Source organism: Triticum urartu, chromosome 2A (genome assembly GCF_056163025.1).
Source record: "Triticum urartu cultivar PI428250 chromosome 2A, HENAU_Tu73, whole genome shotgun sequence".
Lineage (NCBI taxonomy): Eukaryota > Viridiplantae > Streptophyta > Magnoliopsida > Poales > Poaceae > Triticum > Triticum urartu.
Genome location: NC_141874.1, coordinates 766,154,755 through 766,298,933, shown reverse-complemented (window position 1 = coordinate 766,298,933; position 144,179 = coordinate 766,154,755). Strand labels below are relative to the sequence as shown.

At 45.2% G+C, this 144,179-nt stretch overlaps 6 protein-coding genes across 13 annotated transcripts in view; all 6 read left to right on the top strand.

Annotated features, from left to right (window-relative positions):
• The first annotated feature begins 16,489 nt into the window (after window positions 1-16,489).
• Window positions 16,490-25,175, top strand: LOC147988078 (uncharacterized). Its single transcript, XM_087542594.1, has 2 exons — window positions 16,490-17,326; window positions 25,032-25,175. The coding sequence occupies exons 1-2, from the start codon at window positions 16,490-16,492 to the stop codon at window positions 25,173-25,175; spliced, it is 981 nt and encodes a 326-aa protein (XP_087398720.1).
• A 52,058-nt stretch (window positions 25,176-77,233) lies between these two features.
• LOC147988077 (uncharacterized) lies at window positions 77,234-85,082 on the top strand. Of its 8 annotated transcripts, none has more exons than XR_015617781.1 (10): window positions 77,234-77,623; window positions 78,842-79,131; window positions 80,166-80,493; window positions 81,443-81,510; window positions 81,609-81,758; window positions 82,368-83,038; window positions 83,400-83,496; window positions 84,043-84,118; window positions 84,186-84,306; window positions 84,815-85,082. XR_015617781.1 is itself a non-coding variant. In XM_087545615.1 (10 exons), the coding sequence occupies exons 5-9, from the start codon at window positions 81,742-81,744 to the stop codon at window positions 84,296-84,298; spliced, it is 387 nt and encodes a 128-aa protein (XP_087401741.1). In that variant the 5' UTR covers window positions 77,236-77,623; window positions 78,842-79,131; window positions 80,166-80,493; window positions 81,443-81,510; window positions 81,609-81,741; the 3' UTR covers window positions 84,299-84,306; window positions 84,815-85,082. The 8 variants fall into 8 exon arrangements, 1 of the variants encoding a protein (XP_087401741.1); XR_015617785.1 differs by having other exon boundaries at window positions 77,235-77,623; window positions 82,368-82,441; window positions 82,882-83,038; window positions 83,390-83,496; window positions 84,043-84,306; XM_087545615.1 differs by having other exon boundaries at window positions 77,236-77,623; window positions 82,368-82,441; window positions 83,390-83,496.
• Window positions 85,083-87,142: 2,060 nt separating this feature from the next.
• LOC147988076 (uncharacterized) lies at window positions 87,143-91,372 on the top strand. Its single transcript, XM_087540514.1, has 5 exons — window positions 87,143-87,940; window positions 88,120-88,349; window positions 88,819-89,444; window positions 89,558-89,586; window positions 91,096-91,372. The coding sequence occupies exons 1-3, from the start codon at window positions 87,289-87,291 to the stop codon at window positions 89,440-89,442; spliced, it is 1,506 nt and encodes a 501-aa protein (XP_087396640.1). The 5' UTR covers window positions 87,143-87,288; the 3' UTR covers window positions 89,443-89,444; window positions 89,558-89,586; window positions 91,096-91,372.
• A 14,202-nt stretch (window positions 91,373-105,574) lies between these two features.
• LOC147988075 (uncharacterized) lies at window positions 105,575-107,702 on the top strand. The gene is made up of 3 exons (XM_087540513.1): window positions 105,575-106,208; window positions 106,380-106,609; window positions 107,079-107,702. The coding sequence occupies exons 1-3, from the start codon at window positions 105,590-105,592 to the stop codon at window positions 107,700-107,702; spliced, it is 1,473 nt and encodes a 490-aa protein (XP_087396639.1). The 5' UTR covers window positions 105,575-105,589.
• Window positions 107,703-123,829: 16,127 nt separating this feature from the next.
• On the top strand, window positions 123,830-125,957 carry LOC147988074 (uncharacterized). Its single transcript, XM_087540512.1, has 3 exons — window positions 123,830-124,463; window positions 124,635-124,864; window positions 125,334-125,957. Exons 1-3 carry the CDS (start codon window positions 123,845-123,847, stop codon window positions 125,955-125,957), a joined length of 1,473 nt encoding a protein of 490 aa, XP_087396638.1. The 5' UTR covers window positions 123,830-123,844.
• A 16,101-nt stretch (window positions 125,958-142,058) lies between these two features.
• Window positions 142,059-144,179, top strand: part of LOC147988073 (uncharacterized) — a 2,127-nt gene continuing 6 nt past the window's right edge. The window contains exons 1-3 of the mRNA XM_087540511.1: window positions 142,059-142,692; window positions 142,863-143,092; window positions 143,562-144,179. The exon at window positions 143,562-144,179 is cut by the window's right edge and continues 6 nt beyond it. Of these exons, the coding sequence (XP_087396637.1) occupies window positions 142,074-142,692; window positions 142,863-143,092; window positions 143,562-144,179 (1,467 nt within the window). The 5' untranslated portion in view covers window positions 142,059-142,073. The remainder of the gene's footprint in view (window positions 142,693-142,862; window positions 143,093-143,561) is intronic.

Below are 144,179 nucleotides of genomic sequence, written 5' to 3'. Positions count from 1 at the left end.
TAGCTTGTCTGGTTCTCCTTCGTGTCTTCTTCGTCGACTTGCTTGGTCTTCCACTACACCATCCTAGCTTGTCTGGTTCTCCTTCGTGTCTTCTTCGTCGACTTGCTTGGTCTTCCACTACATCATCCTAGCTTGTCTGGTTCTCCTTCGTGTCTTCTTCGTCGACTTGCTTGGTCTTCCACTACACCATCCTAGCTTCTCTGGATCTCCTTCGTGTCTTCTTCGTCAACTTGCTTGGTCTTCCACTACACCATCCTAGCTTGCCTGGTTCTCCTTCGTGTCTTCTTTGTCGACTTGCTTGGTCTTCCACTACACCATCCTAGCTTGTCTGATTCTCCTCCATGTCTTCTTCGTCGACTTGCTTGGTATTCCACTACACCATCCTAGCTTGTATGGTTCTCCTCCATGTCTTCTTCGTCGACTTGCTTGGTCTTCCACTACACCATCCTAGCTTGCCTGGTTCTCCTTCGTGTCTTCTTCGTCGACTTGCTTGGTCTTCCACTACACCATCCTAGCTTGCCTGGTTCTCCTTCGTGTCTTGTTCGTCGACTTGCTTGGTCTTCTACTACACCATCCTAGCTTGTCTGGTTCTCCTTCGTGTCTTCTTCGTCGACTTGCTTGGTCTTCCACTACACCATCCTAGCTTGACTGGTTCTCCTTCGTGTCTTCTTCGTCGACTTGCTTGGTCTTCCACTACACCATCCTAGCTAGCGTCTTCCACTACACCAGACAAGCTAGGATGGTTCTCCTTCATGTCTTCTTCGTCGACTTGCTTGGTCTTCCACTACACCATCCTAGCTTGTCTGGTTCTCCTTCGTGTCTTCTTCGTCGACTTGCTTGGTCTTCCACTACACCATCCTAGCTTGCCTGGTTCTCCTTCGTGTCTTCTTCGTCGACTTGCTTGGTCTTCCACTACACCATCCTAGCTTGCCTGGTTCTCCTTCATGTCTTCTTCGTCGACTTGCTTGGTCTTCCACTACACCATCCTTGCTTGTCTAGTTCTCCTTCGTGTCTTCTTCGTCGACTTGCTTGGTCTTCCACTACACCATCCTGTTGGGGATCGTAGCAGAAATTTAAAATTTTCTACGCATCACCAAGATCAATCTATGGAGTAATCTAGCAACAAGGGGAAGGAGAGTGCATCTACATACCCTTGTAGATCACTAAGCGGAAGCGTTCAAGTGAACGGGGTTGATGGAGTCGTACTCGTCGTGATCCAAATCACCGATGATCCTAGCGCCGAACGGATGGCACCTCCGCGTTCAACACACGTACGGAACGGAGACGTCTCCCACGCCTTGATCCAGCAAGGAGGAGGGAGAGGTTGAGGAAGAGAGTCCAACAGCAGCACGACGGCGTGGTGGTGATGGAGTGGCAGTTCTCCGGCAGGGCTTCGCCAAGCTCACGCGGAGGAGGAGAGGTATTGGAGGGGAGGGGCTGCGCCAGGTTCAAGGGGCTTCGCCAAGGGTGTGACCGCGTGGCTCGGCCTAGGCGCGTTCATCCGGGGTCCGCCATGAAGCAATAATTTTTTTCAAAAAACACTAGTCACCGGCTTAGGCTGTTTTGAGCACGATTATGACAGGTGGGTCTCGCCAAAAGAGGTGACGTGGCAAAAAAATTGTCAATTACATCCCGCTACAGTTTTATTTTGCAAAAGGACCCCTAAAAAAAGCAATCGGGTCCTCCAGTCCGGTGGTGGACGCCCGCGGCCAATCCCAATTACATCCCACCGCCCCAGTGGTGGACACCGGCGGCGGGTCCTGCGTGGTCTGGGACGGGCAAGAGGGCGTGGATCCAGCGGCGGTGTCGGTTAGGACGGCGAGGCAATGGAGCTCCAGCGGCGGCTTGAGCATCAGCGGCCATGGATGAGCTCCGACTGATCCAGTTTGGGCATCGAGCAGCCATGATTGAGCTCCGGCGTCGTCGGCTTGAGCATCAGGCACGCATCAGAGAGAGATGGGAGATATTGGGGAAGGCACCGACCTCAGAGAGAGATGGAGAGATAGGGGAGGGCACTGCCGGCAGCGGAGCTCACGGTCGAGGGACATGGACCTCACGTCCATGCTCACCGTCAGTGGATTTGCCTCGTTGATGCGCAGCTCCGGCCGGAGCTCATCCGTGGCCGCCGTTGTCGCGCCTCCTCTTCAGGCCTACGCGGGCCACCGTCGCGCATCCTCTTCTCCTCACCGGAGCCGATGCAGGTGAGCAACAAGGGGAGGCCGAGGCCGGGGAGTGGCCGAGTGGGAGGAAGGTGGGGGCGGGGGAATAGAGGAGGAGAAGGAGAAGGAGGCGGGGCGTCGCGGAGCCGTCGTCCATGCCGAGCTCGCCGACCGGGAGCTCGTGCGCACGGCTGAGGAGATGACCTTATCCTCTCAGGCTCTTTTTCAAATCAGTCCATGTTATTCTGTCTATTTGCGAACCGTTATGTTGTGCCATGTTACTGATAACCCACAAGTATAGGGGATCGCAGCAGTTTTCGAGGGTAGAGTATTCAACCCAAATTTATTGATTCGACACAAGGGGAGCCAAAGAATATTCTCAAGTATTAGCAACTGAGTTGTCAATTCAGCCACACCTGGATAATTTAGTATCTGCAGCAAAGTATTTAGTAGCAAAGTAGTATGAGAGTAGTGGTAACGGTAATAAAAGGTAACGGTAGCAAAAGTAATATTTTTGGTATTTTGTAGTGATTGTAACAATAGCAACGGGAAAGTAAATAAGCGAGAACCATATAGAAAAATCTCGTAGGCATTGGATCGGTGATGGATAATTATGCCGGATGCGGTTCATCATACAATAGTCATAACATAGGGTGACACACAACTAGCTCCAGTTCATCAATATAATGTAGGCATGTATTCCGAATATAGTCATACGTGCTTATGGAAAAGAACTTGCATGGCATCTTTTGTCCTACCCTCCCGTGGCAGCGGGGTCCTAATTGAAACTAAGGGATATTAAGGCCTCCTTTTAATAGAGTACCGGAACAAAGCATTAGCACATAGTGAATACATGAATTCCTCAAACTATGGTCATCACCGGGAGTGGTCCCGATTATTGTCACTTCGGGGTTGCCGAATCATAACACATAGTAGGTGACTATAGACTTGCAAGATAGGATCAAGAACTCACATATATTCATCAAAACATAATAGGTTCAGATCTGAAATCATGGCACTTGGGCCCTAGTGACAAGCATTAAGCATAGCAAAGTCATAGCAACATCAATCTCAGAACATAGTGGATACTAGGTATCAAACCCTAACAAAACTAACTCGATGAAAACAGCGTCAGTCCGGGTTAGTTCCATTCAAATCATGCAAATTAGAGTCCAAAACAAGGGCAAAAGTGTTTGGAAAAGTAGATACGACGGAGACGTATCAACTCCCCCAAGCTTAAACCTTTGCTTGTCCTCAAGCAATTCAGTTGATAAACTGAAAGTGATAAAGAAAAACTTTTACAAACTCTGTTTGCTCTTCTTGTTGTAAATATGTAAAGCCAGCATTCAAGTTTTCAGCAAAGATCATAACTAACCATATTTGCAATAACTCCTAGGTCTCATGTTTACTCATATCAACAGCATAATCAACTAACGAGCCATAATAATAAATCTCGGATGACAACACTTTCTCAAAACAATCATAATATAATATAACAAGATGGTATCTCGCTAGCCCTTTCTGAGACCGCAAAACATAAATGCAGAGCACCTTTAAAGATCAAGGACTGACTAGACATTGTAATTCATGGTAAAAGAGATCCAATCATAGTCATACCCAATATAAATTAATAGTAATGAATGCAAACGACAGTTGTGCTCTCCAGCTAGTACTTTTAATAAGAGGGTGATGACTCAACATAAAAGTAAATAGATAGGCCCTTCGCATAGGGAAGTAGGGATTTGTAGAGGTGCCAGAGCTCGGTTTTGAAATAGAGATAAATAATATTTTGAGCGGCATACTTTCATTGTCAACATAACAACTAAGAGATGGCGATATCTTCCATGCTACACACATTATAGGCAGTTCCCAAAAAGAATGGTAAAGTTTATACTCCCCCTCCACCAACAAGCATCAATCCATGACTTGCTTGAAACAACGAGTGTCTCCAACTAGCAACAGTCCCAGGGGGAGTTTTGTTTGCAATTATTTCGATTTAGTTTGCATAAAGCATGGGACTGGGCATCCCGGAGACCAACCATTTTCTCGTGAATGAGGAGCGGAGTCCACTCCTCGTGAGAATAACCCGCCTAACATGGAAGATAAGGGCAGCCCTAGTTGATACATGAGCTATTCGAGCATACAAAACAGAATGTTTATTTGATGGTTTAGAGTTTGGCACATACAAATTTACTTGGAATGGCAGGTAGATACCGCATATAGGAAGGTATAGTGGACTCATATGGAATAACTTTGGGGTTTAAGGGATTGGATCCACAAGCAGTATTCCCGCTTAGTACAAGTGAAGGCTAGAAAAAGACTGGGAAGCGACCAACTCGAGAGCGACAACAGTCATGAACATGCATTAAAATTAATAAACATTGGATGCAAGCATGAGTAGGATATAATCCACCATGAACATCAATATCGTGAAGGCTATGTTGATTTGTTTCAACTACATGTGTGAACATGTGCCAAGTCGAGTCACTTAAATCATTCAAAGGAAGATACCACCCCGTCATACCACATCACAACCATTTTAATAGCATATTGACACGCAAGGTAAACCATTATAACTCATAGCTAATCAAGCATGACATAAGCAACTATGATCTCTAATTGTCATTGCAAACATGTTTATTCATAATAGGCTGAATCAGGAACGATGAGCTCATCATATTTACAAAAACAAGAGAGGTCAAGTTCATACCAACTTTTCTCATCTCATTCAGTCCATCATATATCATCATAATTGCCTTTCACTTGCACGACCAAACGATGTGAATAATAATAAGAGTGCACGTGCATCGGACTAAGCTGCAATCTGCGAGCATTCAATAAACAGGAGAAGACAAGACAATATGGGCTCTTGGTTAAATCAACAATAATGCATATAAGAGCCACTTCAACAATTTAATTATGGTCTTCTCCTATCGACCCCCAAGGAAAAGAAAAGAAATAAAACTATTCAGACGGGAAAACTCCCAACAAGAAAAAGAAGAACGGAAAATATTTTTTGGGGGGTTTTCTTTTAATTATTACTACTACGGCAAGAAAAGTAAACTAACAAAAAGCTATCACTATTTTTTTGGTTTTTCTTAAGGTTTAACAAACACACAAGAAGAAAGCAAGAAAAAGAAAATAAACTAGCATGGATATTACAGTGAAAAGGTATGAGCACCGACATCTAGCAATAAGTGTGTGAACATAAATGTAATGTCGATGGGAAATGCGTACTCCCCCAAGCTTAGGCTTTTGGCCTAAGTTGGTTCATTGCCCGGGATGGCCTGGCGGATATCCGTAGGTGTAGCTGGGGTCGTACTGCGATGCAGCGGCTATCGCCTCCTGAGCTGCAGCGTGGCGTCGAGTTGCCTCCGCCCTTCTCTCGTACTCATCTGCCTCCTCTCTGGTAATAATATATCTTCCTTTTGCCTAATAATCAAAGAAGGCAGGAGCATGGAGAGTAATACGGACAGCACGCCGTTTGTCAAAGATTAGTCGATACTGGAGAGGTGGTTCATTCCTCTCGACAAACTGGTGATAGACCATAGAATTAAAATCTAAATAAGTAGGAGGCAACTCCGTATCATCCTCACGAACGTCCACATCAAGAAAATCAGCTAAGCGGGTTGCATAAATTCCTCCAAAGAAAACTCCATTAAATCTATTATGATGCAACCTACGTGCAACAATGGCTCCCAAATTATAAGATTGGTCTCCTAACACAGCACTCCTAAGGATACTGAGGTCAGGCACACACATATGACATGCTTCATCCTTACCATTTATGCACCTACCTATGAAGAGAGCAAAATAATGTATAGCAGGAAAGTGAATGCTCCCTATGGTAGCTTGTGCTATATCTCTAGATTCCCCCACTGTTATACCAACAAGAAAGTCTCGAAATTCAGATTTACGGGGATCACTAATACTACCCCATTGTGGAAGTTTGCAAGCAGAAGTAAAATCCTCTAAGTCCATGGTATAAGATTTCTCATAAAGATCAAACAGGACAGTTGGAGAATTACGTGAAGATGAAAATTCAAACCTCCTCACAAATGAACTAGTGAGATGATGGTACTGAGGGCATTTGTCTGCCTCAAAGCTCACAAGATCAGCGTTACGCAAATATGCGTTAAATTCTTCTTTGATTCCCGCTCGATCCATAAAATTTTCTGAAGGCCATTCACAGGGCCGCACTGGAGCGTTCCTTGGTGGCTCCTCATCAGCATCACGCATTGCAAGCCTGGGTCCTTGCTTCCTTGAAGAACCACCTTGGAACATTTTCCTAAACATATTTCTTCCTCTCAAAAATTTCTGAAATTTTTAGTAACTTCAAACAAAAGCGAACCAAACTCAATAAAATTGATAGCAACTACTCCTACAAGTGCCTAGAGGATATATCATGCACTAGAACTACTTGGAACCATATAAATTTGACATGCAAGCTCAAGAACATGGTCACCTAGGCAGCACAAATTTGCAATGAATAAAGCACTAGAGCAAAAACTAATTGGACCAATGAAGGAGTCACATACCCAGGAACAATCCCCTCAAGCAGTTTTATGAGAAGTGCTTTGAGCAAGGAGATCGAAAATCACAGCAAAGTGAGCTAGAACTCGTGCTTGAGCTGAAGGAAATATGCCCTAGAGGCAATAATAAAGTTATTATTTATTTCCTTATTTCATGATAAATGTTTATTATTCATGCTAGAATTGTATTAACCGGAAACATAATACATGTGTGAGTACATAGACAAACAGAGTGTCACTAGTATGCCTCTACTTGACTAGCTCATTGATCAAAGATGGTTATGTTTCCTAGCTATAGACATGAGTTGTCATTTGATTAACGGGGTCACATCATTAGGAGAATGATGTGATTGACTTGACCCATTCCGTTAGCTTAGCACTCGATCGTTTAGTATATTGCTATTGCTTTCTTCATGACTTATACATGTTCCTATGACTATGAGATTATGCAACTCCCGTTTACCGGAGGAACACTTTGTGTGCTACCAAACGTCACAACGTAACTGGGTGATTATAAAGGTGCTCTACAGGTGTCTCCAAAGGTACTTGTTGGGTTGGCATATTTCAAGATTAGGATTTGTCACTCCGATTGTCGGGGAGGTATCTCTGGGCCCACTCGGTAATGCACATCACTATAAGCCTTGCAAGCATTGCAACTAATGAGTTAGTTACGGGATGATGTATTACGGAACGAGTAAAGAGACTTGCCGGTGACGAGATTGAACTAGGTATTGAGATACCGATGATCGAATCTCGGGCAAGTAACATACCGATGACAAAGGGAACGACGTATGTTGTTATGCGGTCTGACCGATAAAGATCATCGTAGAATATGTAGGAGCCAATATGGGCATCCAGGTCCCGCTATTGGTTATTGACAAGAGAGGTGTCTCGGTCATGTCTACATAGTTCTCGAACCCGTAGGGTCCGCACGCTTAACGTTCGTTGACGATATAGTACTATAAGTTATGTATGTTGGTGACCGAATGTTGTTTGGAGTTTTGGATGAGATCATAGATATGACGAGGAACTCCGGAGTGGTCTGGAAGTAAAGATTGATATGTGGATAGTAGTGTTTGATCTCCGGAAAGGTTTCGGAATCCATAGGAAGGGGTTCCGGATGTTTCCCGAAATGTTTGGGAACGAGAACACTTTATCTGGGCCAAATAGGAAAGCCCACGAGGTTTTTGGAAAGCGCATAAGGAAGTTTTGCGGAGTCCAGGGGCCAGACGTCGGGAACCCTGGCGTCTGGCCCTGGAGTCCGAGAATGACTCTTGCCTTTCGGGTGAAACCGACTTTGTGAAGGCTTTTACTCCAAGTTTCGACCCCAAGGCTCAACATATAAATAGAGGGATAGGGCTAGCACCCAAGACACATCAAGAAACACCAAGCCGTGTGCCGGAAACCCCATCTCCTCTAGTTTATCCTCCGTCATAGTTTTCGTAGTGCATAGGCGAAGCCCTGCGAAGATTGTTCTTCACCAACACCGTCACCACGCCGTCATGCTGCCGGAACTCATCTACTACTTCGCCCCTCTTGCTGGATCGAGAAGGAGAGGACGTCACCGAGCCGAACGTGTGCAGAACTCGGAGGTGCCGTGCTTTCGGTACTTTGATCGGTCGGATCGTGAAGACGTACGACTACATCAACCGCGTTGATATAATGCTTCCGCTTACGGTCTACGAGGGTACGTAGACAACACTATCGTCCTCATGATCTTGCGTGTGCGTAGGATTTTTTTTAAATTACTACGTTCCCCAACATGAGCTGGATATTGGTGTTTGTGGGAGGAAGAAGAACTGCATGGGTGCAGGAATAAGTGGAGGAGGGCCACCGTGGGCCCACGAGGCAGGGGGCGCACCCTGGGGGGTAGGGCGCGCCCTCCACCCTCATGGCCAGGTGGTTGACCCCCCTGCCGTGTTCTCAGTTCCATAAATCCTCAAATATTCTAGAAAAAAATCATATTTCATTTTTAGGGCATTTGGAAAACTTTTACTTTCGGGGTATTTTTATATTGCACAGATAAATCAGAAAGCAGACAGAAAAATACTATTTTTACTTTATTTCAACTAAATAACAGAAAGTATAAAGAGGGTACAGAAGGTTGTGCCTTCTAGTTTCATCCATCTCATGCTCATCGAAAGGAATCCACTAACAAGGTTGATCAGGTCTTGTTAACAAACTCGTTCCGAATAACATGGAACCGGAGAAATTTCAAATAACACTATGTTACCTCAACGGGGATATGCACATCCCCAATAATAAGAATATCATATTTCTTCTTGACAGTAGGAAGAGGAAATTCAAAACCTCCAAATATAATTGATGGAACTTTTCCAATAGAATTGATACTATAAATTTGAGGTTGTTTCCTCGGAAAGTGTACCGTGTGCTCATTACCATTAACATGAAAAGTGACATTGCCTTTGTTGCAATCAATAACAGCCCTTGCAGTATTCAAAAAAGGTCTTCCAAGAATAATAGACATACTATCGTCCTCGGGAATATCAAGAATAACAAAGTCCGTTAAAATAGTAACGTTTGCAACCACAACAGGCACATCCTCACAAATACCAACAGGTATAGCAGTTGATTTATCAGCCATTTGCAAAGATATTTCATTAGGTGTCAACTTATTCAAATCAAGTCTACGATATAAAGAGAGAGGCATAACACTAACACCGGCTCCAAGATCACATAAAGCAGTTTTAACATAGTTTCTTTTAATGGAGCATGGTATAGTAGGTACTCCTAGATCTCCTAGTTTCTTTGGTATTCCACCCTTAAAAGTATAGTTAGCTAGCATGGTGGAAATCTCAGCTTCCGGTGTCTTTCTTTCATTAGTGACAATATCCTTCATATACTTAGCATAAGGATTCATTTTGAGCATATGAGTTAATCGCATACGCAAAAAGATAGGTCTAATCATTTCAGCAAAGCGCTCAAAATCCTCATCATCCTTTTTCTTGGATGGTTTGGGAGGAAAAGGCATGGGTTTCTGAACCCATGGTTCTCTTTCTTTACCATGTTTCCTAGCAACAAAGTCTCACTTATCATAACGTTGATTCTTTGATTGTGGGTTATCAAGATCAACAGCAGGTTCAATTTCTACATCATTATCATTACTAGGTTGAGCATCATCATGAACGTCATCATTAATATTATCACTAGGTTCATGTTCATTACCAGATTGTGTTTTAGCATCAGACATAGATATATCCTTTGGATTCTCAGGTGGTTCAGCAATAGGTTCACTAGAAGTTTGCAAAGTCCTATTATTTTTCTTTTTCTTCCTTTTAAAAGAACTAGGTACATCAATATTATTTCTCTGAGAATCTTGCTCACTTCTCTTAGGGTGGCCTTCAGGATACAAAGGTTCCTGAGTCATTCTACCATATGTTTGACAATGTTCTAGTAAAAACAAAATGTTACTTTGACTAAAAAATAATTTATCCCAATTTTCTTGCATGACTTGTGGAATGCTTGCCATACATTCATTGTCCTTGCATGCCAGCAAATCGCATTTAAGCAATTTCATCAATCAATCATTGCACAATTATTTGATATCCGTTGCAACGGGTTTGATTTCTCTCACTGACACATAATGCCAAGTTGTAACTTAAACACAAATGACTCCCCATGATGGAGGTGACCTCAAAAAATAATTTTCTCATAATTAAAATATATACAAATATCTAATTTAATTCTAGAAAATATAGGCATACATAAAATTATTTAAAAAAAATAAAGTATGATTTTTCAAAGGATAAGTGACAAATATCTCACCTATGATGTAAGGATCTCACTATAGACGATGTTCTTCGTTGTCGTACCAATAGGACAACCAGAGCTCTTTGCTTTTGCCGTGATTTGAAATCTTCTTTTTGCTATTATCTGATCTTTTTTTCTTTTACCAGCATTCGGAATGACAAGAATCTTGATGTTCCTCCTAGCAATGGTTCTAGATAACGCAACACACAATTTCCCGTGCGAGAACACCGGTTCGGGCAAGCAAATACCCGCATTAAGGGTAGTCTACCGTTGTAACTAGTTAATTGTCATGGCGAAGCTGGGCCTAATTGGGAACTGCTTCCTCTTCCATTGGAAAGGGAACATCTCATCATCAGAGGGACATAGTTCTCATAGAACAACATACAACTATCTAGAGCATCTAATTAAAGCATTCATTGAAACTAACATACAACTATGTAAAACATTCAAATGCAACAGCAAATGCGATCAAAATCGCAACTAAGTTAACAATTGATCCAACAACATAATGATACCAAGCCTCTTTATTAATGAAATATTTTCTAATCTTTCTAATCTTCAAGCGCATTGCATCCATCTGGATCTTGTGTAGATCGACGACATCGGCAACATGCAACTCCAATTCATCTTCTCTTCTTCAATTCTTTTCGATTTTTCTTTCAAATAATTGTTTTCAAATAAGTGCATCTAGTGACCCTTAGTGATTTTGGTGTATTGAAGACTTATAGGTTAAGGAACTAATGTGTTTATGGTGTACACAGGTTTATAAGTCTATGAGGGGTTTGATATTTACAGAGAAAGTCGACCCCTAAAAATGAATGTCTTCGACTAAAGACTTTGGATTTCTGAAGACTTTGAAAGTGAAGAAATTGGTGTGACCATGAAGACTTAGTATTCATACGAGGAACATGAAGCTTGAAGACTTTTGTTTTTGTAGTTTCATTTTCTCTTTCTTGAGTCATAGGAAACACCGTACTGTTAAAGGGGGTCGAGGAAATACTAAGGAAAAATTTCCAAGTGATGCTCAACTCAAATCCTACACCTACCAATCCCTTTGAGTGAAGCCATTAGAAATCTCATACAGCTCAGTCAATTTCTTCAGTGACAGAGACGAAGTTCTTCTGGTCTCTGAGGAATTTGTTCTGGCTGAGGAGTTAGGAATTCGCCAGTGCGGATTGCCTACACAGTGAGGAACATGATAGCCCTGAGGAATTTGATACTCAAAATTCCGACCGTTGCTGTGCTATGCGCCAGTTGTCCCAAAATATCTACCCACCTAATGGTCATATCATTGAAGGGCATTTACGTCTTATCATGTCGGGCTGCTCCCTAGGCTATAAATAGCCGCCCCCTACAACCACTAGCTGGTTGGCTGCTCTGAGAGAAACTGCCACTTGTCATTTGAGAGCATCGCATCCTCCCAGGACTTTGAGCAAAAATCATCAAGTGAGGAAAACCCAAACCCAAACACCTACAAACCCAAAGTGATTGAGCATCACTGAAGAGATTGATCTTGCGTAGATCCGACGCTTGTTACCTTTGAAGACTGTGCTTCTTCCAGATGGTTAGGCGTCATGGTCTGAGCATCCAAGAGGAAATTGTGGATCGCCGAGTGACCGAGTTTGTGAAGGTTTGGAAGTGACCTGAAGACTTACCACGAGTGATTGGGCGAGGTCTGTGTGACCTTAGCTCAAAGAGAATATGGTGAGGACTGTGTGTCCTAGACTGTGTGTCCTCAGGTTTAAATACCTAGCCGCTCCAACCAGACGTACAACTGACACAGCAGTTGGAACTGGTCTACCAAATCATTGTCTTCACCAAGCTTACTGGTTCTAGTTCCTCAACTCTTTCATTTCCTCATTACTGTGTTGTGTGCCTGTTCATATCTGTTTGAAGACTTTGACTGAAGACTTTCTCAATTTCCTCAGTTCAATTTCTTCAGTCTGTTTGTCTTCATCCTGTGTTATCTTGTGTTTACGCTTTCTATACTCTATGCTTGTGTTCATTTCATCATGATGACCATGCTTATGTTCTATTATGTTTACATCTGAGTACTTATTCCGGTGCAAGTAGTTCTTCGCTTAGGAATTTCCTCACCCTGAAATTCCTCAGTGAAGAATTCATAAAAATTGCCTATTCACCCCCCTCTAGTCGACTTAACGCACTTTCAATTGGTATCAGAGCAAGGTACTCCCTTGTTCTGTGTGATTTTGGTTTAACCGTCTGGAGTTTTAGTTATGTCGACCGCAGGTATGATCAAGGTCTCTGCTGGGTGTCCTACCTTTGATGGGACGGACTATGATATGTCTCCAATGTATCTATAATTTTTGATTGCTCCATGCTATATTATCTACTATTTTGGACTATATTGGGCTTTATTTTCCACTTTTATATTAGTTTTTGGGACTAACCCATTAACCGGAGGCCCAGCCCAGAATTGTTGTTTTTTTCCTATTTCAGTGTTTTGAAGAAACGGAATATCAAACGGAGTCCAAACGGAATGAAACCTTCGGGAACGTGATTTTCTCACCGAATATGATCCAGGAGACTTGGACCTCCCCCCGTCAAGAAAGGAGGGAGGTGGCCATGAGGGTGGAGGGCGCCCCCCTAGGGCGCGCCCCCTGCCTAGTGAACCCCCCTTTGCTCCACCGACGTACTCCTTCCTCCTATATATACCTACGTACCCCCAAACGATCAGATAAGGAGCCAAAAACCTAATTCCACCGCCGCAACCTTCTGTACCCACGAGATCCCATCTTGGGGCCTGTTCCGGAGCTCCTTCGGAAGGGGAATCCACCACGGAGGGCTTCTACATCATCACCATAGCCCCTCCGATGAAGTGTGAGTAGTTTACCTCAGACCTTCGGGTCCATAGTTAGTAGCTAGATGGCTTCTTCTCTCTTTTTGGATCTCAATACAATGTTCTCCCCCTCTCTCGTGGAGATCTATTCGATGTAATCTTCTTTTTGTGGTGTGTTTATTGAGAATGATGAATTGTGGGTTTATGATCAAGTTTATCTATGAACAATATTTGAATCTTCTCTGAATTCTTTTATGTATGATTGGTTATCTTTGCAAGTCTCTTCGAATTATCAGTTTGGTTTGGCCTACTAGATTGGTTTTTCTTGCAATGGGAGAAGTGCTTGGCTTTGGGTTCAATCTTGCGGTGTCCTTTCCTAGTGATAGTACGGGCAGCAAGGCACGTATTGTATTGTTGCCATCGAGGATAACAAGATGGGGTTTTTATCATATTGCATGAATTTATCCCTCTACATCATGTCATCTTGCTTAAGGCGTTACTCTGTTTTCTTGAACTTAATACTCTAGATGCATGCTGGATAGCGGTCGATGAGTGGAGTAATAGTAGTAGATGCAGGCAGGAGTCGGTCTACTTGTCTCGGACGTGATGCCTATATACATGATCATACCTAGATATTCTCATAACTATGCTCAATTCTGTCAATTGCTCAACAGTAATTTGTTCACTCACTGTAAAATACTTATGCTCTTGAGAAAAGCCACTAGTGAAATCTATGGCCCCCGGGTCTATCTTTATCATATTAATCTCCCAACACTTTATTATTGCTTTTGCTTTTTTACTTTGCTTTTATTCTATCTTGCATCTTTATATCAAAAATACCAAAAATATTATCTATCATATCTATCAGATCTCACTCTCGTAAGTGACCGTGAAGGGATTGACAACCCCTAATCGCGTTGGTTGCGTTGAGCTATTTGTTTTGTGTAGGTACGAGGGACTTGCATGTAGCCTCCTACTGGATTGATACCTTGGTTCTCAAAAACTAAGGGAAATACTTGCTCTACTCTGCTGTATCACCCTTTCCTCTTCAAGGAAATCCAACGCAGTGCTCAAGAGGTAGCAGACTACCTGATGTCTACTACACAACCTTCTTCTTGTAGACGTTGTTGGGCCTCCAAGTGCAGAGGTTTGTAGGACAGTAGCGAATTTCCCTCAAGTGGATGACCTAAGGTTTATCAATCCATGGGAGGCCTAGGATGAAGATGGTCTCTCTCAAACAACCCTGCAACCAAATAACAAAGAGTCTCTTGTGTACCCAACACACCCAATACAATGGTAAATTGTATAGGTGCACTAGTTCGGCGAAGAGATGGTGATACAAGTGCAATATGAATAGTAGATATAGGTTTTGTAATCTGAAAATATAAAAACAGCAGGGTAACTAATGATAGAAGTGAGCACAAACGGTATTGCAATGCTAGGAAACAAGGCCTAGGGTTCATACTTTCACTAGTGCAAGTTCTCTCAACAATAATAACATAATTGGATCATATAACTATCCCTCAACATGCAACAAAGAGTCACTCCAAAGTCGCTAATAGCGGAGAACAAACGGAGAGATTATGGTAGGGTACGAAACCACCTCAAAGTTATTCTTTCTGATCAATCTATTCAAGAGTCTGTAGTAAAATAACATGAAGCTATTCTTTCCGTTCGATCTATCATAGAGTTCGTACTAGAATAACACCTTAAGACACAAATCAACCAAAACCCTAATGTCACTTAGATACTCCAATGTCACCTCAAGTATCTGTGGGTATGAGTATACGATATGCATCACACAATCTCAGATTCATCTATTCAACCAACACAAAGTACTTCAAAGAGTGCCCCAAAGTTTCTACCGGAGAGTCGAAAACGTGTGCCAACCCCTATGCATAAGTTCACAATGTTACGGAACCCGCAAGTTGATCACCAAAACATACATCAAGTAGATCACGTGAATATCCCATTGTCACCACAGATAAGCACATGCAAGACATACATCAAGTGTTCTCAAATCCTTAAAGACTCAATCCGATAAGATAACTTCAAAGGGAAAACTCAATCCATTACAAGAGAGTAGATGGGGAGAAACATCATAAGATCCAACTATAATAGCAAAGCTCGCGATACATCAAGATCGTACCACCTCAAGAACACGAGAGAGAGAGAGAGAGATCAAACACATAGCTACTGGTACATACCCTCAGCCCCGAGGGTGAACTACTCCCTCCTCGTCATGGAGAGCGCCGGGATGATGAAGATGGCCACCGGTGAGGGATCCCCCCCTCCGGCAGGGTGCCGGAATAGGGTCCCGATTGGTTTTTGGTGGCTACAGAGGCTTGCGGCGGCGGAACTCCCGATCTATTCTGCTCTTCGATGGTTTTAGGGTATATTGGTATATATAGGAGGAAGAAATACGTTAGGGGGGTCACGAGGGGCCCACGAGGGTGGAGGGCGCGCCCCCCTGCCTCGTGCCTTCCTTGTTGCCTCCCTTACGTACACTCCAAGTCTTCTGGATTGCTTCCGTTCCAAAAATAACTCTCCCGAAGGTTTCATTCCGTTTGGACTCCGTTTGATATTCCTTTTCTGCGAAACACTGAAACAAGGGGAAAACATAAACTGGCACTGGGCTCTGGGTTAATAGGTTAGTCCCAAAAATAATATAGAAGTGTACAATAAAGCTCATAAACATCCAAAACAGGTAGTATAATAGCATGGAACAATCAAAAATTATAGATACGTTGGAGACGTATCACTACCCCTATTGGAAGAATAAGATGCGAATGCATCTTGAGGCAATTGATAACGATCTCTGGTATGTTGTGGAAAATGGTGTTCCCTCAGTCTCACCTTCTCTGAACGCTACTGATGTGAAGAGATTCAAGCAACTCGATTCACAAGCGAAGAACATCATATGTGGCCATCTGAGCAAAGGGCAGTATGGAAGAGTGAGTGCTTTGGAAACTGCTAAGCTTATCTGGGATAGGTTGTCCAAGGTCAATGAAGGAGTCTCAACTCAATGTGACTCTCAAGTTGACGTTCTTCACAATCTCTTCAACCACTTCAAAAGACTCAACAATGAAAATGTTCAGCAAACCTTCAATCACCTCACTGACATCTCAAATGAACTTCAAGCACTTGGTGCCACTGACATCACCGACCATGAGGTGGTGAAGAAATTGCTGAGATCGCTTGATTCCTCATTTGATACTCTCGCACTGATGATACAAGAACGTGGTGATTACAAGTCTCTTGATCCCGCTGATATCCTCGAGAGGTTAAACACTCATGAGTTCCACCTTGCTGAGAAGAGAGATCTCTATGGTTCGAGCTATGGCAGATCACGTGCCCTGAAGGCCAAGGTTGTCTCTAAATCTGAAGGTGAAGATTCTGGTAGTAGACTTGGTGATCCTGAAGAACTGAGCCAGGAGCTAGCACTGCTCGTGAAGAAATTCCAGAAGTTCTCAAGACGTGGTTGTTTTGGAAAATCCTCAAGGAGCAATGATTCCTCATCCAGTGACTACAAGAAGAGGTTGTGCCACAAATGCAAGAAACCTGGTCACTACATTCAAGATTGTCCTCAGTGGGAAAAGGAATCAAAGAAGAAGAAATACAAGGATTACAGTTCTAATGACGCGAAGAAGAAGAAATCTTCAAAGTCTTCATCATCAAAATCCTCAAAGTCTTCAGCTCACAAGAAGAGCAGCTCCAAGAAGGCCCGGGCATTCATTGGCAAGGAAATGGACTCTGAGGCTGAATCTGAGGAACATGAGGAAGAGGAGGCATCTGAGGAGTCCGAGTCTGGTGTGGCGAGCCTAGATCTCACTACTACATTCGTCAGCAAGTTCATCTTCAACTCTGAAGAAAATGGCTTCACCAACAAGGCTGATGAAGGCAATGATGACTACGCTCCCACCTATTGCTTCATGGCAAAGGGTGCCAAGGTACTCAAATACCCCTCCTCTGAATCAAGTGAGGATGAATCTGATGAAAACCTCAAGCCTAGCTATTCTAAACTTGCTAAGATTGCTGTGAAACAACAGAAGGCTTTTGAAAAGGTTCAAAACATGCTAGACAAAAGTGATGATATGTTCGGTGAAGAAATGGATCGCACTAAAGCTTTGGCTGAAAGTCTTCAGAGACTTCAGTCCAAGTTTGACAACCTTCAAAGTCATCATAACACTCTCTTATCTGATCATGAGAAGCTTTCTTATGAATTTCTTCAAAGAAAGCAAGATCTTGAAAAGCTAAGGGAGAGTTATGAAGATCTTCAGAAGGAGTGCGATTCATTACTTGCACAACATATCAGCGCTACCCAGGAAGAATTCATTCCTCCATGTTTGAAATGCATTGAATGTGAAACTGCTAATTCTTCACCGGAATGTTCAAATGCTTCTAATGTTACAAACTCTTCACATGTCTCTGCTATCACTAATTCCTCATCTGAGGACATTGCTAGTATCACTGATGATGCAGGGTTGAAGGAATTGTATATGACAGGCATGTACAAAAGCCTCAAAGGGCATTAGACTCTTTGTGATGTGCTTAAAAAGCAGATCCTCAACAGGAACCCTAGGAAAGAGGGTACTGCCTTTGAGAGGAAAATCAATGCTGATGGAACATATTGGAAGCCTGAGCAGTACCCCAAAACCTCATGGGTTGCTACAAAGGGACCTCCAGTAGATCCATCTAATCTATCTGGCTTTACCTGTGAATCTCCTCATTCTTCTGATAAGTCATTTGACTCTAACTATAAACTGTTCAAAAATCAGAATGGTGAAGTATTTGTTAGATATGTTGGCACTAACTGCAGGAATGGTTCCCCTATGAAGAAAATCTGGGTTCCCAAAAGGTGCCTTGTAAATCTTCAGGTGAATGTCATCATGACACCACCTATGAAGAATAGGAACCCCAGATCAAATTCTTCATATGGACCAAATTCCTCACATGGATCAAATTCCTCAAAAGGATCAAAGTCCTCATATGAAGATCATCGTGCTAACACCTCCGTTTTGCAAGGAAGAGCTAAGGGCTATGAATATGAGCATTACTCCTCTAACCATTATGTTCATAAGTCCTCAAAGAATTTATCTGCTTATTCATATGCTTATCCTAACTCCTCTTATGTGAAATGAAGTGGAATGGCTTCTATGCCACCATTCTCTTATGGAGTTCGCAGAATGATGAACTCTTTGCCACCCCTTCGGATGTGGGTGGTGAAGAAAAGGAACTAATCTCTTATGCAGGGACAGGTCTCCAGACGCACTTAAATGTCTGAAAAATTTGCTGGAGACCTGTATGTGCCTGAAAGAACGCAGGCTAATCATGATGAAATGAATCCTCATTTCTCACGTCCTCATACTGCTTTATCTGTTTTATTGCTTGATGAAATTGATCTGATGAATCTGATGTCATATTCTTCACTGATGAAGTATATGAGTTCGTAAGCTGCACTAATTCATCTGCGGGATAACCAACCCAAAGCCACTGAGTGGGTTCTCGATAGTGGATGTATGAACCACATGACTGGTGACAAGAATGTATTGACGGATGCTCCCTTGTCTCCATCGCATCTGAAGCATATCATCTTCGCTGACAAAGGAAAAAGCAAGGTATTGGGTCTAGGTAAGGTTGCAATCTCAAAGGATCAACACATGGACAATGTCATGCTTGTCGAGTCCTTAGGATACAACCTCATGTCTGTCTTAATGCTTTGTGATCTTGATATGGTTGTTGTCTTTGGCAAGTATCATTGTGTTGTGATCATGGAAGGTGACAATTCCAAAGTCTTCGAAGGCTTTAGGAGAGGAGATTTGTATATTGTTGATTTCTCTACAGGACCTCAACCAGCTGTATGTCTACTTGCAAAAGCTTTAGAAGGCTGGCTATGGCATCGATGACTTGGTCATGCTGGGATGAGGAATTTGCACACACTCGCGAAGAAGAAGCATGTCATTGGCATTGAGAATGTCAAATTCCTCAAGGATCACTTGTGCGGAGCCTGTGAAGCTGGAAAGATGACCAAGGCCAAACATCCAGCGAAGACTATCATGACTACTACTCGACCATTTGATTTGCTTCACATGGATCCCTTTGGTCCTAATCATTATTCAGTAGTTACAAATGATGCATCTCTATATGGCTTTGTTATTGTTGATGATTACTCTCGTTACACATGGGTGCGTATTGTCACTTACAAACATGAGGTGCAGGAAGTCTTTAAACGATTTTCCTCGAGGGCTTCAACCAACTTTGGTGTGAAGATCAAGCACATCAGAAGTGACAATGGAACTGAGTTCAAAAATTCTAGTCTTGATGACTATCTTGATGAACTTGGTATTACTCATGAGTTATCTGCTCCTTATACTCCTCAGCAGAATGGCGTCGTGGAGCGCAAGAACAGGACTCTTGTTGAGATGGCTCGCACTATGCTTGATGAATACAATACACCTCGTCGTTTCTGGATTAAGGCAATTGATACTGCATGCCACATCATCAACAGGGTATATCTTCACAAATTCTTCAAGAAGACTGCATACAAACTCCTCACTGACAAGAAACCCAATGTGAGTTATTTCAAAGTCTTTGGTGCTAAATGTTGGATTAGAGATCCCCATCACAACTCTAAATTTGCACCGAAAGCACATGAGGGTTTTATGCTTGGTTACGGAAAGGACTCGCACACCTACGGAGTCTTCAACAACGTTCACCACAAAGTTGTTGAAAATGTAGATGTGTGGTTCGATGAATCTAATGACTCGCAAAGAGAGCACCTACCTTCTGTGTTAGATGAACAGTCACCTGAGGAAACTATCAAGTTCAAGGCTACTGAGGATGTCATTCCTACTGAAGAATCTGTTAAAGAAATCATTCCAGAATGTGAAGAATGTCATGCTGATGCACCTGAGGAAAATGGTGCTGAAGAAAATGCTGATCAAATTCCTCGACGACAACCAGCTCATCCTCGCATTGCAAACGAAGTGCAGATTAAGAAATCATCAGCGACATCAACATTACAGGTCCTCTCACACGCTCAAAAGCTTCACATTTGTCTAACTTTTGTGGGCACTTTGCTTTCGTCTCTATCACAGAGCCCACTAAGGTAGATGAAGCATTTCTGGAGCCTGAGTGGATTCAAGCTATGGAAGAAGAATTACATCAGTTCGAGCTCAACAACGTCTGGGAACTGGTCAAACGTCCAGATCCTCGCAAGCACAATATCATCGGCACAAAGTGGATCTACCGCAATAGGCAAGATGAAAATGGTCTTATGGTGAGGAATAAGGCACGACTTGTAGTTGGGGAACGTAGTAATTTCAAAAAATTTCCTACGCACACGCAAGATCATGGTGATGCATAGCAACGAGAGGGGAGAGTGTGATCTACGTACCCTTGTAGACCGACAGCGGAAGCATTGTGACAATGCGGTTGATGTAGTCGTACGTCTTCACGATCCGACCGATCCAAGCACCGTTACTCCGGCACCTCCGAGTTCTTGGCACATGTTCAGCTCGATGACGCTCCCCGGGCTCCGATCCAGCAAAGCTTCGGGGAGGAGTTCCGTCAGCACGACGGTGTGGTGACGATCTTGATGTTCAACCGTCGTAGGGCTTCGCCTAAGCACCGCTACAATATGACCGAGGTGGAATATGGTGGAGGGGGGCACCGCACACTGCTAAGGAACGATCACGAAGATCAACTTGTGTGTCTATGGGGTGCCCCCTGCCCCCGTATATAAAGGAGTGGAGGAGGGGAGGGCCGGCCCTCTCTATGGCGCGCCCTAGGGGAGTCCTACTCCCACCGGGAGTAGGATTCCCCTTTTCCTAGTCCAACTAGGAGTCCTTCCATGTAGTAGGAGTAGGAGACAAGGAAGGGGAAGGGAGAAGGGAAGGAAGGAGGGGGCACAGCCCCTCCCCCTAGTCCAATTCGGACTAGGCCTTGGGGGGGGGGGCGGCCTGCCCTAGGCGGCCCCTCTCTCTTTCCTGTATGGCCCAATAAGGCCCAATACTTCTCCCCCGTATTCCCGTAACTCCCCGGTACTCCGAAAAATACCCGAATCACTCGGAACCTTTCCGATGTCCGAATATAGTCGTCCAATATATCAATCTTTACATCTCGACCATTTCGAGACTCCTCGTCATGTCCCCGATCTCATCCGGGACTCCGAACTCCTTCGGTACATCAAAACTCATAATATAACTGTCATCGAAACCTTAAGCGTGCGGACCCTACGGTTCGAGAACAATGTAGACATGACCGAGACACGTCTCCGGTCAATAACCAATAGCGGGACCTGGATGCCCATATTGGCTCCTACATATTCTACAAAGATCTTTATCGATCAGACCGCATAACAACATACGTTGTTCCCTTTGTCATCGGTATGTTACTTGCCCGAGATTCGATCGTCGGTATCTCAATACCTAGTTCAATCTCGTTACCGGCAAGTCTCTTTACTCGTTCCGTAATACATCATCTCACAACTAACTCATTAGTTGCAATGCTTGCAAGGCTTATGTGATGTGCATTACTGAGAGGGCCCAGAGATACCTCTCTGACAATCGGAGTGACAAATCCTAATCTCGAAATACGCCAACCCAACATGTACCTTTGGAGACACCTGTAGAGTACCTTTATAATCACCCATTTACGTTGTGACTTTTGGTAGCACACAAAGTGTTCCTCCGGCAAACGGGAGTTGCATAATCTCATAGTCATAGGAACATGTATAAGTCATGAAGAAAGCAATAGCAACATACTAAACGATCGGGTGCTAAGCTAATGGAATGGGTCATGTCAATCAGATCATTCAACTAATGATGTGATCCTGTTAATCAAATGACAACTCTTTGTCCATGGTTAGGAAACATAACCATCTTTGATTAACGAGCTAGTCAAGTAGAGGCATACTAGTGACACTCTGTTTGTCTATGTATTCACACATGTATTATGTTTCCGGTTAATACAATTCTAGCATGAATAATAAACTTTTATCATGATATAAGGAAATAAATAATAACTTTATTATTGCCTCTAGGGCATATTTCCTTCACTTGTAGCTCAAGGCTACACATAGTTTGAAGGAATTGATTTCGATGAAACTTTTGCACCTGTTGCTAGACTTGAGGCTATTCGCATATTACATGCTTATGCTAACCATCATGATATCACTTTGTATCAAATGGATGTGAAAAGTGCATTCCTCAATGGTAAGCTTGAGGAAGAAGTATATGTTGTTCAACCCCCAAGTTTTGAAGATCCAAAGCATCCTAACAAAGTCCTCAGACTCAATAAGGCCCTCTATGGCCTCAAACAGGCCCCTCAGGCGTGGAATGATACTTTGAAGGAATTCCTCATGAAGAAAGGCTTCAAACCCGGTTCACTTGACCCTACTCTTTTCACTAAATCTTATGATGGTGAATTGTTTGTGTGCCAAATATATGTTGATGATATTACCTTTGGATGTACTGACCAACATTACACTGACGAATTTGGTTATATGATGAGGGAGGAATATGAAATGTCTATGATGGGAGAATTGAAATTCTTCTTAGGTCTTCAAGTTCGTCAAGAGCACAATGGCATATTCATATCTCACGAGAAATACCTCAAGGACGTATTGAGGAAATTCGGCATGCAAGACTGCAAAGGATTCAAAATCCCTATGCCCACAAATGGCCATCTATGCACTGATGAAAATGGTATTGACTTTGATCAGAAGGTATACCGCTCCATGATTGGTTCTTTATTGTACTTATGTGCATCTAGGCCAGACATTATGCATAGTGTTTGCATGTGTGCCCGATTTCAAGATACACCGAAGGAATCACACCATAAGGTTGTGAAGCATATTCTTCGATATCTAGCTCACACACCAACACTTGGATTATGGTACCCCAAGGGCTCGGCTTTTGATCTCATTGGATATTTAGACTCTGACTATGCTGGTGATCGTGTGGACCACAAGTCAACATCTGGCACATGTCATTTCCTCGGACGATCCTTGGTCTGTTGGTCCTCGAAGAAACAGAATTGCGTATCACTATCTACTGCTGAAGCTGAGTACATTGCTGCTGGTTCTTGCTGTGCTCAACTGCTATGGATGAAGCAAACTCTCAAGGACTACGGCGTCAACGTGAAGAATGTGCCACTCTACTGTGACAATGCGAGTGCCATCAAGATTGCTCATAACCTAGTTCGGCACTCAAAGACAAAGCACATTCAGATTCGTCATCATTTTATTCGTGATCATGTGTTGAAGGGCGACATTTCTATTGAGCATGTGAAGACTGAAGACCTAGCCGATATCTTCACAAAGCCCTTGGATGAGAAGAGATTCAGCAAGTTGCGGTGTGAGCTAAATATCTTAGAATCTTCGAATGTTCTTTGAAAAGGACACTCATCCTAACACTTATGCAAAATTGATGGCTTAGATGTGCAACACATGAAGAAATGTTTTTCTTCAATCAATGAAGACTAACACTCTAAGTGTGGAAAAATTAACAAAGAATTTGATTCTCAGAGCCCTACGACAATTGTACGCGGTGTCTGAAATTATCATTCTTATACGGTGGGTCACGCCACCACCAAAAGTTGAAAATCTTCAATTTGAGTTTTCCTCAGTTTTGAAATTCCTCAATTGCTCAATTTCTTCAACTTTGCAATGTCTTCACCATTACTTATTGCTATTTCTTCATGATTGCCTTTTCTGCTAAGTGAATGTGATCGGACCCTTCCCCCTCTATGCTAAGCTCAACCCAATCCATTCACAAATTCTTCATGTGCGTTATATTTGAAACATGTTCAAAATCTTCACTGTGTCCTTGTCAGCTGAAGAATTTGCGAACGTAACGTTAAAACTTATCTTATCTGAATTTTTGGCGTTTGCCACTCAAACGTTCCACATCCCACGATAATACTTATCTATTCACCCACGATCTCACACGATCGCCACTTCTCAGTACGTGGGTGACACATGTCAAGCGAATGAGAAGGGTCAGGGGCACATTCGTCCAATTTCTTCGGGCGAACAATTTTTCACTTCGACTATAAATACCCCTCCCCTTCCTCACTTCGTTTTTACTCCGTTCGACCTCAATCCCACTCGAGCTTCTCAAACCCTAGCGCCGCCGCTACTTCATCGTCGCCGGTGAGGAAGAGCTTCACTGCCTCAACTTCGTCGTCATCGTACTCACGCCAACTGCGGATTTCTTCACTCCACCGCCACCGTAGTTGTCTTCCTCTGCCAAGTTAAGGCGTGGAAGATCTGAACCGACGAGCTTCACATCTACACTTCCCAGTTCGTCCTGTTCTTTGTCCAGGGTAATTAAAAGTTACTTTTACTGCCCTCTTTGATTCAAATGTTTTCTACAAAATCTTCAAAAGGTGTTTATTCCTCAAATCTTCACACACTGAACACCTCACATAACATCTGTTCTTGATCTGTTTCCCTGAGCAACATTTTTCTTCAAGATTCCTCAATTGTGTGGAGTTTTTAATCTGTACAACTCTGGAACCTAAGTCAAAGAACACTTAGTGAAATTCTTCAAGACTCATCTGGTCAAATTCCTCAAACTTGTTCTTATTGCAAAACCTTCTGAGAACGCATATGACCTCTCCAAATTCCTCGCAACTATACTCTGTTCACAGGTACACATGTTCGCTGCTGAATCACTAGGTTCTCATCAACTTAACTCATTTGCAGTGTTCCTTGAAGAAAAGTTGCATACCTCTTCAGAGAATTCCATTGCTCAAATTCCTCAGATGAAGAAAATGGTTGACGGTAAGAAGCCACAGAAAGGAGGAAAGAGGCCTGAGGTCAATACTGCTTTCGAGATTCCTGATGACATATACAAGGATTATTGCACTCCTGATGAGGCCAAATTTGGCAAGGAGGACAAAAATTAGCGCAAGGTGTGCATACAAAGAATAGAGAGGAGATGGCATGGGAATGGAGGGAGTACAAATATGTTACTCCAAAGTATATGAAGAAATTCGCTCTAAATCCTCCATGCCCAAGACCTCCATTGGCACCTGGCCAAGAAGGAGATCCACCAGCCTCAAGGATGGTGAGAATTATCCTGATGAATGGGCCAAGCGCTAGGCCAAGCTAGCCAAAATAGCTAAGGAAGCAGTGAGGAAATTTAATGAAGACTATGCTGCTGCTACCACTGCTGAGGCCTCTGCAAACAAGCCAAAGAAGGCCATGGCAAAGAAGCCTGCTCATATGCCAAGTGCTTCACCCCAAATGCCCTCACGACCAAGTTCCTCAGCAATGCCCTCACGGCCAGATTCTTCAAAGCCCTCACGGCCAATTCCTCAAGCTGCTCCAGCTCCTCCAAAGTCCTCAGCTCCTCCGTCAAAATCCTCAGCACCTGTGCATCTCGCCACGTGCCAAAGGACAACAGGCATCTCTATTGCCTCAGGAGCTTCTGCTAGTTCTTCAGCTCCACCAAATTCATCAACTGGCCCCTCTCTGCTGAAGAAAAAGGCCACTATTGGACGAGGCTCTCGACCAAGTCCTCACAAGAAGCAGGTCGCCTTTCAAGTATCGTCCGATGACAAAGCTGATGATGAGGAACTTGCCGAAATCATCAGAGACAGGTAGCTCAGGGCCGCTAGAGCCAAAGGCATCAATGTGCCATTGATACTGGATCCGAAGTTGATCCTAGACTTCATCGACCTATGGCACAAGGATCCTAATACACCTTTGCTGGAGATGAACCTCACTCTTGGTCAAAGTCATGTTTTGACCGCCTTCATTGATGAGGAAAAATGGAAATTTGAACAGGGAAGGAGGGTGAAGAAAGCGCAGTACAAGAAAGAGCGCTTTCTGAAGCAAAACGTTCTGAAGCTTTCACCTGAAGAACTTGTTGCTCTTCAATTTGAGATCAAGCAACTAAGTGATGAATTTGATCGCTACTATGCTGACTGGCTTGGAGCCAAAGTCAGATTTGTGAAGATTACTGAGAAGTTCACTTCCAATGTTGCAGCCCCAACGCAACAACAAAATTCTCAGGCCGAGGCATCTGCTCAGCCTACTGAAGAACATGCCGGCACCGCTGATGAAAATCAGGCTGCTGAAGAAACTCAGAGTACCAGGGCTGATGACTGCATTCCAGCCGCTGAAGAAATTGTCAGGGCAACCACTAGTGTTGCGCCTGCAGAAACTGAAGAAGTCAGGGCAACTGCATCAGTTGTGCCTGAAGTTATTGAACCAAATTCCTCTGCTCCTTCTGCACCTACCCCAACTTCGATCCTTCCGTCTGCATCAGATGTGAAGAAGACCAAGGCTGCAGAGCGTGCAGCTGTGAAGAAAAGGAAGGCATCAACTGCATCAGATTCTTCAGCTCCGAAGAAGATGAAGCCGCTGACTAGCTCTTTTGATAATCCAATTGATGTTGTTCCTGTCTCATCCATGCCATCAAAGGACCTTGTTCCTTTTGATGAAGAATATGAGATCCCAAGTGGATCTCATGATGGCATTCCTTCTGCTGTTTCCTTAGAGCAGTTGGATGAAGAAATTGAAACAGATGCAATCCCTTCAACCCCAATAGTCTCATCGCCCATGCCTCAGTTCACTGCTGAAGAGGCCGGCATTGAGGAAAAGAGTGAAGAAGAAGATGTGGACATAGGGTGCACAACTCCAGTGTTGAACGATGACTTTTGGGAAAGTCAGCACCCCAATTCTCCTCTGTTCACACCCCTACAACAAATTCCTCTGTCCCCTGTGAATACTGAAGTACAGATGGGATTTGAAGAACCTCATGCCACACCGTCTGTTCATGAAGAGATTCCAGCCACTAGTGCTGAAGAAAATGTTAATGAACAATTGAAGACCCAGGCTGCCACTGAAGAAGAAGCTGAAATTCCTTAGCCTGTGGATCCTGAGATTGCGATTCCTGAGGTGGTGATGCAATTGACCGATACCTCTCACCCCAAGCCAAAGGATCCCTTCTCGAAGAAGCAGAAATTCAAGGCTGATGATTTCTTCGGCGAGCATGTTTTCTTCACAGTATAATCCTTATGACTCTGCTCGTCTTAGAAGGAAGCGTTTCTGGACTGCCAGCCAAGAAAATTTTTATTCTTCACTGCTCTTCAACAAGGACAAAGTCTTCGACCATGAACATATTCCTCGCATGGACATGGAATCACTGCCTTGTTTCCACCCAGTCCTCAGTGTGCTTCATGATGCAGGATTGCTCAACTTTTGCACGGATATTTGCGATTGGAATGAAGAGCTCATTCTTCAATTCTATGCAACTCTGCATATCATAGGTGATGCTAACGATGTGAACTCTTGGGTTTTGGACTGGATGACCGATAATACTCACTATAAAGCACCGGCCTCTGAATTGCGTCACGCCCTGCCAATCAGTCCTCCCCTTGAAGGAGCTCGTTGCCTGTACCATGAGCCTAAACTCACTGCCCATCACATGCAAGTGCTAATGAAGCCTCCGAAGCCCGGTCAAGCCCCAAGGACCAAATTCCTCGTGAAGGAATTGTTGTATGTGCCAAGAACAGTCTATCGCATTCTGACGAAGACTTTGAGTCCCATCAAAGGCCATGACTCGACTGATGAGGAAGTCGTTGGCATCATGAAGAATCTGCTGTTCAATATCATGCATGGCATTCCTGTCAACTATCATGATTTCTTCATGAGGACTCTGGCAAATGTTGCACTCTCTACGTTTGAATTGAAGCCTTATGCTCCTTGGATTATGAGATTCCTCAGAACAAGGTCTTCACTCAACTACAAGGCTGATTTAGAATCACCTCAGCTACTTGCCCCCAATTGAAGTCCTCAAGCGGACATATTCCTCAGCTAATGAAAAGGGCAAGGCCATTGCTATTATTGATGAAGGCAATCGTCCATTGGATGGTCAGTTTCGCAAAGCTGCATCTTACTCCACCAATGATGACTCTGCTACTCATGATTCTGTCGCTAATGCATCAAAGCCAAATCCTCAAGCCACAGCTCCTAGAGTGATGACTGACCGTGAGCTTCTCCTCAGTCTTCACCAGAAGGTGGATCGAAACCACAAATGGGTTAAGCGTCAGTTTGGTTCTATTCTTCACAACATGACTACTACACACAATGCAGTGAAGAAAAACCATTACTACCTCCATGAAGTCTTCGGTCGCACCTGGGCTATCTTATCACATCTGTATGGTGAAGAAGATCTGAAGCAAATGGGTCTCAAGGAGGACTTTGACTGGTCTGCTCCTCCACCGAAGAAATTCAAGGTTCCTTCCTTGGTGGCCAGCTCATATTCTTCATCACGCAAAACCGATGAGCATGAAGACTTGGACGACACCGCGGCAGGCCCTACAACAACAAACGACCCCAACAACGATGGCACTCCTCCATCAACATGATATTCCTCAGGGCGTTAGTCCTCATTTTCGATCCTTTTGGTCATTCGATGACAAAGGGGAGAAATTTGAGTTAGTCTTCAAGCGGGTATACCTATATGGGCGTTTTTTTTTGCAAAGTTACAACTCTCGTTCTTTTGAGACTTTATTCGGTCGAGTTGTAAACTTAAACTCTATGGTGGTCTGATACTTTTGCTGTGTTTTTCTGCATGCTTTTCCTCATTAATGTTAATGCACGCATGCTGAATTTCAACAGTCACCATATTTCATCATGCATTTCAAATTCTTCATATTATATGTCAAATGCGTGTATGAATTACAAGATATAGGGGGAGATCTCCATGATTCTACTCTTCAAGTGTGCATTGCTTCAAAAGCAAATTCCTCACTATGCACATCTTCAGGGGGAGTTCTTCTATATCTTGCAATCAAATTTCTCAATGACAGTATTTACACTTCATATATTTATCCCCGTTGAAAACTTAACCTATATTGTCATCAATCACCAAAAAGGGGGAGATTGTAAGTGCATCTAGTGCCCCTTAGTGATTTCGGTGTATTGAAAACTTATAGGTTAAGAGACTAATGTGTTTATGAGTGTACACAGGTTTATAAGTCTATGAGGAGTTTGATATTTACAGAGAAAGTCGACCCCTAAAAATGAATGTCTTCGACTGAAGACTTTGGATTTCTGAAGACTTTGAAAGTGAAGAAATTGGTGTGACCATGAAGACTTGGTATTCATACGAGGAACATGAAGCTTGAAGACTTTTGTTTTTGTAGTTTCATTTTCTCTTTCTTGAGTCATAGGAAACACCATACTATTAAAGGGGGTTGAGGAAATACTAAGGAAAAATTTCCAAGTGATGCTCAACTCAAATCCTACACCTACCAATCCCTTCGAGTGAAGCCATTGGAAATCTCATACAGCTCAGTCGATTTCTTCAGTGACAGAGATGAAGTTCTTCTGGTCTCTGAGGAATTTGTTCTGACTGAGGAGTTAGGAATTCGCCAGTGCAGATTGCCTACACAGTGAGGAACATGATAGCCCTGAGGAATTTGATACTCAAAATTCCGACCATTGTTGTGGTATGCGCCAGCTGTCCCAAAATATCTACCCACCTAATGGTCATATCATTGAAGGGCATTTATGTCTTATCATGTCGGGCTGCTCCCTAGGCTATAAATAGCTGCCCCTACAACCACTAGCTGGTTGGCTGCTCCGAGAGAAACCGACACTTGTCATTTGAGAGCATCCCATCCTCCGAGGACTTTGAGAAAAAATCATCAAGTGAGGAAAACCCAAACCCAAACACCTACAAACCCAAAGTGATTGAGCATCACTGAAGAGATTGATCTTTTGTAGATCCGACGCTTGTTACCTTTGAAGACTGTGCTTCTTCCAGACGGTTAGGCGTCATGGTCTGAGCATCCAAGAGGAAATTGTGGATCACCGAGTGACTGAGTTTGTGAAGGTTTGGAAGTCACCTAAAGACTTACCACGAGTGATTGGGTGGGGTCTGTGTGACCTTAGCTCAAGGAGAATACGGTGAGGACTGTGTGTCCTCAGGTTTAAATACCTAGCCGCTCCAACTAGATGTACAACTGACACAACAGTTGGAACTGGTCTACCAAATCATTGTCTTCACCAAGCTTACTGGTTCTAGTTTCTCAACTCTTTCATTTCCTCATTACTGTGTTGTGTGCCTGTTCATATCTGTTTGAAGACTTTGACTGAAGACTTTCTCAATTTCCTCAGTTCAATTTCTTCAGTCTGTTTGTCTTCATCTTGTGTTATCTTGTGTTTACGCTTTCTGTACTCTGTGCTTGTCTTCATTTCATCATGATGACCATGCTTATGTTCTGTTATGTTTACATCTGAGTACTTATTCCGCTGCAAGTAGTTCTTCGCTTAGGAATTTCCTCACCCTGAAATTCCTCAGTGAAGAATTCATAAAAAATCTCGTATTCACCCCCCTCTAGTCGACTTAATGCACTTTCAACATGTGCAAACTAAGAAGTTAATTTGAGCTAAAAAAATATGCATCTAAATCAAATAAACTCCCACACACTCATTCACTAAAACCCACAAACCACTCTGCTTATATAGCATATGAAATGAGCTAAACTAGCAGTAAGAGATGAAAGGATGAAGTTGCTAACCTTTTAGAATACTTGGATAGTTGGTGCACCGTCAAATCTAGACAAATCTTGGGGAAAATGGAGCTTGGAGGAAGAACAGAGGAGAAAGTTTAAGTGTGGCTCGGGCATTTCATCGAACACCTCATATACATAGGAAGGCAAAACAGAGCAGCACACACACCTACCACCTTCTACGGCCAAAAAACAGAGGAGAGGGCGGGCAGGGACGAGGATATATATAGGCATCTTTTTAGTCCCAGTTGGTGTCTAGAACCGGAACTGAATGTCAGGACCGGGTTTTTGGGATATTAATTTCCCAAAAGCGGCCCTTGCGCTCACCAGCCCCGGGATTACTGTTAGCTGATGAGACACCAACTTGTTACAGAAACTCCAAGCAAAATACAAAATATGTAGTACAAGACCATTCTGGCCTATGAGTACAACAAATGGTTTGCTAGTGGCTGAAGGTGGAAGCGATTTGCGGGTCAAGCGTCTATGGGACTCCATCTCCCACAGGAACAGCTGACCAGGATAACTCCTATCTTCACGAGGCTGCTATCTCCGTTGCGTAGGTTCTGGGGCTGTCATTGCAACGCTCCTTCCCACGCAGGAAATCTGGCCAAGACAATAGCCAGGGACAAGCCAGTGAGTACTTTGAATGTACTCGCAAACATTAAGAACACAGGTATAATATGCCCAAAATGTTCTATGATCACAATGTCCGTCACAACAATAAAATCTATGATGCACACAAGTAAGTTATTCACAATACACATGAATAATGCAATTAGAGAGTAGAAATAGAATGCCTCAGTCGGGCGTCTGAGCGAAACCACAGAAAGGGCTTATAAGTAATTGAAATAACAAGCATGCCACAGTCGGGCATCTGAGCGACACCACATAAAGGGCTTATAGGTAAGCGAAATAACAAGCATGCCACAGTCGGACGTCTAAGCGACACCACATAAAGGGCTTATAAGTAATTGAAATAACAAGCATGCCACAGTCGGGCGTCTGAGCGACACCACATAAAGGGCTTATATGTATAAACATAATCACAGTGAATATCCAGGAGGTAGAACCATCCCAGGGATATTCATTATTTCCAATTAATGCAAATGGTTAGTCCACAATAATAATAATCATAACCATCATATATCACAAGTCATAATCAATGTTCTGGTTTAGTAGTCTCTCCTCCGAAGACCGACACTAAGACCGACACTTGACCCATCCCAGACTGTAGTCCTTAACCATGGACACGGCTATTCGAATAGGTTTAACATCTCTGCAGAGGTTGTACCCTTTACCCACGAGTAACGGATTCCTTTAGTCCATCAGGACTAATTCCGTCTACGGTCTTTTAATTGAAAACACACCTAACCGCACACACCAGCCAAACTCACCGGTGTCTGGAATCACCCTTGATACCTGTTAAGAAAAATCTAAGTGGGGAGGCTACAACCTCGACTTAGCATGGGATCACAAAATTTATACCGCGCGCAAACTGGGGGAGCTACACCCTTCGGCTACAACCGAAAACACCCATGCCCCTGGACCAGGTGGCATGCCTACCGGAGGCCTCCGGTATCTTCCACCATGGCCTCTCTGTACGGTGTGCGCTAGGAAAGGGGTTGACAACTTACTGAACCACACCCTACTTGTGGCAAGGACAAGTGGTAGTACGAAACAAGTGTGGGGGTTACTGGAACAAGACTCGATCTATGGTCGACTCAGGAGGTTTAGGTATTCCCTGCACGATTAGTGTAGCAAATATATTTCAATCCAACAGACAGAATCACCGCTCATCATACCTCATCATGCCATACCGGACGCAACCGCATCGGCGAGGAACTGGAGACAAGCATCGTGTCTACCCAAGACAGAGGCTTTCCCGGTTGCCTTCCGGTATGCATGAAAGGCATACGATGGTGATTACTATCACCACGTGTCCATTTCCAATAGTACGAAATCATCAATATGCACTTATGAGTGCGTTCATATCATCACAAAATAACGAAAGCTCTGAAATGAGGGGTGTTGTAACCGTATTAAATAACACACGACAATATCATGCCCGGGGTCAGAATGCTTGCCTTCAAGGTGTGGAGAGGTGAGGTGCACTCCAATACTTTTTGAAAGCTCTCTTCACTCTCTCCAAAAATCCTATTTCGAAAATATGCAAATAACACACACTTTAAAAACAGTACAAAAAGTTTCCCTAATTATTTTTGAAATAAATCTTAAAATAAACTAGGTGAAATTTGAGAGAGGTAGGAAAAAGAATCAATTCATTTGGAGTTTTATTTAAAAAGATATAGCCAGTCAAAGTTTTGGTCAAATTCTGTTTTTAAAATAAAACAAAAAAAGAAAACGTTTCATATAGAAATACGCTTCCGGGGCAGAGGAGACGTACTTCTAAAGTTTACGCCTTCACTTAAAACACGTGGAGGCGGGGCTGGGCCACTGACAGTGGGTCCACGGGGCCCACTGGTCAGGTTTGACCAGTCGCCTCTCCCTCCTTTTCCTCTGCCCGAGCGGGGGCGGGATTCCGGTGATCGTCGCCGGCGAACGAAGGCTCCTCGAGGGCACCCGAGGCCAGGGATGGATCTGCCACTCCTAGGCGGTCCTCCCGGTGGTCGACTGGCCGGCGGGGACGGAGGGAATCGCCAGCGGCGAGCTCCGCGGCGGAGGGAGCTTCGGGCATGATTGGGGGATTTGTCTCCGGTGGCTCCCAATCAAAATTGAGCTTGGGGGTGGACTCACGAGATGAAGGGAGGGCCTCTGGTGAAGAGAGTGGAGAGGGGAGGCCCAGGTGGCGCCGGAGTGAACGAGACAGTGGCGGCGGCTGTAGTTGCCGGAGAAGAAGAAGACGACCACCTCTGGTCTTTCTACTGCTACGGGAGGGTCAGTGAGGGAGTGAGAGAGGTTGCTTGAGGGCCTGACGAGCTCGGGGGCTTCTTATATAGGCGAGTAATGGTGGTTCCGCGGCGGCCGGGGATAAGATCGTCGGCGACCGACGTTCTGTAGCTAGGGGGCGCATGGCGATGGTTGGCGAGGTCTGGCAGGGCGAGAGGATAAGCGTGAATTGCTCAGGGGCGAGCTGGCGAGCCGGGGTGGCTCAGGCGGCGTCGTCCGGGACAGAGGCGCACTGTGGCCGGCCGCGAGCCGCCGTGGCCGACCTGACGGCGGCGCTGTAGGGCGCCAGGGGGGCTTGGCTGGTTCCTGCGAGCGGATGAGGTCGGGGGTGCGGCTCTGCAGGCGAGTAAGGGCCGGGGCGCGACGCGGCGACCCGAGCACACGCACGTGCAAAACGCGCGCTCTGGGCGCGCCCAGAGCACGCACGCTACGTGCTCGACAATATGCCAAGGCATGCTAGGGGACTCCAACCCACAAGAGAGTTAGCAGGGTGGGGCTACAGGCTAGGTCAAGTCCATTGGACATGCTGGTCTGGTGAGGGGATCAAGTTCACAATGTAAACTTGAAATCATGCCAAATCTGGCTATGCACACAGGGTGTTTGACAAAATGCCAAGGGCATCTAGGCAATTCTTGGGGTGGCCAAATCTTCCAAATCATAGTCTCTTTAGATGAAAGAGAGGGTGGTGAGGTTAGTTTGACAAAATCAGAAACTTGTTAGTGCAAGTTTTGCAAAACTTCAGTTTTGGACAGAAAGAAACAGGCATGGTTGCATGCACTAAAAATCCTCCAATGGGTCCACTCTTCTGGACTTAAGGGTTTTGTAGCAAGGGCTATAAGCAGGAGAAAGCACATGGTCACTAGAGCAAAAATGATTAGGGTTGCTGTAGAAATCACCAGGTTGGACTAGAATGGAAAAGAGGTTGTTTCACTCAAATTTTTCAAGGAACATTAATGGGTTTTTGCATACAGTTGCATAGTATACTCCTATTAACATCCCCTAATTTTGGTGGAGGTTTTCAAGAAATATTTAAATAGGTTGCAGTGAAAGATTGCTCTCTGGACCAGATTTGAAAAATTGGTGTAGAGCTCAAAATATCCAAAGACTGAAATATATTTTTGCACAAAAGTGATTCAAAAACATCACATGACCTCTCCAAAATTTGGTTGGAATTTTAGATGAATTTATAAAAGGGTTGCAGTACAAATGGGACCCTAAAACCATGGGAAACCATTTATAAGGAAATGAAGGTCAGGAGAATAATTATCTAATTAACCCCATAGATAAAAGAAAAGTTTTCTGGAGAGGGTAAACACGTCCAACAATATATTTGGAAAGTTTTTTTTTCACTTGAGTTAAAAACTCCATAACAATAAGGAAAAGAATGGCTCTGAAATCAAAAGAAAATCCAGAAAATAAAAGTTTTAAATTCCCCTGGCAAAATTTTAATTAATAAAACAAGGTCAAAAAATTTGGGGTGTCACAACACTACCCACCTTAAGAAAAATCTCGTCCTCGAGATTTGTTAAAAGCCGTTTTAAGAAAATATATGCAATAAAATGTGGCTACAGTGAGAGGGCAATAAGTGGTGTAAAACCACAGTGTGGAACACTGGCGCTGCGTGGAAAAATCTACGGTTAGGGGGAAAACGAGAGATTTCTACGCTGGATATAGTAAATTTAGAATAAATTCTAAATTTAAAATACGTTGGTCGTACCCGAGAGCACAGTGCTCTCTCTGGCTGACAGGTGGACCCGGGGCCCACTGTCAGCCTCTTCTTCTTCCTCTGGCTCTCTCTTCTTCCTCTCTCCCGCGCGCTTTCCCGCGCTTTCTCCACCGGCGACGTCTAGCGAGTAGGGCATCTAGGCCGTACCTGCGGTAGTGCGCGGCGTGCTAGCTGCCGGTGCAGCATGCACTCACCTCGCGGGCTAGCGTGCTGTCGGCACTGCTCGCGGATTCGCCTTCGAACACCGGCGATCGGGCGACGAGCGGCGCTGGTGAACTTCGCCCACCGTACACCGAGCTTGAGCTATAAAACGGCCGAGGTGCCTCTCTCTTCTTCCTCACACCTGGTCTCGCTTCTCCTTCTCCTTCTCCCTCCTCCATTTCTGTTTACAGAAGCTCGAGACGAGGCTCTAATGGCGGGGGCGGTGCCGGACTGGTACGTGATCCTGGTGTGCGGAGGACTGGCGGCATTGCTGGGACTCTCCGTGCTCCTGTGTGCGATGATCCTCGATGATCGTCGTGATGCAGCCGCTCGAGTGTTGGCTCTTCGCGGTGGCGGTGATCACGAGGAGTAGGTGCGGTGTCGGGTGCTAATCGTTGTCGGTATGCTGGGTAACTTGTACCCGGATGATTACCCACTAATCTCTCCTTCAGAGACTGTGGTGTATTAGGGAGATGATTAGCCAGATGCAACACGGTTACGTGGTGTTGCAAGTAGTGTATGCGTTCGAGTGGTTGTGGTTGTGAGCCTGTTGCCGGGGTGCTGCGTGAATAAAAATTCATGTCGTGAGGAGATTTATGCTGTAGCAACTCAGGGAAAAGAAATCTCACTCCAGGATTTTTCGCGAGAGAAAATTTGTTGATCAAAATTTACAGCAGCAAAAACTACTCACCACAATTGCAACAAAAATTTATCTCATCGCACAAGATTTAGAATAACACGCATGAGTTACAACACTTAGCTAAATGCGAGAATAAAAGAACATAGCAGTGACATCTAGAATGAAAACGGCAAATGGACGGGGTCCCGAGAAAATGTCTCTGGTACTGGGACGCACTCTTCTTCTATCGGGGGAAGCGGATTGATCAGTCAATGAATGCGTCTCTCCTAGCCTGGCCTTAGTGGTCTGCCGATGGCGATCTGAGGATTTAAATCAGCGAGGCTCTGGAGATAACCCATCACTCGTTGGGTCAAACGCTCTTGAGCGATGACATACTGGACAAGGTTGGCCAGTACTGGGTCTCTCTCAATTCGTCCACCGGGAAAAGATGTCACTTCCCCAGGTGCTGCACGGCTCAGAAAGTAATAATACCCTTGTTCGCCGGCATAGGGTACCGCGAATCGAAGGCGAACAAGCGCTTCGTGTGCAGCCGCTTCTATGGCCATCTGCGGAGTCGGCATAGATTTCCCCAGGAAGGAGACTTCTGTTGGGTCTTGGTTTGAGTCTACGGGAGGGATGTGCACTACTGCCCAATATTTCGAGGTGCATGAGGTGATCCTCGATTTGAGCAGCTCGTACTGGGGTGGCTGGGTAGAACCCATGGTACTGCAGGTAAAGTCCCACAATATTTTAACAAAGCTACCCGGGGTTGCATCTGGGGTTCTCAGATAAATGCTAGGGCTCGGCATGGCAAGAAAAAGGTAGAGAGGGTTGTGCACAAGATAAGGGGTACTTGGCAAGGTCACGAGGTGGCCTCTTATATAGCCTCCAGGCTGGGTTATTTATCGCGGTGAGGGGCTCTAGTTTGCTGGTTTTGCTCTCATGGGGTCGGGGTCAAAGCCACAGATACACACATCTCACAAAAGTGACTTGTCACGGTGGGTGTCGTCAGAGTTGGTTTTGGTAGCTATGCCCGGAAAAATGTAACCGTACATCAATACAGCTACTATTTAAATTAGGAGCGCACAGGCAGGTAACGATGTGGCGATACAAGGTCACACAATTACAGGGTGTGGACATACTGAGACTCGGTACTACTCGAGTGACTCAGTCCACTTCGTTTATATCTAAGCGGGCGTGCCTTGTGGATGTCGAGGCTTCTCCATTGGCCTCACCGTCGGGGTTGGCTGGAGGGGGTTGAGGAACTGTAGGGTCGGGGTAGCGATGATGACCATCGCAGGGATTGTTGGCCCCAATCCCGTTGGAGTGTGCTCCCAAAAGGCGACGAAGCACTTCTGGGGTCATCAACGCGCCTTGGTTGATGGCTGGGGCTGACCTCGAGGTCTCGATCGGTTGTCCGAACAGCACGACTGGACTGTCGGCGTCGGGCTCATCTTCTCTCCTAGCTAGGGCTCGGCAGATTAGTTCTCCACGAGCTGCGATCAGATCAAGGGTGATTTGATCGAACAGTCCCTCTAGTGCACTTACATAGCGCACCAGATGCAATAATGCAGGGTCCGTCTCGTGGTCTCCGTTGGCAACTTGGGGTGGTCTACCATACCCGTCACGGCTAGGGTAGTAGTAGAATGAGCGGCAGTTAACTCTGGGTGACAAGTGCCGGAGTTGAACTATAGCTTCTCGAGTAGCTAGTTGGATGGCTTGTGGCTCAAAGGAAGTTGTCCTTCCGGTGAACCTGTAGGGGCGTTCTGGTGATAGACCCCTACCATAGACGTGCACTGTGGCCCAAAATTGACGGCTCTCGCCGCTCATGGACCCTTGGTACACAACATATTCTGGGGGCTCTTCTAAGGCAAAGGCACGGCGGGTGAGGTTTGCTAGCACGATCACAAAACCTCCAAGGTTGGTTGCTGTGGTCTCATTGTGAACAATGGGGCCATGCATTATGGCTTGGTTTGGGGTAGAGGCTGTGCTGTGCTTGGTTGAGGCTAGCGTGCCCTTTTATAGAAAAAGGGAACGGAGTCTTCCTTCGCACGCTTGCGAGAAAGATTATTGAGGGGCCGGTCACTGGCGCATGATCGACAGGCTAGGCGGGTAGGTTGGGCACCGACTGCCAAAAGGTGTCGGGTCACTGTGTGGCTATCTTACACGAGAAGCTTGGCCGGGGTTTGGTTAAGGTCTGGTGGGTTGGTTTACCTATGTTTTCGACCTGGCTAAGATAGGATTAGCCAATGGTCAACCTGGCTCTGATACCAAGTTTGTCAGGACCGGGTTTTCGGGATATTAATTTCCCAAAAGCGGCCCTTGTGCTCACCAGCCCCAGGATTACTATTAGCTGCTGAGACACCAACTTGTTACAGAAACTCCAAGCAAAATACAAAATATGTAGTACAAGACCATTCTGGCCTATGAGTACAACAAATGGTTTGCTAGTGGCTGAAGGCGGAAGCGATTTGCGGGTCACCAGCGTCTATGGGACTCCATCTCCCACAGGAACAGCTGACCAGGATAACTCCTATCTTCGCGAGGCTGCTATCTCCGTTGCGTAGGTTCCGGGGCTGTCATCGCAATGCTCCTTCCCACGCAGGAAATCTGGCCAAGACAATAGCCAGGGACAAGCCAGTGAGTACTTTGAATGTACTCGCAAACATTAAGAACACAGGTATAATATGCCCAAAATGTTCTATGATCATAACGTCCGTCACAACAATAAAATCTATGATGCACACAACTAAGTTATTCACAATACACATGAATAATGCAATTAGAGAGTAGAAATAGAATGCCTCAGTCGGGCGTCTGAGCGACACCACAGAAAGGGCTTATAAGTAATTGAAATAACAAGCATGCCACAGTCAGGCGTCTGAGCGACACCACATAAAGGGCTTATAGGTAAGTGAAATAACAAGCATGCCACAGTCGGGCGTCTGAGCGACACCACATAAAGGGCTTATAAGTAATTGAAATAACAAGCATGCCACAGTCGGGCGTCTGAGCGACACCACATAAAGGGCTTATATGTATAAACATAATCACAGTGAATATCCAGGAGGTAGAACCGTCCCAGGGATATTCATTATTTCCAATTAATGCAAATGGTTAGTCCACAATAATAATAATCATAACCATCATATATCACAAGTCATAATCAATGTTCTGGTTTAGTAGTCTCTCCTCCGAAGACCGACACTAAGACCGACACTTGACCCATCCCAGACTGTAGTCCTTAACCATGGACACGGCTATTCGAATAGGTTTAACATCTCTGCAAAGGGTGTACTCTTTACCCACGAGTAACGGATTCCTTTAGTCCATCGGGACTAATTCCGTCTACGGTCTTTTAATTGAAAACACACCTAACCGCACACACCAGCCAAACTCACCGGTGTCTGGAATGACCCTTGACACCTGTTAAGCAATACTCTAAGTGGGGAGGCTACAACCTCGACTTAGCATGGGATAACAAAATTTATACCGCGCGCAAACTGGGGGAGCTACACCCTTCGGCTACAACCGAAAACACCCATGCCCCCGGACCAGATGGCATGCCTACCGGAGGCCTCCGGTATCTTCCACCATGGCCTCTCTGTACGGTGTGTGCTAGGAAAGGGGTTGACAACTTACTGAACCGCACCCTACTTGTGGCAGGGACAAGTGGTAGTACGAAACAAGTATTGGGGTTAGCAGAACAAGACTCGATCTATGGTCGACTCAGGAGGTTTAGGTATTCCCTGCACGATTAGTGTAGCAAATATATTTCAATCCAACAGACAGAATCACTGCTCATCATACCTCATCATGCCATACCGGATGCAACCGCATCGGCGAGGAACTGGAGACAAGCATCGTGTCTACCCAAGACAGAGGCTTTCCCGGTTGCCTTCCGGTATGCATGAAAGGCATACGATGGTGATTACTATCACCACGTCCCATTTCCAATAGTACGAAATCATCAATATGCACTTATGAGTGCGTTCGTATCATCACAAAATAACGAAAGCTCCGAAACGAGGGGTGTTGTAACCGTATTAAACAACACACGACAATATCATGCCCGGGGTCAGAATGCTTGCCTTCAAGGTGTGGAGAGGTGAGGTGCACTCCAATACTTTTTGAAAGCTCTCTTCTCTCTCTCCAAAAATCCTATTTCGAAAATATGCAAATAACACATACTTTAAAAACAGTACAAAAAGTTGTCCTAATTATTTTTGAAATAAATCTTAAAATAAACTAGGTGAAATTTGAAAGAGGTAGGAAAAAAAATCAGTTCATTTGGAGTTTTATTTAAAAAGATATAGCCAGTCAAAGTTTTGGTCAAATTCTGTTTTTAAAATAACTCATCTCGAATGTATGTTATGTACAAACCAAAGTGCCTACCTCTCCAGATCACGTTTATTCTAGCTAGCTAGCTACATGTACAACAATGACACCAATAAAACCAGACATTGCACTGGGAGAACAGCACCACAGGTCTCGAATCCCCGCCCCACCGCATTGGCCTCGCTGGAGAGCCATCTGTTCGTCTGCCGGATCCCTGCCGACTCCGGTGCGCTGCTCTGGTGCTCGTGGTGTTTCACTCTTGAGCTCCGGCATCACCTCCCCAAGAGGCAAGGATGCCACGGGAGGTCGTGTCACACCTCCAACCTCTCTCTCCAGCACTCTCCGAACCAGTGGCGGAGCCAGAACTTTCGTGGAGCCTGGGCAAATTATGCCTAACTGTATAATCTAGAAATCAAAAAATCAGGTATTCAAATACACATATAATATACCACCAAGCTTTTGAATCACAAATCCGCATTAATAATGATGTGAAAACATAACCATAATAGTCGCACAAAATTTAATTTTAAAGTAAGCTAATATATCAATATCCACTTCATAGACGAAATAAAGTTGAGACATGACAACAAAAGATACATAGCCAACCTTGAACAGAGGCAAACTCGCCATGTTGCCAACAAAAGTAAAGCTATCCATACCATATGTCACCAGAAGCATCTTTTGCTTGTTGATTTTTGCCAAAAGAAACACATACAATCAGCCTTGCGTAGAGGCGATCTTGTCATGTTCCCCAAGTTCTCAAAGGCACTACAATATAAAAAATGGATATCTAATTAATAAATTAGTTGTGAGATTTGAAATCAAAAGCTTGCAAGAATAGAGATGGTCAGATGGAACATACCGATAATGCACTAAAGAAAATCACGAGGCAAATGCCCTTTCCGAGAACTTATTGCAGTAAATGTTCGAATAATATCCTTATCATCGACTGACTTGAATAGCTCCTGCTCGGTGTAACATATCATCAAGAAATTTAGTGATAAAATTTGAAGTTAGTTGCTAAACAAGTAAATAAGAAAATGAGCTACAACAAATGACAAGTTCACAGTACAGAACTCCTTGTATTCAGTTTGAAGGTAAGAAATATTGCATGAATACCATGGCCTGCAAGTTGCCCTCTTCTTACATACTTCGATTTTGTAGTTTCCAGTAGCCAAGAAACAAATAGAAATTATCTCTACTCATGAATTCATGTTCACACGCAACTATTTCCCACCTAAATTTAAGCCCTAACCCGTAAGCCTGACCTTGAACTGTCACGCCATGAGTTGCATATCACACACCATAGTCTACATGTGTATAACTAGCACAAATGCCCATGCGTTGCAACAGCATAATAAAACTACATGCATCTGACTCAATATAAGAATGGATCAAGACCCCACATGTCCATATTCTCTAGTTCAACACGATACCCTTTAATTAGAGCCAACCCGTTATATTCTCTTTTATTGACATGTGCTCACAATTCCCTTCAATTATAATTAACCTGATATTCTCTTTTATTTGCACATGGAAGCTATCACCGTTAATAATTTATTTTTATTTTTTAGTCAATCGTTAATATTTATGGTGTCCCTTATTATGAACAAGCCGACTTAGCTCGATATGCCAGATGCGGAGCAGGCCCAATATGAGAGTGATCGAACTCACGACCTCAAAGGCCCAGTATGAGCAATCCCACATGTTAGTAGCCAGTCAAACAAACCTGTCCTGCTAACCAATATTTAGCGTGAATATTTAAGGATATACTGCAATTTCAGATTCAAAACATTTATTTTTCATTTTTTATACTTTTCAAAAAAAATCATAACTATGAATTGCTAAATATACTTGGCAACATGAATAATTTTCCAAATTCCAAACAATTTTTTTCAAAACCATACATTTAAAAAAACACGTACAAAAAATTTGAACGGAACATTTTTTGAAATTAAACAACATTTCTTAAAACGATGAATCTTTTGTAAAAATCTGAAGTTTTTTAAATTTGTGAACAATTTTAGGAAATGGAAAAATCTTTTGAGTAGAAAATGTCTTTTCACTGCAAAACTTATTTTCAATTTTTGAACATCTCACTAAAACACGAATATTTATCAAATTTCTAACATTTGTTAAATGCAATTTTAAATTTTGAACAAATTTTGAGAAACCCAAACAATTTTTTAAAAAATGAAAATAATTTTCCATTTTTGAAACCAAAATTGGAACGAGTAAATTTAAAAATTGCACATATTTTTAAAACAGGAACACAATTTTGGAATTCGTAACAGAAACTACGGAATATACTTGGGAACGTGAACAATTTTCCAAATTACGATCACTTTTTTATGAAAATTCCAAACATTTTTGGGAAAAATAAGAACGAAAGGTTTCAACGGAGCATTTCATGAAATTCACATACATTTCATAAATACATGAACCTTTCTAAAAATATGATTTTTTTAAGCTGTGAACAAATTTTGAAAATAGAAACATATTTTGAACATTCAGAAGAATTTAAGAAAATGTGTTTCTTTAATGGAAATATTATTTCTAATTTTTGAACATATCGGTAAAACATTAATATTTTCAAATGTGGAAAATTTTTCAAATGCATTTTATTAAATATTGAGCAATATTTCAAAATACAAACATTTTAAAAAATGGGAATAATTATTAACATTTTGAACAAACTTTGGAGCGACAAAAAATTTCCAAACATTTTCTAAAATTGGAACAGCCTTTTGGAATTCGTAAATTTTACAAAAAATTGAATAAGAAATGAAATTTGAAACATTTTTTGAAAATTCCGAATTTAAGAAAAAAGGAAAAAATTGACTTGGAACAGTAAAAATAAAAAATAAACAGAAAATAAAAACAGAAAGAAAGAGAAGAAGAAAATAGAAACAAAACACGGAGAAAAATGTGTGGGCCAATCTTGGCGCCCTGTGCGTATGTTGTACTATTTACCACTCTATACGGGAAATAGGATTTTGTGTTTCTGCATGGGAAGGAAAAAATAAACATGAATATTTTCAAATGTTGAAAATTGGTCAAATGCATTTTATTAAATATTGAGGAATTTTTAAAAATACACACATATAAAAAATTTGGAATAATTTAAATGAATTTCGAAACATTTTCTGAAAATTTTGAATTTTCGAAAAAAGAAAAAATATAGACTTGTAACGGTAAAAATACAAAATTAACAGAAAATAAAAAGGGAAGAAACAAAAGAAGTAAAATAGAAACAAAACACAGAATATAAAATGAGTGGCCCAGTCGTGGCGCCCTGTGCGTACGTTGAACTATTTGCAGCTCTGTGTGGGAAATAGGATTTTGTTTGTTGTTGCGTGGGCAGAAAAAAATCGGCGGACTTTAATGGGCCATAGCGCGCAGCCCATGGACGTAGATCTGGACAAATCTTTTTCTTTTGCTAATAGACGGACATACAAAAGTTTAGTACCACCTTGGATAGAAAAAAAATATTTTGATGGTGAACGGATGAAAAAATTGGAGAAACGCACCTTGCTTTATTAGTAGGTATAGAAAACAGAAAAAGAAAACGTTTCAGATAGAAATACGCTTCCGGGGCAGAGGAGACGTACTTCTGAAGTTTACGCCTTCCCTTAAAACACGTGGAGGAGGGGCTGGGCCACTGACAGTGGGTCCACGGGGCCCACTGGTCAGGTTTGACCAGTCGCCTCTCCCTTCTTTTCCTCTGCCCGAGCGGGGGCGGGATTCCGGTGATCGTCGCCGGCGAACGGAGGTTCCTCGAGGGCACCCGAGGCCAGGGATGGATCCGCCACTCCTAGACGGTCCTCCCGGTGGTTGACTGGCCGACGGGGACGGAGGGAATAGCCGGCGGCGAGCTCCGCGGCGGAGGGAGCTTCGGGCATGATTGGGGGATTTGTCTCCGGTGGCTCCCGGTCAAAATTGAGCTTGGGGATGGACTCACGAGATGAAGGGAGGGCCTCTGGTGAAGAGAGTGGAGAGGGGGAGGCCCTGGTGGCGCCGGAGTGAACGAGACAGTGGCGGCGGCTGTGGTTGCCGGAGAAGAAGAAGACGACCACCTCTAGTCTTTCTACTGCTATGGGAGGGTCAGTGAGGGAGTGAGAGAGGTTTCTTGAGGGCCTGACGAGCTCGGGGGCTTCTTATATAGGCGGGCAATGGCGGTTCCGCGTCGGCCGGGGATAAGATCGTCGGCGACCGACGTTCTGTAGCTAGGGGGCGCGTGGCGATGGTTGGCGAGGTCTGGCAGGGCGAGAGGATAAGCGTGAAGTGCTCAGGGGCGAGCTGGCGAGCCGGGGTGGCTCGGGCGGCGCCGTCCGGGGCAGAGGCGCACTGTGGCCGACCGCTAGCCGCCGTGGCCGACCTGACGGCGGCGCTGTAGGGCGCCAGGGGGGCTTGGCTGGTTCCTGCGAGTGGATGAGGTCGGGGGGTGCGGCTCTGCAGGCGAGTAAGGGCCGGGGCGCGACGCGGCGACCCGAGCACACGCACGTGTAAAACGCGCGCTCTGGGCGCGCCTAGAGCACGCACGCTACGTGCTCGACAATATGCCAAAGCATGCTAGGGGACTCCAACCCACAAGAGAGTTAGCAGGGTGGGGCTACAGGCTAGGTCAAGTCCATTGGACATGCTGGTCTGGTCAGGGGATCAAGTTCACAATGTAAACTTGAAATCATGCCAAATCTGGCTATGCACACAGGGTGTTTGACAAAATGCCAAGGGCATCTAGGCAATTCTTGGGGTGGTCAAATCTTCCAGATCATAGTCTCTTTAGATGAAAGAGAGGGTGGTGAGGTTAGTTTGACAAAATCAGAAACTTGTTAGTGCAAGTTTTGCAAAACTTCAGTTTTGGACAAAAAGAAAAAGGCATGGTTGCATGCACTAAAAATCCTTCAATGGGTCCACTCTTCTGGACTTAAGGGTTTTGTAGCAAGGGCTATAAGCAGGAGAAAGCACATGGTCACTAGAGCAAAAATGATTAGGGTTGCTGTAGAAATCACCAGGTTGGACCAGAATGGAAAAGAGGTTGTTTCACTCAAATTTTTCAAGGAACATTAATGGGTTTTTGCAAACAGTTGCATAGTATACTCCTATTAACATCCCCTAATTTTGGTGGAGGTTTTTAAGAAATATTTAAATAGGTTGCAGTGAAAGATTGCTCTCTAGACCAGATTTGAAAAATTGGTGTAGAGCTCAAAATATCCAAAGACTGAAATATATTTTTGCACAAAAGTGATTCAAAAACATCACATGACCTCTCCAAAATTTGGTTGGAATTTTAGATGAATTTATAAAAGGGTTGCAGTACAAATGGGACCCTAAAACCATGGGAAACCATTTATAAGGAAATGAAGGTCAGGAGAATAATTATATAATTAACCCCATAGATAAAAGAAAAGTTTTCTGGAGAGGGTAAACAAGTCCAACAATATATTTGGAAAGTTTTTTTTCACTTGAGTTAAAAACTCCATAACAATAAGGAAAAGAATGGCTCTGAAATCAAAAGAAAATCCAGAAAATAGAAGTTTTAAATTCCCTGGCAAAATTTTAATTAATAAAACAAGGTCAAAAATTTTGGGGTATCACAACACTACCCCCCTTAAGAAAAATCTCGTCCTCGAGATTTGTTAAAAGCCATTTTAAGAAAATATATGCAATAAAATGTGGCTATAGTGAGAGGGCAATAAGTGGTGTAAAACCACAGTGTGGAACACTGGCGCTGCGTGGAAAAATCTACGGTTAGGGGGAAAACGAGAGTTTCTACGCTGGATATAGTAAATTTAGAATAAATTCTAAATTTAAAATATGCTGGTCGTACCTGAGGGAGTCCTGGATTAGGGGGTGTCCGGGTAGCCGGACTATACCATCAGCCGGACTCCCGGACTATGAAGATACAAGATTGAAGACTTCGTCCCGTGTCCGGATGGGACTTTCCTTGGCGTGGAAGGCAAGCTTGGCGATGCGGATATTCAAGATCTCCTACCATTATAACCGACTCTATGTAACCCTAGCCCTCTCCGGTGTCTATATAAACCGGAGGGTTTTAATCCGTAGGAGAACAACTTCATCATACAACAATCATACCATAGGCTAGCTTCTAGGGTTTAGCCTCTCTGATCTCGTGGTAGAACTACTCGTGTACTACCCATATCATCAATATTAATCAAGCAGGACGTAGGGTTTTACCTCCATCAAGAGGGCCCGAACCTGGGTAAAACTTCGTGTCCCTTGTCTCCTGTTACCATCCGGCCTAGACGCACAGTTCGGGACCCCCTACCCGAGATCCGCCGGTTTTGACACCGACATTGGTGCTTTCATTGAGAGTTCCTCTGTGTCGTCACTTTTGGGCCCGATGGCTCCTTCGATCATCTATAACGATGAAGTCCAGGGCGAGACTTTTCGCCCCGAACAGATCTTCGTCTTCGGCGGCTTTGCACTGCGGGCCAATTCGCTTGGCCACCTGGAGCAGATCGAAAGCTACGCCCCTGGCCATCAGGTCTGGTTTGGAAGCTTAAACTACACGGCGGACATCTGCGGGGATTTGATCTTCGACGGATGAGCCACAGTCGAGCGCGCCGCACCGTCTCGAGGGGCATGATCAAGCTCTGCTGCCGAACAGTGCCCTGGAGGCCGCACACGCACCGGTTCCGACCCTTAATTCGGAGCCCACTGCGCCAATCGAGGATGAGTGGTTGGACGCCACCTCGGGGGCTGCGACCTCAAAGGCGATCAAGCCGAACGCCAGCCCCGCGCTCCGCATGGCCCATGACTCCAAGGAGCCTGATTCCTCTCCGAACTCCGAGCACCCCGCGCCCCTACCGATCAAATCCGATTGGGCGCCGATAATGGAGTTCACCGCCGCGGACATCTTTCAGCACTCGCCCTTCGGCGACATCCTGAATTCTCTAAAGTCTCTCTCTTTATCAGGAGAGCCCTGGCCGGACTACGGTCAGCAAGGATGGGATACAGACGATGAAGAAATTCAAAACCCACCCACCACCCATTTAGTAGCCACCGTCGACAATTTAAACGACGTGCTCAACTTCGACTCCGAAGACATCGACAGCATGGACGACGATGCAGGAGACGCAGATGAACCAGCGCCTATAAGGCATTGGACAGCCACCTCATCTCACGATGTGTACATGGTGGATACCCCTAAAGGAAGCGACAACGAGGAAAAAGGGGATGGAATGAGGGACCGATCCCTCGAAAAACAATCAAAGCGTCAGCGTAAACGCCGACCCAAGCCCCGCCTCGATAAAAACCCAGCCATAGAGCAGGATGAGCCGGTAGACGACGAGCAGGCCTTAGAGAAACCGTCCGAACAGGGCAACATGGATGGAGAAACCGAACATCCCTCCCCCGGCGAAAATGGCACTCTGGACGACCTTACGCTGGATAAACCCATGGAGCAGAAGAACCTCCACAAAAGGCTCGTTGCAACGGCACGCAGCCTGAAAAAGCAGAAGCGGAAGCTAAAAACTGCGGAAGATGCACTCAGAATCAGATGGAGCAAAGTAATCAATACCGCAGACAAATACGGCAACAGCCGCCACACTAAAAGCTATCCGAAGCGAAAGCTACTGCCTGAATTCGACGAAGAGGCCCTAGAGCCCTCGCATTCAAAAAATAAGAAAGCCACACGGTCGGATAGACGACCCCATGGCCAGCTTAAGGATTTGCATCATGGCCTAGCCAGGTCCATTTACGGGCCAAGGAAGCAAGCTCTTATAAGCAAGGCAACCAAACCAATATCCGAATGCGGCACACCCAAATACAGGGGTGCCGCACACCCCCTATGTTTCACCGATGAGGTCCTGGATTATGAATTTCCAGCTGGATTCAAACCCATAAACATAGAGGCGTATGACGGAACAACAGACCCTGGAGTCTGGATCGAGGATTATATCCTCCACATACATATGGCTAGAGGAGATGATCTCCACGCCATAAAATATTTACCCCTTAAGCTTAAAGGGCCATCCCGGCATTGGCTTAAAAGCCTTCCCGAAAACACAATTGGAAGTTGGGAAGAGCTCGAGGACGCTTTCCGAGCAAATTTTCAAGGGACTTGTGTCCGCCCTCCGGACGCAGACGATCTCAGTCATATAACTCAACAACCCGGAGAGTCAGCTCGGCAATTCTGGAACAGATTTCTTACTAAAAAGAATCAGATAGTCGACTGTTCGGACGCCGAAGCCTTAGCAGCCTTTAGGCACAATGTCCGAGACGAATGGCTCGCCAGACACCTCGGCCAAGAAAAGCCAAGAACAATGGCCGCACTAACAAGCCTCATGACCCGCTTTTGCGCAGGAGAGGACAGCTGGTTGGCAAGACGTAGCACCAGCGACCCAAGTACATCCGAAACTAGGGATGGAAACGGAAAACCGCGACGCAACAAGGACCGTCGCCAGACTAAGGGAAACAGTTCGAAGAGCACGGCAATAAATGCCGGATTCAAAAGCTCGCGGCAGAATCAGAAAAAGCCGCCCCTCCAAGACAACAGGGATGATCCATCCAACTTAAACAAAATCCTGGACAGGATATGCCAAATACACAGTACTCCCGGGAAGCCTGCTAACCATACCCACAGAGATTGTTGGGTCTTCAAACAATCCGGCAGACTCAATGCCGAACACAAGGGGCTCGACACACCAAGCGAAGACGATGACGAACCCCAAAATAAGAACACAAGGAAACAAAAGAACTTCCCACAAGAAGTAAAAACAGTAAACTTACTTCACATAACAAAACGCGCGGTGCCCATAAAGGTACGCGCCACACGGCCTATCCCAAACGAGTCTCGCCACTGGTTGTCAAAACCAATCATCTTCGACCATCTGGATTACTCTAGAAGTACCAGGAACGCGGGCTAGACCGCCCTGGTACTCGATCCAATAATCGGCGGACTCCAATTTACAAATGTCCTAATGGACGGCGACAGTGGTCTAAACCTGATATATCAGGACACAATCCGCCACATGGGGATAGACCCAACAAAAATTCGTCACAGTAAAACCTCCTTTCAAGGGGTAACGCCAGGTCCGGACACCCAGTGCATGGGTTCTCTCCGGCTCGAAGTTATATTCGGCTACCCCGATAACTTCCGCCGCAAAAAGATAACTTTCCACATCGTCCCATTCTCAAGTCGCTATCAAGCACTACTGGGACGTGAAGCTTTCGCCCGCTTTAACGCAATACCGCATTATGCATCTCTTACGCTTAAGATGCCCGGTCCACGAGGCATCATCTCTTTGAAGGGGAAGCATTGAAGTGCGTCTCCCCCAAGCGGAGGACTGTGCGGCCGCTTTGACAGCCCCACAATAAAACGGCTTCACCGGCCAAAAACATTTGAACAGGTCATTAAAGACCGCGGACGCGGATAGACGAGTTCGGTACAAAATTATCGTTGATGCAGGCTTAACGGCCACACACCCCTGTTCTAGGGGCTCCGCACCTATAAACTAAGAGACAATCAAGCTCGGTTTCACATATTTTACCTTACACTTTGTTTATTCAATATAAATTCTGTTCGGCACGACCCTTTTTTCAACTTAGTTACTCTCTTTTTACAGATGAACATCGTGCTGCGCCCGTCCAGGATACGGCACAACGGAGACACAGGCGCAGACGTGCAGTAGGGACCCGTTCTAAGGATTCTTTTTAGATTAAGACCCTGCGTAAACCTTTTTTACTGTCTCTTGTTGCTATATATCCCCTGGTTTTCTCTGATATAACCAAGGAGGAGGCTGGCGTCTTGGCATGTGGCCACGTCAGAATTTTTGCACGTACCTGGACACTAGGGGCTTTTTAATAAAGGGTGTTGTTTCGCCCGCACTCATAAAGACCGAATACCTTAGGGAGTGTTCGGCGTCACGAGTTTTGGCATTATATGCATCAGCTCCGAATCATGTCTTTGGTCAAATGTTGGGTTGCCCGGCTCCTGTGTTCGGCTACCTTACGTTCCGCTCTATCGGCTAAGGTAGCACCAGGAGAACTACTGCGATTGTGCCCCGGTTAGGCCGGGCGAGCACCTCAGTAGAGAAAGCAGAAAACTAACTGTCATGATGTAGCGTGAGACTGGTCAGCCACTCGATGACCCACCGGAATCTATAGGATTCCTCCGCATTAACGAAGGGCCGTTTCCCGGCCAGGCACATACGCGCCCCGAACTCGGGCGAGCGCAGTCGCCACCAGGGGCTACCTAAATAGTCCCATTGTCAAGCTCCTATGACTAAGTGAAAGTGTTAAAGCATTATAGTCCGGTTGCCTAGCCCGCTGCGCTATCACCTCCTTTGTAGGACCAAGACGTTGGATTAAGTGTGAAAATGCGTCTTCTGTGAGCACCCCCGCACTATGTGCGTGGGGGCTGAAGCCAACGACTGCCATCTTTCAGATTTTGTATATATATCTTAAAACGGCCGCACAGGAGGTGTTCCCAATACTTGAAGGCACAAGTATAAAAGGCTACTACAATTTATCAAAATATTGCTTTATAATTACATATGCTATCAGAACATAGCATCCTTCGCGCACTGCGTCTCTATTACACGAGCGCCTTCAAGGACTTCCTGAAAATAGTGCTCGGAGGGTACTCGGCTTTTGTCCGAATCTCGGGATGCAACAACGGTGGTATCCATCTCTGCCCAGTATGTCTTGACATGGGCAAGAGCCATCCGTGCGCCCTCTATGCATCCTGACCTCTTCATCGCATTGATACGCGGCACCACGTGAAGGAATTGCTGCACCAAGCTGAAATAACTCTTTGGCTCCGATCTCCCCGGCCACAGATGACCCATGACGTACTTCATGGCGAGTCCGGACAACCTATTCAGTTCGGCCCATTGAGCCAGACGATCGTCCACTGCCAGTGGACGCTCTGGATTGTGGAACTGCGACCAGAAAAGCTTTTCCACTTTGCGATCTTCTTTATCTTGAAAGTGTCTGGTCGCATCAGCAGCACTCGCTGCCAAATCCAGATAGGTGTCCTCCACACTCCACATCCGGTCCAACGGAGCAAACTTCGGATCGCAAAACTTCCTCCGCAGCATAAAGGGCTGTCCAGCCGCAATCTGTCCGGCCTGACGCAGCTCCTCCTTCATAGCTCTCATCGCAGAGCGAGCGTCCTTGGCATCAGCAACGGCCTTCTCTAAGTCCGTCTGTCTCGCCCGGTCTTCTTTCTCAAGAAGCTTGCAACGGTCAGCAGCGCTCTTTAACTTAACGGCCATCTCCTTCTTGCTTCGGCAGTGAGCAGCTTGTTCGGCTCTCAGCTCTTCAAGGGCTTTCTCGGCAGCCGCATCACTTTTCCTGGCTCGTTCCTTAGCTCGGGCAAGTTCCGCCCGAAGACTCTCCACAACGGCCGCACCATCTGCATCAAGCACACACATTGTAAGATACTGGCATAAAGCTCCTCTCACCAGATGTAATGCCCCGAGACCGATGTGCCAGGTGTCCTCCAGTTATTCGCTGTTGTTGCCTTGTCATTCGCTTGCGCGTTGCATCTTGTCATGTCATCATGTGCATTGCATCATCGTGTTTTCAAAACTTGCATCCGTCCGGGTTCCCCCGTTCTTTCCGTTGTCCGTTCTGAGCCCAGACACACTTGCACGCGCCCGCGGCATGTCCGAAATATTATTTTATAAGTGGTCGGAAAATGTTCTCGGATTGGGTTGAAATTTGGTGTGTGGTCTTATTATAGTGTAGACAGACCGCCTGTCAAGTTTCATCGCAATCGGAGTTCGTTTGACGCCCCAATGGATAATTATAGCGGCATTATAGCCGGTCTAACGTCGGACGTTTTCGGTCTCCGGAAACAGTCGCCGGGCCTCCCTCTCTTCTCTTCTCTCAGCTCGAGACTGTCTACACAGCCACTACCTACCGCCAGGCCCTACCTAACCTCTCTCGTCAGCCCGCGGACCTCCTCCCGCGCGCGTCCAAAATCTGTCCCGGACCCGACCCGGGCAGTCGTTACCGTTGTGTCCGGATCATCCCCAAACATCTACAAAACATCATCGTTTTCTTATTTGGGCTCCCTAACTATTTTATTCGCGACCGTACGTTTACGATCATAGGGATGAGGTAGCCCCTAACCTAACCCACCTGCGTATATAATGGGCAACCCTAGAAATTAGGGATCTGTCCCATCCAATCCCTCTCAGCCGCCGCCGCCACTTCCTTTGTTTTCAACGCCAAGCCAACCAGTTTTCTTCCCGTTCCAAAATCTCCGCAGCCAACCACATCTCCTCGAACCAAATCATCATCGTCTTCTCCACCCAACCAACCACCAGCCGCAGCGCCCGACCTCGAGACCCTCCGCAGCCAGCCAGCGCTCGATCCAGGCTGGATCGAGGCCTTGACCTCGCTCGCCTCTGCCCCGAGCGAAGCTTCTCCCGCAGCCAGCCGGACCTCCTCCTCCTTACCTCGTCGCTGATGTGCTCCACCGACGCCCCGAACCAGCACCATGGAGACGCCACCCCGCCGCCCTGAACCGGATCCCCGCTGTCCCCGTCGTCTGCATCTCTTCCGGCGAGCACCACCAGGTTGTGGCGCCCCTGCCTTCCATCTCTCCCTTCCGCTCTCCTCTCTCGCTCACGTTTCTCTCTCCCTCCCTCTCTGTGTCCAGCGCCGGGCATGGAGCCCCGATGCCCAGGAGCTTCGTCCTCGACCCGAGCTGGCCCGGATACGTCCATCTCCGACGCCCCATCGTCGGGCCGTCAAGTCCCTTGCCTCGTCCGCATCTGCCTCGTCGTCGCCGGAGTTCCAAGCTGCGTCGCTGCCTCCCTGCTTCGCCCTGTTTCAGCCTCGCCCTCATCGAGCAGAGAACGAGTGCACTTCGTGCGTTGACCCGCGCCTGGGCCACCTCCCCTTCGCCTGTTGGTCAAGGCCCAGCCGTGCCAAGATCCGACCTCGCCTCGGCCTGCCTCTCCCTCCGACTGGGCCAAGGCCCATGGGTGAGCCGCCACCCAGCGCCACCTCTGTTTTTTTCCTTCCTGCTGCTGGGCTAAGCCAGATTCGGCCCGTGATGGTTTTTTTTTTCGGGTCCTGTGATTTTGTCCAATTATCCAGAGTTTGCCAGTTTTACAGATTAGTCCCCCTAGTTCATGCATTTAATAACTCACTAACCGTGCATTGGATTAAAATGTTTTATACATGAAACTTGCTCAGAATTTTGTGTAGATTAATAATATCCAACTTTCATCCATGTTTAAAATGTTAAAAAATGTTGTTTGCATTAATTTGCCCCTATGCCATGCTAAAATGATTTAATTCATATCTAAATAACCGTACCTCTGATTTAAATAAACTTTATATGTAAATGGGGTAGAATTTTGCCTAGTTTAACATGGTGGCATCATCTTGCATGTTTAACAACTATAAAATAATGTTTAGGGCAGAACAGTACCAAACCTTAAATTATGCATATGAGGATTTTCCGGAATTGTTGTTTGTTGTTTCCGGCCTCATTTAAACTTGACTAGTTGGGTAGTTTCATGTGCTTCACCCTCTTGCCATGTTTAATAACATTTAAAATTGTTGGGTACATAAACAAGAGAGAACTAAATAATTGATCTGGTGTTTTGTCAATATGCATCCCGATGCATATTGAGCTCCATTTAATTTGTAGGATTGTTTGTGCACTTTGCCATGCCATGCTTCATTAAACCGGACATGCATCATACTTGATTGTGCATCATGCCATGTTGATGTGTTGGTTGTTTACCATGTTGTATGCTTCTTTTCCGGTGTTTGCTTCTTTGGGTTGGTTCCGATAACGTCATGATTGCGAGGATCCGTTCAACTTCGTCCGTTTGTCTTCTTCATGGACTCGTTCTTCTTCCTTGCGGGATCTCAGGCAAGATGATCATACCCTCGAAATCACTACTATCTTTGCTTTGCTAGATGCTCGCTCTTTTGCTATGCCAATGCTACGATGCCTACCATTTGCTTGTCAGCCTCCCAAATTGCCATGTCAAACCTCTAACCCACCATGTCCTAGCAAACCGTTGATTGGCTATGTTATCGCTTTGCTCAGCCCCTCTTATAGCGTTGTTAGTTGCAGGTGAAGATTGAAGTTTGTTCCATGTTGGAACATGGAGATGTTGTTCCTTGTCGGGACATTTATTTACTTGTTGGGATATCACAATATGTCTTATTTAATTAATGCATCTATATACTTGTTAAAGGGTGGAAGGCTCGGCCTTATGCCTGGTGTTTTGTTCCACTCTTGCCGCCCTAGTTTCCGTCATATCGGTGTTATGTTCCCGGATTTTGCATTCCTCACGCGGTTGGGCTATAATGGGAACCCCTTGACAGTTCGCCTTAAGTAAAGCTTTTCCAGCAATGCCCAACATTGGTTTTACCATTTGCCACCTAGCCTTTTCTTTTCCCTTGGGGGTCGCGCGCCCAAGGGTCATCATTATTTTAACCCCCCCGGGCCAGTGCTCCTCTGAGTGTTGGTCCACCTGTCAGCTGCCGGTGGCCACCAGGGGCAACTCTGGGCTGGTCTACCCGTACCTAAGACAATCTGAGTGTGCCCTGAGAAAGAGATATGTGCAGCTCCTATCGGGATTTGTCGGCACATTCGGGCGGTGTTGCTGGTTTAGTTTTACCCTGTCGAAATGTCTTGTTGTACCGGGATACCGAGTCTGATCGAAACGTCTCGGGAGGAGGTCTATTCCTTCGTTGACCGTGAGAGCTTGTGATGGGCTAAGTTGGGACACCCTGCAGGGATTTGAACTTTCGAAAGCCGTGCCCGTGGTTATGGGCAGATGGGAATTTGTTAATGTCCGGTTGTAGAAAACCTGAACTTGACCTTAATTAAAATGAATCAACCGCGTGTGTAACCGTGATGGTCTCTTTCCGGTGGGGGCCGGGAAGTGAACACGGTTGTTGGAGTTATGCTTGACGTAGGTTGCTATAGGATCACTTCTTGATCATAGTTTTATCGACTGTGCTTTGCCTCTCTCCTCGCTCTCATTTGCGCATGTTAGCCACCATATATGCTAGTCGCTTGCTGCAGCTCCACTTCATACCTTTTACCCTACCCTTAAGCTTAAATAGTCTTGATCGCGAGGGTGCGAGATTGCTGAGTCCCTGTGGCTCACAGATACTTCCAAAACCAGTTTGCAGGTGCCGATGAGTCCGTACAGATGACACAACCAAGCTCAGGAGGAGCTCGATGAAGATCTTGTCCTTTGTGTTGTTTTGTTCTAGTTGATCAGTAGTGGAGCCCAGTTGGGGTCGATCGGGGACCTTTGTCGCATTTGGAGTTCTTCTTTTATTTTGGTTCCGTAGTCGGACCATGAGTGTATTTGGTTGATGTAATATTTATTCATGTAATTGTGTGAAGTGGCGATTGTAAGCCAACTATGTAATCTCTTTCCCTTATGATATTACATGGGTTGTGTGAAGATTACCTCACTTGCGACATATGCCTTCAATGCGATTATGCCTCTAAGTCGTGCCTCGACACGTGGGAGATATAGTCGCATCGAGGGTGTGCCACCAGATGCCGCCCGAGGAATTACATACCTTGAGCCTCATCAAGCCGCTTGTTCACAAGCGCGATGTCGGCATCTGCCACGTCAAGTTGCCTCTTTAACTCGGCAAATTCATCAGTCCGGCTGGACTCCGGACACTTCGCCAACTATATACAAAGGCGACATTTAAGACCTGGGATTATGATCCTCTGCACGCCGTCAATTTTGACAACGCACAGAGTCTCAGGGGCTACTATCTACACAGGGCGCATCTTATTTATGCGCATCTGACAAAGGAGTACATTATCGAACGTACCTCAAAACCCGTCAGCAAACTTCTGATGGCCTCATGCAATCCGCTTTCCGCGGATGAAATCCTTCCAATCACCATACCCATCAGTGCACGGTGCTCCTTTGAGATAGAAGCTCGCCCCAGCAAATTCATCGGCTCCTCCGACCGCCCACCGGACGGTGCCGAACTCGTCCTATGGCCTCCATCGAAGGCCGGACGCGAAGAACCTTAGGGGGCCATGTGGCTACCTTCCGCCCCTGCCGGATTCGGAGAAACCCTCCGCGACGACACCTTAGGGTCGCCCGCCTCGCTAGGCGGTACGGCAGGGGGAGGCGTTCCGCTCTCCATCATCTCCGGAAGAAGATCCCCCGAAGACGAGCTCTGCTGAGAAGGGCTGAGGTCCGAGCTACAAGGTAAAATTTCGGTTAATCTTCTCAGATATAAAGCAAGGATTTCTTTCATCCCTCTAAAGGAAAATCTTTCTCCACTTACTGCTCGCTGGAGGGCTGGTCCTCTTGAGGGCATAGTTCGGCCGAGGAATCCCCTGGCGTAGGACCCTCTAACGAGGATTTTTCCCCCGCTTGGAGGCTATAGCCTCCTGGTTTTCAGAGGCAGTCCTCTTTTTCCCCTTAGGAGAGGAATTGTCGGTTCCTCCCTTCGGAACAGCCTCCTTCGAGGAGGCCATCGTTTCCTTGTCCTCCCCCTCACTTCCCTCCAAAGGCATTATCTTCAACATCCCGACAAGCACGGGATCCGACCTGGTTTCGGGAAGGGGAGCCAGACACCTGATCAGCTTTGCCTTCACTATCCACTCCTGTTTAAAAGGAAAGCTCTTTTAGGGGCAAGTTTATGACAATTATACGGATAGCAGGTCCGGGCACAAGGTTACTTACTTGAGTATCCGGGCGATTGCAGCTAAGACCTGCGTCCTCGGTCAAATCCGGACACATTGCTTGTGATCCGAAGAACAATTTATACATCTCCGCGTGCGTTGCGCCCATGAAATGCTGGAGAGCTCGCGGTCCCTCTGGATTAAACTCCCACAGGCGAAGGGAGCGACGTTTGCCGGGCAATATTCGGCGAATCAGCATGACCTGCGTCACCTTGACCAGGCTGAGGTCTCTTTCTAAGAGATCCCTAATGCGGCCCTGCAACAAGGGCACGTCTTTGGATAACCCCCAATCTAATCCTTTGTTGACCCATGACGCTAGCCGTGGTGGAGGACCCGAGCGAAAGGCAGGAGGCGCCACCCACTTGGTGCCCCTAGGAGCGGTGATATAGAACCACTCTCGTTGCCACAAGCCGAGCTCCTCTTGAAAAGAGCCCTCGGGCCATGAAGCATCAGCATTCTTACTTATAACAGCGCCTCCGCATTCTGCGTGCCGTCCCTCGATCATCTTCGGCTCCACTTTAAAGGTCTTGAGCCATAATCCGAAGTGAGGGGTAACACGGAGGAACGCTTCACACACGACAATGAATGAGGAAATATGGAGGATGGACTCCGGAGCTAAGTCATGGAATTCCAGCCCATAATAGAACATCAGCCCCCTCACGAAGGGATCCATTGGGAAGCCTAACCCCCGAAGGGAGTGAGACATGACCTATGCGAAATTTCGCCGGTCAAGAACTTGGCCTCTCTCAACTTTAGCACGTCCTCCTCTGTGACGGAGGAGGGCATCCAGCGGCCTTGAAGGTCGGAACCGGACATTGTCGAAGGTCCGAAGCGCCTGGAATCTGGAGCCTAGGGTGTTGGAACTCGAGGCGACGGGCGACCTCGTTTGAGATTGGAAAAAAGGAGTAAGGCCTTGGTCTCTTTATAAGAGGTCGAATACCAAGAGCCCTCCCCGTAACCGTTTGGGACTCGCCTTTAATCGAGAAAACATGCTAACGGGCACGATTGGTTTACCCACGTCCGTATTGATGAGAATCCTGTAAATAAAGGGGACACGAGCTCTGCTTTGACAAGACGTGCCAAGGAAACCGCCTCGCAAAACGTGTTGAGGTGGAAAAGTAAAAACGATTCGAGTAAAAGACTTGGCCATAGTGTGATGTCACACTGCTGAATACGTCAGCAGATTAGATTTGTGTTAATATTATTCTCTCTATGGCAATATGTGGAAACTTATTTTGCAGAGCCGGACACTACTCTTGGTGTTTAAAATCTTCTATGAAGAATTTGGAGGAGGAACCCGCCTTGCCATGCCGAAGACAATCTGCGCGCCGGACTCGTCATCATTGAAGCCTGGTTCAGGGGCTACTGAGGGAGTCCTAGATTAGGGGGTGTCCGGGTAGCCGGACTATACCATCAGCCGGACTCCCGGAATATGAAGATACAAGATTGAAGACTTCGTCCCGTGTCCGGATGGGACTTTCCTTGGCGTGGAAGGCAAGCTTGGCGATGCGGATATTCAAGATCTCCTACCATTATAACCGACTCTATGTAACCCTAGCCCCCTCCAGTGTCTATATAAACCGGAGGGTTTTAGTCCGTAGGAGAACAACTTCATCATACAACAATCATACCATAGGCTAGCTTCTAGGGTTTAGCCTCTCTGATCTCGTGGTAGATCTACTCTTGTACTACCCATATCATCAATATTAATCAAGCAGGATGTAGGGTTTTACCTCCATCAAGAGGGCCCTGAAGGAAATATGCCCTAGAGGCAATAATAAAGTTATTATTTATTTCCTCATATATCATGATAAATGTTTATTATTCATGCTAGAATTGTATTAACCGGAAACATAATACATGTGTGAATATATAAACAAACAGAGTGTCACTAGTATGCCTCTACCTGACTAGCTCGTTAATCAAAGATGGTTATGTTTCCTAACCATGAACAAAGAGTTGTTATTTGATTAACGAGGTCACATCATTAGTTGAATGATCTGATTAACATGACCCATTCCATTAGCTTAGCACCCGATCGTTTAGTATGTTGCTATTGCTTTCTTCATGACTTATACATGTTCCTATGACTATGAGATTATGCAACTCCCGTTTATCGGAGGAACACTTTGTGTGCTACCAAATGTCACAACATAACAGAGTGATTATAAAGGTGCTCTACAGGTGTCTCTGAAGGTACTTGTTGGGTTGGCGTATTTCGAGATTAGGATTTGTCACTCCGAATGTCGGAGAGGTATCTCTGGCCCCTCTCGGTAATGCACATCACATAAGCCTTGCAAGCATTACAACTTATGTGTTAGTTGTGAGATGATGTATTACGGAACGATTAAAGAGACTTGCCGATAACAAGATTGAACTAGGTATTGGATACCGACGATCGAATCTCGGGCAAGTAACATACCGATGACAAAGGGAACAACGTATGTTGTTATGTGGTCTGACCGATAAAGATCTTTGTAGAATATGTAGGAGCCAATATGAGCATCCAAGTTCCGCTATTGGTTATTGACCGCAGACGTGTCTCGGTCATGTCTACATTGTTCTCGAATCCGTAGGGTCCGCACGCTAAGGTTTCGATGACAGTTATATTATGAGTTTATGAGTTTTGATGTACCGAAGGAGTTCGGAGTCCCGGATGAGATCGGGGACATGACGAGGAGTCTCGAAATGGTCGAGACGTAAAGATCGATATATTGGACGACTATATTCGGACATCGGAAAGGTTCCGAGTGATTCGGGTATTTTTCGGAGTACCGGGTAGTTACGGGAGAAGTAATGGGCCTTGATGGGCTTTAGTGGGAAGAGGAGAAAGGGCCAAAGGGCTATTGCGCCCCCCCCTCCCCTTTGGTCCGAATTGGACTAGGGAAAAGGGGGCCGACCACCTTTCCTTCTCCTCTACTTCCTTCTCCCTTCCTCCCCTCTTGGTGGACTCCTACTAGGACTTGGAGTCCTAGTAGAACTCCACATCCTGGCCGCACCAATTGCCTTGGCCGGCCTCCTCCTCCTCCATCCTTTATATACGGGGGCAGGGGGCACCCCATGACACACAAGATGATCCTCGTGATCATTTTCTTAGCCGTGTGCGGTGCCCCCTTCCACGATACTCCTCGATAATATTGTAGCGGTGCTTAGGCGAAGCCCTGCGACGGTAGAACATCAAGATCGTCACCACGCTGTCGTGCTGACGGAACTCTTCCCCGACACTTTGCTGGATTGGAGTCCGGGGATCGTCATCGAGCTGAATGTGTGCTAGAACTCGGAGGTGCCGTAGTTTCGGTGCTTGATCGGTCGGGCCGTGAAGACGTACGACTACATCAACCGCGTTGTGCTAACGCTTCCGCTGTCGGTCTACAAGGGTACGTAGATCACACTCTCCCCTCTCGTTGCTATGCATCACCATGATCTTGCGTGTGCGTAGGAAATTTTTTGAAATTACTATGTTCCCCAACAGTGGCATCCGAGCCTAGGTTTTATGTGTTGATGTTATATGCATGAGTAGAACACAAGTGAGTTGTGGGCGATATAAGTCATACTGCTTACCAGCATGTCATACTTTGGTTCGGCGGTATTGTTGGATGAAGCGGCCCGGACCGACATTACGCGTACGCTTACGCGAGACCGGTTCTCCCGACGTGCTTTGCACATAGGTGGCTTGTGGGTGACAGTTTCTCCAACTCTAGTTAAACCGAGTGTGGCTATGCCCGGTCCTTGCGAAGGTTAAAACAGCACCAACTTGACAAACTATCGTTGTGGTTTTGATACAAGGGTGAGACTGGTTCTTGCTTAAGCCCGTAGCAGCCATGTAAAACATGCAACAACAAAGTAGAGGACGTCTAACTTGTTTTTGCAGGGCATGTTGTGATGTGATATGGTCAAGACATGATGCTAAATTTTATTGTATGAGATGATCATGTTTTGTAACCGAGTTATCGGCAACTGGCAGGAGCCATATGGTTGTCGCTTTATTGTATGCAATGCAATCGTGCTGTAATGCTTTACTTTATCACTAAGCGGTAGCGATAGTCGTGGAAGCATAAGATTGGCGAGACGACAACGATGCTACGATGGAGATCAAGGTGTCGCGCCGGTGACGATGGTGATCATGAAGGTGCTTCGGAGATGGAGATCACAAGCACAAGATGATGATGGCCATATCATATCACTTATATTGATTGCATGTGATGTTTATCTTTTATGCATCTTATCTTGCTTTGATTGACGGTAGCATTATAAGATGATCTCTCACTAAATTATCAAGAAGTGTTCTCCCTGAGTATGCACCGTTGCGAAAGTTCTTCATGCTGAGACACCACATGATGATCGGGTGTGATAGGCTCTACGTTCAAATACAACGGGTGCAAAACAGTTGCACACGCGGAATACTCAGGTTATACTTGACGAGCCAAGCATATACAGATATGGCCTCGGAACACGGAGACCGAAAGGTCGAGCGTGAATCATATAGTAGATATGATCAACATAGTGATGTTCACCAATGAAACTACTCCATCTCACGTGATGATCGGACATGGTTTAGTTGATTTGGATCACGGAATCACTTAGAGGATTAGAGGGATGTCTATCTAAGTGGGAGTTCTTAAGTAATATGATTAATTGAACTTTAATTTATCATGAACTTAGTCCTGGTAGTATTAGCATATCTATGTTGTGGATCAATAGCTCGTGTTGTTGCTTTCATATGTTTATTTTGATATGTTCCTAGAGAAAATTGTGTTGAAAAATGTTAGTAGCAATGATGCGGATTGGATCCGTGATCTGAGGTTTATCCTCATTGCTGCATAGAAGAATTATGTCCTTGATGCACCGCTAGGTGACGGGCCTATTGCAGGAGCAGATGCAGACGTTATGAACGTTTGGCTAACTCAATATGATGACTACTTGATAGTTTAGTGCACCATGCTTAACAGCTTAGAATCGGGACTTCAAAGACGTTTTGAACGTCATGGACCATATGAGATGTTCCAGGAGTTGAAGTTAATATTTCAAGCAAATACCCGAGTTGAGAGATATGAAGTCTCCAACAAGTTCTATAGCTAAAAGATGGAGGAGAATCGCTCAACTAGTGAGCATGTGCTCAGATTGTCTGGGTACTACAATCGCTTGAATCAAGTGGGAGTTAATCTTCTAGATAAAATAGTGATTCACAGAATTCTCTAGTCACCATCACCAAGTTAGTAGAACTTCGTGATGAACTATAATATGCAAGGGATGACAAAAGTAATTCCCAAGCTCTTCGTGATGCTAAAATCGACGAAGGTAGAAATCAAGAAAAACATCAAGTGTTGATGGTTAACAAGACCACTAGTTTCAAGAAAAGGGCAAAGGGAAGAAGGGGAACTTCAAGAAGAACAGCAAGCAAGTTGCTGCTCAAGTGAAGAAGCCCAAGTCTGGTCCTAAGCCTGAGACTAAGTGCTTCTACTGCAAAGGGACTGGTCACTGGAAGCAGAACTGCCCCAAGTATTTGGCGGATAAGAAGATGGCAAAGTGAACATAAGTATATTTGATATACATGTTATTGATGTGTACTTTATTAGTGTTTATAGCAACCCCTCAGTATTTGATACTAGTTCAGTTGCTAAGATTAGTAACTCGAAACGGGAGTTGCAGAATAAACAGAGACTAGTTAAGGGTGAAGTGACGATGTGTGTTGGAAGTGGTTCCAAGATTGATATGATCATCATCGCACACTCCCTATAATTTCGGGATTAGTGTTGAACCTAAATAAGTGTTATTTGGTGTTTGCGTTGAGCATGAATATGATTTGATCATGTTTATTGTAATACAGTTATTCATTTAAGTAAGAGAATAAATTGTTGTTCTGTTTACATGAATAAAACCTTATATGGTCATACACACAATGAAACAAGTTCGTTGGATCTCGATCGTAGTGATACACGTATTCATAATATTGAAACCAAAAGATGCAAAGTTAATAATGATAGTGCAACTTACTTGTGGCACTGCCGTTTAAAGTCATATTGGTGTAAAGCGCATGAAGAAACTCCATACTGATGGGCTTTTGGAATCACTTGATTATGAATCACTTGATGCTTGCAAACCATGCCTTATGGGCAAGATGACTAAAACGCCGTTCTCCGGAACAATGAAGCAAGCAACAGATTTGTAGGAAATCATACATACTGATGTATGTGGTCCGATGAATATTAAGGCTTGCAGCAGGTATCATTATTTTCTGACCTTCACAGATGATTTGAGCAGATATGGGGATATCTACTTGATGAAACATAAATCTGAAACATTTGAACAGTTCAAAGAATTTCAGAGTGAAGTGGAAAATCATCGTGACAAGAAAATAAAAAGTTTCTATGATATGATTGCAGAGGTAAAATATTTGAGTTACGAGTTTGGCCTTCAATTAAAACAATGTGAAATAGTTTCACTACTCACGCCACCTGGAACACCATAGTGTAATGGTGTGTCCGAACGTCATAACCGTACTTTATTAGATATAGTGCGATCTATGATGTCTCTTACCAATCTACCACTATCGTTTTGGGGTTATGCATTAGAGACAGCTGCATTCACGTTAAATAGGGCACCATCTAAACCCGTTGAGACGACACTGTGTGAACTATGGTTTGGCAAGAAACCTAAGCTGTCGTTTCTTAAAGTTTGGAGTTGCGATGCTTATGTGAAAAAGTTTCATCTCGATAAGCTCAAACTCAAATCGGAGAAATATGTCTTCATAGGATAACCAAAGGAGACAGTTGGGTACACCTTCTATCACAGATCCGAAGGCAAGACATTCGTTGCTAAGAATGGATCCTTTCTAGAGAAGGAGTTTCTCTCGAAAGAAGTGAGTGGGAGGAAAGTAGAACTTGACGAGGTAACCGTACCTGCTCCCTTATTGGAAAGTAGTACATCACAGAAACCTGTTTCTGTGACTCCTACACCAATTAGTGAGGAAGCTAATGATAATGATCATGAAACTTCGGATCAAGTTACTACCGAATCTCGTAGGTAAACCGGAGTGAGATCCGCACCAGAGTGGTACGGTAATCCTGTTCTGGAGGTTATGTTACTAGACCATGACGGACCTATGAACTATGAAGAAGTGATGGTGAGCCCAGATTCCGCGAAATGGTTTGAGGCCATGAAATCTGAGATGGGATCCATATATGAGAACAAAGTGTGGACTTTGGTTGACTTGCCCGATGACCGGCAAGCCATAGAAAATAAATGGATCTTCAAGAGGAACACGGACGCTGATAGTAGTGTTACTATCTACAAAGCTAGAATTGTCGCAAAAAGGTTTTCGACAAGTTCAAGGTGTTGACTATGATGAGAGTTTCTCACTCGTATCTATGCTTAAGTCTGTCCGAATCATGTTAGAAATTGCCGCATTTTATGAAATCCAGCAAATGGATGTCAAAACTGCATTCCTGAATGGATTTCTGGAAGAAGAGTTGTATATGATGCAGCCGGAAGGTTTTGTCGATCCAAAAGGAGCTAACAAAGTGTGCAAGCTCCAGCGATCCATTTATGGACTGGTGCAAGCCTCTCGGAGTTGGAATAAACGCTTTGATAGTATGATCAAAGCATATAGTTTTATACAGACTTGCGGTGAAGCCTGTATTTACAAGAAAGTGAGTGGGAGCACTACAACATTTCTGATAAGTATATGTGAATGACATATTGTTGATCGGAAATAATGTAGAATTATTCTGCAAAGCATAAAGGAGTGTTTTTAAAGAAGTTTTTCAAAGAAAGACCTCGGTGAAGCTGCTTACATATTAAGCATCAAGATCTATAGAGATAGATCAAGACGCTTGATAAGTTTTTTCAATGAGTACATACCTTGACAAGATTTTGAAGTAGTTCAAAAATGGAACAATCAAAGAAAGAGTTCTTCCCTGTATTACAAGGTGTGAAGTTGAGTAAGACTCAAAGCCTGACCACGGCAGAAGATAGAAAGAGAATGAAAGTCATTCCCTATGCCTCAGCCATAGGTTCTATAAAGTATGCCACGCTGTGTACCAGATCTATTGTATACCCTACACTGATTTTGGCAAGGGAGTACAATAGTGATCTAAGAGTAGATCATAGGACAGCGATCAAAATTATCCTTAGTGGAATAAGGATATGTTTCTCGATTATGGAGGTGACAAAAAGGTTCGTCGTAAAGGGTTACGCCGATGCAAGTTTTTGACACTAATCCAGATGATTCTAAGTCTCAATCTGGATACATATTGAAAGTGGGAGCAATTAGCTAGAGTAGCTCCGTGAAGAGCATTGTAGACATAGAGTTTTGCAAAATACATACGGATCTGAATTTGGCAGGCCCGTTGACTAAGATTCTCACACAAGCAAAACATGATCACACCTTAGTACTCTTTGGTGTTAATCACATAGCGATGTGAACTAGATTACTGAATCTAGTTAACCCTTGGGTGTTGGTCACATGGCGATCTGAAGTATGGGTGTTAATCACATGATGATGTGAACTATCGATGTTAATCACATGGTGATGTGATCTAGATTATTGACTCTAGTGCAAGTGGGAGACTGAAGGAAATATGCCCTATAGGCAATAATAAAGTTATTATTTATTTCCTCATATATCATGATAAATGTTTATTATTCATGCTAGAATTGTATTAAATGGAAACATAATACATGTGTGAATATATAAACAAACAGAGTGTCACTAGTATGCCTCTACTTGACTAGCTCGTTAATCAAAGATGGTTATGTTTCCTAACCATGAACAAAGAGTTGTTATTTGATTAACGAGGTCACATCATTAGTTGAATGATCTGATTGACATGACCCATTCCATTAGCTTAGCACCCGATCGTTTAGTATGTTGCTATTGCTTTCTTCATGACTTATACATGTTCCTATGACTATGAGATTATGCAACTCCCGTTTACCGGAGGAACACTTTGTGTGCTACCAAACGTCACAACGTAACTGGGTGATTATAAAGGTGCTCTACAGGTGTCTCCGAAGGTACTTGTTGGGTTGGAGTATTTCGAGATTAGGATTTGTCACTCCGAATGTCGGAGAGGTATCTCTGGGCCCTCTCGGTAATGCACATCACATAAGCCTTGCAAGCATTACAACTAATGTGTTAGTTGTGAGATGATGTATTACGGAACGAGTAAAGAGACTTGCCGATAACAAGATTGAACTAGGTATTGGATACTGACGATCGAATCTCGGGCAAGTAACATACCGATGACAAAGGGAACAATGTATGATGTTATGCGGTCTGACCGATAAAGATCTTCGTAGAATATGTAGGAGCCAATATGAGCATCCAGGTTCCGCTATTGGTTATTGACCGGAGACGTGTCTCGGTCATGTCTACATTGTTCTCGAACCCGTAGGGTCCGCACGCTTAAGGTTTCGATGATAGTTATATTATGAGTTTATGAGTTTTGATGTACCGAAGGAGTTCGGAGTCCCGGATGAGATCGGGGACATGACGAGGAGTCTCGAAATGGTCGAGACGTAAAGATCGATATATTGGACGACTATATTCGGACATCGGAAAGGTTCCGAGTGATTCGGGTATTTTTCGGAGTACCGGGTAGTTACGGGAGAAGCAATGGGCCTTGATGGGCTTTAGTGGGAAGAGGAGAAAGGGCCAAAGGGCTGTTGCGCCCCCCCTCCCCTTTGGTCCGAATTGGACTAGGGAAAAGGGGGCCGGCCACCTTTCCTTCTCCTCTACTTCCTTCTCCCTTCCTCCCCTCTTGGTGGACTCCTACTAGGACTTGGAGTCCTAGTAGAACTCCACATCCTGGCCGCACCAATTGCCTTGGCCGGCCTCCTCCTCCATCCTTTATATACGGGGGCAGGGGGCTCCCCATGACACACAAGTTGATCCTCGTGATCGTTTTCTTAGCCGTGTGGCAGTGCCCCCTTCCACGATACTCCTCGATAATATTGTAGCGGTGCTTAGGCGAAGCCCTGCGACGGTAGAACATCAAGATCGTCACCACGCCGTCGTGCTGACGGAACTCTTCCCCGACACTTTGCTGGATCGGAGTCCGGGGATCGTCATCAAGCTGAATGTGTGCTAGAACTCGGAGGTGTCGTAGTTTCGGTGCTTGATCGGTCGGGCCGTGAAGACGTACGACTACATCAACCGCGTTGTGCTAACGCTTCCGCTGTCGGTCTACAAGGGTACATAGATCACACTCTCCCCTCTCGTTGCTATGCATCACCATGATCTTGCGTGTGCGTAGGAAATTTTTTGAAATTACTACGTTCCCCAACAGGCCCGAACCTGGGTAAAACTTCGTGTCCCTTGTCTCCTGTTACCATCCGGCTTAGACGCACAGTTCGGGACCCCCTACCCGAGATCCGCCGGTTTTGACACCGACAGTACCCGAGAGCACAGTGCTCTCTCTGGCTGACAGGTGGACCCAGGGCCCACTGTCAGCCTCTTCTTCTTCCTCTGGCTCTGTCTTCTTCCTCTCTCCCGCGCGCTTTCCCGCGCTTTCTCCACCGGCGACGTCTAGCGAGTAGGGCATCTAGGCCGTACCTGCAGTAGTGCGTGGCGTGCTAGCTGCCGGTGCAGCATGCACTCGCCTCGCGGGCCAGCGGGCTGTCGGCACTGCTCGCGGATTCGCCTTCAAACACCGACGATCGGGCGACGAGCGGCGCTGGTGGACTTCTCCCACCGTACACCGAGCTTGAGCTATAAAACGGCCGAGGTGCCTCTCTCTTCTTCCTCACACCTGGTCTCGCTTCTCCTTATCCTTCTCCCTCCTCCATTTCTGTTTACAGAAGCTCAAGACGAGGCTCTAATGGCGGGGGCGGTGTCGGACTTGTACGTGATCCTGGTGTGCGGAGGACTGGCGGCATTGCTGGGACTCTCCGTGCTCCTGTGTGCGATGATCCTCGATGATCGTCGTGATGCTGCCGATCGAGTGTTGGCTCTTCGCGGTGGCGGTGATCACGAGGAGTAGGTGCGGTGTCGGGTGCTAATTGTTGTCGGTATGCTGGGTAACTTGTACCCAGATGATTACCCACTAATCTCTCCTTCAGAGACTGTGGTGTATTAGGGAGATGATTAGCCAGATGCAACACGGTTACGTGGTGTTGCAAGTAATGTATGTGTTCGAGTGGTTGTGGTTGTGAGCCTGTTGCCGGGGTGCTGCGTGAATAAAAATTCATGTCATGAGGAGATTTATGCTGTAGCAACTCAGGGAAAAGAAATCTCACTCCAGGATTTTTCGCGAGAGAAAATTAGTTGATCAAAATTTACAGCAGCAAAAACTACTCACCACAATTGCAACAAAAATTTATCTCATCGCACAAGATTTAGAATAACACGCATGAGTTACAACACTTAAGCTAAATGTGAGAATAAAAGAACATAGCAGTGACGTCTAGAATGAAAACGGCAACTGGAGGGGGTCCCGAGAAAACGTCTCTGGTACTGGGACGCACTCTTCTTCTATCGGGGGAAGCGGATTGATCATTCAATGAACGCGTCTCTCCTGGTCTGGCCTTAGTGGTCTACCGATGGCGATCTGAGGATTTAAATCAGCGAGGCTCTGGAGATAACCCATCACTCGCTGGGTCAAACGCTCTTGAGCGATGACATACTGGACAAGGTTGGCCAGTACTGGGTCTCTCTCAATTCGTCCATCGGGAAAAGATGTCACTTCCCCAGGTGCTGCACGGCTCGGAAAGTAATAATACCCTCGTTCACCGGCATAGGGTACCGCGAATCGAAGGCGAACAAGCGCTTCGTGTGCAGCCGCTTCTATGGCCATCTGCGGAGTCGGCATAGATTTCCCCAGGAAGGAGACTTCTGTTGGGTCTTGGTTTGAGTCTACGGGAGGGATGTGCACCACTGCCCAATATTTCAAGGTGGATGAGGTGATCCTCGATTTGAGCAGCTCGTACTCGGGTGGCTGGGTAGAACCCATGGTACTGCAGGTAAAGTCCCACAAAATTTTAACAAAGCTACCCGGGGTTGTATCTGGGGTTCTCAGATAAATGCTAGGGCTCGGCATGGCAAGAAAAAGGTTGAGAGGGTTGCGCACAAGATAAGGGGTACTTGGCAAGGTCACGAGGTGGCCTCTTATATAGCCTCCAGGCTGGGTTATTTACCGCGGTGAGGGGCTCTAGTTTGCTGGTTCTGCTCTCATGGGGTCGGTGTCAAAGCCACATATACACACATCTCACAAAAGTGACGTGTCACTGTGGGTGTCGTCAGAGTTGGTTTTGGTAGCTATGCCTGGAAAAATGTAATCGTACATCAATACAGCTACTATTTAAATTAGGGGCGCATAGGCAGGTAACGATGTGGCGATACAAAGTCACACAATTACAGGGTGTGGACATACTGAGACTCGGTACTACTCGAGTGACTCAGTCCACTTCGTTTATATCTAAGCGGGCGTGCCTTGTGGATGTCGAGGCTTCTCCATTGGCCTCACCATCGGGGTTGGCTGGAGGGGGTTGAGGAACTGCAGGGTCGGGGTAGCGATGATGACCATCGCGGGGATTGTTGGCCACAATCCCGTTGGAGTGTGCTCCCAAAAGGCGACGAAGCACTTCTGGGGTCATCAACGCGCCTTGGTTGATGGCTGGGGCTGACCTCAAGGTCTCGATCGGTTGTCCGAACAGCACGACTGGATTGTCGGCGTCGGGCTCATCTTCTCTCCTAGCTGGGGCTCGGCGGATCAGTTCTCCACGAGCTGCGATCAGATCAAGGGTGATTTGATCGAACAGTCCCTCTAGTGCACTTACATAGCGCACCAGATGCAATAATGCAGGGTCCGTCTCGTGGTCTCCGTTGGCAACTTGGGGTGGTCTACCATACCCGTCACGGCTTGGGTAGTAGTAGAATGAGCGGCAGTTAACTCTGGCCGACAAGTGCCAGAGTTGAACTATAGCTTCTCGAGCAGCTAGTTGGATGGCTTGTGGCTCAAAGGAAGTTGTCCTTCCGGTGAACCTGTAGGGGCGTTCTGGTGATAGACCCCTACCATAGACGTGCACTGTGGCCCAAAATTGACGGCTCTCGCCACTCATGGACCCTTGGTACACAACATATTCTGGGGGCACTTCTAAGGCAAAGGCACGGCAGGTGAGGTTTGCTAGCACGGTCACAAAACCTCCAAGGTTGGTTGTTGTGGTCTCATTGTGAACAATGGGGCCAGGCATTATGGCTTGGTTTGGGGTAGAGGCTGTGCTGTGCTGGGTTGAGGCTAGCGTGCCCTTTTATAGAAAAAGGGAACGGAGTCTTCCTTCGCACGCTTGCGAGAAATATTATTGAGGGGCCGGTCACTGGCGCGTGATCGACAGGCTAGGCGGGTAGGTTGGGCACCGACTGCCAAAAGGTGTCGGGTCACTGTGTGGCTATCTTACACGAGAAGCTTGGCAGGGGTTTGGTTAAGGTCTGGTGGGTTGGTTTACCTAGGTTTTCGACCTAGCTAAGATAGGATTAGCCAATGGTCAGCCTGGCTCTGATACCAAATTGGTCAGGACCGGGTTTTCGGGATATTAATTTCCCAAAAGCGGCCCTTGTGCTCACCAGCCCCAGGATTACTGTTAGCTGATGAGACACCAACTTGTTACAAAAACTCCAAGCAAAATACAAAATATATAGTACAAGACCATTCTGGCCTATGAGTACAACAAATGGTTTGCTAGTGGCTGAAGGCGGAAGCGATTTGCGGGTCACCAGCGTCTATGGGACTCCATCTCCCACAGGAACAACTGACCAGGATAACTCCTATCTTTGCGAGGCTGCTATCTCCGTTGCGTAGGTTCCGGGGCTGTCATCACAACGCTCCTTCCCACGCAGGAAATCTGGCCAAGACAATAGCCAGGGACAAGCCAGTGAGTACTTTGAATGTACTCGCAAACATTAAGAGCACAGGTATAATATGCCCAAAATGTTCTATGATCACAACGTCCGTCACAACAATAAAATCTATGATGCACACAAGTAAGTTATTCACAATACAAATGAATAATGCAATTAGAGAGTAGAAATAGAATGCCTCGGTCGGGCGTCTGAGCGAAACCACAGAAAGGGCTTATAAGTAATTGAAATAACAAGCATGCCACAGTCGGGCGTCTGAGCGACACCACATAAAGGGCTTATAGGTAAGTGAAATAACAAGCATGCCACAGTCGGGCATTTAAGCGACACCACATAAAGGGTTTATAAGTAATTGAAATAACAAGCATGCCACAGTCGGGCGTCTGAGCGACACCACATAAAGGGCTTATATGTATAAACATAATCACAGTCAATATCCAAGAGGTAGAACCGTCCCAGGGATATTCATTATTTCCAATTAATGCAAATGGTTAGTCCACAATAATAATAATCATAACCATCATATATCACAAGTCATAATCAATGTTCTGGTTTAGTAGTCTCTCCTCCGAAGACCGACACTAAGACCGACACTTGACCCATCCCAGACTGTAGTCCTTAACCATGGACACGGCTATTCGAATAGGTTTAACATCTCTGCAGAGGGTGTACTCTTTACCCACGAGTAACGGATTCCTTTAGTCCATCGGGACTAATTCTGTCTACGGTCTTTTAATTGAAAACACACCTAACCGCACACACACCAGCCAAACTCACCGGTGTCTGGAATCACCCTTGACACATGTTAAGCAAAACTCTAAGTGGGGAGGCTACAACCTCGACTTAGCATGGGATCACGAAATTTATACCGCGCGCAAACTGGGGGAGCTACACCCTTCGGCTACAACCGAAAACACCCATGCCCCCGGACCAGGTGGCATGCCTACCGGAGGCCTCCAGTATCTTCCACCATGGCCTCTCTGTACGGTGTGTGCTAGGAAAGGGGTTGACAACTTACTGAACCGCACCCTACTTGTGGCAGGGACAAGTGGTAGTACGAAACAAGTATGGGGGTTACCGGAACAAGACTCGATCTATGGTCGACTCAGGAGGTTTAGGTATTCCCTGCACGATTAGAGTAGCAAATATATTTCAATCCAACAGACAAAATCACCGCTCATCATACCTCATCATGCCATACCGGACACAACCGCATCGGCGAGGAACTGGAGACAAGCATTGTGTCTACCCAAGACAGAGGCTTTCCCGGTTGCCTTCCGGTATGCATGAAAGGCATACTATGGTGATTACTATCACCACGTGTCCATTTCCAATAGTACGAAATCATCAATATGCACTTATGAGTGCGTTCATATCATCACAAAATAACAAAAGCTCCGAAACGAGGGGTGTTGTAACCGTATTAAACAACACACGACAATATCATGCCCGGGGTCAGAATGCTTGCCTTCAAGGTGTGGAGAGGTGAGGTGCACTCCAATACTTTTTGAAAGCTCTCTTCTCTCTCTCCAAAAATCCTATTTCAAAAATATGCAAATAACACATACTTTAAAAACAATACAAAAATTTGCCCTAATTATTTTTGAAATAAATCTTAAAATAAACTAGGTGAAATTTGAGAGAGGTAGGAAAAAGAATCAATTCATTTGGAGTTTTATTTAAAAAGATATAGCCGGTCAAAGTTTTGGTCAAATTATGTTTTTAAAATAAAATAGAAAAAGAAAAACGTTTCAGATAGAAATACGCTTCCGGGGCAGAGGAGACGTACTTCTGAAGTTTACGCCTTCACTTCAAACACGTGGAGACGGGGCTGGGCCACTGACAGTGGGTCCACGGGGCCCACTGGTCAGGTTTGACCAGTCGCGTCTCCCTTCTTTTCCTCTGCCCGAGCGGGGGCGGGATTCCGGTGATCGTCGCCGGCGAACGGAGGCTCCTCGAGGGCACCCGAGGCCAGGGATGGATCCGCCACTCCTAGGCGGTCCTCCCGGTGGTCGACTGGCCGGCGGGGACGGAGGGAATCGCCGGCGGCGAGCTCCGCGGCGGAGGGAGCTTCGGGCATGATTGGGGGATTTGTCTCCGGTGGCTCCCGATCAAAATTGAGCTTGGGGTGGACTCACAAGATGAAGGGAGGGCCTCTGGTGAAGAGAGTGGAGAGGGGGAGGCCCTGGTGGCGCCGGAGTGGACGAGACAGTGGCGGCGGCTGTGGTTGCCAGAGAAGAAGAAGACGACCACCTCTGGTCTTTCTACTGCTACGGGAGGGTCAGTGAGGGAGTGAGAGAGGTTGCTTGAGGGCCTGACGAGCTCGGGGGCTTCTTATATAGGCGAGCAATGGCGGTTCCGCGGCGGTCGGGGATAAGATCGTCGGCGACCGACGTTCTGTAGCTAGGGGGCGCGTGGCGATGGTTGGCGAGGTCTGGCAGGGTGACAGGATAAGCGCGAACTGCTCAGGGGTGAGCTGGCGAGCCGGGGTGGCTCGGGAGGCGCCGTCCGGGGCAGAGGCGCACTGTGGCCGGCCGCTAGCCGCCGTGGCCGACCTGACGGCGGCGCTGTAGGGCGCCAGGGGGGCTTGGCTGGTTCCTGCGAGCGGATGAGGTCGGGAGGGTGCGGCTCTGCAGGCGAGTAAGGGCCGGGGCGCGACGCGGCGACCCGAGCACACGCACGTGCAAAACGCGCGCTCTAGGCGCGCCCAGAGCACGCACGCTACGTGCTCGACAATATGCCAAGGCATGCTAGGGGACTCCAACCCACAAGAGAGTTAGCAGGGTGGGGCTACATGCTAGGTCAAGTCCATGGGACATGCTGGTCTGGTCAGGGGATCAAGTTCACAATGTAAACTTGAAATCATGCCAAATCTAGCTATGCACACATGGTGTTTGACAAAATGCCAAGGGCATCTAGGCAATTCTTGGGGTGGCCAAATCTTCCAGATCATAGTCTCTTTAGATGAAAGAGAGGGTGGTGAGGTTAGTTTGACAAAATCAGAAACTTGTTAGTGCAAGTTTTGCAAAACTTCAGTTTTGGGCAGAAAGAAAAAGGCATGGTTGCATGCACTAAAAATCCTCCAATGGGTCCACTCTTCTGGACTTAAGGGTTTTGTAGCAAGGGCTATAAGCAGGAGAAAGCACATGGTCACTAGAGCAAAAATGATTAGGGTTGCTGTAGAAATCACCAGGTTGGACCAGAATGGAAAAGAGGTTGTTTCACTCAAATTTTTCAAGGAACATTAATGGGTTTTTGCATACAGTTGCATAGTGTACTCCTATTAACATCCCCTAATTTTGGTGGAGGTTTTAAAGAAATATTTAAATAGGTTGAAGTGAAAGATTGCTCTCTGGACCAGATTTGAAAAATTGGTGTAGAGCTCAAAATATCCAAAGACTGAAATATATTTTTGCACAAAAGTGATTCAAAAACATCACATGACCTCTCCAAAATTTGGTTGGAATTTTAGATGAATTTATAAAAGGGTTGCAGTACAAATGGGACCCTAAAACCATGGGAAACCATTTATAAGGAAATGAAGGTCAGGAGAATAATTATATAATTAACCCCATAGATAAAAGAAAAGTTTTCTGGAGAGGGTAAACAAGTCCAACAATATATTTGGAAAGTTTTTTTCACTTGAGTTAAAAACTCCATAACAATAAGGAAAAGAATGGCTCTGAAATCAAAAGAAAATCCAGAAAATAAAAGTTTTAAATTCCCTGGCAAAATTTTAATTAATAAAACAAGGTCAAAATTTTTGGGGTGTCACACTGAAGGCTGACCTTTAATCCCGGTTCCAGACACCAACCGGGACTAAAGGGCCTCGCTTCTGGCGCAACCCCTTTAGTTTTAAAATACAAACTGATGGGTAAACACTTGTTAAAATAAAAAAAATTAAGTTTCATGTTCATCAACACAAACGTGTATTATGTTACACGAACTCTTGAGAAGCAATATTGATAAAAGAAAAATCTTTATTAGCCGACTCATATAGGTAGGCTTGTTCATTGTGTGTATGATATACTAAAGCAAAATTTTGATTTCTCTGGATGATATTGTAATGAAAAAATTGTAATATTTGCAGCGCATCATGTGTACTATTCATGGTAAATGTTATGGAATATTAGACATGAATGTGTGTCTGATCATGTCACTCGAGTATTTCATTTTCATACATGATCTCATTATTTCATCTTAAGCTTTCTCTTAGATTTGTTCTTTTACTAATATTTTGCAAGAGGATATGAAACACTTTCGACGGAAATTAATTGTCATATTGCTCAAGGCAGACCTGAATAAGATAAAAGGATGTCTGATACTAGATTATGATGTCGTTCTCTGCAAATACATCTTGTCGATCCTGCTTTAATTAGTAGAGAATTCTTAAGAATCATGCAAATGAAGCTAAAGACAATATCCTGACATTGTATGAAATATCTTAAACGCATCAAGGAGATTTTAGTTTGTAATAGATAATTAGTTAAATCATTACTCTATATGTATACAACGTAATATTGCATTTTTTATCAACTTATACATTGCAAGTGAAGTAAATTTTATTTATTTTCTTTCTTTTTCTGTGGAAATGATCCAGATCTATTATTAAAGTTCACCGGAAGTACAAAGCATCCAAAACAATAAAAATTACATTGAGATTCCAACACGACCACGTCTAGACGAACGAACTCGACGTGGATCAGAGCCCGAAAGATAAACTTGAGGAAGCAGCACCGCCATCTGCCTGAGCACCGCACCTTCAAGGACTAAAAAACCCTAACCGAAACTACTAACCAGAGCGGAGGCACCGGGATTCCTCTCCCCGCCACCGGCTGCTAGAGCGGCGGACAGAGGGGAGACAAATCCATGGGTTCACCGGCAAAGTTTGGAGGGGAGAGTTTGGCCTATCCGCGAGGAAGTCTCGTCAGAAAATTAGTTTTACTTATTTTCTGATTGTATTTTTTGCTATTCTCTTCTATACATGCATAAATTTGACATGCATTATGTTTATGTATGCAACCAACAAAATTACAGAAATGCACGTGGCAACGCACGAGCATTCTACTAGTTGTAGATAGTGCGCTAGCTACCAGTATTATGCATATTCATGGAAAAGCTTTGTGCTAAAAATTAGGAAAAAGAGAAATATAAGAGACAGTTCAACAAATTTACTTATAAAGGCAAAAGTAATTCCACTTATCATTGTAATACGAGTTGTAAACAAGAAAAGATGTGTGATATTTTTTTCCGCATGTTTGCTAGTAACAATTATAAGAAGAAAAAGCATTCCACTGTGTCCACACTCGCCAAAATCAAACACTCCCTCGGTTTCAAGGAGTGTGCTACGCGTCCGCGGGCTGATCTTTTTCAAAGATTAGCCGGGCCGCGAGCCGCCAGATCTGCCGCATCTAGCAGCCGAACGCGTCTCCCTCATTGCAACGTAGGTCTTGTTGCAGAAATTAGTTCCGCAACATGGTCTTGTTGCAGATTTTTTTTGAAACAACTGTTGTTGTGATCTTTTTCACAACTAAGGTCTTGTTGCAATTTTTTTTGCTAGAGATGTGTTCTTGCAAAACGTAGACCCGTCGTAGATCATTGCAACACGCAAATGTTTGAAAAACAAAGCCCCTGTTGCAAAAATGCGTTCAACAAGGTATGGTATACGGGCCTCGAACACGTGTCATGCTGGAAAGGTGGCGGACGCATCCGCTGTGATCCACCGGGTGATGATAAGTGTTTCCCCAGTTTAAGAAGTCAAATTTCTTTAACTTTGACCAAGTCCAAAAAATTTGACAAAAAAGCCCATTGTGTAGTAACTAGTCCTGACCATGGGAAGTCCGGCCCGACCCGGCCCGACGCTGCTCCCGAGGCGGGGTCGGGCCTAGATTTTGAGCTCGAAGACCGGAACGGGCCGAACCCAGGCCCGTCGTTTTTGCAATTTCCTGAAGAGGCCCGGTCCGAGGCCCGTCAGGCTTTTATGTGTTCGGGCCAGGCTCGGGCCTAAAAACCAGGCCTGCTGGCCAGGCCGGGCCAGGCTGAGGCCTGGGTTTTTTGACTCGGGCTTGGCTAGGCCCGAGTTTTGGCGAGGTATAGTAGTAACCCTAGGCAGCCGGATCCAAGACCATGGGTCTGCTCCTCCTCCGCGTGGTTGCTGCTCTCAGCTCCCGGCGACCACGGGGCGGATGAGCACCGTCCGCGTCTCGGTCTCCGCGGATCCAAGGCGCCCTGATGCTGGCGGCTCTAAACCCTAGCCGCAGCGGGCGGCCATGGCGCTTCCTAGGGCCGTGCTCGCACGGGGCAGCCGAGTGCCCTGCCTGAGCAATCCCGGCTCGGCTCGGCCTTCTTCTCCACCGAGATACACGCATCTACTGCGGCTCCAGCACCCGGATGGAGGAGCCGGCGAACCCTAGCCCCGCAAGGGGTCTCCCGCGCCTCTGCTGCTTCCCTCCTCGTCTCCTCCGTCCGCCCAGTGGCCGCTGCTGCTTCGGCTCCGGCGTCGGTGAGCCACTCGGCCTCTCCTCTGCTTTCGATTCGCTCCTGCTCTGTGCCATCAAGCCGTCACAAATTTCATGCCATAGGAATTTCTAGCTAGGGTTCCGCTGATGCTCGCACTTGCGGTGTTTCTCGTGATGCATAATTCTCGTGTCCGTAATAGCTAGCTAGTGTCACCGGTTTCATGAATTTAGCCCTCACTGATTTCATCTACTACTGTTGATGGTATGCTTGTTTGATTCCTAGCAAGGACTCGTGTGAAGTTATTATGCCATGGTTGATGGTTCTGTTCTTGTGAAGTTAGGTACCCCAACAGTGTGTGCAGTTCCAAATCAAGTCTTGTCCTTTTGGTTTCATTCATATAATGCCCAGTGGTGTTTCTAGTTCTGAATCCTCCAATGTGTTTCTAGTTATAAATCCATCCTCCATTGCGTTTTTAGTTGCACAAGTCAAACAGTAGTAATACTTTAAAAATCTGCAGCCTTGTAAAATATCTCATCCCTAGACACATTAAAACAGTACGTAGTAAAGCATCTCATTATTCCTAGACACATTCAGGCTTGTGTTTTGTCTTTGCTTGCTTGGCTTGTTAGATAAGAAGTTTGTTCAATAAAATAAGCCCTTTATTATCCAAAAAATGATAAGAGGTTTATGCTTACAATGAGCAATTAGACGTTATACAAGAAGAAAAGAACTTTCTGATCTTGCCAATCAGATATTCAGGCTTACATATACACTTGCTGCAGTTACAGAAAAAAAATTGCTTAATGTCAGGGGTAGCACTGAATTGATTCTTTGCTTGCTGCTCTGTGTCATCTGCCCAGATTGGTTACCTTTTCAGTGAAATATGAAGAAGAGCTGCTCAATCCAGCTAAATAATCATCTGCATTTGCTAGGCCTCATTCTGTACGACAGCACATGGAAAATTACTTGCTTGTACTAGTATGCACTAACCATTGAAAACAATACCTGAAATATGAAGTTCTCGAGTGACTACGTATGTATATGAGATTATTAATTTACTGCCCCAAAGATACATTCTTGAAAGTGTACTGTTCCTGACTGTTCTTTTATGCTCCCTTCCTCAATTGATGCCACCATCTCTTGTAGCATTACTGGCAGGCCACTATCAATGAGATCTATACATGTACATTAATAAACAGATTCTTGGCTATCAGTTTTGTACTGTATTTCTTATTGCTCATGGAAAATGCTGCTGATACAGGTACTCCACTTTGGTGAAATGGCCACCGGAGAAGCCAATGCTCTGCAATGCATGTGGGTCACGATGGAGGACAATGGGTACGCTGGTGAATTACACACCGGCACATCGTCGGGAAGATGCTGATGCTGGCAAAGCTAGACCTGACAAGCCGAAGCCACCAGTGTTGACGACAGCTACCTCCGCCTCCTTGCTGCGGTCTACAACTGTCCCAGCGTTGTCTTTGTCAACTTCTGCAGGTAGTTGAGAAGGCGCCCAAGACGGGGCTGTTCGTGGGGCCTCCGGCTGCAAAGGTGTGAGTTTTCTTCTTCCTGAATTCGATCAGTTCTTATGTCCAATTTGCTTACTGCACTACATTAGTGTCTGTGTTAATATGCACATGGAATCGGGCCCAAGGAATATATATATTCAGTTGTTGGGTCTAATACACTTCCATTTCTCAAAATATTTTTTTTGCCCCACTTTCATTAATGTATATCGAACTTGGTGAAATATGTATTAATGTATGTGTTTAGTTGTGCCTAGAGTATCTTGTATGATGCTTCTCCTAGTTTGTACAGAGAGGAAAGGAGTAAGAAAATGGTGATCAGATAATCCTTAGTACAGTCAAATGTATACTGAATAAGTATGTAACTAGGCCTTTCTTTGGTTGTGTAACTCTGAACAAAATTATCTCATTCCTGGACACATTCAGACTTGTGTATTGACTATTCTTGCTTGTTAGATAAGAGGTGACACTCCTGTTATACAAGAAGAAAGGAACTATCTGACCTTGCCAATCAGATATTCAGAGTTCTGTATATACTTGCTGCAGTTACAGAGAGTGCTTAATGTCCGTGGTAGCACTGAAGTTGATTCTCTGCTGCTCTGTGTCATCTGCATAGATTGTTTACCTTTTCAGTGAACTATGAAGCAGAGCTGCTCAGTCCAACTGCTCTTCTGCATTTGCTAGGCCTCATTCTGTAGGATAGCACATGGAAAATGACATGCTTGTATATACTGACCAGCAACCATTGAAAACAAACAGTACCTGAAATATGAAGTTTGAGTGACTATGTCACTATCTCTTGAATTTATTTATTTCTTCAAGGATACATTCTTGAAAATATCTGTTCCTGACTTCTGTCTTATGTTCCCTTCCTCAATTAATGCCACCATCTCTTGTAGTATCAGTAGCAGGATTGATTAATGTAAATCTGTGATGCAAACTCCTGTCCTGATGGACCCGCTGTCAATGAACTCTTTACCTGTACATTATTACACAGATTCTAGAGCATCAGTTTTGTACTGTATATCTTATTGTTCATGATAAATGCTGCTGATACAGGTATTCTTTGGCGAAACGGGCCACCGGAGAAAGCCAGTGCTCTGCAATGCGTTGGTGAATTACATACTGGCACATCGCCGGGAAGATGCTGATGCAGGCAAATCTAGACCTGACAAGCCGAAGCCACCAGTGTTGTAGTTCAGGGGACAGAAACAACCGAAGAGAAGGCCAAACCCGCAGCATAGTGTAGGATGAACCATTTTCTGATCAGAACTTCTGGAAGAAGGGGGATGCAGCTGATACAAGCAATCGCTCTGGTTCTGGATCAACGGTATCGTATTCAGAGAGTTGTCCCCATATGGTTCTGATGATGCAAGTGAAATAGCCGGTCAGTTAGTCAGTTTTCTCTAATTTCTTTACATGTTGCTGTTAAGTCAAACCTCTTATGTTCTTGACGAGTATTGCATATTGGACTGTATGATTCTTGCTAATTAAGTTTTTTTTGATAGAAAAACTGTAAGGGAACCCCCTACAGTATAATTGGTGCAACAACCCCAAATTGCAAGTACCATGCCTTAACCTGGGTGGGTGGGAAGGCATCAACCCCTCCCCACCACTAGGCTATGCCTTAGTCTGCTCTTGCTAATTAAGTTGCACTTGTATATATCTTTTTGGTTGAAATTTGATTGGATCTTTGTATGAATAAAAAACACATGCACAGCCAGATTGCTTATCTAGCTAGCTAGAAATGCTAGAGTGGGTTAATTACTTGGCCCCTAACTAAATCTGAACAAGGGAAGGATGATTGAATGCATGATATATCTATGTTGCCAGTACCAACATAGTATATACTCTAAAAGAGAAATGATTACTGTGGTTAATAATTTGCTCTACCAATTACCATTGATGGCAGCAAAAGCACTAAATAAATTAGCCAGAGATATGTACATGCACATAGCCACATGCTGACAAATAACTCTGGTTTATTTTGCATTTCAAAACTTACCCTATATATGTCGTAATCCATGTCTTCTTAGGCCCATTCTCTGTCGACCAGCTCTATGAAAATATTATCCCACTCCCATCCGGGTTCATGCCTGCGTAGGAAATCAATTAATTATGTGTACTAAGTAGATAGCGCAACTTGATTGCTAGTGGCTACTAGTAGGATCGGATGTTGAGTGGCTATGATAATATGTGATTGACTGATTATATACCCATTGATGATATCTTGCACCATCTAGAATCTTTTACTCCAGTACTATTCATACGAAACCTCTAGCTTCAAGGTTTATACTTCCCTTTCTTTGAATCACACAATACTATTATATTTTCAGGTTTTGAAGGGGCTTTGTTTAGGACAGATTTGTAGCATAATGAACAAACACACTACTTCAGAAAAATTGTAATGATTCTTGTCATTTTTAACTAAATATGTTTCCTGTCAATGTTTACCAGATATCCTACTGGATATTATAGCTAATTCTTTTTGCATTTCATCAGGGCATTCCCTCTGCTGCTCGCCCCCAATGACCAGGACCATGGATCTCCTTCCTACACCCCCTGGCGATTTGGAGCAGCAGGTGTCTTCTAGGAGAGGACGACGACCCCAAGCCCAAGATCCACCTTGACCTCGATGATGGCCTGCGCGAGGTAGCTCCTTTGTTGTCCCTTCTTTCTCTGTTGCCACTGCCCCGCCCATTGGTTCAGAGACAACTTCTTTGTATAGCCATATAAGTCGGCTATGAATCAAATGAGCATGCTAATAACAAACAAAATTAATAGTTTGATCAAAGTTAATTTCGTGCCTGGCATGATGCTAAGTATCACTGGTATCCAACTTCTAGGAGGGAGAGACTGAACCGAGTAAACATTTTTTTGTGATTCAAATGAGCATGTAAACGAGTGTTGTGATGTCAGGGTTAACATTTCTTGCTTGAATGAGTACTGAATCATAGGGTGGGCATCACTACTTCAGAAATACTGCACTACTCATTCATAGGCTAGGTGATATCTCTGTTTCCTGATGAGGTTCTTGTATTTAAGACTCATGTTTATGTATTACACTCTTGGTATGGTTGCTTGTGCTAGTACAAGTAAATCTGACTGCTATTTGTTGGCATAATCTGACCATGGTTGCTAACTAGCTCGATACTTGAGATCATTAATATGAATCCCCCCCCCCCCCCCCCTTCTCTTCTTTTTTCATCTTCATCAAGTCCTCATCTGATGTGTGCTCCCATCCCATCTGGTTGTGTGCAGTTTGGGGGCCATGGAGAGAGAAGCTGCTGCCGGTTCAACATTACCACCATCAAGTCAGCCCCCCTGTTGGCAAGGTGACGACCTCTCTCCCTTTCTCCTGCTGTTCGTTGCAGTTTGGGATGCTTCCACTTTGTTGTTTTGGTGGAATTGGCTAGCAATGGAGAGCCAATATGAACTGGCTAAGATTTTTTTTCAAGTAAAGTATCAAGGCACCTCAGCAAAAAGATGCAGACTTCACTGGAAATTAAAACATCCGGAATACATACATACATACATACACATACAGACACACACACATACAGACACACACACACACACACACATACACACATACACACATACATACATACATACATACATACATACATAGCCTTGATTAGTCTAGCTTCTCATGCAACTTGAGTACAAAATATTTGTTATATTCAAGCATCTATGATGGAACAATGCAATGTCAACTGCCATTTTATTTGTACAATAATGCATGCTATTAGCTGTTTGTTCTGATATGGTTCAGGTTGATGTTGTTTCAAGATCTGAATGGAAATTTAGCTACGGCCGTCCCTTCCTCAAGCAAACAACGCGAGACTTAGTTAATGTATTGGAAATTTTATCAACCAGCCAGCCTATCATTTTTCTTATTCGGAACCAACAAAAGTTGGTACATTTTGGAGGTGACTCAAACATTCATAGATTTTGTATTACCATTACCAATATGGCTTCTCTTTCAGCTTGAAATTGTTTAAAATCCTGCATGTTGCTATCATTATTGATGCTAATGTGATGAATATCTTTCCCAGTTATGGCGGTTCATAACCAAGTTTATGCACCATTGTGTTTTGCATGTTGTTTTTAGTTAACCACTTCTGTCTAGATTATCTTAGGCCAGCATTTCCCCGGCTCTCTTGGTAGCTTTGGTATTACGATGCAGCCACTTTTCAGCCTTAGTATACAATCTGTGTATCATGTGTTGTTCATTCAGAAGTAGCTTTGCATGGTGACGTGATGAAGGAACTATCCAACAGTTTTGCGCAGCCGCAGGTGCTGGACAGGAGCAGCGGAGCGCGTTTGGCTGCATGCCGGATCTGCTCCGGATCCGCGTGAGAAGGCCGCCCAGAACGTCTACACCAAGGTATACCTCCTTCCCCACCTCCCCTGCTCCATGTTTGTGCTTGTGGCGAGGTCCTTGCTGGCGATTAGATTTTTCGTCGGTTGCATTGCTCCAGCTTAGCTCCAGGAAGGAGATGTGTCGTGCTGGCTGTTTGGTGGCATGCTAGTTGGTGGTTCTTGATGCTGTAGAAATTTGTCCTCTGATATTTTTAGTTTTGTGTCTTATTGGGGTCGGCTTATAGCAGCAGGAGCAGCATAGTTGCAACACACTTTAGTAAAGGTAGCTTGCTTGGTTTGTGGTGATGATGCATCGAGTATATATATGACTCTGTTGCTGCTGACCTCGAGATGAATAAGTACTTGGAACCAAGCAGATTGTGGATAATGTATTTGTAAGAGTAATCCAAATAAGGTGGGGTTGCTCCTGTTTAGAAGCATGGTTTTTGTTTCTTTTATTCATGTATGTCCCTTGGACTTGGGAGCCATGTTCTTGCGTGTCATGAGTTTTGTTACCGGGGTAGAAAGATACTAGAACGTGATGGATTTTTAACACCCCTGTTGGTTGCAGCAAGGGGAAGCAAAAGGAGAATGTGAACAACGTGATGATGTTCGACCAGGCCACCTACGACAAGCTGCTCAGTGGGGTAACACTTATTCTTGGTTGGCTTTGGCTGGTAAGACATTAACCATTAGCATTTCCTTGTAATGCAGTGAATGGGGATGTAAATATCCGAAGAGACAAGTATCGAAGCATCTTGGACACTTACTGGCATATGTTACCACTGCTGAGAATGAAGCTATCGAAAGGGAGCGTTACAAATTGATGCTGCAGGTATGTGTGCAAGCAATTCACTCACTTTGACTCGTCTGTCTATTGGTTTGTGCTGCAAAGTATCGCTCTGTCCGAAAATACTTGTCATCAAAATGGACAAAAAGGGATGTATCTACAACTAAAATACATCTAGATACATCTCCTTTTAATCATTTTGATGACAAGTATTTCTGGACGGAGGGAGTATGTAGAAGTGAACTAGTTTGTTCCGAATTGATGTGAAGTGTTGCATGATTGACCCAAAGGAAAGAAATGTGGTTTGCTAAGTGAAAAATCTGTAGCAGCGGCTAGTTTGTTGATTTGCCTGTGCACTGAGACAAAATTGTTTAGGTTTCTCGAGGTTGAGCTGGTCAGTGATTTTGCTATAAAAAAATGCAGTTCACTTGTGCAGGTCATTTTCCTATCATTATTTTTTTAGAGATTGAGGAGTGGTGGGTAGAATGCAGTGCAATGCAGAGTTGATTAAATGTTGCTTTGTTCATTGATTAATCTTGTTGTCTGTGCCCAGGGAGGGACAGGGAGGGGGCTAATTTGATGATGGTTAGGACGGCAACGAAATCTCGTATGCTGGAGATGGACGGAAGGTTGTATATCAAAGGGCTCCGGGCGGGGAATACTGATGGGTGGAGCTTTGTCGGTGTCTTATATTATTGCAGTATAGAGCCTGTATATCGGAGCTTCATGTCGGTTTGGGTTGCTGTAGAATTAATGTGATGTTGTTGTGGAGAGTGCATTTCGGAATTGAGGAAAGATATGCTTGTTGCAGTTGTGTTTCATATATCAGGCTAATGTAAATTTTGAAGTTTATTATCAGCACTTGACTTGTTTAAGAAAAATGTAGTCAGTTTGTTTGTCTACAAAAAGAGAAGAGAGAATTGCTGTGTAATGGTACATCTCTCATTCCCCTGTCTTGATACTTGTGGTTGATTGATACTTGTGGTTGGTTCGCGCGTGAAAAATGATACTGAAGGGATGAGTTTGGTTCTGTGTGTGTGGGGGGATTGGTCTTGGCAAAATCTTGTTAACCCTTAGGGTAAAATCGTTGTGAATAACAATCGGATATCTTTCCAATCGGGCGGGAATAATGTGGAAGTAAAATCAAGAGCACCATAAGACTTGACACCTGCACGCAAAAGCTTCCTTCCAATGAGGGAGTACTCGTACGTAGGAGCTATATAGATTTTTTTTCTTGTGAGAAAAGCTAGCTAGATTAAGCATTATGTTTTTTCAGGGGGGAATTGAACATTATGTATGATTGCTCGGTCGGTTCCAAACAGCAAATATTATGTATGGTTTTTAAACAGTGGGCCAGTTCCTTTTGTTTCTGCCTCACTTTTCTTTATTCTTTAGTTTCCGTTTTAAATACTAGCACTAGCACATGTGCCCGTGCGTTGCAACGGAAAAAAAAATTAGGGTTATGTGCAATCACAATGGTTCATAGCAAATACACTATAAAGAAACTCTAGTTGTCCCCCTATATATGCAAAGAAACGCCGATTGTCCCATTCACCTAAACATCTAACAGTACTATCGACGGCAGGGAGGCGCACGCTGAGGTCTAGAAGAAATACATATCAGCCGCACAATCACAAAAGGATACATAGCATAGTTGGGAGTTCCACGTAAGGTCATCGGTGCATAGCGTAGTTGGGAGTTTTTTTTTTGCGGGGGCGTAGTTTGGAGTTCCACGTAAGGTCATTGGTGCCTATTAGATGCCCAGACCACAGACTGTCATTTGGAAATCGCTGGCTAGCCATGCCTCGCTTGATCCAAGGACGTCTTTTGCCCCGTACAACATGAAATATCCATGCATATGTTTCTTGGTATAGTTAGAATTTTCATCCATGCAGAGGCCCAGTGAAACAACGGGAGGAACCCGTCAGGCGAAGGCCCAACCAAGCAACGTGGAAACTCAATCTTGTGTGGGCTGCCTGGGCTCTTTAACCAGCGTCACAGGTAACAAAATCTATAGAGAAAATAACTTCACTTCATAACGCATCATGTTGTCCGGCTGGGTGGCAACCCTTGGGTTGTCTCCCGTATAGGTTGTGTGTTTGAGTCCTGGTTTCCTTGGTTTGCACGAATATATGTTTCCTCCAATGGACGGATTTTTTTAAAAAAAATAGCATATGGTCAAATCCTTTAGACGGGACGAAACAAAGCGGAGCCAAACCAAGAATACCTATTCCCTTTAATAGTAGGTATAGATATAGAGTATAGATATAGATATAGATTTGCCACTGTTTAAAAATAATAATAATCAAAACTGAAGTCAAACTAGGTCCAAATTCCTTTGAATAATTTTTTTACATGACTTGTGTGGACCCTTCCAACGCTGCATAAAATATTTCACAGATTCTGAATTCATATTCAATTAATTATGTATATAAACACAATTCAAATACAATGCCCAAAAATGATCGTTTTAAATGTTGAAATTTTTTGTTTTGACTAATAACCCTTTCAGTTTTGACAAATCTCATTGAATACGCATTTTTTTAGTTTTATCCCTTTATTTGAATTTTGAGGACTTGAATGTCCTTCATTCAATTTTACTGAATTTTGAACATGATGCACGGATGACTCTAGTGCATATATTTATTCTAGGTACGTGGCACGGAAACCTTGAGGGATGAAAAAAGGCCGGAATATACAATGATAATAGGAATATATAATAAGAAAACTCGCATATTTATCGGCCGATTAAGAGTCGTTCTAAAAAAAGCTTTCCAGTGGGCCGGTGGTAGTGGCTGAGTGTGAGACCCCGGGCCCGGCCGGGGGTATGTAAAACTGCCACTACCAGCAAGAGATGGAGGGGGATTCCGGCAAGAAGACGGAGAGCGAGTCCGGGAAGGGGACGGAGATCGAGTCCGGGAAGGGAACGAAGAAGAGGGGACTGGAGAAACTCGGGATTCTCAAGAGGAAACTTTTGGATACCGATTATTAGGTATCCCGATTCCGATTCTGACGGGCGAGCGACATATGCTCAGGATGATGGGGAAGTCCCGGGAGGAGATTATTAGGTATCCCGATTCCGATTCTGGCGATGAGATGGACAGATATTCGGGGTCCCTCATAAGTACGGAGCCCCAATTGGGAATCAGCAAGGGGACGGCGAGAGACGTCGGCGGCATGGAGATTGGTCACGACGACTCGGTTGTTGCTCTTTCTAGCCACCTTGAGATGCTTAGGAGGGAGATCTCGTTTCTGATGAGAGAGGTCACGTCCAGGGGGTTGTTGCCTGCTGGAAATAAGAAGGTTTCTCAAGAGCAGATCTCCAGCTTGTCCGCCCAGTTCAACGAGATGCGCACGCAACAAGTCAAGGAGGTGAATTTGCCTTACCTAGGTTGCAAGACTGGGGAGGAGGTAATGGATTTTCTCTTGGTCGAGACGCAGCAGCTGCTCTTTCGCTTCACCTCTCTCGCATCCACTCTAAAAACATTCAGAGTCCCCATCTCACCGGACATGGTTGAAAAGCTGCGCCACATATCCACTGCGCTTGTGGGCATCTCGGAGCTTATAAAGAGCCACAAATCTGCTGCTCAAAAGGACGTTGAAGATTGTTTGGACCGTGACGGCTGGGAGGCTACGTGGGGCAGCCGGACCGGAAGAAACGGTGGATTTGATGACATAAGTAAGCCAATTTTTTTTTATGTTTTCTACTCTCTTTACTTGGGCCTCGGTTAATAAATGCAACTCTATTTTTGTACATCACTGTAAAAAAATTTGTTCTTTTATACGCATAGATTTTTATTTGCTAAATTTAGTAGCATAATTTCTAACAGTCCGCAATCATTTTACTTTGTGCTGCAGCAACATTGAGTTCTATGCACTTCACGGCCTCCACACCCGAAAACTTCCGGTTCCCTTCCGTAGCTGGCCCTGCCTTGCAAGTATACTCGATCAAACTGGTTGATCTCAATCCTAATCTGAGCTGGCCTCTTGATGTCTACGGCGTGGTCGCCGCACGGGACGATCTTGACCACAACCGCAACATTCTCTTCTGCCGTTCAGGGGAAAACTGCCAAAGAATTAAGCAAGAGGTATGTATAATGTCTATCTTCTCGTCTATTTTTTGACTAGTCTGTTTGTTCAAGTGTACGGTAGCCAGTGTTCAAGAAAGCACACTATAAACACAAAGCAGAAGCTGCTTGTTCTAAATCTAAATTCAAAACTTTGTATTATAGCAGCAAAGATTACTAGGATCTGTTTGGGAACTCTTCCCTTCATATTTTGGCCAAATTATGGCCATGTGCTTTCTCTGTTAGGCTATGATCTATTTGGGAACTTTTCCTTCATATTCTGGCCAAATTATGGCAATGTGCTTTCTCTGTTAGGCTATGATCTGTTTGAGAACTCTTTCCTTCATATTATTGCCAGATTATGGCCATGTGATGTCTCTGCTAGGCTATGTCTAGTTAAACTGAACTGCATTTTAGTTGTTATTTTGCTTGATGTGTCACTGAGAATGATGAAAATTATGCTTGACAATGATGAAAATTATGCGTGCAGGACCCCTTTTTGCACTTAACTGGCCCATCTCGTGCAATTGTGGCTGACGAGCCTGTTTTCTTTCAAATTGAATTAAAATTGAAATATGGAGCACAGTTCAAAGATACAGCATTGTTCACTGCCTATCAAAGGTACCGCCCCATGAAGCAGTATGACATCATGCTGATCAATAGCCGCTGTTGTACAGCAGAGATAAGTCTTGAGCGATTTGCTCCATCAATCCAGGCCACAATTGTTGGTGTTCGTGTGGTTGAAGGGGAGTCTTTTAACTATGGATGCAAAGTTTCTTGCTTCTTTTTTCCTATTGAAGCAATGTTGGGAAGCGCCGTGGAAGTTGTTTTGCTTGACTGCAGTGGTGAAAGGATGCATGCTGGATTAGATGGGTATCTTACTTTGTCAAGAAATGTGATGTCAGTGGGATTGCGGGGCACACTCCGAATTGTCATAGGAGCATACTCAAAGTCCAAACCCAGTATCTCTCGAATAAATCACGTTGACTTTCCTGTCCAGCAGTGTCAAACAACTATGCTTAAGTGTCATGTTGGCGGCTCCAAAGTGGAGATAGTTGTCGCTTGGTCTCGTCTTGTCATGGACAATCATAATCTTGTACTCGACGGCTATTGAAGGTGTGTGGAGTCGCCGTGACCTAGTCATTTACCTCGATTTGTGAGCTTAGCTTAGACTTGATTAATAGAGTGTGCCATTTTTATGTTGCTTAATATGCATTTTTAATGTGCAGGTCCTAGCGGGTGATCTAATGGAGGAAAGGTATGCTATTAATTTGGTCCATTTTCTATCGTGACAGATGGAAAACTAATGAGCCGATCCATTTTCTTCCAATTCTGACCCTTCTACCGTGCGTTCCTCGCCGCCAACTGTTCGTTGTCTAGCCCTAAAAAAAATGTCTGTTGGCTCATAACTCGGAACAGGGCACGGATTTGATCCTAAGCAATTTATGTCTACAACACACATGACTGGCACTGCCACGTACAAATGGGACATGAAGATTTAGATGCACATCAACCCTCATTCAGTCTAAAATACATGTGCCAAATCAGTCCCGTTAAGCCATACAGAGCAAATTCCAGCATCAAATTATTTGTCCACACAGGGATTAGGGGATCATTACAGCACAAATAACACACGCATGTTCACATGCAAGTATTTTTACTCTAAAATGTTAGTTTCAGGATGCCATTGCTGTCAAATTTCAATAAACAACTCGGTTGCCCAGGTTGGAATTACGCCCAACAACTCAGCATACAAGATAACAAAGAACCCTTTGCAATGCACAACTGGAGGGAATTCGATTCCTACTGTCTAACTATTTGGCATCAGTGCTGGCTCTTTGTAAAACTCAAGCCCCTGCACCCAGTCTCAATTTAGCCAGCTTTTGTACAATTGTTTCTCCAGTGACCCTCTACACTCGCAGCGAGTAGGTTTGCATGGTTGCTTCAGAATATCTCCCCAGGCAGGTAGTTTGCTTGTTTCTTTGTCATTGTCTTGTCGGCATATTGTGCAGAACCTTGTCCTCATTCTAAGCATTTCGTACGGGGCCTTGTCCCTACTTGCGGTTGATCTCCCAATCTCTTTCCTTTTTGCGGGTGCCGACAGTCCAGCTAACCTGTTTCCAGGCATAAAAACCTGAATAGTTGTCTCCACTAACTGCAGCTGCTGGTTTAACTTCAGTGCTGCGCTGTATTACTTCTTTATCCACCTGCACCATTGCTCCATTTTCTGCTAGACGATCTTCCAGTCCTGGTCCATCTCTTGTCTCAGCATATGGTTGCATTTCCGCAATATTAGAATTGAACAAGGCGATGAGCCGATCATAAGCATTGGTACTAGTGTCACAGAGTCAAACCAACTCCATTGCGTGCATATACATGCTTAAGTGTCCATAATAAGAGAAGAGGCTAGGATCCATGTTATCCCTCTGAGAATGGGAAAGGTGTGCCAACAGAATGTCGCGAGCATCTTTGGTCCACCGTTTTACCATACGGTATATGCTTAGCTGTAATTTCCTTCACACGTATGAAGTCAAGCACCTGTAATGAACAACGAAGTGCAGGTTTCGTTAGGCCAATCTTGGCAGTTTTTGAAACATCAAACTTAAAAATGTCACTGGTGCCTTAAGCACATGGCTGCAAAGCAAGCCCATGTGTGAAATTGACCACATTCACAATCGAAATCTTCCGCATTTCCACGCATGTTTACCTTGTATGATACCTTCCAGCGACTACTGACGCGATATACAAAATTTGTGGCTTCTTACAGCATTGGAGGTAGCATCGACAGGATCATCGCCAAGCTCCGCTCCACCGCCCCGTCCGAAGCTTGACTAGCGCTATTGTTTTATGTAGGGGTTTGTTGTGTTGTGCCCCCAGCAAGACTTATTTATTTTTACTTGTCGCACTTGCCTCTTGAACTTTGGATGCTGTTCTGTTGTCGGTGCACTTTGGATCCTGAACATTAGATGTTGTTGTGTTGTCGGTGCACCTTGGATCTTTAACTTTGGATGCTGAACTTTAGATGCTGTTGTGTTGTCGGTGCACTTTGGATCTTGAACTTTGGATCCTGTTGTGTTGTCGGTGCTGTTGCTTTATACTCCTGAACTTTGGAGTCGTCGACGCTCAGCCCCAGTATGTGTTGAACATACCTTTTGTGCCCAATTATTCAAACATACCCCTGTGTATATCTGCATGTTGTTCAATGGCCAGGCTTGCTGTCATTAACTACCAGTGAGCTACCTGAAGTAAGCAGAGGCCACTTTAAAACTGAAGCCTCATACTTTTCCTCTGATTTCTCTGTCAAACTGAAGCGTCAAAACTAGTCTGCAACAGGGTGAAGGAACTCTGCTACTAATGCATAGTAATTCAGTAGCTAAAAAACGGAGCAAGCAAGAGGGGATTTTCTCTGAAACAGAAGACGAAATATATATGAATATAATAGAGGACAAGAACTTGAATGAATTATGCAAGGGAACAAGTAACCCACTTATCCATACTAAACGAGAACTTGCCTCGAATTTGCAGCACACATGTACACGATTCAGAGTTGTAACACAAGCAAGGTTTTCTCCGCAAAAAAAAAGCAAGGTTTGAGAGAGGGAAGAGGCCGGTGAGATTATGGAGTTACAAACAGTAGGAAAGATTGTGGAGTTATAATGTTATATGGTACTCCCTCCGTCCGAAAATACTTGTCATCAAAATGGACAAAAAGAGATGTATCTAGAACTAAAATACATCTAGATACATCACCTTTTATCCATTTTGATGACAAGTATTTCCGAACGGAGGTAGTACTAGTGTAGATCATGTGAATGAGAGAATGAGAGAGATGGAAACAGCAGCAGCGAGTTGGGCGGTGAAGAAGAAGAGATCAAAGAAAGTAAGTAGCAGACGAACGTCGGGTGTTGGAGAAGAAGAAGCAGCAGCATCGTTGTGGAGGGAGCAGATGAGCGTCGGGTGTTGGTGACGAGGAGCAGCGGCGGTCGCTGGGTGAAAAGCGCGCCGTGGCGCGTGGGATCAGACACCCACCGCTTGCCGTCTGGTGGGGGCAAAATTTCGTGTTTTGACCCTTTTGTCAAACAAAATCGAGATCTGACCCCAGTTTGAAAATATTTCGGGATTTGACCCTTTGCCTACCGTCAAGGGGCCTGGCGGTAGGATCATATAGCCTACCGCCGAGAGAAGCGGCGGTAGCAAACTTGTCCACGTCAGCAAGGATAACGGCCGCCGTGCCCCCTCCGTCACACCCTACCGCCGCTCCACCCGGCGGTAGGTTGTCTGAATCTACCGCCGGAGACGCTGGCGCACTAGTGCAGAACCGGGCAATAGCACCGGTTCGTAAGGCCCTTTAGTGCCGGTTCCATAACCGGCACTAAAGTGTGGGCACTAAAGGCCCCCCCCCTTAGTACCAGTTCAGCACGAACCGGTGCTAAAGGGCAACCACGTGGCACGAGCCAGCTCCGGGAGCCGGGAGCCCTTTAGTACCGGTTGGTAACACCAACCGGTACTAAAATGTTTGGGGGTTTTTTTGGTTTTATGATTTCTTTTTCATTTAATTTTGTGTTTTCCATTTTAATTCTTTTTCGTTTGCTGGTATTTTACGATACTACACATTGTACACGTTATGCATATATATGGTAGCTAGTAGAACCAATCATATATATAGATCATCAATGTCTCACAAACCACCATATTAATTCACACATACACACATGTATATAGCTATATACAATTTCTCCTACATATGCATGTTGCCTTCGGAGCCAGTTGCATTAGCCTAATTGGTGTCTTCGGAGCACGATGACAAATTGGAAGTGGTTCATGACCTGGTCGATGGGGGCGGTAGCGGGTAATAGTATTCTCCCTTCGGATTTATGACCTGGTCGAGCAAAAATCCCGCTATTTCCTCTTGAAGTGCTTGTACGCGCTCCGTATCTAGGAGCTTGTCCCGCACCTCTGTGAACTGTTAAGAAGGAGATCAATATGCATGTGTATTAGTTGTGTGACTAGATATCGATAATGGTGCACAAATTGTGAATAGTGTTCTGACAAGCGTACCCATTCCTGTCTTTGAGATCTGCTCATTTCGGACGCCATCATGCGAATGTTCTCGCAAACGCAGTATGCACACAGATCAGTCCCCTGCGCCTGCTTTATGGCCTTTACGAGAATGGAATTTAATTTGATCAGATAATAATTAATCAAGCATGATAATATTAAAAAGATGGCAGCTAGCTAGCACTACTTAATTACTTACCTTGGGTCGAAGCCATCTCAGCTGTCGTTTCCATTCGCCTTTCGTTTTGCTGATGAACCTTGCCCAAGCCCTGCCCGCCGACAAAGAAAATGAATAAAGGAGTTATTAAATAGTTCATATCATGAAATGACGAACTAAATAGGCCGAGATATATAGTTAATAATGATTGAAATTACCTGTTGACTATCCCAAACAAGATGTTATAGTCACTATTTTCTTTGAGTAGTGAGTCCAGTATTTCAACCGTTCCTTCGTCAACTTTAATGATACACAAGATCCAGTGAAATCTGCATGCACACACATTTGCATGTCTTAATTAAGCGGGCATATGTAAGCAAAAACATGTAGCTAGCTAGCTAGTAGGCAAAAACAGAGAATTTGTAGTACAAGAAAGTGTGACTCACTGGAAGTTGTAAGGAAGTAGTATATCTTCATTGTATTTAAGGCGCTTCAAGAACTCGAACATGCTGTCCTCTACCTGCTTTTCATAATGCTTGCTTATTTGCCATGTGTATTCATTAACGGTGTTTGGGTCAATGAACCCAATGCCATAGCGTCCACCTTTTGTCATTTCATACATCTTCATCCTGCATAATACCACAGAAAAGAATATAGTGAGGATAATTACAGGTAATGATTGATCAAAAGGATCAATACAGCTAGCTTGAGACTTAAATTACAGAAAGAAATCACTTACAGACAATAGCAACTGATGATAGATTTGTCGAGTGCGTCTTGATTGTATAACTGAAACAGTTCAGAATACTCAATGGTCACAGGTTTCTCATGGTAGTAATGATCCTTGTTGACTTGCACCATGAGGGACTGTCGATCGGATCTCTTCGTAATGTCCATGTACCATTGATGCAATTCATACATTCTCGTTGGGAGCTTCTTGACATCTTCTGGCTTGACCAAAGGTTGGCCCCTGACATATTTCCATTTTATTTCCTCCTCTGTAAGCACAGGCATGTCCTCGATCTCGAGGAGTTGTCCAACAGTGATCTTGAGTTCTTCAGCCTGCGTTATATGCTGCTGGGTTATTACCACATCGCCCACCTGGGGAACGTAAACTGTTTGCCCACAATAATATTGGCCGCGCGTACTGTCACGTGTTGTTGGCGGCACAACAAGCGGGGGGATCGGTTGCGCCCACTATTCTCCCAGCTGGGCAACGGTTCTCCCACATTTTTTGACAGCTGCTTGTTGTTTGCTCGAGCTCGAGCTCACCTCCTTCTGTAGACGTTGTCGATGTAACTTCCTGATGTGGCGCTCATAGTCTGTGTCAACAGGCTTAGGAGCTGGTGGTTCAGCCATACGAATGAAGTGGTCAATAACTTCCACAGGCACTTTCTCCCTTGGCGGCGGTGGCGGTTTCGGTCCAAAATGGGCGTCGACTTCTGCCCGCACTATGGCATTGGTTTGCTCCTTGGTCCTGTCGTAAGCCCTCTCAGGAAGAGGAGTAGTGAGGTTTGGACCATATTTATATCGCTTGCCTCCGCCTGTACTTCCTGTACTATGACCTCGACTGGTACCGCTACGCACCATAGCTGCGGGGTGTCTCTTCTGCGATTGCTGAGGCGGCGGAGACGGCTGACGGGGCTGAGTTGGACGAGGAGGAGTGGCCTGAAGCTGTGCCGGACTTGGAGGAGGAGTGGCCTGACACTTTGCCGGACTTGGAGGAGGAGTGGACGTCTGACGCTGTGTCGGACTTGGAGGAGGAGTGGCCTGACACTTTGCCGGACTTGGAGGAGGAGGAGTGGCCTCACGCGTTGGTGGACTTGGAGGAGTGGGAGTCTGCTGAATCGGTGGCGGACTTCGACGAGGAGTCGGGTGACGCGGTGTCGGTGGCCTTCGAAAGATGATGCAATCCTTTCTCCATAGGATGATATGATGTTTGGCCTCTCCGAGTGTGTGCTCCTCGTCACCTCCAGGAATGTCAAGCTCTAGCCCCGAATATTGGTCCACCACCTCATCAACCATGACACGAGTATAGCCTGCTGGAATCGGGTTGCAATGGAAGGTTGCATCGGGGGAATTTGTATAAGCAACGCCGTCCGCCACCTTCAAGGATATGTTCTTAATTTTGAAGTGTAGCTCGCAGTTAGTGTTATCCGTGATGTCATCCACGGGGTATCTATCCAGCATTGCGTCAAACGGGGCGGAACCCACGCTGCTTCTCGGCATGGATGGGGCGGTGGTATCCAATGCTGGATCATCCGCTAGCTGCTGCAGCTGCTGAGACCCCCTTTGCTGGCTAAGTGAGTCGATCTGCTCCTGCTGCCGCTGGAATTTGACTGCCAAGTCCGCATGCGCTGATTCTAGGCCTTGAAGGCGTTCATAGTCCAGCTTCCTCTTCTCCTCCTCCATCTTCCTCTGCTTCTCCTCCGCAATCTTCCTTCTCGCACGGGTTCTGTAGTCGGTGTTCCAGTCCGAAAACCCCTCATACCACGGAATAGCGCCCTTGCCTCGTGTTCTTCCCGGGTGTTCAGGATTTCCCAGGGCACGCGTAAGCTCGTCGTTCTCTCTATTGGGCTGGAACACCCCCGTTCGAGCCTCTTCTATTGCAACAAGTATGTTATCGTCGGCTCCGTTCAGACATGCCTTCGTCGAAACATTGCCTGTCTTCGGGTCCAACTCCCCCCATGCGCATAGAACCAAGTCCTGCACCTGGGGGGCCAACTCTTAGTAACCGGAGTGACACCTGCATCCTCCATCTCTTTCTCAGACTTATCCCACTTAGGCATTGCCACCGCGTAGCCACCTGGCCCCAGCTTATGGAACTTATCCTTTTTTTCGGCATTCTTCTTGTTTATTCTCGACCGTTCCTTAGCTAATTCTGAATCCTTGAATTTCACGAAATCATCCCAATGAGCACTTTGATTCTCTAGTGTCCCCTCGAATACTGGAGTCTTCCTTCCTCCCTTGACGTACTTCTCCCATTCACATCTCTTGTGGTTCTTGAATACAACCGCCATCTTCCTAAGAGCAGCATCCTTGAATTTCTGCACATCTGCTTCTGTGAAATGATCTGGTAGGGTGAAATGTTCCATGAGAGTATCCCAAAGCAGTCTTTTTGTCTGTCGTCGACAAAAGTAACATTTGGACGTGGCTTTGCTGGCTCTCTCCATTCTTGAAGGGAGATCGGGAGTTGGTCCTTCACAAGAACTCCGCACTGACGAACGAACTTGTCCGCAATCTTCTTAGGCGCTAATGGTTCGCCATTAGGTTTGAATGCCTCGATATTGTACTTTACGCCCTCCTTCAACTTTTTGTTCGGGCCTCGTTTCGTCCTTTTGCCTGAAGATTTGCTCGATCCGGATGGCTGAAAGAAGAAAGATCGATTCGTTAATATATCTTCAACTCATTTAAAACATGTGATGATCACCAGATTCCTGCTTATATAAATATATATACCTCGCCGGTGTTTGTTGTTTCAGGATCAACATGTTCTTCGTCATCGTCATAATCATAGTTCATGACTTCATCAATTCGGTCGTCGCGATCGAATATCATATCACCCTCTCCGGTGTTGTTTAGAAATTCGGAGCCGTCATAATCTTCTTCATTCTGATCATCATCTGGCCCGCGTATCATATCGAACATGGTCTGTTCTCTCTCTCTGTGTCGGTATTGTCCTCCATAGCTTTTATTTAACTATGCCAAAATAAATATAAAACAATTTAGTATAATCTCGAATAATAGATATCATCTCGAATACATCGTCTCGAATAATAGATATAATCTCGAATACATCGTCTCGAATAATAGATTTAATCTCGAATACATCGTCTCGAATAATATATAATATTGAATAGTACATCACTGGCTAGGTAGCTAATTAAAGATCGAATACTACAGAAGAATCTAGGACACTCGCGGTTCCTGCGGCGCGGGCGGTGGACACCCAAAGAGAAGGAACCCTCACAGGATCATAGCTGAAGTGAGATCCCTGAAGAAACTGCCAGGTATTGGAGAACCTGCCGCCCTCTAACGCAACCATGTAGCGATGGACGTGCTCGTCCTCCTCCCTGACACGACGACGTACCACCTCCGGCGGGGCCGGCTCCCTCCGCGCCGAAACTGGCCCACACGAACGCCACCAAACGAGATCAGGGTCGACGACGGGACCCGGGGCCGGGTTCCTCATCAAGCGGTGCGCCCCTCTAGGCAGCACCTCCCAGTGCCAGCCCGACGGAGCCCAGTCCCGGACATGGGTCAGCTGGACGTCATCGCGGACGTGTCGACGGCGAGGATGCGGGCCGGGCATCGTCGACAACAAAATACTATATGCCGCAAAAGTAAAGTAACATTTTTTAAATGATGGATTGTGATGATTTCATATATGCAAATTATAAATTTTATAACTAAAAATATAAGAAACTAAAAAAACATCGATCATCGCCTAACAATTTGAAATTAATCTAATTCATCTAGCTAGCTAAAACTAACATTTCCAAAATTTCTAACATTTCTATATAACTAACATTTCTATAACATTTGACATTATATATATTATAACTAACATTTCTATATACTATTTGACATTAATCTAATCTAATTAATTAATTCATCTAAAATTTTGTATGAAAAACAGAAAAACAGAAAAAACTAAAAGCTAAAAACAGAAAAATTGTGTGTGTGTGTGCGTGTAGTGTGTGTGTGTAGTGTGTGTGTGTGCACGTAGTGTGTGTGTGTGCGCGCGCGTGTGTGTGTGTGCTACGGTCGGCGCCGGCGCCGGTGTGGCCTTGATCGATTGGAGGGAGGAGAGGGGCCGGGGGAGGGGCTCACGGCGCGCGCGGGCAAGGTCGAGGCGACGGAGACGGCGAGGCAAGGTCAATCCAAAGGCGACGGCGACGGCGAAGCGAGGGGATCGGCGACGGGCCGGTGCGGCGACAGGGTGGCGACGGGGGCGCCGCGGAGTCGACGGGGACGACGCGACGAGGACGGGGGCGTCGCGGAGTCGACAGGGACGGCGCGACAGGGGCGGCGACGGCGCGGGACGGGGCGGGGGCAGAGGGAAGTGGGAGATGAGAAACTGAAAATTTTTAAAGTGTTTCTTATATAGGGGACACCTTTAGTACCGGTTGGAGCCACTAACCGGTACTAAAGGCCTGTTTTGGCCAGGCCAAGCGGCGGGAAGCGACCCCCTTTAGTACTGGTTGGTGGCTCCAACCGGTACTAAAGGCCCCCCCTTTAGTACCGGTTGGTGCCACGAACCGGTACTAAAGGGGGGTGCGCTGCCAGGCGAGGGGCGCAAAGTTTAGTCCCACCTCGCCTAGCGAAGGGCAGCCGCACTGGTTTATAAACCCAGCCGCGGCTGCTCCTTCGAGCTCCTCTCAAGTGCAGGCCTTCTAGGCCTACCTGTGCTGTGCTGCCCCGTGGGCCTACTGGGCCTTTGCGGGCCTGCATCCTGGCCCAACAACGGGTTGGGTTTCTAGTCGTATGCAGGCCGCTCTAGCCTAGTAGGCGGGCTTTTTTTTATTTTTTTGCTTTATTTATTTTTGAGTTGTTTTTTTTGTATTTAGAGTTTCTTTGTGAATATTTTTGCTTTAGGTACAAAAAATTACAAACTTTCTGTTAGTGCCCGTAGTTTTCAAATTTGAATAGTTTAAATTTTGAATTATTTGAAATTAGTGTGAATCACTAGTTTGTGAATAACTTAACTTTAAAAATCAGTAAAGGCATGAAAGAATTTGTTTGCACATAAAATTTCTTCGCGTTTCAAATGCCAAAACACATAATTAACTACCCTAACTATTACAGAGATTCCCTTCTGGGTGTGAAACACAGAAGAAAGTGATGATAGCTAGTGAAGCCGATCACATCCCAGATCTTTGGGTGTGAAACTTTTTCTTCGCATGTGTCCCTTTTCACCATAACCATGGAAAATCTTCATCATTTAACGGGATGCTCGGGTCAATATTCACTGTGAATGGAGCAATTTCATCAAACTTTTCATAATCTTCTGACTTGTCTGTCTTGTCATCCACTCCCATGATGTTTCTCTTCCCAGAAAGAACTATGTGCCGCTTTGGCTCATCGTACGATGCATTCGCTTCCTTATCTTTTCTTTTTCTTGGCTTGGTAGACATGTCCTTCACATAGAAAACCTGTGCCACATCATTGGCTAGAACGAATGGTTCGTCTGCATACGCAAGATTGTTGAGATCCATTGTTGTCATTCTGTACTGCGGGTCTTCCGTTACCCCGCCTCGTGTCATATTGACCCATTTGCACCGAAACAAAGGGACCTCCAAACCACGTCGATAATCAAGATCCCATATGTCCTATATATAACCATAATATGTTTCCTTTCCCGTCTTGGTTTCTGCATCAAAGCGGACACCACTGTTTTGGTTGGTGCTCTTCTTATCTTGGGCGATAGTGTAAAATGTATTACCATTTATCTCGTACCCTTTGAAAGTCACTATATTCGAAGATGGTAACTGGGACAGCAAGTACAGGTCATCTTCAATAGAGGTGTCATGCATGGTACGTGCTTGCAACCAGCTGGCGAAACTCCTGGTTTGTTCACGTGTAATCCAGTCATCAGACCGCTCCAGGTGTTTGGAGCGTAGCAAATTCTTGTGTTCATCCATATACGGAGCCACCAAGGTGGAATTCTGTAGAACTGTGTAGTGTGCTTCAGTGAGAGAATGTCCGTCCATACATATTATTTGTTCCCCTCCTAGCGTGCCTTCTCCATCCAGTCTTCCCTTATGCCGCGATTCAGGAACACCAATCGGCTTAAGGTCAGGAATAAAGTCAATACAAAACTCAATGACCTCCTCATTTTGACGGCCCTTGGAGATGCTTCCTTCTGGCCTAGCACGGTTATGAACATATTTCTTTAAGACTCCCATGAACCTCTCAAAGGGGAACATATTGTGTAGAAATATAGGACCCAAAATGTTAATCTCTTCGCATAGGTGAACTAGGACGTGCGTCATGATGTTGAAGAAGGATGGTGGGAACACCAACTCGAAACTGACAAGACATTGCACCAAATCATTCTGTAACCTTGGTATGATTTCTGGATCGATTACCTTCTGAGAGATTGCATTGAGAAATGCACATAGCTTCACAATGGCTAATCGAACGTTTTCCGGTAGAAGCCCCCTCAATGCAACCGGAAGCAGTTGCGTCATAATCACGTGGCAGTCATGAGACTTTAGGTTTTGGAACTTTTTCTCTGCCATGTTTATTATTCCCTTTATATTCGACGAGAAGCCAGACGGTACCTTAATACTGAGCAGGCATTCAAAGAAGATTTCCTTCTCTTCTTTGGTAAGAGCGTAGCTTGCATGACCCTGATGTATGCCGTCTTTTCCGTGCATACGTTGCTGGTCCTCCCGTGCCTCAGGTGTATCTTTTGTCTTCCCATACACGCCCAAGAAGCCAAGCAGGGTCACACAAAGATTCTTCGTCACGTGCATCACATCGATTGTGGAGCGGACCTCTAGGTCTTTCCAATAGGGTAGGTCCCAAAATATAGATTTCTTCTTCCACATGGGTGCGCGTCCGTCAGCGTCATTCGGAACAGGTTGTCCACCAGGACCCTTTCCAAAGATCACCTTCAAATCCTTGACCATATCATGTACATCAGCACCAGTACGGTGGCCAGGCTTCGTCCGGTGATCCGCCTCACCTTTGAAATGCTTGCCTTTCTTTCTTACGGGATGCCTGCTCGGAAGAAATCGACGATGTCCTAGGTACACATTCTTCTTACAATTAGCCAAATATATACTGTCGATATCGTCCAAACAGTGCGTGCATGCGCGGTATCCCTTGTTTGTCTGTCCTGAAAGGTTACTGAGAGCAGGCCAATCATTGATGGTCACGAACAACAACACCTTTAGGTCAAATTCTTCCCCCATGTGCTCATCCCACGCACGTACACCTGTTCCATTCCATAGTTGTAAGAGTTCTTCAACTAATGGCCTTAGGTACACATCAATCTCATTGCCGGGTTGCTTAGGGCCTTGGATGAGCACTGGCATCATAATGAACTTCCGCTTCATGCACAACCAAGGAGGAAGGTTATACAAACATAGAGTCACAGGCCAGGTGCTATGGTTGCTGCTCTGCTCCCCAAAAGGATTAATGCCATCTGCGCTTAGACCAAACCATACGCTCCTTGCGTCATCTGCAAACTCCTTCCCGTACTTTTTTTCGATTTTTCTCCACTCCGACCCGTCAGCGGGTACTCTCAACTTTCCGTCTTTCTTACGGTCTTCTCTGTGCCATCGCATCGCCTTGGCATGCTCTTTGTTTTGGAACAAACGTTTCAACCATGGTATTATAGGAGCATACCACATCACCTTGGCAGGAATCTTCTTCCTGGGGCGCTCGCCATCGACATCACCAGGGTCATCGCGGCTGATCTTATAGCGCAATGCACCACATACCGAGCAAGCATTCAAATCCTCATACTCACCGCGGTAGAGGATGCAATCATTAGGGCATGCATGTATCTTCTGCACCTCTAACCCTAGAGGGCAGACAGCCTTCTTTGCTTCGTACGTACTCTCGGGCAATTCGTTGTCCTTTGGAAGCATATCCTTTATCATTACCAGCAACTTTCCAAATCCCTTGTCAGATGCACCATTCTCTGCCTTCCATTGCAGCAATTCCAGTGTGGTGCCCAGCTTTTTCTTGTCACCTACGCAATTCGGGTACAACAATTTTTTTGATCCTCTAACATGTGCTGCAACTTCTTCTTCTCCAAATCACTTGCGCAGTTCCTCTTTGCATCGGCAATGGCCCGACCTAGATCATCAACGGGCTAATCTGATGCCTCTTCTTCAGCTTCTTCCCGCATTGCCGGCTCAGCTTCTTCCCGCATTACCGGCTCAGCTTCTTCCCCCATTGTTGTATCATCGTATTCAGGGAACCCATGGCCAGGATAGCTGTCGTCGTCCTCTTCTTCTTCATTGTCTTCCATCATAACCCCTCTTTCTCCGTGCTTGGTCCAAACATTATAGTGGGGCATGAAACCGGACTCAAATAGGTGGACGTGAATGGTTCTTGACGTAGAGTAATTGTGACCATTCTTACAGCCAGCACATGGACAAGGCATAAAACCATCCACCCGCTTGTTTGCCTCAGCCGCAATCAGAAAAGTATGCACGCCCTCAACGAACTGGGGAGAGCATCGGTCATCGTACATCCATTGCCGGCTCATCTTCATTACACAACACCGAATAGACCAAATTAATACAAGTTCATACATAAAGTTCATACAACACTTAAATGCAACAAACAAATAACTCTCTAGCTAAAGCATTTAAATGCAACAACAAATGCGATCAAGATCGCAACTAAGCCTCACTATCGATGGCATATTTTCTAATCTTTCTAATCTTCAAGCGCATTTTCTCCATCTTGATCTTGTGATCATCGACGACATCGGCAACATGCAACTCCAATTCCATCTTCTCCCCCTCAATTCTTTTCAATTTTTCTTTCAAGTACTCGTTTTCTCTTTCAAGTAAATTTAACCTCTCGACAATAGGGTCGGTTGGAATTTCCGGTTCACATACCTCCTAGAAAAATTTTCTATGTCAACTTGATGGGCATAATTTGTCATAAACACGAAATGCAACTAGTTTTAAAAGAGAATATATATTACCGCGCCAGAGTGGTACGGTAATCCTGTTCTGGAAGTCATGCTACTAGATCATGATGAACCTACGAACTATGAAGAAGCGATGGTGAGCCCAGATTCCGCAAAGTGGCTTGAAGCCATGAAATCTGAGATGGGATCCATGTATGAGAACAAAGTATGGACTTTGGTTGACTTGCCCAATGATCGGCAAGCAATTGAGAATAAATGGATCTTCAAGAAGAAGACTGACGCTGACGGTAATATTACTGTCTACAAAGCTCGACTTGTCGCGAAAGGTTTTCGGCAAGTTCAAGGGATTGACTACGATGAGACCTTCTCACCCTTAGCGATGCTTAAGTCCGTCCGAATCATGTTAGCAATTGCCGCATTTTATGATTATGAAATTTGGCAAATGGATGTCAAAATTGCATTCCTGAATGGATTTCTAGAAGAAGAGTTGTATATGATGCAACCAGAAGGTTTTGTCGATCCAAAAGGAGCTAACAAAGTGTGCAAGCTCTAGCGATCCATTTATGGACTGGTGCAAGCCTCTCAGAGTTGGAATAAACGCTTTGATAGTGTGATCAAATTATTTGGTTCTATACAGACTTTCGGAGAAGCCTGTATTTACAAGAAAGTGAGTGGGAGCTCTGTAGCATTTCTGATATTATATGTGGATGACATATTACTAATTGGAAATGATATAGAATTTCTGGATAGCATAAAGGGATACTTGAATAAGAGTTTTTCAATGAAAGACCTCGGTGAAGCTGCTTACATATTAGGCATAAAGATCTATAGAGATAGATCAAAACGCTTAATTGGACTTTCACAAACAACATACCTTGACAAAATTTTGAAGAAGTTCAAAATGGATCAAGCAAAGAAAGGATTCTTGCCTGTGTTACAAGGTGTGAAATTGAGTAAGACTCAATGCCCGACCACTGCAGAAGATAGAGAGAATATGAAAGATGTTCCCTATGCATCAGCAATAGGATCTATCATGTATGCAATGCTGTGTACCAGACCTGATGTGTGCCTTGCTATAGGTCTAGCAGGGAGGTACCAAAGTAATCCAGGAGTGGATCACTGGACAGCGGTCAAGAACATCCTGAAATACCTGAAAAGGACTAAGGATATGTTTCTCGTATATGGAGGTGACAAAGAGCTCGTCGTAAATGGTTACGTTGATGCAAGCTTTGACACTGATCCGGACGATTCTAAATCGCAAACCGGATACGTGTTTACATTAAACGGTGGAGCTGTCAGTTGGTGCAGTTCTAAACAAAGCGTCGTAGCAGGATCTACATGTGAAGCGGAGTACATAGCTACTTCGGAAGCAGCGAACGAAGGAGTCTGGATGAAGGAGTTCATATCCGATCTAGGTGTCATACCTAGTGCATCGGGTCCAATGAAAATCTTTTGTGACAATACTGGTGCAATTGCCTTGGCAAAGGAATCTAGATTTCACAAGAGAACCAAACACATCAAGAGACGCTTCAATTCCATCCGGGATCTAGTCCAGGTGGGAGACATAGAGATTTGCAAGATACATACGGATCTGAATATTGCAGACCCGTTGACTAAGCCTCTACCACGAGCAAAACATGATCAGCACCAAGGCTCCATGGGTGTTAGAATCATTACGGTGTAATCTAGATTATTGACTCTAGTGCAAGTGGGAGACTGAAGGAAATGTGCCCTAGAGGCAATAATAAAGTTATTATTTATTTCCTTATAATCATGATAAAAGGTTTATTATTCATGCTAGAATTGTATTAACCGGAAAAATAATACATGTGTGAATACATAGACAAACAAAGTGTCACTAGTATGCCTCTACTTGACTAGCTCGTTAATCAAAGATGGTTATGCTTCCTAACCATGAACAATGAGTTGTTATTTGATTAACGGGATCACATCATTAAGAGAATGATCTGATTGACATGACACATTCCATTAGCTTAGCAACCGATCGTTTAGTATGTTGCTATTGCTTTCTTCATGACTTATACATGTTCCTGTAACTATGAGATTATGCAAATCCCATTTACCGGAGGAACACTTTGGGTACTACCAAACGTCACAACGTAACTGGGTGATTATAAAGGAGTACTACAGGTGTCTCCAAAGGTACATGTTGGGTTGGCGTATTTCGAGATTAGGTTTTGTCACTCCGATTGTCGGAGAGGTATCTCTGGGCCCTCTCGGTAATGCACATCACATAAGCCTTGCAAGCATTGCAACTAATGAGTTAGTTGCGAGATGATGAATTACGGAATGAGTAAAGAGACTTGCCGGCAACGAGATTGAACTAGTTCACATATCCTCAGGATGATGGGCAAGTCCTGGGAGGAGATTATTAAGTATCCCGATTTCGATTCTGGCGATGAGATGGAGAGATATTCGGGGTCCCTCATAAGTATGGAGCCCCAACCCCAATTGGGAATCTGCAAGGGGACGGTGACGAGGAGGGATTCCAGCAAGGAGCCGGCGAGAGACGCTGGCAGCATGGAGATTGGTCACGACGACTCGGTTGTTGCTCTTTCTAGCCACCTTGAGATGCTCAGGAGGGAGATCTCGTTTCTGATGAGAGAGGTCACGTCCAGGGGGTTGTTGCCTGCTGGAAATAAGAAGGTTTCTCAAGAGCAGATCTCCAGCTTGTCCGCCCAGTTCAACGAGATGCGCACGCAACATGTCAAGGAGGTGAATTTGCCTTACCTAGGTTGCAAGACTGGGGAGGAGGTAATGGATTTTCTCTTGGTCGAGACGCAGCAGCTGCTCTTTCTCTTCACCTCTCTCGCATCCACTCTAAAAACATTCAGAGTCCCCATCTCACCGGACATGGTTGAAAAGCTGCGCCACATATCCACTGCGCTTGTGGGCATCTCGGAGCTTATAAAGAGCCACAAATCTGCTCCTCAAAAGGACATTCAAGATTGTTTGGACCGTGACAGCTGGGAGGCTACGTGGGGCAGCCGGACCGGAAGAAATGGTGGATTTGATGACATAAGTAAGCAATATTGTTTTCTACTCTCTTTAGTTGAGCCCGGTTAATAAATGCAACTCCGTCTTTGTATATCACTGCAAAAAAAAAATCTTCTTTTATATGCATAGATTTGTATTTGCTAAATTTAGTAGCATAATTTCTAACAGTCTGCAATCATTTTACTTTGTGCTGCAGCAACATTGAGTTCTATGCACTTCACGGCCTCCACACCCGAAAACTTCCGGTTCCCTTCCGTAGCTGGCCTTGGCTTGCAAGTATACTCGATCAAACTGGTTGATCTCAATCCTAATCTGAGCTGGCCTCTTGATGTCTACGGCGTGGTCGCCGAACGGGACGATCTTGACCACAACCGTAACATTCTCTTCTGCCGTTCAGGGGAAAACTGCCAAAGAATTAAGCAAGAGGTATGTATAATGTCTATCTTCTCGTCTATTTTTTGACTAGTCTGTTTGTTCAAGTGTACGGTAGCCAGTGTTCAAGAAAGCACACTATAAACACAAAGCAGAAGCTGCTTGTTCTAAATCTAAATTCAAAACTTTGTATTATAGCAGCAAAGATTACTAGGATCTGTTTGGGAACTCTTCCCTTCATATTTTGGCCAAATTATGGCCATGTGCTTTCTCTGTTAGGCTATGATCTATTTGGGAACTTTTCCTTCATATTCTGGCCAAATTATGGCAATGTGCTTTCTCTGTTAGGCTATGATCTGTTTGAGAACTCTTTCCTTCATATTATTGCCAGATTATGGCCATGTGATGTCTCTGCTAGGCTATGTCTAGTTAAACTGAACTGCATTTTAGTTGTTATTTTGCTTGATGTGTCACTGAGAATGATGAAAATTATGCTTGACAATGATGAAAATTATGCGTGCAGGACCCCTTTTTGCACTTAACTGGCCCATCTCGTGCAATTGTGGCTGACGAGCCTGTTTTCTTTCAAATTGAATTAAAATTGAAATATGGAGCACAGTTCAAAGATACAGCATTGTTCACTGCCTATCAAAGGTACCGCCCCATGAAGCAGTATGACATCATGCTGATCAATAGCCGCTGTTGTACAGCAGAGATAAGTCTTGAGCGATTTGCTCCATCAATCCAGGCTACAATTGTTGGTGTTCGTGTGGTTGAAGGGGAGTCTTTTAACTATGGATGCAAAGTTTCTTGCTTCTTTTTTCCTGTTGAAGCAATGTTGGGAAGCGCCGTGGAAGTTGTTTTGCTTGACTGCAGTGGTGAAAGGATGCATGCTGGATTAGATGGGTATCTTACTTTGTCAAGAAATGTGATGTTAGTGGGATTGCGGGGCACACTCCGAATTGTCATAGGAGCATACTCAAAGTCCAAACCCATTATCTCTCGAATAAATCACGTTGACTTTCCTGTCCAGCAGTGTCAAACAACTATGCTTAAGTGTCATGTTGGCGGCTCCAAAGTGGAGATAGTTGTCGCTTGGTCTCGTCTTGTCATGGACAATCATAATCTTGTACTCGACGGCTATTGAAGGTGTGTGGAGTGGCAGTGACTTAGTCATTTACCTCGATTTGTGAGCTTAGCTTAGACTTGATTAATAGAGTGTGCCATTTTTATGTTGCTTAATATGCATTTTTAATGTGCAGGTCCTAGCGGGTGATCTAATGGAGGAAAGGTATGCTATTAATTTGGTCCATTTTCTATCGTGACAGATGGAAAACTAATGAGCCGATCCATTTTCTTCCAATTCTGACCCTTCTACCGTGCGTTCCTCGCCGCCAACTGTTCGTTGTCTAGCCCTAAAAAAATGTCTGTTGGCTCATAACTCGGAACAGGGCACGGATTTGATCCTAAGCAATTTATGTCTACAACACACATGACTGGCACTGCCACGTACAAATGGGACATGAAGATTTAGATGCACATCAACCCTCATTCAGTCTAAAATACATGTGCCAAATCAGTCCCGTTAAGCCATACAGAGCAAATTCCAGCATCAAATTATTTGTCCACACAGGGATTAGGGGATCATTACAGCACAAATAACACACGCATGTTCACATGCAAGTATTTTTACTCTAAAATGTTAGTTTCAGGATGCCATTGCTGTCAAATTTCAATAAACAACTCGGTTGCCCAGGTTGGAATTACGCCCAACAACTCAGCATACAAGATAACAAAGAACCCTTTGCAATGCACAACTGGAGGGAATTCGATTCCTACTGTCTAACTATTTGGCATCAGTGCTGGCTCTTTGTAAAACTCAAGCCCCTGCACCCAGTCTCAATTTAGCCAGCTTTTGTACAATTGTTTCTCCAGTGACCCTCTACACTCGCAGCGAGTAGGTTTGCATGGTTGCTTCAGAATATCTCCCCAGGCAGGTAGTTTGCTTGTTTCTTTGTCATTGTCTTGTCGGCATATTGTGCAGAACCTTGTCCTCATTCTAAGCATTTCGTACGGGGCCTTGTCCCTACTTGCGGTTGATCTCCCAATCTCTTTCCTTTTTGCGGGTGCCGACAGTCCAGCTAACCTGTTTCCAGGCATAAAAACCTGAATAGTTGTCTCCACTAACTGCAGCTGCTGGTTTAACTTCAGTGCTGCGCTGTATTACTTCTTTATCCACCTGCACCATTGCTCCATTTTCTGCTAGACGATCTTCCAGTCCTGGTCCATCTCTTGTCTCAGCATATGGTTGCATTTCCGCAATATTAGAATTGAACAAGGCGATGAGCCGATCATAAGCATTGGTACTAGTGTCACAGAGTCAAACCAACTCCATTGCGTGCATATACATGCTTAAGTGTCCATAATAAGAGAAGAGGCTAGGATCCATGTTATCCCTCTGAGAATGGGAAAGGTGTGCCAACAGAATGTCGCGAGCATCTTTGGTCCACCGTTTTACCATACGGTATATGCTTAGCTGTAATTTCCTTCACACGTATGAAGTCAAGCACCTGTAATGAACAACGAAGTGCAGGTTTCGTTAGGCCAATCTTGGCAGTTTTTGAAACATCAAACTTAAAAATGTCACTGGTGCCTTAAGCACATGGCTGCAAAGCAAGCCCATGTGTGAAATTGACCACATTCACAATCGAAATCTTCCGCATTTCCACGCATGTTTACCTTGTATGATACCTTCCAGCGACTACTGACGCGATATACAAAATTTGTGGCTTCTTACAGCATTGGAGGTAGCATCGACAGGATCATCGCCAAGCTCCGCTCCACCGCCCCGTCCGAAGCTTGACTAGCGCTATTGTTTTATGTAGGGGTTTGTTGTGTTGTGCCCCCAGCAAGACTTATTTATTTTTACTTGTCGCACTTGCCTCTTGAACTTTGGATGCTGTTCTGTTGTCGGTGCACTTTGGATCCTGAACATTAGATGTTGTTGTGTTGTCGGTGCACCTTGGATCTTTAACTTTGGATGCTGAACTTTAGATGCTGTTGTGTTGTCGGTGCACTTTGGATGTTGAACTTTGGATCCTGTTGTGTTGTCGGTGCTGTTGCTTTATACTCCTGAACTTTGGAGTCGTCGACGCTCAGCCCCAGTATGTGTTGAACATACCTTTTGTGCCCAATTATTCAAACATACCCCTGTGTATATCTGCATGTTGTTCAATGGCCAGGCTTGCTGTCATTAACTACCAGTGAGCTACCTGAAGTAAGCAGAGGCCACTTTAAAACTGAAGCCTCATACTTTTCCTTTGATTTCTCTGTCAAACTGAAGCGTCAAAACTAGTCTGCAACAGGGTGAAGGAACTCTGCTACTAATGCATAGTAATTCAGTAGCTAAAAAACGGAGCAAGCAAGAGGGGATTTTCTCTGAAACAGAAGACGAAATATATATGAATATAATAGAGGACAAGAACTTGAATGAATTATGCAAGGGAACAAGTAACCCACTTATCCATACTAAACGAGAACTTGCCTCGAATTTGCAGCACACATGTACACGATTCAGAGTTGTAACACAAGCAAGGTTTTCTCCGCAAAAAAAAAGCAAGGTTTGAGAGAGGGAAGAGGCCGGTGAGATTATGGAGTTACAAACAGTAGGAAAGATTGTGGAGTTATAATGTTATATGGTACTCCCTCCGTCCGAAAATACTTGTCATCAAAATGGACAAAAAGAGATGTATCTAGAACTAAAATACATCTAGATACATCACCTTTTATCCATTTTGATGACAAGTATTTCCGAACGGAGGTAGTACTAGTGTAGATCATGTGAATGAGAGAATGAGAGAGATGGAAACAGCAGCAGCGAGTTGGGCGGTGAAGAAGAAGAGATCAAAGAAAGTAAGTAGCAGACGAACGTCGGGTGTTGGAGAAGAAGAAGCAGCAGCATCATTGTGGAGGGAGCAGATGAGCGTCGGGTGTTGGTGACGAGGAGCAGCGGCGGTCGCTGGGTGAAAAGCGCGCCGTGGCGCGTGGGATCAGACACCCACCGCTTGCCGTCTGGTGGGGGCAAAATTTCGTGTTTTGACCCTTTTGTCAAACAAAATCGAGATCTGACCCCAGTTTGAAAATATTTCGGGATTTGACCCTTTGCCTACCGTCAAGGGGCCTGGCGGTAGGATCATATAGCCTACCGCCGAGAGAAGCGGCGGTAGCAAACTTGTCCACGTCAGCAAGGATAACGGCCGCCGTGCCCCCTCCGTCACACCCTACCGCCGCTCCACCCGGCGGTAGGTTGTCTGAATCTACCGCCGGAGACGCTGGCGCACTAGTGCAGAACCGGGCAATAGCACCGGTTCGTAAGGCCCTTTAGTGCCGGTTCCATAACCGGCACTAAAGTGTGGGCACTAAAGGCCCCCCCCCTTAGTACCGGTTCAGCACGAACCGGTGCTAAAGGGCAACCACGTGGCACGAGCCAGCTCCGGGAGCCGGGAGCCCTTTAGTACCGGTTGGTAACACCAACCGGTACTAAAATGTTTGGGGGTTTTTTTGGTTTTATGATTTCTTTTTCATTTAATTTTGTGTTTTCCATTTTAATTCTTTTTCGTTTGCTGGTATTTTACGATACTACACATTGTACACGTTATGCATATATATGGTAGCTAGTAGAACCAATCATATATATAGATCATCAATGTCTCACAAACCACCATATTAATTCACACATACACACATGTATATAGCTATATACAATTTCTCCTACATATGCATGTTGCCTTCGGAGCCAGTTGCATTAGCCTAATTGGTGTCTTCGGAGCACGATGACAAATTGGAAGTGGTTCATGACCTGGTCGATAGCGGGTAATAGTATTCTCCCTTCGGATTTATGACCTGGTCGAGCAAAAATCCCGCTATTTCCTCTTGAAGTGCTTGTACGCGCTCCGTATCTAGGAGCTTGTCCCGCACCTCTGTGAACTGTTAAGAAGGAGATCAATATGCATGTGTATTAGTTGTGTGACTAGATATCGATAATGGTGCACAAATTGTGAATAGTGTTCTGACAAGCGTACCCATTCCTGTCTTTGAGATCTGCTCATTTCGGACGCCATCATGCGAATGTTCTCGCAAACGCAGTATGCACACAGATCAGTCCCCTGCGCCTGCTTTATGGCCTTTACGAGAATGGAATTTAATTTGATCAGATAATAATTAATCAAGCATGATAATATTAAAAAGATGGCAGCTAGCTAGCACTACTTAATTACTTACCTTGGGTCGAAGCCATCTCAGCTGTCGTTTCCATTCGCCTTTCGTTTTGCTGATGAACCTTGCCCAAGCCCTGCCTGCCGACAAAGAAAATGAATAAAGGAGTTATTAAATAGTTCATATCATGAAATGACGAACTAAATAGGCCGAGATATATAGTTAATAATGATTGAAATTACCTGTTGACTATCCCAAACAAGATGTTATAGTCACTATTTTCTTTGAGTAGTGAGTCCAGTATTTCAACCGTTCCTTCGTCAACTTTAATGATACACAAGATCCAGTGAAATCTGCATGCACACACATTTGCATGTCTTAATTAAGCGGGCATATGTAAGCAAAAACATGTAGCTAGCTAGCTAGTAGGCAAAAACAGAGAATTTGTAGTACAAGAAAGTGTGACTCACTGGAAGTTGTAAGGAAGTAGTATATCTTCATTGTATTTAAGGCGCTTCAAGAACTCGAACATGCTGTCCTCTACCTGCTTTTCATAATGCTTGCTTATTTGCCATGTGTATTCATTAACGGTGTTTGGGTCAATGAACCCAATGCCATAGCGTCCACCTTTTGTCATTTCATACATCTTCATCCTGCATAATACCACAGAAAAGAATATAGTGAGGATAATTACAGGTAATGATTGATCAAAAGGATCAATACAGCTAGCTTGAGACTTAAATTACAGAAAGAAATCACTTACAGACAATAGCAACTGATGATAGATTTGTCGAGTGCGTCTTGATTGTATAACTGAAACAGTTCAGAATACTCAATGGTCACAGGTTTCTCATGGTAGTAATGATCCTTGCTGACTTGCACCATGAGGGACTGTCGATCGGATCTCTTCGTAATGTCCATGTACCATTGATGCAATTCATACATTCTCGTTGGGAGCTTCTTGACATCTTCTGGCTTGACCAAAGGTTGGCCCCTGACATATTTCCATTTTATTTCCTCCTCTGTAAGCATAGGCATGTCCTCGATCTCGAGGAGTTGTCCAACAGTGATCTTGAGTTCTTCAGCCTGCGTTATATGCTGCTGGGTTATTACCACATCGCCCACCTGGGGAACGTAAACTGTTTGCCCACAATAATATTGGCCGCGCGTACTGTCACGTGTTGTTGGCGGCACAACAAGCGGGGGGATCGGTTGCGCCCACTATTCTCCCAGCTGGGCAACGGTTCTCCCACATTTTTTGACAGCTGCTTGTTGTTTGCTCGAGCTCGAGCTCACCTCCTTCTGTAGACGTTGTCGATGTAACTTCCTGATGTGGCGCTCATAGTCTGTGTCAACAGGCTTAGGAGCTGGTGGTTCAGCCATACGAATGAAGTGGTCAATAACTTCCACAGGCACTTTCTCCCTTGGCGGCGGTGGCGGTTTCGGTCCAAAATGGGCGTCGACTTCTGCCCGCACTATGGCATTGGTTTGCTCCTTGGTCCTGTCGTAAGCCCTCTCAGGAAGAGGAGTAGTGAGGTTTGGACCATATTTATATCGCTTGCCTCCGCCTGTACTTCCTGTACTATGACCTCGACTGGTACCGCTACGCACCATAGCTGCGGGGTGTCTCTTCTGCGATTGCTGAGGCGGCGGAGACGGCTGACGGGGCTGAGTTGGACGAGGAGGAGTGGCCTGAAGCTGTGCCGGACTTGGAGGAGGAGTGGCCTGACACTTTGCCGGACTTGGAGGAGGAGTGGACGTCTGACGCTGTGTCGGACTTGGAGGAGGAGTGGCCTGACACTTTGCCGGACTTGGAGGAGGAGGAGTGGCCTCACGCGTTGGTGGACTTGGAGGAGTGGGAGTCTGCTGAATCGGTGGCGGACTTCGACGAGGAGTCGGGTGACGCGGTGTCGGTGGCCTTCGAAAGATGATGCAATCCTTTCTCCATAGGATGATATGATGTTTGGCCTCTCCGAGTGTGTGCTCCTCGTCACCTCCAGGAATGTCAAGCTCTAGCCCCGAATATTGGTCCACCACCTCATCAACCATGACACGAGTATAGCCTGCTGGAATCGGGTTGCAATGGAAGGTTGCATCGGGGGAATTTGTATAAGCAACGCCGTCCGCCACCTTCAAGGATATGTTCTTAATTTTGAAGTGTAGCTCGCAGTTAGTGTTATCCGTGATGTCATCCACGGGGTATCTATCCAGCATTGCGTCAAACGGGGCGGAACCCACGCTGCTTCTCGGCATGGATGGGGCGGTGGTATCCAATGCTGGATCATCCGCTAGCTGCTGCAGCTGCTGAGACCCCCTTTGCTGGCTAAGTGAGTCGATCTGCTCCTGCTGCCGCTGGAATTTGACTGCCAAGTCCGCATGCGCTGATTCTAGGCCTTGAAGGCGTTCATAGTCCAGCTTCCTCTTCTCCTCCTCCATCTTCCTCTGCTTCTCCTCCGCAATCTTCCTTCTCGCACGGGTTCTGTAGTCGGTGTTCCAGTCCGAAAACCCCTCATACCACGGAATAGCGCCCTTGCCTCGTGTTCTTCCCGGGTGTTCAGGATTTCCCAGGGCACGCGTAAGCTCGTCGTTCTCTCTATTGGGCTGGAACACCCCCGTTCGAGCCTCTTCTATTGCAACAAGTATGTTATCGTCGGCTCCGTTCAGACATGCCTTCGTCGAAACATTGCCTGTCTTCGGGTCCAACTCCCCCCATGCGCATAGAACCAAGTCCTGCACCTGGGGGGCCAACTCTTAGTAACCGGAGTGACACCTGCATCCTCCATCTCTTTCTCAGACTTATCCCACTTAGGCATTGCCACCGCGTAGCCACCTGGCCCCAGCTTATGGAACTTATCCTTTTTTTCGGCATTCTTCTTGTTTATTCTCGACCGTTCCTTAGCTAATTCTGAATCCTTGAATTTCACGAAATCATCCCAATGAGCACTTTGATTCTCTAGTGTCCCCTCGAATACTGGAGTCTTCCTTCCTCCCTTGACGTACTTCTCCCATTCACATCTCTTGTGGTTCTTGAATGCAACCGCCATCTTCCTAAGAGCAGCATCCTTGACTTTCTGCACATCTGCTTCTGTGAAATGATCTGGTAGGGTGAAATGTTCCATGAGAGTATCCCAAAGCAGTCTTTTTGTCTGTCGTCGACAAAAGTAACATTTGGACGTGGCTTTGCTGGCTCTCTCCATTCTTGAAGGGAGATCGGGAGTTGGTCCTTCACAAGAACTCCGCACTGACGAACGAACTTGTCCGCAATCTTCTTAGGCGCTAATGGTTCGCCATTAGGTTTGAATGCCTCGATATTGTACTTTACGCCCTCCTTCAACTTTTTGTTCGGGCCTCGTTTCGTCCTTTTGCCTGAAGATTTGCTCGATCCGGATGGCTGAAAGAAGAAAGATCGATTCGTTAATATATCTTCAACTCATTTAAAACATGTGATGATCACCAGATTCCTGCTTATATAAATATATATACCTCGCCGGTGTTTGTTGTTTCAGGATCAACATGTTCTTCGTCATCGTCATAATCATAGTTCATGACTTCATCAATTCGGTCGTCGCGATCGAATATCATATCACCCTCTCCGGTGTTGTTTAGAAATTCGGAGCCGTCATAATCTTCTTCATTCTGATCATCATCTGGCCCGCGTATCATATCGAACATGGTCTGTTCTCTCTCTCTGTGTCGGTATTGTCCGCCATAGCTTTTATTTAACTATGCCAAAATAAATATAAAACAATTTAGTATAATCTCGAATAATAGATATCATCTCGAATACATCGTCTCGAATAATAGATATAATCTCGAATACATCGTCTCGAATAATAGATTTAATCTCGAATACATCGTCTCGAATAATATATAATATTGAATAGTACATCACTGGCTAGGTAGCTAATTAAAGATCGAATACTACAGAAGAATCTAGGACACTCGCGGTTCCTGCGGCGCGGGCGGTGGACACCCAAAGAGAAGGAACCCTCACAGGATCATAGCTGAAGTGAGATCCCTGAAGAAACTGCCAGGTATTGGAGAACCTGCCGCCCTCTAACGCAACCATGTAGCGATGGACGTGCTCGTCCTCCTCCCTGACACGACGACGTACCACCTCCGGCGGGGCCGGCTCCCTCCACGCCGAAACTGGCCCACACGAACGCCACCAAACGAGATCAGGGTCGACGACGGGACCCGGGGCCGGGTTCCTCATCAAGCGGTGCGCCCCTCTAGGCAGCACCTCCCAGTGCCAGCCCGACGGAGCCCAGTCCCGGACATGGGTCAGCTGGACGTCATCGCGGACGTGTCGACGGCGAGGATGCGGGCCGGGCATCGTCGACAACAAAATACTATATGCCGCAAAAGTAAAGTAACATTTTTTAAATGATGGATTGTGATGATTTCATATATGCAAATTATAAATTTTATAACTAAAAATATAAGAAACTAAAAAAACATCGATCATCGCCTAACAATTTGAAATTAATCTAATTCATCTAGCTAGCTAAAACTAACATTTCCAAAATTTCTAACATTTCTATATAACTAACATTTCTATAACATTTGACATTATATATATTATAACTAACATTTCTATATACTATTTGACATTAATCTAATCTAATTAATTAATTCATCTAAAATTTTGTATGAAAAACAGAAAAACAGAAAAAACTAAAAGCTAAAAACAGAAAAATTGTGTGTGTGTGTGTGCGCGTGTAGTGTGTGTGTGTAGTGTGTGTGTGTGCACGTAGTGTGTGTGTGTGCGCGCGCGTGTGTGTGTGCGCTACGGTCGGCGCCGGCGCCGGTGTGGCCTTGATCGATTGGAGGGAGGAGAGGGGCCGGGGGAGGGGCTCACGGCGCGCGCGGGCAAGGTCGAGGCGACGGAGACGGCGAGGCAAGGTCGATCCAAAGGCGACGGCGACGGCGAAGCGAGGGGATCGGCGACGGGCCGGTGCGGCGACAGGGTGGCGACGGGGGCGCCGCGGAGTCGACGGGGACGACGCGACGAGGACGGGGGCGTCGCGGAGTCGACGGGGACGGCGCGACAGGGGCGGCGACGGCGCGGGACGGGGCGGGGGCAGAGGGAAGTGGGAGATGAGAAATTGAAAATTTTCAAAGTGTTTCTTATATAGGGGACACCTTTAGTACCGGTTGGAGCCACTAACCGGTACTAAAGGCCTGTTTTGGCCAGGCCAAGCGGCGGGAAGCGACCCCCTTTAGTACTGGTTGGTGGCTCCAACCGGTACTAAAGGCCCCCCCTTTAGTACCGGTTGGTGCCACGAACCGGTACTAAAGGGGGGTGCGCTGCCAGGCGAGGGGCGCAAAGTTTAGTCCCACCTCGCCTAGCGAAGGGCAGCCGCACTGGTTTATAAACCCAGCCGCGGCTGCTCCTTCGAGCTCCTCTCAAGTGCAGGCCTTCTAGGCCTACCTGTGCTGTGCTGCCCCGTGGGCCTACTGGGCCTTTGCGGGCCTGCATCCTGGCCCAACAACGGGTTGGGTTTCTAGTCGTATGCAGGCCGCTCTAGCCTAGTAGGCGGGCTTTTTTTTATTTTTTTGCTTTATTTATTTTTGAGTTGTTTTTTTTGTAGTTAGAGTTTCTTTGTGAATATTTTTGCTTTAGGTACAAAAAATTACAAACTTTCTGTTAGTGCCCGTAGTTTTCAAATTTGAATAGTTTAAATTTTGAATTATTTGAAATTAGTGTGAATCACTAGTTTGTGAATAACTTAACTTTAAAAATCAGTAAAGGCATGAAAGAATTTGTTTGCACATAAAATTTCTTCGCGTTTCAAATGCCAAAACACATAATTAACTACCCTAACTATTACAGAGATTCCCTTCTGGGTGTGAAACACAGAAGAAAGTGATGATAGCTAGTGAAGCCGATCACATCCCAGATCTTTGGGTGTGAAACTTTTTCTTCGCATGTGTCCCTTTTCACCATAACCATGGAAAATCTTCATCATTTAACGGGATGCTCGGGTCAATATTCACTGTGAATGGAGCAATTTCATCAAACTTTTCATAATCTTCTGACTTGTCTGTCTTGTCATCCACTCCCATGATGTTTCTCTTCCCAGAAAGAACTATGTGCCGCTTTGGCTCATCGTACGATGCATTCGCTTCCTTATCTTTTCTTTTTCTTGGCTTGGTAGACATGTCCTTCACATAGAAAACCTGTGCCACATCATTGGCTAGAACGAATGGTTCGTCTGCATACGCAAGATTGTTGAGATCCATTGTTGTCATTCTGTACTGCGGGTCTTCCGTTACCCCGCCTCGTGTCATATTGACCCATTTGCACCGAAACAAAGGGACCTCCAAACCACGTCGATAATCAAGATCCCATATGTCCTATATATAACCATAATATGTTTCCTTTCCCGTCTTGGTTTCTGCATCAAAGCGGACACCACTGTTTTGGTTGGTGCTCTTCTTATCTTGGGCGATAGTGTAAAATGTATTACCATTTATCTCGTACCCTTTGAAAGTCACTATATTCGAAGATGGTAACTGGGACAGCAAGTACAGGTCATCTTCAATAGAGGTGTCATGCATGGTACGTGCTTGCAACCAGCTGGCGAAACTCCTGGTTTGTTCACGTGTAATCCAGTCATCAGACCGCTCCAGGTGTTTGGAGCGTAGCAAATTCTTGTGTTCATCCATATACGGAGCCACCAAGGTGGAATTCTGTAGAACTGTGTAGTGTGCTTCAATGAGAGAATGTCCGTCCATACATATTATTTGTTCCCCTCCTAGCGTGCCTTCTCCATCCAGTCTGCCCTTATGCCGCGATTCAGGAACACCAATCGGCTTAAGGTCAGGAATAAAGTCAATACAAAACTCAATGACCTCCTCATTTTGACGGCCCTTGGAGATGCTTCCTTCTGGCCTAGCACGGTTATGAACATATTTCTTTAAGACTCCCATGAACCTCTCAAAGGGGAACATATTGTGTAGAAATATAGGACCCAAAATGTTAATCTCTTCGCATAGGTGAACTAGGACGTGCGTCATGATGTTGAAGAAGGATGGTGGGAACACCAACTCGAAACTGACAAGACATTGCACCAAATCATTCTGTAACCTTGGTATGATTTCTGGATCGATTACCTTCTGAGAGATTGCATTGAGAAATGCACATAGCTTCACAATGGCTAATCGAACGTTTTCCGGTAGAAGCCCCCTCAATGCAACCGGAAGCAGTTGCGTCATAATCACGTGGCAGTCATGAGACTTTAGGTTTTGGAACTTTTTCTCTGCCATGTTTATTATTCCCTTTATATTCGACGAGAAGCCAGACGGTACCTTAATACTGAGCAGGCATTCAAAGAAGATTTCCTTCTCTTCTTTGGTAAGAGCGTAGCTTGCATGACCCTGATGTATGCCGTCTTTTCCGTGCATACGTTGCTGGTCCTCCCGTGCCTCAGGTGTATCTTTTGTCTTCCCATACACGCCCAAGAAGCCAAGCAGGGTCACACAAAGATTCTTCGTCACGTGCATCACATCGATTGTGGAGCGGACCTCTAGGTCTTTCCAATAGGGTAGGTCCCAAAATATAGATTTCTTCTTCCACATGGGTGCGCGTCCGTCAGCGTCATTGGGAACAGGTTGTCCACCAGGACCCTTTCCAAAGATCACCTTCAAATCCTTGACCATATCATGTACATCAGCACCAGTACGGTGGCCAGGCTTCGTCCGGTGATCCGCCTCACCTTTGAAATGCTTGCCTTTCTTTCTTACGGGATGCCTGCTCGGAAGAAATCGACGATGTCCCAGGTACACATTCTTCTTACAATTAGCCAAATATATACTGTCGATATCGTCCAAACAGTGCGTGCATGCGCGGTATCCCTTGTTTGTCTGTCCTGAAAGGTTACTGAGAGCAGGCCAATCATTGATGGTCACGAACAACAACACCTTTAGGTCAAATTCTTCCCCCATGTGCTCATCCCACGCACGTACACCTGTTCCATTCCATAGTTGTAAGAGTTCTTCAACTAATGGCCTTAGGTACACATCAATCTCATTGCCGGGTTGCTTAGGGCCTTGGATGAGCACTGGCATCATAATGAACTTCCGCTTCATGCACAACCAAGGAGGAAGGTTATACAAACATAGAGTCACAGGCCAGGTGCTATGGTTGCTGCTCTGCTCCCCAAAAGGATTAATGCCATCTGCGCTTAGACCAAACCATACGCTCCTTGCGTCATCTGCAAACTCCTTCCCGTACTTTTTTTCGATTTTTCTCCACTCCGACCCGTCAGCGGGTACTCTCAACTTTCCGTCTTTCTTACGGTCTTCTCTGTGCCATCGCATCGCCTTGGCATGCTCTTTGTTTTGGAACAAACGTTTCAACCATGGTATTATAGGAGCATACCACATCACCTTGGCAGGAATCTTCTTCCTGGGGCGCTCGCCATCGACATCACCAGGGTCATCGCGGCTGATCTTATAGCGCAATGCACCACATACCGGGCAAGCATTCAAATCCTCATACTCACCGCGGTAGAGGATGCAATCATTAGGGCATGCATGTATCTTCTGCACCTCTAACCCTAGAGGGCAGACAGCCTTCTTTGCTTCGTACGTACTCTCGGGCAATTCGTTGTCCTTTGGAAGCATATCCTTTATCATTACCAGCAACTTTCCAAATCCCTTGTCAGATGCACCATTCTCTGCCTTCCATTGCAGCAATTCCAGTGTGGTGCCCAGCTTTTTCTTGTCACCTACGCAATTCGGGTACAACAATTTTTTTTGATCCTCTAACATGTGCTGCAACTTCTTCTTCTCCAAATCACTTGCGCAGTTCCTCTTTGCATCAGCAATGGCCCGACCTAGATCATCAACGGGCTAATCTGATGCCTCTTCTTCAGCTTCTTCCCGCATTGCCGGCTCAGCTTCTTCCCGCATTACCGGCTCAGCTTCTTCCCCCATTGTTGTATCATCGTATTCAGGGAACCCATGGCCAGGATAGCTGTCGTCGTCCTCTTCTTCTTCATTGTCTTCCATCATAACCCCTCTTTCTCCGTGCTTGGTCCAAACATTATAGTGGGGCATGAAACCGGACTCAAATAGGTGGACGTGAATGGTTCTTGACGTAGAGTAATTGTGACCATTCTTACAGCCAGCACATGGACAAGGCATAAAACCATCCACCCGCTTGTTTGCCTCAGCCGCAATCAGAAAAGTATGCACGCCCTCAACGAACTGGGGAGAGCATCGGTCATCGTACATCCATTGCCGGCTCATCTTCATTACACAACACCGAATAGACCAAATTAATACAAGTTCATACATAAAGTTCATACAACACTTAAATGCAACAAACAAATAACTCTCTAGCTAAAGCATTTAAATGCAACAACAAATGCGATCAAGATCGCAACTAAGCCTCACTATCGATGGCATATTTTCTAATCTTTCTAATCTTCAAGCGCATTTTCTCCATCTTGATCTTGTGATCATCGACGACATCGGCAACATGCAACTCCAATTCCATCTTCTCCCCCTCAATTCTTTTCAATTTTTCTTTCAAGTACTCGTTTTCTCTTTCAAGTAAATTTAACCTCTCGACAATAGGGTCGGTTGGAATTTCCGGTTCACATACCTCCTAGAAAAATTTTCTATGTCAACTTGATGGGCATAATTTGTCATAAACACGAAATGCAACTAGTTTTAAAAGAGAATATATATTACCGCGCCAGAGTGGTACGGTAATCCTGTTCTGGAAGTCATGCTACTAGATCATGATGAACCTACGAACTATGAAGAAGCGATGGTGAGCCCAGATTCCGCAAAGTGGCTTGAAGCCATGAAATCTGAGATGGGATCCATGTATGAGAACAAAGTATGGACTTTGGTTGACTTGCCCAATGATCGGCAAGCAATTGAGAATAAATGGATCTTCAAGAAGAAGACTGACGCTGACGGTAATATTACTGTCTACAAAGCTCGACTTGTCGCGAAAGGTTTTCGGCAAGTTCAAGGGATTGACTACGATGAGACCTTCTCACCCTTAGCGATGCTTAAGTCCGTCCGAATCATGTTAGCAATTGCCGCATTTTATGATTATGAAATTTGGCAAATGGATGTCAAAATTGCATTCCTGAATGGATTTCTAGAAGAAGAGTTGTATATGATGCAACCAGAAGGTTTTGTCGATCCAAAAGGAGCTAACAAAGTGTGCAAGCTCTAGCGATCCATTTATGGACTGGTGCAAGCCTCTCAGAGTTGGAATAAACGCTTTGATAGTGTGATCAAATTATTTGGTTCTATACAGACTTTCGGAGAAGCCTGTATTTACAAGAAAGTGAGTGGGAGCTCTGTAGCATTTCTGATATTATATGTGGATGACATATTACTAATTGGAAATGATATAGAATTTCTGGATAGCATAAAGGGATACTTGAATAAGAGTTTTTCAATGAAAGACCTCGGTGAAGCTGCTTACATATTAGGCATAAAGATCTATAGAGATAGATCAAAACGCTTAATTGGACTTTCACAAACAACATACCTTGACAAAATTTTGAAGAAGTTCAAAATGGATCAAGCAAAGAAAGGATTCTTGCCTGTGTTACAAGGTGTGAAATTGAGTAAGACTCAATGCCCGACCACTGCAGAAGATAGAGAGAATATGAAAGATGTTCCCTATGCATCAGCAATAGGATCTATCATGTATGCAATGCTGTGTACCAGACCTGATGTGTGCCTTGCTATAGGTCTAGCAGGGAGGTACCAAAGTAATCCAGGAGTGGATCACTGGACAGCGGTCAAGAACATCCTGAAATACCTGAAAAGGACTAAGGATATGTTTCTCGTATATGGAGGTGACAAAGAGCTCGTCGTAAATGGTTACGTTGATGCAAGCTTTGACACTGATCCGGACGATTCTAAATCGCAAACCGGATACGTGTTTACATTAAACGGTGGAGCTGTCAGTTGGTGCAGTTCTAAACAAAGCGTCGTAGCAGGATCTACATGTGAAGCGGAGTACATAGCTGCTTCGGAAGCAGCGAACGAAGGAGTCTGGATGAAGGAGTTCATATCCGATCTAGGTGTCATACCTAGTGCATCGGGTCCAATGAAAATCTTTTGTGACAATACTGGTGCAATTGCCTTGGCAAAGGAATCTAGATTTCACAAGAGAACCAAACACATCAAGAGACGCTTCAATTCCATCCGGGATCTAGTCCAGGTGGGAGACATAGAGATTTGCAAGATACATACGGATCTGAATATTGCAGACCCGTTGACTAAGCCTCTACCACGAGCAAAACATGATCAGCACCAAGGCTCCATGGGTGTTAGAATCATTACGGTGTAATCTAGATTATTGACTCTAGTGCAAGTGGGAGACTGAAGGAAATGTGCCCTAGAGGCAATAATAAAGTTATTATTTATTTCCTTATAATCATGATAAAAGGTTTATTATTCATGCTAGAATTGTATTAACCGGAAAAATAATACATGTGTGAATACATAGACAAACAAAGTGTCACTAGTATGCCTCTACTTGACTAGCTCGTTAATCAAAGATGGTTATGCTTCCTAACCATGAACAATGAGTTGTTATTTGATTAACGGGATCACATCATTAAGAGAATGATCTGATTGACATGACACATTCCATTAGCTTAGCAACCGATCGTTTAGTATGTTGCTATTGCTTTCTTCATGACTTATACATGTTCCTGTAACTATGAGATTATGAAACTCCCATTTACCGGAGGAACACTTTGGGTACTACCAAACGTCACAACGTAACTCGGTGATTATAAAGGAGTACTACAGGTGTCTCCAAAGGTACATGTTGGGTTGGCGTATTTCGAGATTAGGTTTTGTCACTCCGATTGTCGGAGAGGTATCTCTGGGCCCTCTCGGTAATGCACATCACATAAGCCTTGCAAGCATTGCAACTAATGAGTTAGTTGCGAGATGATGAATTACGGAACGAGTAAAGAGACTTGCCGGCAACGAGATTGAACTAGTTCACATATCCTCAGGATGATGGGCAAGTCCTGGGAGGAGATTATTAAGTATCCCGATTTCGATTCTGGCGATGAGATGGAGAGATATTCGGGGTCCCTCATAAGTATGGAGCCCCAACCCCAATTGGGAATCTGCAAGGGGACGGTGACGAGGAGGGATTCCAGCAAGGAGCCGGCGAGAGACGCTGGCAGCATGGAGATTGGTCACGACGACTCGGTTGTTGCTCTTTCTAGCCACCTTGAGATGCTCAGGAGGGAGATCTCGTTTCTGATGAGAGAGGTCACGTCCAGGGGGTTGTTGCCTGCTGGAAATAAGAAGGTTTCTCAAGAGCAGATCTCCAGCTTGTCCGCCCAGTTCAACGAGATGCGCACGCAACATGTCAAGGAGGTGAATTTGCCTTACCTAGGTTGCAAGACTGGGGAGGAGGTAATGGATTTTCTCTTGGTCGAGACGCAGCAGCTGCTCTTTCTCTTCACCTCTCTCGCATCCACTCTAAAAACATTCAGAGTCCCCATCTCACCGGACATGGTTGAAAAGCTGCGCCACATATCCACTGCGCTTGTGGGCATCTCGGAGCTTATAAAGAGCCACAAATCTGCTCCTCAAAAGGACGTTCAAGATTGTTTGGACCGTGACAGCTGGGAGGCTACGTGGGGCAGCCGGACCGGAAGAAATGGTGGATTTGATGACATAAGTAAGCAATATTGTTTTCTACTCTCTTTACTTGGGCCTCGGTTAATAAATGCAACTCTATTTTTGTACATCACTGTAAAAAAATTTGTTCTTTTATACGCATAGATTTTTATTTGCTAAATTTAGTAGCATAATTTCTAACAGTCCGCAATCATTTTACTTTGTGCTGCAGCAACATTGAGTTCTATGCACTTCACGGCCTCCACACCCGAAAACTTCCGGTTCCCTTCCGTAGCTGGCCCTGCCTTGCAAGTATACTCGATCAAACTGGTTGATCTCAATCCTAATCTGAGCTGGCCTCTTGATGTCTACGGCGTGGTCGCCGCACGGGACGATCTTGACCACAACCGCAACATTCTCTTCTGCCGTTCAGGGGAAAACTGCCAAAGAATTAAGCAAGAGGTATGTATAATGTCTATCTTCTCGTCTATTTTTTGACTAGTCTGTTTGTTCAAGTGTACGGTAGCCAGTGTTCAAGAAAGCACACTATAAACACAAAGCAGAAGCTGCTTGTTCTAAATCTAAATTCAAAACTTTGTATTATAGCAGCAAAGATTACTAGGATCTGTTTGGGAACTCTTCCCTTCATATTTTGGCCAAATTATGGCCATGTGCTTTCTCTGTTAGGCTATGATCTATTTGGGAACTTTTCCTTCATATTCTGGCCAAATTATGGCAATGTGCTTTCTCTGTTAGGCTATGATCTGTTTGAGAACTCTTTCCTTCATATTATTGCCAGATTATGGCCATGTGATGTCTCTGCTAGGCTATGTCTAGTTAAACTGAACTGCATTTTAGTTGTTATTTTGCTTGATGTGTCACTGAGAATGATGAAAATTATGCTTGACAATGATGAAAATTATGCGTGCAGGACCCCTTTTTGCACTTAACTGGCCCATCTCGTGCAATTGTGGCTGACGAGCCTGTTTTCTTTCAAATTGAATTAAAATTGAAATATGGAGCACAGTTCAAAGATACAGCATTGTTCACTGCCTATCAAAGGTACCGCCCCATGAAGCAGTATGACATCATGCTGATCAATAGCCGCTGTTGTACAGCAGAGATAAGTCTTGAGCGATTTGCTCCATCAATCCAGGCTACAATTGTTGGTGTTCGTGTGGTTGAAGGGGAGTCTTTTAACTATGGATGCAAAGTTTCTTGCTTCTTTTTTCCTGTTGAAGCAATGTTGGGAAGCGCCGTGGAAGTTGTTTTGCTTGACTGCAGTGGTGAAAGGATGCATGCTGGATTAGATGGGTATCTTACTTTGTCAAGAAATGTGATGTTAGTGGGATTGCGGGGCACACTCCGAATTGTCATAGGAGCATACTCAAATTCCAAACCCATTATCTCTCGAATAAATCACGTTGACTTTCCTGTCCAGCAGTGTCAAACAACTATGCTTAAGTGTCATGTTGGCGGCTCCAAAGTGGAGATAGTTGTCGCTTGGTCTCGTCTTGTCATGGACAATCATAATCTTGTACTCGACGGCTATTGAAGGTGTGTGGAGTGGCAGTGACTTAGTCATTTACCTCGATTTGTGAGCTTAGCTTAGACTTGATTAATAGAGTGTGCCATTTTTATGTTGCTTAATATGCATTTTTAATGTGCAGGTCCTAGCGGGTGATCTAATGGAGGAAAGGTATGCTATTAATTTGGTCCATTTTCTATCGTGACAGATGGAAAACTAATGAGCCGATCCATTTTCTTCCAATTCTGACCCTTCTACCGTGCGTTCCTCGCCGCCAACTGTTCGTTGTCTAGCCCTAAAAAAAATGTCTGTTGGCTCATAACTCGGAACAGGGCACGGATTTGATCCTAAGCAATTTATGTCTACAACACACATGACTGGCACTGCCACGTACAAATGGGACATGAAGATTTAGATGCACATCAACCCTCATTCAGTCTAAAATACATGTGCCAAATCAGTCCCGTTAAGCCATACAGAGCAAATTCCAGCATCAAATTATTTGTCCACACAGGGATTAGGGGATCATTACAGCACAAATAACACACGCATGTTCACATGCAAGTATTTTTACTCTAAAATGTTAGTTTCAGGATGCCATTGCTGTCAAATTTCAATAAACAACTCGGTTGCCCAGGTTGGAATTACGCCCAACAACTCAGCATACAAGATAACAAAGAACCCTTTGCAATGCACAACTGGAGGGAATTCGATTCCTACTGTCTAACTATTTGGCATCAGTGCTGGCTCTTTGTAAAACTCAAGCCCCTGCACCCAGTCTCAATTTAGCCAGCTTTTGTACAATTGTTTCTCCAGTGACCCTCTACACTCGCAGCGAGTAGGTTTGCATGGTTGCTTCAGAATATCTCCCCAGGCAGGTAGTTTGCTTGTTTCTTTGTCATTGTCTTGTCGGCATATTGTGCAGAACCTTGTCCTCATTCTAAGCATTTCGTACGGGGCCTTGTCCCTACTTGCGGTTGATCTCCCAATCTCTTTCCTTTTTGCGGGTGCCGACAGTCCAGCTAACCTGTTTCCAGGCATAAAAACCTGAATAGTTGTCTCCACTAACTGCAGCTGCTGGTTTAACTTCAGTGCTGCGCTGTATTACTTCTTTATCCACCTGCACCATTGCTCCATTTTCTGCTAGACGATCTTCCAGTCCTGGTCCATCTCTTGTCTCAGCATATGGTTGCATTTCCGCAATATTAGAATTGAACAAGGCGATGAGCCGATCATAAGCATTGGTACTAGTGTCACAGAGTCAAACCAACTCCATTGCGTGCATATACATGCTTAAGTGTCCATAATAAGAGAAGAGGCTAGGATCCATGTTATCCCTCTGAGAATGGGAAAGGTGTGCCAACAGAATGTCGCGAGCATCTTTGGTCCACCGTTTTACCATACGGTATATGCTTAGCTGTAATTTCCTTCACACGTATGAAGTCAAGCACCTGTAATGAACAACGAAGTGCAGGTTTCGTTAGGCCAATCTTGGCAGTTTTTGAAACATCAAACTTAAAAATGTCACTGGTGCCTTAAGCACATGGCTGCAAAGCAAGCCCATGTGTGAAATTGACCACATTCACAATCGAAATCTTCCGCATTTCCACGCATGTTTACCTTGTATGATACCTTCCAGCGACTACTGACGCGATATACAAAATTTGTGGCTTCTTACAGCATTGGAGGTAGCATCGACAGGATCATCGCCAAGCTCCGCTCCACCGCCCCGTCCGAAGCTTGACTAGCGCTATTGTTTTATGTAGGGGTTTGTTGTGTTGTGCCCCCAGCAAGACTTATTTATTTTTACTTGTCGCACTTGCCTCTTGAACTTTGGATGCTGTTCTGTTGTCGGTGCACTTTGGATCCTGAACATTAGATGTTGTTGTGTTGTCGGTGCACCTTGGATCTTTAACTTTGGATGCTGAACTTTAGATGCTGTTGTGTTGTCGGTGCACTTTGGATCTTGAACTTTGGATCCTGTTGTGTTGTCGGTGCTGTTGCTTTATACTCCTGAACTTTGGAGTCGTCGACGCTCAGCCCCAGTATGTGTTCAACATACCTTTTGTGCCCAATTATTCAAACATACCCCTGTGTATATCTGCATGTTGTTCAATGGCCAGGCTTGCTGTCATTAACTACCAGTGAGCTACCTGAAGTAAGCAGAGGCCACTTTAAAACTGAAGCCTCATACTTTTCCTCTGATTTCTCTGTCAAACTGAAGCGTCAAAACTAGTCTGCAACAGGGTGAAGGAACTCTGCTACTAATGCATAGTAATTCAGTAGCTAAAAAACGGAGCAAGCAAGAGGGGATTTTCTCTGAAACAGAAGACGAAATATATATGAATATAATAGAGGACAAGAACTTGAATGAATTATGCAAGGGAACAAGTAACCCACTTATCCATACTAAACGAGAACTTGCCTCGAATTTGCAGCACACATGTACACGATTCAGAGTTGTAACACAAGCAAGGTTTTCTCCGCAAAAAAAAAGCAAGGTTTGAGAGAGGGAAGAGGCCGGTGAGATTATGGAGTTACAAACAGTAGGAAAGATTGTGGAGTTATAATGTTATATGGTACTCCCTCCGTCCGAAAATACTTGTCATCAAAATGGACAAAAAGAGATGTATCTAGAACTAAAATACATCTAGATACATCACCTTTTATCCATTTTGATGACAAGTATTTCCGAACGGAGGTAGTACTAGTGTAGATCATGTGAATGAGAGAATGAGAGAGATGGAAACAGCAGCAGCGAGTTGGGCGGTGAAGAAGAAGAGATCAAAGAAAGTAAGTAGCAGACGAACGTCGGGTGTTGGAGAAGAAGAAGCAGCAGCATCGTTGTGGAGGGAGCAGATGAGCGTCGGGTGTTGGTGACGAGGAGCAGCGGCGGTCGCTGGGTGAAAAGCGCGCCGTGGCGCGTGGGATCAGACACCCACCGCTTGCCGTCTGGTGGGGGCAAAATTTCGTGTTTTGACCCTTTTGTCAAACAAAATCGAGATCTGACCCCAGTTTGAAAATATTTCGGGATTTGACCCTTTGCCTACCGTCAAGGGGCCTGGCGGTAGGATCATATAGCCTACCGCCGAGAGAAGCGGCGGTAGCAAACTTGTCCACGTCAGCAAGGATAACGGCCGCCGTGCCCCCTCCGTCACACCCTACCGCCGCTCCACCCGGCGGTAGGTTGTCTGAATCTACCGCCGGAGACGCTGGCGCACTAGTGCAGAACCGGGCAATAGCACCGGTTCGTAAGGCCCTTTAGTGCCGGTTCCATAACCGGCACTAAAGTGTGGGCACTAAAGGCCCCCCCCCCTTAGTACCGGTTCAGCACGAACCGGTGCTAAAGGGCAACCACGTGGCACGAGCCAGCTCCGGGAGCCGGGAGCCCTTTAGTACCGGTTGGTAACACCAACCGGTACTAAAATGTTTGGGTTTTTTTTTGGTTTTATGATTTCTTTTTCATTTAATTTTGTGTTTTCCATTTTAATTCTTTTTCGTTTGCTGGTATTTTACGATACTACACATTGTACACGTTATGCATATATATGGTAGCTAGTAGAACCAATCATATATATAGATCATCAATGTCTCACAAACCACCATATTAATTCACACATACACACATGTATATAGCTATATACAATTTCTCCTACATATGCATGTTGCCTTCGGAGCCAGTTGCATTAGCCTAATTGGTGTCTTCGGAGCACGATGACAAATTGGAAGTGGTTCATGACCTGGTCGATGGGGGCGGTAGCGGGTAATAGTATTCTCCCTTCGGATTTATGACCTGGTCGAGCAAAAATCCCGCTATTTCCTCTTGAAGTGCTTGTACGCGCTCCGTATCTAGGAGCTTGTCCCGCACCTCTGTGAACTGTTAAGAAGGAGATCAATATGCATGTGTATTAGTTGTGTGACTAGATATCGATAATGGTGCACAAATTGTGAATAGTGTTCTGACAAGCGTACCCATTCCTGTCTTTGAGATCTGCTCATTTCGGACGCCATCATGCGAATGTTCTCGCAAACGCAGTATGCACACAGATCAGTCCCCTGCGCCTGCTTTATGGCCTTTACGAGAATGGAATTTAATTTGATCAGATAATAATTAATCAAGCATGATAATATTAAAAAGATGGCAGCTAGCTAGCACTACTTAATTACTTACCTTGGGTCGAAGCCATCTCAGCTGTCGTTTCCATTCGCCTTTCGTTTTGCTGATGAACCTTGCCCAAGCCCTGCCCGCCGACAAAGAAAATGAATAAAGGAGTTATTAAATAGTTCATATCATGAAATGACGAACTAAATAGGCCGAGATATATAGTTAATAATGATTGAAATTACCTGTTGACTATCCCAAACAAGATGTTATAGTCACTATTTTCTTTGAGTAGTGAGTCCAGTATTTCAACCGTTCCTTCGTCAACTTTAATGATACACAAGATCCAGTGAAATCTGCATGCACACACATTTGCATGTCTTAATTAAGCGGGCATATGTAAGCAAAAACATGTAGCTAGCTAGCTAGTAGGCAAAAACAGAGAATTTGTAGTACAAGAAAGTGTGACTCACTGGAAGTTGTAAGGAAGTAGTATATCTTCATTGTATTTAAGGCGCTTCAAGAACTCGAACATGCTGTCCTCTACCTGCTTTTCATAATGCTTGCTTATTTGCCATGTGTATTCATTAACGGTGTTTGGGTCAATGAACCCAATGCCATAGCGTCCACCTTTTGTCATTTCATACATCTTCATCCTGCATAATACCACAGAAAAGAATATAGTGAGGATAATTACAGGTAATGATTGATCAAAAGGATCAATACAGCTAGCTTGAGACTTAAATTACAGAAAGAAATCACTTACAGACAATAGCAACTGATGATAGATTTGTCGAGTGCGTCTTGATTGTATAACTGAAACAGTTCAGAATACTCAATGGTCACAGGTTTCTCATGGTAGTAATGATCCTTGTTGACTTGCGCCATGAGGGACTGTCGATCGGATCTCTTCGTAATGTCCATGTACCATTGATGCAATTCATACATTCTCGTTGGGAGCTTCTTGACATCTTCTGGCTTGACCAAAGGTTGGCCCCTGACATATTTCCATTTTATTTCCTCCTCTGTAAGCATAGGCATGTCCTCGATCTCGAGGAGTTGTCCAACAGTGATCTTGAGTTCTTCAGCCTGCGTTATATGCTGCTGGGTTATTACCACATCGCCCACCTGGGGAACGTAAACTGTTTGCCCACAATAATATTGGCCGCGCGTACTGTCACGTGTTGTTGGCGGCACAACAAGCGGGGGGATCGGTTGCGCCCACTATTCTCCCAGCTGGGCAACGGTTCTCCCACATTTTTTGACAGCTGCTTGTTGTTTGCTCGAGCTCGAGCTCACCTCCTTCTGTAGACGTTGTCGATGTAACTTCCTGATGTGGCGCTCATAGTCTGTGTCAACAGGCTTAGGAGCTGGTGGTTCAGCCATACGAATGAAGTGGTCAATAACTTCCACAGGCACTTTCTCCCTTGGCGGCGGTGGCGGTTTCGGTCCAAAATGGGCGTCGACTTCTGCCCGCACTATGGCATTGGTTTGCTCCTTGGTCCTGTCGTAAGCCCTCTCAGGAAGAGGAGTAGTGAGGTTTGGACCATATTTATATCGCTTGCCTCCGCCTGTACTTCCTGTACTATGACCTCGATTGGTACCGCTACGCACCATAGCTGCGGGGTGTCTCTTCTGCGATTGCTGAGGCGGCGGAGACGGCTGACGGGGCTGAGTTGGACGAGGAGGAGTGGCCTGAAGCTGTGCCGGACTTGGAGGAGGAGTGGACGTCTGACGCTGTGTCGGACTTGGAGGAGGAGTGGCCTGACACTTTGCCGGACTTGGAGGAGGAGGAGTGGCCTCACGCGTTGGTGGACTTGGAGGAGTGGGAGTCTGCTGAATCGGTGGCGGACTTCGACGAGGAGTCGGGTGACGCGGTGTCGGTGGCCTTCGAAAGATGATGCAATCCTTTCTCCATAGGATGATACGATGTTTGGCCTCTCCGAGTGTGTGCTCCTCGTCACCTCCAGGAATGTCAAGCTCTAGCCCCGAATATTGGTCCACCACCTCATCAACCATGACACGAGTATAGCCTGCTGGAATCGGGTTGCAATGGAAGGTTGCATCGGGGGAATTTGTATAAGCAACGCCGTCCGCCACCTTCAAGGATATGTTCTTAATTTTGAAGTGTAGCTCGCAGTTAGTGTTATCCGTGATGTCATCCACGGGGTATCTATCCAGCATTGCGTCAAACGGGGCGGAACCCACGCTGCTTCTCGGCATGGATGGGGCGGTGGTATCCAATGCTGGATCATCCGCTAGCTGCTGCAGCTGCTGAGACCCCCTTTGCTGGCTAAGTGAGTCGATCTGCTCCTGCTGCCGCTGGAATTTGACTGCCAAGTCCGCATGCGCTGATTCTAGGCCTTGAAGGCGTTCATAGTCCAGCTTCCTCTTCTCCTCCTCCATCTTCCTCTGCTTCTCCTCCGCAATCTTCCTTCTCGCACGGGTTCTGTAGTCGGTGTTCCAGTCCGAAAACCCCTCATACCACGGAATAGCGCCCTTGCCTCGTGTTCTTCCCGGGTGTTCAGGATTTCCCAGGGCACGCGTAAGCTCGTCGTTCTCTCTATTGGGCTGGAACACCCCTGTTCGAGCCTCTTCTATTGCAACAAGTATGTTATCGTCGGCTCCGTTCAGACATGCCTTCGTCGAAACATTGCCTGTCTTCGGGTCCAACTCCCCCCATGCGCATAGAACCAAGTCCTGCACCTGGGGGGCCAACTCTTAGTAACCGGAGTGACACCTGCATCCTCCATCTCTTTCTCAGACTTATCCCACTTAGGCATTGCCACCGCGTAGCCACCTGGCCCCAGCTTATGGAACTTATCCTTTTTTTCGGCATTCTTCTTGTTTATTCTCGACCGTTCCTTAGCTAATTCTGAATCCTTGAATTTCACGAAATCATCCCAATGAGCACTTTGATTCTCTAGTGTCCCCTCGAATACTGGAGTCTTCCTTCCTCCCTTGACGTACTTCTCCCATTCACATCTCTTGTGGTTCTTGAATGCAACCGCCATCTTCCTAAGAGCAGCATCCTTGACTTTCTGCACATCTGCTTCTGTGAAATGATCTGGTAGGGTGAAATGTTCCATGAGAGTATCCCAAAGCAGTCTTTTTGTCTGTCGTCGACAAAAGTAACATTTGGACGTGGCTTTGCTGGCTCTCTCCATTCTTGAAGGGAGATCGGGAGTTGGTCCTTCACAAGAACTCCGCACTGACGAACGAACTTGTCCGCAATCTTCTTAGGCGCTAATGGTTCGCCATTAGGTTTGAATGCCTCGATATTGTACTTTACGCCCTCCTTCAACTTTTTGCTCGGGCCTCGTTTCGTCCTTTTGCCTGAAGATTTGCTCGATCCGGATGGCTGAAAGAAGAAAGATCGATTCGTTAATATATCTTCAACTCATTTAAAACATGTGATGATCACCAGATTCCTGCTTATATAAATATATATACCTCGCCGGTGTTTGTTGTTTCAGGATCAACATGTTCTTCGTCATCGTCATAATCATAGTTCATGACTTCATCAATTCGGTCGTCGCGATCGAATATCATATCACCCTCTCCGGTGTTGTTTAGAAATTCGGAGCCGTCATAATCTTCTTCATTCTGATCATCATCTGGCCCGCGTATCATATCGAACATGGTCTGTTCTCTCTCTCTGTCGGTATTGTCCGCCATAGCTTTTATTTAACTATGCCAAAATAAATATAAAACAATTTAGTATAATCTCGAATAATAGATATCATCTCGAATACATCGTCTCGAATAATAGATATAATCTCGAATACATCGTCTCGAATAATAGATTTAATCTCGAATACATCGTCTCGAATAATATATAATATTGAATAGTACATCACTGGCTAGGTAGCTAATTAAAGATCGAATACTACAGAAGAATCTAGGACACGCGCGGTTCCTGCGGCGCGGGCGGTGGACACCCAAAGAGAAGGAACCCTCACAGGATCATAGCTGAAGTGAGATCCCTGAAGAAACTGCCAGGTATTGGAGAACCTGCCGCCCTCTAACGCAACCATGTAGCGATGGACGTGCTCGTCCTCCTCCCTGACACGACGACGTACCCCCTCCGGCGGGGCCGGCTCCCTCCGCGCCGAAACTGGCCCACACGAACGCCACCAAACGAGATCAGGGTCGACGACGGGACCCGGGGCCGGGTTCCTCATCAAGCGGTGCGCCCCTCTAGGCAGCACCTCCCAGTGCCAGCCCGACGGAGCCCAGTCCCGGACATGGGTCAGCTGGACGTCATCGCGGACGTGTCGACGGCGAGGATGCGGGCCGGGCATCGTCGACAACAAAATACTATATGCCGCAAAAGTAAAGTAACATTTTTTAAATGATGGATTGTGATGATTTCATATATGCAAATTATAAATTTTATAACTAAAAATATAAGAAACTAAAAAAACATCGATCATCGCCTAACAATTTGAAATTAATCTAATTCATCTAGCTAGCTAAAACTAACATTTCCAAAATTTCTAACATTTCTATATAACTAACATTTCTATAACATTTGACATTATATATATTATAACTAACATTTCTATATACTATTTGACATTAATCTAATCTAATTAATTAATTCATCTAAAATTTTGTATGAAAAACAGAAAAACAGAAAAAACTAAAAGCTAAAAACAGAAAAATTGTGTGTGTGTGTGCGCGTGTAGTGTGTGTGTGTAGTGTGTGTGTGTGCACGTAGTGTGTGTGTGTGCGCGCGTGTGTGTGTGTGCGCTACGGTCGGCGCCGGCGCCGGTGTGGCCTTGATCGATTGGAGGGAGGAGAGGGGCCGGGGGAGGGGCTCACGGCGCGCGCGGGCAAGGTCGAGGCGACGGAGACGGCGAGGCAAGGTCGATCCAAAGGCGACGGCGACGGCGAAGCGAGGGGATCGGCGACGGGCCGGTGCGGCGACAGGGTGGCGACGGGGGCGCCGCGGAGTCGACGGGGACGACGCGACGAGGACGGGGGCGTCGCGGAGTCGACGGGGACGGCGCGACAGGGGCGGCGACGGCGCGGGACGGGGCGGGGGCAGAGGGAAGTGGGAGATGAGAAACTGAAAATTTTCAAAGTGTTTCTTATATAGGGGACACCTTTAGTACCGGTTGGAGCCACTAACCGGTACTAAAGGCCTGTTTTGGCCAGGCCAAGCGGCGGGAAGCGACCCCCTTTAGTACTGGTTGGTGGCTCCAACCGGTACTAAAGGCCCCCCCTTTAGTACCGGTTGGTGCCACGAACCGGTACTAAAGGGGGGTGCGCTGCCAGGCGAGGGGCGCAAAGTTTAGTCCCACCTCGCCTAGCGAAGGGCAGCCGCACTGGTTTATAAACCCAGCCGCGGCTGCTCCTTCGAGCTCCTCTCAAGTGCAGGCCTTCTAGGCCTACCTGTGCTGTGCTGCCCCGTGGGCCTACTGGGCCTTTGCGGGCCTGCATCCTGGCCCAACAACGGGTTGGGTTTCTAGTCGTATGCAGGCCGCTCTAGCCTAGTAGGCGGGCTTTTTTTTATTTTTTTGCTTTATTTATTTTTGAGTTGTTTTTTTTGTATTTAGAGTTTCTTTGTGAATATTTTTGCTTTAGGTACAAAAAATTACAAACTTTCTGTTAGTGCCCGTAGTTTTCAAATTTGAATAGTTTAAATTTTGAATTATTTGAAATTAGTGTGAATCACTAGTTTGTGAATAACTTAACTTTAAAAATCAGTAAAGGCATGAAAGAATTTGTTTGCACATAAAATTTCTTCGCGTTTCAAATGCCAAAACACATAATTAACTACCCTAACTATTACAGAGATTCCCTTCTGGGTGTGAAACACAGAAGAAAGTGATGATAGCTAGTGAAGCCGATCACATCCCAGATCTTTGGGTGTGAAACTTTTTCTTCGCATGTGTCCCTTTTCACCATAACCATGGAAAATCTTCATCATTTAACGGGATGCTCGGGTCAATATTCACTGTGAATGGAGCAATTTCATCAAACTTTTCATAATCTTCTGACTTGTCTGTCTTGTCATCCACTCCCATGATGTTTCTCTTCCCAGAAAGAACTATGTGCCGCTTTGGCTCATCGTACGATGCATTCGCTTCCTTATCTTTTCTTTTTCTTGGCTTGGTAGACATGTCCTTCACATAGAAAACCTGTGCCACATCATTGGCTAGAACGAATGGTTCGTCTGCATACGCAAGATTGTTGAGATCCATTGTTGTCATTCTGTACTGCGGGTCTTCCGTTACCCCGCCTCGTGTCATATTGACCCATTTGCACCGAAACAAAGGGACCTCCAAACCACGTCGATAATCAAGATCCCATATGTCCTATATATAACCATAATATGTTTCCTTTCCCGTCTTGGTTTCTGCATCAAAGCGGACACCACTGTTTTGGTTGGTGCTCTTCTTATCTTGGGCGATAGTGTAAAATGTATTACCATTTATCTCGTACCCTTTGAAAGTCACTATATTCGAAGATGGTAACTGGGACAGCAAGTACAGGTCATCTTCAATAGAGGTGTCATGCATGGTACGTGCTTGCAACCAGCTGGCGAAACTCCTGGTTTGTTCACGTGTAATCCAGTCATCAGACCGCTCCAGGTGTTTGGAGCGTAGCAAATTCTTGTGTTCATCCATATACGGAGCCACCAAGGTGGAATTCTGTAGAACTGTGTAGTGTGCTTCAGTGAGAGAATGTCCGTCCATACATATTATTTGTTCCCCTCCTAGCGTGCCTTCTCCATCCAGTCTTCCCTTATGCCGCGATTCAGGAACACCAATCGGCTTAAGGTCAGGAATAAAGTCAATACAAAACTCAATGACCTCCTCATTTTGACGGCCCTTGGAGATGCTTCCTTCTGGCCTAGCACGGTTATGAACATATTTCTTTAAGACTCCCATGAACCTCTCAAAGGGGAACATATTGTGTAGAAATATAGGACCCAAAATGTTAATCTCTTCGCATAGGTGAACTAGGACGTGCGTCATGATGTTGAAGAAGGATGGTGGGAACACCAACTCGAAACTGACAAGACATTGCACCAAATCATTCTGTAACCTTGGTATGATTTCTGGATCGATTACCTTCTGAGAGATTGCATTGAGAAATGCACATAGCTTCACAATGGCTAATCGAACGTTTTCCGGTAGAAGCCCCCTCAATGCAACCGGAAGCAGTTGCGTCATAATCACGTGGCAGTCATGAGACTTTAGGTTTTGGAACTTTTTCTCTGCCATGTTTATTATTCCCTTTATATTCGACGAGAAGCCAGACGGTACCTTAATACTGAGCAGGCATTCAAAGAAGATTTCCTTCTCTTCTTTGGTAAGAGCGTAGCTTGCATGACCCTGATGTATGCCGTCTTTTCCGTGCATACGTTGCTGGTCCTCCCGTGCCTCAGGTGTATCTTTTGTCTTCCCATACACGCCCAAGAAGCCAAGCAGGGTCACACAAAGATTCTTCGTCACGTGCATCACATCGATTGTGGAGCGGACCTCTAGGTCTTTCCAATAGGGTAGGTCCCAAAATATAGATTTCTTCTTCCACATGGGTGCGCGTCCGTCAGCGTCATTGGGAACAGGTTGTCCACCAGGACCCTTTCCAAAGATCACCTTCAAATCCTTGACCATATCATGTACATCAGCACCAGTACGGTGGCCAGGCTTCGTCCGATGATCCGCCTCACCTTTGAAATGCTTGCCTTTCTTTCTTACGGGATGCCTGCTCGGAAGAAATCGACGATGTCCCAGGTACACATTCTTCTTACAATTAGCCAAATATATACTGTCGATATCGTCCAAACAGTGCGTGCATGCGCGGTATCCCTTGTTTGTCTGTCCTGAAAGGTTACTGAGAGCAGGCCAATCATTGATGGTCACGAACAACAACACCTTTAGGTCAAATTCTTCCCCCATGTGCTCATCCCACGCACGTACACCTGTTCCATTCCATAGTTGTAAGAGTTCTTCAACTAATGGCCTTAGGTACACATCAATCTCATTGCCGGGTTGCTTAGGGCCTTGGATGAGCACTGGCATCATAATGAACTTCCGCTTCATGCACAACCAAGGAGGAAGGTTATACAAACATAGAGTCACAGGCCAGGTGCTATGGTTGCTGCTCTGCTCCCCAAAAGGATTAATGCCATCTGCGCTTAGACCAAACCATACGCTCCTTGCGTCATCTGCAAACTCCTTCCCGTACTTTTTTTCGATTTTTCTCCACTCCGACCCGTCAGCGGGTACTCTCAACTTTCCGTCTTTCTTACGGTCTTCTCTGTGCCATCGCATCGCCTTGGCATGCTCTTTGTTTTGGAACAAACGTTTCAACCATGGTATTATAGGAGCATACCACATCACCTTGGCAGGAATCTTCTTCCTGGGGCGCTCGCCATCGACATCACCAGGGTCATCGCGGCTGATCTTATAGCGCAATGCACCACATACCGGGCAAGCATTCAAATCCTCATACTCACCGCGGTAGAGGATGCAATCATTAGGGCATGCATGTATCTTCTGCACCTCTAATCCTAGAGGGCAGACAGCCTTCTTTGCTTCGTACGTACTCTCGGGCAATTCGTTGTCCTTTGGAAGCATATCCTTTATCATTACCAGCAACTTTCCAAATCCCTTGTCAGATGCACCATTCTCTGCCTTCCATTGCAGCAATTCCAGTGTGGTGCCCAGCTTTTTCTTGTCACCTACGCAATTCGGGTACAACAATTTTTTTTGATCCTCTAACATGTGCTGCAACTTCTTCTTCTCCAAATCACTTGCGCAGTTCCTCTTTGCATCAGCAATGGCCCGACCTAGATCATCAACGGGCTAATCTGATGCCTCTTCTTCAGCTTCTTCCCGCATTGCCGGCTCAGCTTCTTCCCGCATTACCGGCTCAGCTTCTTCCCATATTGTTGTATCATCGTATTCAGGGAACCCATGGCCAGGATAGCTGTCGTCGTCCTCTTCTTCTTCATTGTCTTCCATCATAACCCCTCTTTCTCCGTGCTTGGTCCAAACATTATAGTGGGGCATGAAACCGGACTCAAATAGGTGGACGTGAATGGTTCTTGACGTAGAGTAATTGTGACCATTCTTACAGCCAGCACATGGACAAGGCATAAAACCATCCACCCGCTTGTTTGCCTCAGCCGCAATCAGAAAAGTATGCACGCCCTCAACGAACTGGGGAGAGCATCGGTCATCGTACATCCATTGCCGGCTCATCTTCATTACACAACACCGAATAGACCAAATTAATACAAGTTCATACATAAAGTTCATACAACACTTAAATGCAACAAACAAATAACTCTCTAGCTAAAGCATTTAAATGCAACAACAAATGCGATCAAGATCGCAACTAAGCCTCACTATCGATGGCATATTTTCTAATCTTTCTAATCTTCAAGCGCATTTTCTCCATCTTGATCTTGTGATCATCGACGACATCGGCAACATGCAACTCCAATTCCATCTTCTCCCCCTCAATTCTTTTCAATTTTTCTTTCAAGTACTCGTTTTCTCTTTCAAGTAAATTTAACCTCTCGACAATAGGGTCGGTTGGAATTTCCGGTTCACATACCTCCTAGAAAAATTTTCTATGTCAACTTGATGGGCATAATTTGTCATAAACACGAAATGCAACTAGTTTTAAAAGAGAATATATATTACCGCGCCAGAGTGGTACGGTAATCCTGTTCTGGAAGTCATGCTACTAGATCATGATGAACCTACGAACTATGAAGAAGCGATGGTGAGCCCAGATTCCGCAAAGTGGCTTGAAGCCATGAAATCTGAGATGGGATCCATGTATGAGAACAAAGTATGGACTTTGGTTGACTTGCCCAATGATCGGCAAGCAATTGAGAATAAATGGATCTTCAAGAAGAAGACTGACGCTGACGGTAATATTACTGTCTACAAAGCTCGACTTGTCGCGAAAGGTTTTCGGCAAGTTCAAGGGATTGACTACGATGAGACCTTCTCACCCTTAGCGATGCTTAAGTCCGTCCGAATCATGTTAGCAATTGCCGCATTTTATGATTATGAAATTTGGCAAATGGATGTCAAAATTGCATTCCTGAATGGATTTCTAGAAGAAGAGTTGTATATGATGCAACCAGAAGGTTTTGTCGATCCAAAAGGAGCTAACAAAGTGTGCAAGCTCTAGCGATCCATTTATGGACTGGTGCAAGCCTCTCAGAGTTGGAATAAACGCTTTGATAGTGTGATCAAATTATTTGGTTCTATACAGACTTTCGGAGAAGCCTGTATTTACAAGAAAGTGAGTGGGAGCTCTGTAGCATTTCTGATATTATATGTGGATGACATATTACTAATTGGAAATGACATAGAATTTCTGGATAGCATAAAGGGATACTTGAATAAGAGTTTTTCAATGAAAGACCTCGGTGAAGCTGCTTACATATTAGGCATAAAGATCTATAGAGATAGATCAAAACGCTTAATTGGACTTTCACAAACAACATACCTTGACAAAATTTTGAAGAAGTTCAAAATGGATCAAGCAAAGAAAGGATTCTTGCCTGTGTTACAAGGTGTGAAATTGAGTAAGACTCAATGCCCGACCACTGCAGAAGATAGAGAGAATATGAAAGATGTTCCCTATGCATCAGCAATAGGATCTATCATGTATGCAATGCTGTGTACCAGACCTGATGTGTGCCTTGCTATAGGTCTAGCAGGGAGGTACCAAAGTAATCCAGGAGTGGATCACTGGACAGCGGTCAAGAACATCCTGAAATACCTGAAAAGGACTAAGGATATGTTTCTCATATATGGAGGTGACAAAGAGCTCGTCGTAAATGGTTACGTTGATGCAAGCTTTGACACTGATCCGGACGATTCTAAATCGCAAACCGGATACGTGTTTACATTAAACGGTGGAGCTGTCAGTTGGTGCAGTTCTAAACAAAGCGTCGTAGCAGGATCTACATGTGAAGCGGAGTACATAGCTACTTCGGAAGCAGCGAACGAAGGAGTCTGGATGAAGGAGTTCATATCCGATCTAGGTGTCATACCTAGTGCATCGGGTCCAATGAAAATCTTTTGTGACAATACTGGTGCAATTGCCTTGGCAAAGGAATCTAGATTTCACAAGAGAACCAAACACATCAAGAGACGCTTCAATTCCATCCGGGATCTAGTCCAGGTGGGAGACATAGAGATTTGCAAGATACATACGGATCTGAATATTGCAGACCCGTTGACTAAGCCTCTACCACGAGCAAAACATGATCAGCACCAAGGCTCCATGGGTGTTAGAATCATTACGGTGTAATCTAGATTATTGACTCTAGTGCAAGTGGGAGACTGAAGGAAATGTGCCCTAGAGGCAATAATAAAGTTATTATTTATTTCCTTATAATCATGATAAAAGGTTTATTATTCATGCTAGAATTGTATTAACCGGAAAAATAATACATGTGTGAATACATAGACAAACAAAGTGTCACTAGTATGCCTCTACTTGACTAGCTCGTTAATCAAAGATGGTTATGCTTCCTAACCATGAACAATGAGTTGTTATTTGATTAACGGGATCACATCATTAAGAGAATGATCTGATTGACATGACACATTCCATTAGCTTAGCAACCGATCGTTTAGTATGTTGCTATTGCTTTCTTCATGACTTATACATGTTCCTGTAACTATGAGATTATGCAACTCCCATTTACCGGAGGAACACTTTGGGTACTACCAAACGTCACAACGTAACTCGGTGATTATAAAGGAGTACTACAGGTGTCTCCAAAGGTACATGTTGGGTTGGCGTATTTCGAGATTAGGTTTTGTCACTCCGATTGTCGGAGAGGTATCTCTGGGCCCTCTCGGTAATGCACATCACATAAGCCTTGCAAGCATTGCAACTAATGAGTTAGTTGCGAGATGATGAATTACGGAACGAGTAAAGAGACTTGCCGGCAACGAGATTGAACTAGTTCACATATCCTCAGGATGATGGGCAAGTCCTGGGAGGAGATTATTAAGTATCCCGATTTCGATTCTGGCGATGAGATGGAGAGATATTCGGGGTCCCTCATAAGTATGGAGCCCCAACCCCAATTGGGAATCTGCAAGGGGACGGTGACGAGGAGGGATTCCAGCAAGGAGCCGGCGAGAGACGCTGGCAGCATGGAGATTGGTCACGACGACTCGGTTGTTGCTCTTTCTAGCCACCTTGAGATGCTCAGGAGGGAGATCTCGTTTCTGATGAGAGAGGTCACGTCCAGGGGGTTGTTGCCTGCTGGAAATAAGAAGGTTTCTCAAGAGCAGATCTCCAGCTTGTCCGCCCAGTTCAACGAGATGCGCACGCAACATGTCAAGGAGGTGAATTTGCCTTACCTAGGTTGCAAGACTGGGGAGGAGGTAATGGATTTTCTCTTGGTCGAGACGCAGCAGCTGCTCTTTCTCTTCACCTCTCTCGCATCCACTCTAAAAACATTCAGAGTCCCCATCTCACCGGACATGGTTGAAAAGCTGCGCCACATATCCACTGCGCTTGTGGGCATCTCGGAGCTTATAAAGAGCCACAAATCTGCTCCTCAAAAGGACGTTCAAGATTGTTTGGACCGTGACAGCTGGGAGGCTACGTGGGGCAGCCGGACCGGAAGAAATGGTGGATTTGATGACATAAGTAAGCAATATTGTTTTCTACTCTCTTTAGTTGAGCCCGGTTAATAAATACAACTCCGTCTTTGTATATCACTGCAAAAAAAAATCTTCTTTTATATGCATAGATTTGTATTTGCTAAATTTAGTAGCATAATTTCTAACAGTCTGCAATCATTTTACTTTGTGCTGCAGCAACATTGAGTTCTATGCACTTCACGGCCTCCACGCCCGAAAACTTCCGGTTCCCTTCCGTAGCTGGCCTTGGCTTGCAAGTATACTCGATCAAACTGGTTGATCTCAATCCTAATCTGAGCTGGCCTCTTGATGTCTACGGCGTGGTCGCCGAACGGGACGATCTTGACCACAACCGCAACATTCTCTTCTGCCGTTCAGGGGAAAACTGCCAAAGAATTAAGCAAGAGGTATGTATAATGTCTATCTTCTCGTCTATTTTTTGACTAGTCTGTTTGTTCAAGTGTACGGTAGCCAGTGTTCAAGAAAGCACACTATAAACACAAAGCAGAAGCTGCTTGTTCTAAATCTAAATTCAAAACTTTGTATTATAGCAGCAAAGATTACTAGGATCTGTTTGGGAACTCTTCCCTTCATATTTTGGCCAAATTATGGCCATGTGCTTTCTCTGTTAGGCTATGATCTATTTGGGAACTTTTCCTTCATATTCTGGCCAAATTATGGCAATGTGCTTTCTCTGTTAGGCTATGATCTGTTTGAGAACTCTTTCCTTCATATTATTGCCAGATTATGGCCATGTGATGTCTCTGCTAGGCTATGTCTAGTTAAACTGAACTGCATTTTAGTTGTTATTTTGCTTGATGTGTCACTGAGAATGATGAAAATTATGCTTGACAATGATGAAAATTATGCGTGCAGGACCCCTTTTTGCACTTAACTGGCCCATCTCGTGCAATTGTGGCTGACGAGCCTGTTTTCTTTCAAATTGAATTAAAATTGAAATATGGAGCACAGTTCAAAGATACAGCATTGTTCACTGCCTATCAAAGGTACCGCCCCATGAAGCAGTATGACATCATGCTGATCAATAGCCGCTGTTGTACAGCAGAGATAAGTCTTGAGCGATTTGCTCCATCAATCCAGGCTACAATTGTTGGTGTTCGTGTGGTTGAAGGGGAGTCTTTTAACTATGGATGCAAAGTTTCTTGCTTCTTTTTTCCTGTTGAAGCAATGTTGGGAAGCGCCGTGGAAGTTGTTTTGCTTGACTGCAGTGGTGAAAGGATGCATGCTGGATTAGATGGGTATCTTACTTTGTCAAGAAATGTGATGTTAGTGGGATTGCGGGGCACACTCCGAATTGTCATAGGAGCATACTCAAAGTCCAAACCCATTATCTCTCGAATAAATCACGTTGACTTTCCTGTCCAGCAGTGTCAAACAACTATGCTTAAGTGTCATGTTGGCGGCTCCAAAGTGGAGATAGTTGTCGCTTGGTCTCGTCTTGTCATGGACAATCATAATCTTGTACTCGACGGC

Bases quoted from the DNA above. Each gene is read 5' to 3' on its own strand.
- LOC147988075 (XM_087540513.1), top strand. From the start codon at position 105,590: ATGGAGAGATATTCGGGGTCCCTCATAAGTATGGAGCCCCAACCCCAA. The intron at 106,209-106,379 runs GTAAGCAATATT...TTTGTGCTGCAG, and splicing joins TGGTGGATTTGATGACATAA to CAACATTGAGTTCTATGCAC. The intron at 106,610-107,078 runs GTATGTATAATG...TTATGCGTGCAG, and splicing joins GCCAAAGAATTAAGCAAGAG to GACCCCTTTTTGCACTTAAC.
- LOC147988076 (XM_087540514.1), top strand. From the start codon at position 87,289: ATGCTCAGGATGATGGGGAAGTCCCGGGAGGAGATTATTAGGTATCCC. The intron at 87,941-88,119 runs GTAAGCCAATTT...TTTGTGCTGCAG, and splicing joins CGGTGGATTTGATGACATAA to CAACATTGAGTTCTATGCAC. The intron at 88,350-88,818 runs GTATGTATAATG...TTATGCGTGCAG, and splicing joins GCCAAAGAATTAAGCAAGAG to GACCCCTTTTTGCACTTAAC.
- LOC147988078 (XM_087542594.1), top strand. From the start codon at position 16,490: ATGATACAAGAACGTGGTGATTACAAGTCTCTTGATCCCGCTGATATC. The intron at 17,327-25,031 runs GTTCAAAACATG...CAAATTCCTCAG, and splicing joins AACAGAAGGCTTTTGAAAAG to ATGAAGAAAATGGTTGACGG.
- LOC147988077 (XM_087545615.1), top strand. The intron at 82,442-83,389 runs GTGACGACCTCT...ACTATCCAACAG, and splicing joins TCAGCCCCCCTGTTGGCAAG to TTTTGCGCAGCCGCAGGTGC. The intron at 83,497-84,042 runs GTATACCTCCTT...TGTTGGTTGCAG, and splicing joins CCCAGAACGTCTACACCAAG to CAAGGGGAAGCAAAAGGAGA.
- LOC147988074 (XM_087540512.1), top strand. From the start codon at position 123,845: ATGGAGAGATATTCGGGGTCCCTCATAAGTATGGAGCCCCAACCCCAA. The intron at 124,464-124,634 runs GTAAGCAATATT...TTTGTGCTGCAG, and splicing joins TGGTGGATTTGATGACATAA to CAACATTGAGTTCTATGCAC. The intron at 124,865-125,333 runs GTATGTATAATG...TTATGCGTGCAG, and splicing joins GCCAAAGAATTAAGCAAGAG to GACCCCTTTTTGCACTTAAC.